This window comes from Scyliorhinus canicula, chromosome 19, assembly GCF_902713615.1.
Source record: "Scyliorhinus canicula chromosome 19, sScyCan1.1, whole genome shotgun sequence".
In the NCBI taxonomy this organism is placed as follows: domain Eukaryota; kingdom Metazoa; phylum Chordata; class Chondrichthyes; order Carcharhiniformes; family Scyliorhinidae; genus Scyliorhinus; species Scyliorhinus canicula.
In genome coordinates, this window is record NC_052164.1 from 19,230,019 (window position 1) to 19,355,683 (window position 125,665).

Sequence of the window (125,665 nt, forward strand, 5' to 3'; positions counted from 1 at the left end):
ATCACCGCAGCTGGTCCATTGGGTTGAGTTAGGTTGTGTAGCACAAACACAGGTCAGTGTTGAAATGTTCTCTTGGCAGCATCAATCCAAGCACAGATTTGTTTACTTGAATATTTGCTTCTACCGTGTATTTTTTCCGCAATTATTCCTATAGATATTATGTGTTCTGATTTGTAACAGCATACCTATATCGTCACCCACATAAAAAAAAGTAATCCAAAACAGAAGGACACTGACATCTACTGATTGTTGGTGGTATTACTACTGTAGGTAAATTAATGTCACATGATTAGTTTTAGTTTAGTATAATACTCAATCAACATACAATTATATGATTCTGATTAAGCTTGTTGTGAATTTTCATTTTAGCACCATGTGACTATTCTTTGCTTCACTTGGCAGGACGGTGCAACTTGGGATTTTAGACAGAATAAAGGATGAGCTAAGCAGATATCTCCTTCAAGGTTGAATGGGCAGCTACATTTGTTATCAGTAATAAGGGAGGTTAGCAGGAATTTATGGGTACAAGAGAGGGAAGTATAACAACTGATGTTCTTTTCATGAGTTTAACTCAAGTTGTTAAAAAGAAGCAATTACCATTAACTTTGATTAGAGTTAAACTTTGTGACAGTATATGATTACTTGTAATAGTACAATTCTTTAGATCATTATTATTCAATAATATGTATTAAGTAAATGTACAAGGGGACTGGTTTAGAATGTCACATTTTAAACAGTGACTATTGCATACTCAACTTGTATTGTAACTTTCTGTGTTAGTACCTTTTTGTATTCTGTATTAGAAATACATAGTTTTGAGTTGTAACCATCTTTACCATTTTATTCTTCGTTCTCACATTGAAGTGACTCAGTTCAAGCCCCGACACCTACAAATACAGGGCCTCCTAAGCAGTCATAATAAACACCTGATTTAATGAGGAACCTGCACCAATTAAGCAAGTCCCAAGATAATGCGTTCAAGGCACTATTCAAAAGGATAAGGTGACATTCTTCCTCTATCCTAAGAATGGGCAAGGAAGATACCATAAAACATAATTTTATCTTAGTAGGTGACAGAAACAAACTTTAATCCTTATTACATTAACATGCAATGAAGTTACTGTGAAAATCCTCTAGTCGCTGAGGGAGAATTCAGAATGTCTAATTCACCTAACAAGCACGTCTTTCGGGACTTGTGGGCAGAAACCGGAACACCCGGAGGAAACCCATGCAGACTCGGCACAGACAGTGACCCAAGCTGGGAATCAAACCCGGTCCCTGATACTGTGAAGCAACAGTGCTGACCACTGTGTTACCCGTGCTGCCCATAGAAACAAACTTTAATGAGAGGGATGGTCCCACAAGTAACTGACACCTTAAAGGGCCAGTCAGAGGACTATGGGAAACGATATCAATAGATGACCATCATCCTCGGGAAACCAATTTAAACTGACCATGCCCACCTAGACCGATCACAGGTTAATCATGCACCTCTTAAGCCAATTAATAATTTGCCTCACCTCATTCAGGCCAATCAGGAAACAATAACATCATTGATCATGCTGTGGGTTATGGCTTGGTAAACAGCAGCTTTCTGTGAGCAAGGGGCGCACCAAGTCAGAAAGTGAAGTTTGCAGAGCCTGCTGTCCAGAGGGAAGGAAAAGATCCACAGAGGTTACGGGGAGAGAACTGAAGCCAAGAGTGGTCCTGCGTCCGGAACCAAACCGGAAAGTAAGAGTCATACTACGCCCTTCAATTCGCTGTACTGCTCTAAGTATTAAGTAAAGTTCCCTGAGTTACTTCACTAGACTGTCTCCTATTGCCATTTTTGGTTAGTCTCAAAGGAATCAAATTGGATTTAAGTTCAAAAACAATATCTAGAACTCACACTAATTTGCAGCTCACATAAAAAAGACAGGAAATCTCTTGTCCCCCACAACAAATGAGTCACTGAAATTAATTTTCTCTCATGGTAGACATCAGACAGGTGGAGCACACACATTACTGACCAGCAAGAGCACTTGATCAATTGCTACATGGGAGTATTGATATCGGAAAATTGCTCTGGAGTGGTGTGGCTAATCAAGTCCCTGCCAGTTTAGATGGATTTTGAGTTGATTATTTCAAAGATCCATCAAAATGACTCAGTCATAATGGGTGCAGTGAATCTTGCAGTGTGATTTTTGCTTTCTGCTCTCTCCAGTCCTGTCTGAAAGCAGGGATGAAATCAGCCTTGATGTTTTTCAAAGAGGGAAAATACATTGAGAAAATTAGGGAAGGAAAACAAGACAAGTGATTTATTTGGATGCAGACAATTCTGTAGAAAGTCACAAAGTGCAGAGCTGCAATGCCTTGTATTTCAGCGCTTCCAGATACTAGCAGTCTGACAGGCACAGAAAATCCAGGTTAAACCTGGATTACTGCTTCACAACAAAGATGACCACTCTAATTTAGAAGCCCAGGAAAGATGTTGATTTTTCAGTAAAAATGAACTGAATAACAGAATCCTTTGAGACGGGCAATATTTTATAAAAACACAAAAGTTGCAATTTTGAATGCAGTTTTTCAGCTTTTCACAAGGCACATGAAGATAAGGAACATTGCGGTAAAAGATTTTTCAAGAGTTGAAAAGGCACTTTTGACCTCTTTCTTTTCAGTACTTTCCCTATATTAGATAGCGCAGAATTTCTATAGGCGTCAATTAGTTGCCTTTGCTGCTTGAAACTGGTCGAATGACATTTGTAGTAAAAGGAATTATTATGTAGGAGTTTGGTTTGAATGTGGCACTTTCACTTCTGGGTCAGTGGTTGTACTTTCAAACCCCATTCCATGAGCTTGGACTCATGGTTTCTGTTAATATTCCAATACAGGGATATCTCCAATTGTCATGACCAACCTTTTTCACTCAACCAATATTGTAATAAACAGATTAACTGTTCATTCATCTAATTGTGGTTTGTGGGCCTTGTTATCTACAGAATAGACATTCCATTTGCTTTCTTCATAAGCATTCAAACTTATATATACACAAACCCTCAGTTCATACAAGGGTGTCCCACAGGAATCACTAGCTCTTAAAATCTTTCTCTGCTTCAGTGTGTTTCTGACTGTGACTGCTTCTTGACTTATGGCACCTTATTTCTGTTGCTCAGTAAAAGTTACTTTTACAATGGAGGAATTGTGTTTGCTTGGCTGTCTGACCATGTCTTTTGGGAATTAGGACACATCATCTCCAGTAATATGATCTCACATCTGATTCATCACCAAAACTTTCTCCTCCAATAGCATATATTCGCAGAGCCCAACATTTGTAAGAATACCAGACAAGAACTACAGACACTTCTTTAATATTAATAAAACTTTGAGGAAAGGATACTTCACCCAAGGAGAGATGACTCTGATCAATTGGTATCTTTAATGTTAAAACAAACTTTAATTTAAACACAGAATTAACCACATCAACATCAGCTTTACAATGATCAGTTAAAGTTTTTAAACACAAGTAAAAACTTAAACTTACACCTTCATTAATTCCAATTAAACAACCCCAATACAGTTCAAATGACAGTTAGAAATAAAGTTAACAGAACATGTTTTCAGAAATAAAGTTAAATGAACATGTTTTCTTGCTTATCTGTGTAGAGACTTTTGGAGAGAGAACCTTTCAAGAACAACCTGAAAATCCTTCTGTCTTGTCAGAAGCTCCTGCTCAACCTGACAGCATTTGGCAAAACCGCTGTTCAAATCAAAACTTCTAGCCGGCTACTAAACTACAGCTCCTCCCATTAATTACATCATCAGCATCCCACTATGTTCCAGGACCTGCTTAGCTAGGACTAAATACAATCCTTCATAAATTATCTACTCTCCAGGGAATCTCCAGCCATCATAACATTGTTGCATTAGGCTCTCTATAGGTAAACAAGTAAATGGTTAGGATCAATCATGACCTCAACTTTTACAACCTTTTAATTAAAGCTGTAACAGACATACAGTCTGGATACCTTAACCTAAATTCTTTAATATTATTGCAGCAAATCCTTAATCTAGGTTTTTAATAGCATTACAGCCACAAATATGAAATACAATATATATACCAATTTCATACATTCATCACATATAACAGACCCCGGGCGAAATTCTCCCAGAGGCCCGATGCCGTTGTGAAACCTGGAGAGGTTCACGACGGCGTCGGAAGCCTCTCCCGGCCCCCTATTCTCCCCTCCCCGGGGGATAGGAGGGCCGTGCCTGTAAACTCGGCCGCAGGGCCTTGACGCTGGCGTCAAGGACCAGTGCGTCGAAAATGACGCGGCTAACGCGCCTAATGACGTCAGCCGCGCACGTGCATGTTGGACGGCTCCAACCCGCGCATGCGCGGTTGCCGTCTTCCCCTCAGCCGCCCCACAAGACGCTTGATCTTGCGGGGCGGTGGAGGGGAAATAGTGCGTCCCGTTGAGACGCTGGCTCGACGATCGGTGGGCACCGATCGCGGGCCTGTCCCCTCCCGAGCACAGTCGTGGTGCTCAGTCCCCACCAGGCCCCCTGCAAGCCCCAAATGGGCATCTCACGGTGTTTTCACAACGGCAGCGACCAGGTGTGGTTGCCGCCGTCGTGAAACGGTCACGAACAGCAGGCCGCTCGGCCCATCGGGGTCGGAGAAGCGCGGGCCGCCATGAAACATTTTGGGGGGGGGGGAGAATTGCGGGAGGTGCCAGAGCGGACCTCCCGCGATTCTCCCACCCAGCGTGGGAGTGGAGAATCACGCCCCCCCATCTCTGTCCCTGCCTCAGCTCACCTGCTGATTACCTCCTACGTGCTTTTTTTTAACCTCTGGACTTAAATATTTCTATTCTCTCATGCCCAGCCTCCCACCTTCGACCCTATTTAAACCTGGTCACCCAAAACCTCTGGTGCCCATATCAAGCTCTGTTCACCCATCAACCCTTTGCTTGATGGATATACACTGGATTTCGCTCCAGTAATACCTCAATTTTGAAATTCTATTCAGTCTTTAAGTTCCTCCACGGCATTACCCCTCTAGTAACATCCTACAACCCTCCAAGATCTCTGCACTCCAGTTACAGCTTCTTGCGCAGCCCAGATTTGAACAGCTGCAGCATTGGCGATGGTGTCTTCAGCAGCCTAGACTAGCTCTAAAGACGGGAATGTCCTATAATCTCCACCTCCCTAACTCTCTCTCAGCCTTTTAAAATAATCCCTAAAACCTGCCTCTTTGCTGAAACCGTTGATTTATCTCCTTCTATGGTTTAAATTTTGATTAAACCTCTTTGGATTTTTTTCTACGTTCAAGGTGCTGTTTAAAAATGTGTTGTCATATCTCCTTTTGACGCTTGGTACTAAATATTATTTGATAATGCTCTATGACATGCCATTGTACATTTTACATTAAAGGCACTGTGTAAATGAAGGTTTCTCTTGTTGTTTGCAGTAGGTTCCCGATGCAGAAAAGTACGAAAATCACTGGCTTGCATATTCATTTAAAAAAAAAAAAATTTAGAGTACCCAATTAATTTTTTCCAATTAAGGGGCAATTTAGCGTATTCAATCCACCTACCTTGCACATCTTTGGGTTGTGGGGGTGAAACCCACCCAAACACGGGGAGAATGTGCAAACTCCACACGGACAGTGACCCAGAGCCAGGATCGAACCTGGGACCTCAGCGCCGTGAGACTGCAGTGCTAACCCACTGAGCCACCGTGCTGCCCCGCATATCCATTTCTAAGTAATTAAATGTGCACATTGTCCATACTTTAGCAAGGCATCCCCAAACATTCAATGTTTCAGCTTGTGTTGCAATGACAACATGTCTAAATATCATTAAACATTTAATCGCTGGTTCCACCAATCACGAGCACGCTTGGAAAATTACAGGCTCACCATTTCCCAAGATAAGCTTCTTGTAAAAGACCAACTGGCATACTCACTGGATCTCTGCCAAACACCCCAAATAATGAACACAGTCGTCATCACCTTGAAGGACAAAGGACCTAAAACTGCTGCCTCACGGCGCCGAGGACCAAGGTTCGATCCCGGCCCCGGGTCACAATCCGTGTGGAGTTTGCATATTCTCCCCGTGTCTGCGTGTGTCTCACTCCCACAACCCAAAGGTGTGCAGTGTAGGTCGATTGGCCATTCTAAATTGCCCCTTAATTGGAAAAAAAAATTTTTAATGAATAAAGTGCCAAATGGGAAATCACAAAATAGAGGATAAGACCACCAGGGCCCATCTTACCTATCCTCATTCAGAAGAAACTAATGGCTCCAAAGATGTGCAGGTTAGGTGGATTGGTCATGCTAAATTGCCCCTTACTGTCCAAAAGGTTAGGTGGGGTTATGGGGATAGGGTAGATATGTGGGCCTTGGTAGGGTGCTCTTTCAGAGGGTTGGTGCAGACTCAATGGGCCGAATGCCCTCCTTCTGCTCTGTAGGGATTCTATGATTCCATGATAATACCAGAAAAACAATTTTTTTTGAATATTTTGCAGAAATATATTTATTTATTTATATTTATTTCCGTATCCCTAGTATTGTGCTTTTCTATTAGTGTTTAATGCGCAGTGGTTTGTTTTGCACCGATTTCCAAGTGTTTTACTAGTTGTTTTGGGTCGCTGCACTGCTTTGCCTTTAACCCGTCTCACTTCCTCCAAACCAAATTTTTAGCTATGGGTATCCACATGGGTCTCAGTTTTGCCTATCTCTTTATGGGGTATGTAGAACATTCTTTCTTCCAGTTCTACTCCGACCCCATCCCACAACTCTTTTATCAACACATCGATGACTGTTTCGGTGCCACTTCATGTTGCCGCCTAGACCTGGAAAAATGTATTAATTTTGCTTCCAATTTTCATCCCTCTATCACCTTCATGTGATCCATCTCTGACATTGCCCTTCCCTTCCTTGGCCTCTCTACCTCCATTTATGGGGATAGACTGTCTACTAGTATCCATTACAAGCCCACCAACTCCCACAGATACCTCGACTACAGCTCCTCACACCCCACATCCTGTGAGGACTCCATCCAATTCTCCCTCTATTCCGGTGATGCCACTTTTCAAAATGGTACTGCTGACATGTCTTCATTCTTCCTTTTTTTTTAATAAACAATTTTATTGAGGTAGTTTTTGGCTTTATAAACTGTTACAGACATCATCAGAAAGGAAGCAAAAAAGGCAAAAATGTGCAAACATCCACGTTCTTTCAATACTTCCACCGTAACATATTGCACAAGCCCGCTCCCCTCCCACCGGTACTACCCGCCATATTTTCCCTCCTACTCTACTCTAACCCCCCACCCCCCCCCCCCTGCTGACGCTCACTCTCCCGCAAAGAAGTCAATAAATGGTTGCCACCTCCGGGTGAACCCCTGCACAGAACCCCTCAAGGCGAACTTGATTTTTTCCATCCCCAGGAAACTCGACATGTCCGCAAGCCACCACTCCGTCTTCAGGGGCTTTGAGTCCCTCCACGCCAATAATATTCGTCGCCGGGCTATCAGGGAAGCAAAGGCCAGCACATCGGCCTCTTTCTCCCCCTGGACGCCCGGGTCTTCCGAAACACCAAAAATTGCCACCCCTGGGCTCATCACCACCCTTGTTTTTAGCACCTGGGACATGACCCCCGCAAATCCCTCCCAGTACCCCCTCAGCTCAGGGCATGCCCAAAACATGTGAACATGGTTCGCTGGTCCTCCCGCGCACCTAGCGCATTTGTCCTCTATCCCGAAAAATTTGCTCATCCGAGCCACCGTCATATGGGCCCGGTGAACGACCTTAAATTGGATCAGCCCGAGCCTAGCACATGTCGCGGTCGAGTTTACCCTACTCAGGGCCTCTGCCCACAGCCCATCCTCCATTTCCCCGCCTAGCTCCTCCTCCCATTTAAGTTTCAGTTCCTCTGTCTGGGACCCTTCCTCCCTCATGAGCACCTTATAAATACCCGAGACTCTACCCTCCCCTTCATCCCTCCCAGAGACTATTCTGTCTAGGATCCCCATTGGCGGGAGGCATGGGAAAGATGGGACCTGTCTACGAACAAAGTCCCGCAACTGTAGGTATCTAAAATCATTTCCCCTTACCACCCCAAATTTCTCCTCCAAGCTCCTCAAACTCGCGAAGCTCCCTTCCAGGAACATATCACCCACCCTTCCCGCCCCTGCTCGCCGCCATACTCGGAACCCCCCATCCATACTGCCGGGGGCAAACCGATGGTTGTCGCAGATTGGCGCCCAGACAGACGCCCCCATCTCCCCCACATGCCTCCTCCACTGGCCCCATATCCGCAGGGTCGCCACAACTACCGGGCTGGTGGTGTACTTGGCCGGCGGCAGCGGTAGAGGAGCCGTGACCAGGGCTTCCAAACTGGAGCCCCTGCACGAAGCCGCCTCCACCCGCTCCCAAATAGACCCCGTACCCACCATCCACTTCCTTATCATAGCGATGTTGGCCGCCCAGTAATAATTGACCAGACTCGGCAAAGCCAGCCCTCCCTCGCTGCGGTTCCTCTCCAACATCGCCTTCTTTACCCGCGGAGACTTTCCCGCCCAGACAAAGCTCATGATCAGCCCGTTAACTCTTTTGAAGAAGGACTGTGGGATAAAGATCGGGAGGCACTGAAAAATAAACAAAATCGAGGGAGGATTGTCATCTTTACAGTCTGCACCCTCCCTGCCAGCGACAGCGGGAGTGCATCCCATCTCCGAAACTCTCCCTTCATTTGCTCCACCACCCTGGCCAAATTTAACTTATGCAGCCTGCCCCAGTCTCGTGCCACCTGGATTCCCAAATACCGGAAATTTTCCTCAACCAGCCTAAACGGTAGCCCTCTCAATCTGTTCTCCTGGCCCCTTGCCTGGACCACAAACATTTCACTCTTGACCGTATTTAATTTGTATCCTGAGAACTGGCCGAACTCCCTCAGCATTCCCAGTATAGTTCCCATCCCGGCCACTGGGTCCGACACGTACAGGAGCAGGTCGTCTGCATAAAGAGAAACCCTGTGTTCAACCCCGCCCCTCACCATCCCCTTCCAACCCTCTGCGGCTCTCAGCGCCATCGCCAGCGGCTCTATGGCCAGCGCAAACAGCAGCGGGGAGAGCGGGCAGCCCTGCCTAGTCCCTCGGTACAACCTAAAGTACTCCGACACTTCTCTGTTAGTCCTGACGCTGGCCCTCGGGGCCTGATATAATAATTTGATCCAATCCACCAATCCCTCCCCGAACCCAAACCGTCCGAGCACCTCCCATAGATAGTCCCACTCTACCCGGTCAAAGGCCTTCTCGGCGTCCATTGCCACCACTACCTCCACCTCTCTACCCGCCGGGGGCATCATTATCACGTTGAGCAATCTCCTCAGATTGGCCGCCAGCTGCCGACCTTTAACGAACCCAGTTTGATCCTCCCCAATCACCTCCGGTACACAGTCCTCCATTCTCCCCGCCAGTACCTTTGCCAGGAGCTTGGCGTCTACATTAATCAGGGAGATTGGCCTGTAGGACCCGCACACCTCCGGGTCTTTACCCCGCTTCAATATCAGAGATATGGTGGCTTGTGACATTGTCGGCGGCAGGGTCCCTCTGTCCCTTGCCTCATTGAAAACCCTCGCCAAGACCGGGCCCACCAGCTCAGAGAACTTCCTATAAAACTCTACTGGGTATCCATCCGGCCCCGGGGACTTCCCCGACTGCATGGCCTTTAGGCCCCCCAATACCTCCTCTACTCTAATCGGGGCGCCCAGCTCTTCCACTTGCCCCCCCCCAACTGTTGGGAATGTTAACCCGTCCAGAAACCTTTTCATCCCCTCCGGTTCTTCCGGCGGCTCCGAAGTATACAGCTTACGATAGAAGTCCCGGAATACCCTATTCAATTCTGCCGGATCCTCCACTTTGCGCCCCCCCTCGTCCCTCACTCTACCTATTTCCCTGGCCGCCTCCCTCCTCCTGAGTTGCTGCGCTAACAGTCTGCTAGCCTTTTCCCCATACTCGTACACCACTCCCCTCGCCTTCCTAAGCTGTTCCACAGCCCTGCTCGTGGATAGTGCCCCCAGTTCCGCCTGTAGCCTCCGCCTTTCCCTGAGTAAAACCTCCCCCGGGGACTCCGCGTGCTCTTCATCTATCCGGCCCATTTCCCTGACCAATCTATCCATCTCTGCCCGGTCTGCCTTGGCTTTGTGGGCCCCAATTGAAATCAGCTCCCCCCGAACTACTGCCTTTAGCGCCTCCCACACGGTCGCCGCTGAGACCTCCCCAGTGTCATTCACCTGCAGGTAATTTTTTATACATTTCCGAAGCCTCTCGCAGATCCCCTCCTCCGACAGCAGTCCCACATCTAGCCTCCATTGCGGGCGTTGATAACTCGCTCGCCCGAACTGCAGGTCCACCCAATGCGGGGCATGGTCTGAAATGGTAATTGCTGAGTATTCCGTGTTCTTTACCTCCCCCATACAGTCCCTGCTTATTACAAAGAAATCTATCCTGGAATATACTTTATGGACGTGCGAGTAAAACGAGTAGCCCCTTCCTGTTGGCTGTCCCTCTCTCCAGGGGTCCACTGCCCCCATTTGCCCCATAAACCCTTTCAGCTCCCTTGCCATTGCTGAGAGTCTACCCGTTCTGGGACCCGACCGATCCAAAGTCGGGTCAAGGACCATGTTAAAGTCCCCTCCCATTATTAGCTTGCGAGAATCCAAGTCCGGGATCTTCCCCAGCACTCTTTTAATAAAGTCCACGTCATCCCAGTTCGGGGCATATATATTCACCAGCACCACCCTTCTCCCCTCCAGTCTGCCCCGTACCATCAGGTATCTGCCCCCCCTGTCTGCAGATATGCCCTCTGCCTCAAATTGCACGCGCTTGTTGATCATGATTGCCACCCCTCTGGACTTCGAGTCCAAGTCCGAGTGGAAGACCTGGCTAATCCAGCCCTTCCTTAGCCTGGTCTGGTCTGACACTTTCAGATGTGTCTCCTGCAACATAATTACGTCCGCCCTCAGGGCCCGCAAGTGCGCGAACACCCGCGCCCTCTTAACCGGCCCATTCAGTCCCTTGACGTTCCAGGTGATCAGCCTGGTCGGGGGGCACATCCCACCCCCCCCACCCCGCCGGTCAGCCATAGCCTTTCTCGGGCCGGCCCCTGACCCGTGCGTCACGCCATTCCTGGCCCGCCCTTTGGCTGCCTCCACCCTCGACCTCCTTTCTAGTGCCTATTTCAAGTCCCTCTCCCGTCAGCAGAACAACCCCCCCCTCCCCTAACCCCATCCCCCGATACCCCCACCCCCGCCATCTACTGGCTGTTACTTCCCCCCCCATCTGACTTCCTTGACTAGCCAATCTGCTAGCCCGGTGACTCAACACTCCGGCGCCTTCCTGTCCCATTCCCCTTGTTCCCCCGTCCTCCTCCCCCCCCCCCACTGGGGCAAGCCGGTTCCAGTGTCTTCCACGAGCTGCACAAAAAGCCCAAACAGGAAAAAAAAAACATAAAAAGGGAAAAAACCACAGAAAAAAAGAGAAAAAGCACATAAATGTCCATGAACAAAGGAAAGAGTCTCAAATGTTCCGCTTGGCCCCTTTGGCCCAGCAAACCGTTGAGCAGCGGTCCAGGCACATTCGGCGTTCCTTCCCACAAAAATCCTCGGGCCCTAACTCGCGTCCTTGGGGCCTCCTTTCGGGACCAGCCCCAGGTCCCTCACAAAATCCATCGCTTCTTCGGGCTCGGAGAAGTAGTGGTGTTGACCCTGGTGCGTGACCCATAGCCGGGCTGGGAACAGCAGACCAAACTTCACGTGCTTCTTGAACAGCACCTCCTTGACATTCTTAAAGGCTGCTCGCCGCCGAGCCACCTCCTGGCTTAGATCCTGATAAATGCGGAGAACACTGTTGTTCCACGTGCTGCTCCTGGCGCTCTTTGCCCACTGCAGCACCCGCTCCTTGTCCACGAACCTGTGGAACCTAATCACCATCGGGCGGGGGGGTCCGCCCGGCCGCCCCTGCCTTGCCTGCACTCTGTGTGCCCCCTCCAGCTCCAACGGTCGTGGAAAGGCTTCGGCTCCCATCAGCTGCTTCAGCAGGTCTGCTACAAACGCTGCAGCATCAGCTCCCTCCGCCCCCTCCGGGAGGCCGACCATCCTCAGATTGTTCCTGCGGATTCTATTCTCCAGCTCCTCCACTCTGTCCAGCAGTCTTCTCTGCCGCTCTTTCAGGCCGTCCACTTCTACCGCTGCAACCGTTTGCGCATCCGCCTGCTCCTCCACCGCCTCTCCCAGCTCCTTAACTTTAACATCCTGGGCGTCCATCCTCTGGTTCAGCTGATCCACCGCTTTCTGGATTGGGTCCAAGCTGTCCCGCTTCAGCGCTTCAAAACTGGACTTCATTACCTGGAGCATGTTATCCAGCGCCAACTGGATTGCTGAGTCCGGGGTCCGCGTGTCCGCCATCTTAGGTCCCAGGTAATTTTCTTCAGGTCCTTGTCTCTGTCCCTTTTTCTCCTTCTTCTTCTGCCTTCTGGAATCCCGCTGTTCCATATGCCGCAGCCCGCTCCTCAGCGCCTTCGCTGCCGCTTTCCTTTGCCCAGCACCTTAAATTTTTACCCCCTCCTGGGCATCTGAAGTGGGTCCAAGCTGTCCCTCCTCAGCAACTCCAAACTTTTTTTTCCCTTTGTCCTGGAGGAAGGAAGGTCCGTGGGTCCGCCATCTTACCCTTCAGGTCAGCTTCCTCCTTGCCTCCGTCTCTCTCTCTTTCTTCCTCACCTGCTGGCCTCCCACACTTTCATTTTCTGCAGCCCGCTCTCCTCTTCTGTTCCCGGCAGCCTTTCTGCCGCCTCCGTGGTCCCGCTATCGCGGGGAAACAGCTGTTCAGTCCCGCCGGAGTGAGAGCCCACCGAATGTGCGGCTCACTCGGACATCGCCGCCACCGGAAGTCGTCTTCATTCTTCCTTAATCATGGTTTCCCACCCACTGTAGTCGACAGGGTTCTCATCCGTGTTCAACCTATCTCTGCACCTCTGTTCTCACCCCTTTCCCTCGCTCCCGGAACCGGGACAAGGGAGATCTTTTCTGTCCTCACTTTTCACCCCACCAGCCTCCGCATTCAAAGAGCCATCCTCCACCAGTTCCACCAAGTCCGGCATAATGCCAATACCAAACACATCTTCCCCTCACTCCCCCGCATTTCGCGGGGACTGTTCCTTCCAGAATACCCTGGTCTACTCCTCCACCAGCCCCAACATCTCACCCTCTTCCCACGGCACGTTCCCATGCAATCGGAGAAGGTGCAACACCTGCCCCTTTAGCATCTCCCTGCTCAGCATCCAAAAGCCTAAACACTTTTCAGGTGGGGCAGCGCTTCACTTGCACCTCCTTCAATCTGGTCTATTGCATTTGCTGCTTCAAATGCGGTCTACTCTACACTGGAGAGATTAAACAGACTGGGTGACGGCTTTGCAGAACACTTTTGGTACGTCTACAAGCAGGACCCAGACCTTCCTGTCGCTTGCCTTTTCCAGTCACCATCCTGCTTTCACGTCCACATGCCCATCCTTGGTCTGCTGCAGTGTTTCAGTGAAACCCAGCGCAAACCGGATGAACATAACAGCACCACATCTTCCGATTAGGCATGTTACAGCTTTCCGGACTTAACATGGAGTTCCACAACTTCCGACTGTGAACTCTCAACTCCACCTTGACCCCATTTTTATTTCTACCAACGTACTTCCATTTCTTCCATTGATCCGATTTTCCCGCACCATTGCCCCACCCCCACCCCATCTGGGCCATCTGTTCCCTATTCCAAGTTGTCCTTTGACACACTGGCCCTTTTCGGCCATGAACATATTGAGTTCTTAACGTGAAATTATCAGCGCCCTTCTTAGCCATTCACGATAGTGACGTTTGAGGGGCCTCTTGAAAAATACATGAATAGGATGGGAATAGAGGACCCTGGAAGTGTAGAAGATTTTAGTTTAGACAGGCAGCTTGATCGGCGCAGGCTTGGAGGGCCGAAGGGCCTGTTTCTGTGCTGTACTTTTCTTTGTTCTTGTTGTTCTATTATCTGCCATTTGCATTGTCTTTCTGTCCGCGACACCTTTGTCAATCTCCACCTATGTCTATCCGGCCCCACCGCTCCACATCCCCCACTACAGTATAAAACTGATCCTATTTCCAATTCTCTCCAGCTTTGACAAAGAGTGATCCAAACATGAGCTGCCTTCCCTCTGTACAGCTGCTGTCAGGGCTCCTGCTCCAGGTTCCAGCAGCAAAGCGGAAGTGGCGTGACGTCAGCGGGGGACGAGTGCAGTCAAAGTTCAGCGCGAGCCGGGCAGCTTCCTTTCGGGCGGGCGGCGGCCATTGAGCAGCAGCAGCGGAGCCGGTGAATTGAGCGAATGTGAATCCGTCTCCATCGGCGGCCGGGGCGCGGCGCACCTCTCCCGCTCCATCCCCGGGTGAAAGCAGCCGCCCTCCTCCCAGAGGCCGGCGCCCCATTTGTGGGCTCGGGGCCCGGCCTGGGCCGCCGATGGGAAGGGTTATTTTGGGTGTGTGGGCTGACTTTCCCGGGGCCTCCTGTGCGGCCTTTCCCCTTCCTACCTCGGCAGCAGGACCTCCGTTTACGCCGCAGGGACGGAGCTCAGCCGCCGGGATGACGGCTTTCCAGTTTTCTGTGTCTCCCATGCGGGGAAACTGGCTGGCGGCCGTGGGTCATACACTGTCAATGCTGAAGGCTTGCCTGACTCTGTGTACACATCACAGAATCCACATTGCTGAATCCAGCATTGCACTCAAATCAGTGGCAGCATGTGTGGAAGGAAATAAATCTAATTTATGTTAACCCCCCCCCCCTGCCCCCAGTCAATTCTCAAAGTACTTCACAGCCAATGAATTACTTTTGAAGTTGTTGGGGGGAAAAAACAAATTAAGAAACCGCAAGGTCCACGCACTCGCACAATTAAATGAATTGCTGGTTAGATCTGTATCCGGTGGTGTTGATTCGAAGGGTGAGCACTGATCACCTCCCTGGGAGATCTCCCACCTCCTGAAGTTTCGATTTCCTATCTTGTTTTTTGGTGACATGTCTGCCTTGCCTTTACAGAAATGGGAAAGTTTATGAAACCTGGGAAGGTGGTTCTGGTGCTGGCCGGACGCTACGCTGGCCGCAAAGGTGTCATCGTGAAGGTACCCTGTCTTTCCAGTTATGATTATAGTTAAGGGATAAACGCACTAGGCCTTATTGGGTTCGTAGATTTAGGCCGGGATTCTCCAATCCCGCGGCCAAGTTCTGATGCTGGTGTCAAAAGCGGCGTGAGCCACTCTGACGTCCACGCGCCTCCAGGCCCAGGTATTCGCCCTTCCTAGGGGGCTAGTACGACGCCGGAGTGGAGTCCGGCGCTTGGAAGCTGACGTGCCGCGGCCGGCACGAGTCCACGTATACGCGTGGGTTCCCGTCTCTGCGCCGCTCCCTCCCCGGGGGCAATATGGCAGGGGCCTGGTGCGGAGGAACATACGCCCCCCACGGAAATAGCCCAGCCGCCAATCGGTGGGCCCCAAATGCGGGCCAGGCCACTGTGGAGCCCCCCCCTCCAGGAGTCGGGGGATCCAGAGTCTGATCCCCCTGTGCATCCATCAGGACGGTTCCCGCAGCCAGAACGTAATCTTCTGGGGGGGGGGGGGGTGCTTTCAACAGCCCCTGACTGGCGCGTTGGCGACGCCGGAGGATCGGAGCAGCATGGCGTGATTCGCGCATTCTCCCCGGCGATTCTCCGACCCAGCGCGGGATCAAAGAATCCCGGCCTTAGACTTTCCCATTGCAATTTGTTAACTCTTGCTGCTTTACCAAGTATTGGGCACTTGATGGGTGTATTTGGTGGGAGGTCAATAAGGCAGCTTTATAGTTGCTGATCAAAGTGGACATCAAGGCAGGCGTTTCCGCAGAGCGCAGCAACATTTGTGGTGTCAGTTGAATCGCTAAAAATGTGTATATCGGCATATCATGCAATTAGGATAGCAAATGGTATATTCGCCTTCTTCACATGGGATTTGAGTATAGAAGTAAAGATGTTTTGCTGTAGATGTAGAGAGGCTTTGTGAGAGCTCACCTGGGGCATTGTGTGCAGTTTGGGTCCCCTTGTCTGAAGAATGTACTTGCCATGATGGGAGTGCAACAGAAATTGGCAGGGGATTACTATAGGAGGAGACTCGGTCTGTATTCCAGGGAGTTTAAAAAAAATAAATTTAGTGTATCCAATTAATTATTTTCCAATTAAGGGGCAATTTAGCATGGCCGCTCCACCTTCCCTGCACATCTTTGGGTTGTGGGGGTGAAACCCACGCAAACACGGGGAGAATGTGCAAACTCCACATGGACAGTGACCCAGAGCTGGGATCGAACCTGGGACCTCGGTGCCGTGAGGCAACAGGGCTAACCCACTGTGCTGCCCCTATTCCAGGGAGTTTTGAAGAATATGGGATGATTGAAACTTTTAAAATTCTTACAGGGCGTGACAGAGTGATTGTAGATATAATGTTTTCCCTGGCTGCTGAGTAAAACCAGAAGACATTTATCTCAGGATAAGGAGTAGACTACTTAAGACTGAGGCGAGGAGGAATTTCTTCAGAGGGTGGCGAGTCTTTGGAATTCTCTACCCCAGAGGGCTGTGGACGTTCAGTCATTGAGCATGTTCAGGACTTAAATTACTAGATTTCTGGCGACTAATGCCATCGAGGGATATGGAGTAGTGTGGGAAAGTTACATTGAGTTGAATGATCATCTATGTGATCTGTTGAATGGTGGAGCAGGCTCGACATGTTGAATGGCCTACTGTTCCTTTGTCAAGGGTCTCCACAGATTAAAGTTGGGTATTTGCTCCAACTTCCCCTTGTCTGCTGTGCCCATGGATAATGTTGCAAGAGATGGCATGAGGTTGGTAAAATGGGATGAGGGTGAGACTTTGGGCACTGAGCATTCACTCCATTGGATGTAGGAGGAGAACAGACTGTAGATGTCTTGGCTTCAATGCTAGCCATGATGTGGAGATGCCGGCGTTGGACTGGGGTGAGCACAGTAAGAAGTCTTACAACACCAGGTTAAAGTCCAACAGGTTTGTTTCAAACACGAGCTTTCGGAGCACGGCTCCATTCACCTGAAGAAGGAGCCGTGCTCCGAAAGCTCGTGTTTGAAACAAACCTGTTGGACTTTAACCTGGTGTTGTAAGACTTCTTACTTGGCTTCAATGGGCAGCAAGGCACTAGCCATGAGCACTCTGGAGGCAGATCACACTCGTAAAGGGTGGCAGTTGATGAACTAATGTGGCTGTGGGAAAGATAGACAAGAAGAGATACTGTGGTGAGGTCATGATTACCAGAATGTATATTTGGTGTTTTACCTGCTATAATTGGAGGCAGTGGCGAAGAAGACTTGACATGCCGTCTCAAGCAGATGAATTATTTTGATATTCAGTGACTGTTCCTGTAAAGATACAGTCAATGATTAGTGTTCGAAGATCCCAGATATGTCAGCGGAATGAATAATCTGCTCTGTATTGTTTTTCTTAGTTAAAGATAAAATATTAGCCACTCTAGTGCTGGAAGTTTCTGTGTCTATATGCGCTAGGGTCTTCAAACTCAAATCAAATTTTGTATGCCTTCATTTCTGTACTGGAGGTCAGCCTGTATTGTGTGCTTGAGCTGTAGAACTCTTTTTTAAAAAAAATAAATTTAGAGTACCCAATTATTTTTTTCCAATTAAGGGGCAATTTAGCGTGGTCAATCCACCTACTCTGCATATTTTTGGGTTGTGGGGGCGAAACCCACGCAGACACGGGGAGAATGTGCAAACTCCACACGGACAGGTGACCCAGAGCCAGGATCGAACCTGGGACCTCAGCGCCGTGAGGCAGCTGTGCTAACCACTAGGCCACCGTGCTGCCCCGAGCTGTAGAACTCTTTTTTAAAATAATTTTTATTCAAGTTTTCTAATAATAACAAATTTTCCCCGCAAATTAAAACATGCATATCGTGCTTCCACACCGAAGCTAGAGCAGAACTCCCCCCCCCCCCCCCCCCCCCCCAAATAAATAGTAAAAAATAGCAAATGGTTATACAAAAAAGAACAGAACGAACCCACCGCTGCAAAATCGAATCTCTCGACCATCCCCAAACCTTCCCCCGCCCCCCCCATCCCCCAGGTTGCTGCAGAGACTGATCTCTCTCTACCCCTTCGCCAGGAAATCGAGAAAGGGCTGCCACCGCCGAAAGAGCGTACCCCCTCAGGGCAAATTTCTTCCTCCGACTTAATGAACCCGGCCATGTCGTTGACCCAGGTCTCCGGACTAGGGGGCCGCGCATCTCTCCACTGCAACAGAATCCTACTCCGGGCTACTAGAGACGCAAAGGCCAGAATGCCGGCCTCTCTCGCCTCCTGCACTCCCGGCTCCGAAGCTACTCCAAAGATCGCGAGCCCCCAGCCCGGCCTGACCCTAGACCCAACCACTTCCGACAAAATCCCCGCCACCCCCTTCCAAAACCCCTCCAGGGCCGGACATGCCCAAAACATATGGGTATGGTTTGCTGGACCGCCCAAGCACCTTCCACACGTGTCCTCCCCTCCGAAAAACCGGCTCATCCTAGCCCCTGTCATATGAGCCCTGTGCAGCACCTTCAGCTGGATTAGGCTGAGCCGCGCGCAAGAGGAGGAAGAATTCACCCTTTCCAAGGCATCGAGCTGTAGAACTCTTGACCATCAAACTCTAGGTGAAAAGTGCCACTTGATTCTATGGTAGGTTTTACACTAATCATTTGGCCTGGCCGCAACTGAGCAGGAAACCAGCACAAGTGCCCAGAGTGTGGTAACTAGACTGTTGGTAACGGCTGTTCCCATATTGTAATACAGTAGTCCCCTGTTATACCGCGCTCCGCAATACCGCGGTTCGTGATATACCGCGGGGGGGCTTATGGACCCCAACTGTCAGTTGTGTCAATTTCAGCGGCCGGCTCACTTTGATCCGGAGAGGGAAGCTGCTCTCTCACTGAAACAATCAGCCGGCCGCTGAAATTGACACTGCCCGCTGCTCTCTCCCTCCAATCAATACCCCAGCAGCCACAGCCTGTACCTCGGCAGCCACAATACCCCAGCAGCCACAGCCTGTACCTCAGCAGCCACGGCCTGTACCCCAGCAGCCACGGCCTGAACCCCAGCTACAGAGGGGGCGATGTGAGACCATGCTGGTCTTGCAGAGGCCCGTATGACCTCCTCCTGTGTTCTCTGCTCTCTCCCTCCAATCAGCCGGCAGTGTCAATTTCAGCGGCCGGCTCACTTTGATCCGGAGAGGGAAGCTGCTCTCTCACTGAAACAATCAGCCGGCCGCTGAAATTGACACTGCCCGCTGCTCTCTCCCTCCAATCAGAAACATTAAAACTTAAAAGTTGGATTGGAGGGAGAGAGCAGCGGGCAGTGTCAATTTCTGCGGCCGGCTGATTGTTTCAGTGAGAGAGCAGCTTCCCTCTCCGGATCAAAGTGAGTCGGCCGCTGAAATTGACATTGTTTTAATTAGATCCACGATGGGGGTTTTAAATTTATTTTAAAATCTATGCTAGCGCTTCCCATTGTGAGTCTACGGGGGTCTGACCTCTCCCCCCGCCCCCCCGTAGACTCTCAATGGGAAGCGCTCGCATAGATTTTTAAATAAATTTAAAACCCCCATCGTGGATATCCGCGGCTCGGTTGCAACGCGGGTGGCTGTCTTGGACCCCAACACCCGCGTTATAAAGGGGGACTACTGTACTATGGACTAAATATTGTGCTTCATCTTGTAGAACATCGATGATGGGACCTCTGATCGACCCTACAGTCACGCTCTGGTTGCTGGTATAGATCGCTACCCTCGCAAAGTGACTGCCAAAATGGGCAAGAAGAAGGTAGCCAAGAGGTCCAAGATCAAATCCTTTGTGAAAGTATACAACTACAACCACCTGATGCCAACCAGGTAAGAGAAGTACATCATTGTGTGCGCAGATCGTATGAGTTTATTTGATGATGCAGTGATATATTCAGAAGGGCTAGACAATCACTCCTATATAGAAAGCCAGATTCACAGGAGCACTTCCATTATAAAATCCCCCGATATGTGCTGTATTACAGAGCTTTCCAGAACTTGATTTGCCTATTTAATTGGTGGTTTTAAACAGGATATCATGAATGTTGAATTGCTGGATAAGAGCCTTTTGGATCCAATACGTGGGTTGTAAAACTTCATGTTCGAGGTCAACTCAAGTGTTTGATTTAACAGGTTATGTGAAATTCTATTGCCATTCCACAGTGTTATCCTGGGAGCTTTGATGCGTATTGTTACTGTATCCTGTGGGGGAAAAATAGCTTGGTACAAGGGGATGTGAGGAGATAATTTATACCCAGTGGATGGTGGTGCTCCATGCCATCCGCTGACTGCGGCAGGTGAAAACGGATGTGATTCAGTTGGTTATCCTCAGTTTCTTTTCATTATCCAAACTGCCCCTTACTCAAAAGCCTGGTACACCTTGTCTGAAATTTGTAGTGTTTTTGATTGTAGAAGTAATTGTACTGGGCATTCTTAAATTTTGTATCTGTCCAGTTGGGACATTTTGGTTAGGAAAAAAGCAGCTCGTCAAAATGTCACATGCATTTAGTTAGAATGAAATGTAGCCATGGGGGCCGAAATGGAAATTCCTCATCTCCCATTTTGCAAAAGTGCAAGGATGAATAAGCTGATTGCTGTTCTACATTAGTTGGAGACTACAGAATTCATGTACAAGTAATCCATCTACTTTAATAGAGAATTAAAATGCCAATTTGAAAGTTGCATCTTAGCTATCCAATTAGTTATGGTGTGGAATATTATGACGGTTGTGCACTGCATGAGTAGGAGCTGGAGTGTGGGTTGATTTAAATATTTGGAGCATTAAATTACGTAAATGTCACTGATCAATTTTACTTGGACTGTTGCAATTGTAAAATGTTTCCCGCTTAACCACTTCTAAATATGCAGTGAAAATAATGAAGATTTGCCTCTATGCAAACCTAATCTTCAAAATGAAAGATGCTCTGGTTAGACCTAACTGCAATTGTCCTATGGACTTTTAGCGGTTGCATATTTTTCTTTGTTGTATGAAGTGTAGCCTTCATTTGAAGGCTGAGACCTAACTTGTGTGTAATAAAGCTGCTTTTTAACTTCCCTCCCTGAATTTGGTGGACAAGATAAGAGATTATTTTTGGGAAAATTAACACTTTCCTCATTTTCCTCAACCAGGGGCTGGTTTAGCTCACAAGGCTAAATCACTGGCTTTTAAAGCAGGCCAGCAGCACGGTTCGATTCCCGTACCAGCCTCCCCGGATAGGCGCCGGAATGTGGCGACTAGGGGCTTTTCACAGTAACTTCATTGAAGCCTACTCGTGACAATAAGCGATTTTCATTTTCATTCATTAATATTTGGGCCATAATGGTACCTAATGACAACCATGAGAGACAAACGACCAACTAAAGGAACATTACATTATATACAGAACAGGATTCTAGGGAGTAAAGGAAAGGGTCTCATGTGAAACATTGAGTCAGCAAAAAGCTTTTTGTTTCAAAGCTAACATTTTCATGCACACAACCAGCATGGATTTCTGATCAGTAACCGGAACAACAGGCTCTTTTTGCTCTTAAGAGGTCTATGTCAGATGTGGTACAGACAGTGTACTGGACCCTTCGGTACCTTCCCAGGATTAAAGCACTGAATACCACAAAGTCCCAATTTCAGCAGTGTTGGGTTTACTTTTGCATAGCTGGGGCAAAATATGTACCTGGCAGCTCCTGGGCTAGAATGTGGAAAACAACTGGTGGTCTTGCACTTGGGACAGAGATATTGGATACGTGTGTAGTGATTGATGTAAGAAATCAGATTTCAGGGGTGGCACAGTGGTTAGCACTGAGACTGCGGCGCTGAGGACCTGGGTTCGAATCCCGGCCCTGGGTCACTGTCCATGTGGACTTTGCACATTCTCCCTGTGTCGGCGTGGGTTTCACCCCCACAACCCAATGATGTGCAGATTAGGTGGATTGGCCACGCTAAATTGCCCCTTAATTAGGAAAAAAAATAACTGGGTACTCAAAATTTATTTACAAAAAGAAATCAGATTTCACATTTAGCCTGTCAACAACCACAAACCATGGGCGAGATTCTCCACAAATGCGGAGAATGGTAAAGGCTGCCATGGGACAGGCCGTGACCCACGGCAGCCTTCACGCCCACTTCCAGGGCCGATTCTCCTATCTCCCCCCCCCCCCCCCCCCCAAAGGCGGGGCTAGGAGCGCGGCCCCGTGCGTCACGGCAGCGTGGCCTTGACTACGGACGTCAAGCGTCACGGCGGCTGATGCGGCCGATGATGTCAGCCGCGCATGCGCAGGTTGGACGGACGCACTCTTTTCCCTCAGCCGCCCCGCAAGACGTGGCGGCTTGATCTTGCCGGGCGGCGGAGGGGAAAGAGTGCGTCCGTTTTGGATGCAGGCATGACGATCGGTTGGCCACAATCACGGGCCTGTCCCCTCCGGAGCACAGTCGCGGTGCTCCCGTCCCAATCGGGCCCCTGGATGTCCCAAACGGGCATCCGCCGACCGTTTCACGAATGCAGCGACCAGGTGTGGTTGCTGCTGTGTTCAAATGGTAAAGGCCCGGCCTGTCGGCCTCTGAGAATCGCCGCTCGTCGTAAAAAACTGCGAGCGGCGATTAGCGGGGGGGGGGAGGGGGGAGAATAGCGGGAGGGCGTGAAAATTGTCGGGAGGCCCTCCCGCTATTCTCCCACCCGGCTTGGAGGGCGGAGAATCGCGCCCCATATGTTTTTCTTATGTACAAATCGTGTATTACGGACAATGCTGGTGAGGTTACGTTTATTATCTAACCCAGTTGACTGAAAAGTACGGTTGACCTGTTGTCATGATGCATGCAAACATGAGATTGGAGCAGAAGTAGGCCATTCGGTTCCTTGCGCCGGCTCCATCATTCGATAAGATTGTGGCTGATATCTTTGTTTCAAATTCCACATTCCCACCTACCCCGGATAACCTCGGATTCTCTTGCCTTACAAGAATGTATCAACTCTCAACTTGAAAATAGAGGCAGAGAGTTCCAAAGTCGCACAACCCTCAAAGAAAAAAATTATCCTAGTCTCTGTCCTAAAAAGGCGACCTCTAATTTTAAAACAGTGCCCCGTAGTTCTGGAGTAACCCACCAGAGGAAACATCCTGTCCACACCCACCTTGTCAGTACTGTTCAGGATCTTATCTACTTAAATCAAGTCACCCCGACTCTTCCAAGTCCAGTGGAAACAAGGCAAGCTTGTCATACATTTCGTCATAAGACACCCCACTCGTTCCCGGTGTTAAAACCGCCTCCCACATTTGCATCCTTTAAATAAGGAGACCAAAACTGCACAGTGTTTGAGGTGCAGTCTCACCAATGCCCTGTATAACTGGTGCATAACATCCTTACATTTGTCATAATCTCGTAATAACATTCCATTAGCTGCCTTAACTATTGACTACTGACGTTATGGAACTGGTTATTCAAAACCAATGGTTTTCCTTTTGAAGCTTTCTCCTCTAGTCATGTTGGCTCCTTTTTTTGAATGTGATTCTCCAGAGGCTAATTCTCTTCCAATTCCTTGTCAAAATGGCTATTTATTCGTAATCCTAGGCAGTGAATGTTGTTGAGCTGTTTGACCTTGTAGGAGGATGGAAAATAAGAGTCCTGTTCATATGTGATGTACTTCCATCTGATGCACTGGGGCCATCTTTACCATTCCTGCCACTGCTCCAGTTTCCTTTTTTTAAAAAATGTTTTTATTGTCACAAGTAGGCTTACATTAACACCGCAATAGAACTCACTACAGTGCAGAACGAGGCCATTCGGCCCATCTAGTCTGCACTGACAACACCCCTGAAAGCGCACCCTACCCAGATCCACTGCCCGCTCACTGAAACTGTGGACTGGTGATACTAAATGCCATTTGTTAATGAGCCATTAGCAACTCTTGGTATTCGTACAGTGTCTTTTTCCTTTTGCTGGATTTTAATTATTTTCTTTATTTCCAGATACTCAGTTGACATTCCCCTGGATAAGACCATTGTGAACAAGGATGTTTTTAGGGATCCTGCTTTGAAACGCAAGGCCAGGCGGGAAGCCAAAGTAAAGTTTGAGGAAAGGTATGAATCAATGTGGATTCAAGACTAAATTTAAGACTTGTCAAATAAGATGGGGGAGCATTTAAAAATATTTTTATCTTTTTAATAAAACAGATAGAGTTTTTTACTTGAGGGCATTTGTCCATTTTACTCGCTCACACTGTAGTTGGAAGGTGGCACCAGATTAACTATCAATACTGCCTTTAAGGCAACTCTGCTATGAAAGTGTCGTACATACTCAGCAAGATGGCTGTGCAGTGAATATATTCGTTCATCTCTCTATAAAGAGAAGGAATAGTCGCTGTTTAAAAGCAAGGTTGGCAACCAACAGACAGGTTAGATTGGATTTGCTTATTGTCACATGTACCGAGGTACAGTGAAAAGTATTGTTCTGGGTACAGTTCAGACAGCTTATTCCATACATGAAAAGAAAGTACATAGGGCAAACATAAAAAACATTAAGAGATTGTTGTATTAAAATATGCAGGTCAAAGAGGCACAGTGGTTAGTATTGCTGCCTACGGCGCTGAGGACCCGGGTTCGAATCCAGGCCCTGGGACACTGTCTGAGGAGTTTGCACATTGTCCCCATGTCTGCGTGGGTTTCACCCCCACAACCCAAAGATGTGCAGGTTAGGTGGATTGGCCGTGTTAAATTGCCCCTTGGAAAAAATGAATTGGATATTCTAAATTTATATTTTTTTTAAATATGCAGGTCAGTATGTAGTGCTCTAACCTTGGAGCTGTGTGAATGACTTTCCCAAAAATACAGGCTGCAATGTTTTATTTGCTGTGCAGGTTCCCTAAGTTTAGATAACCATGCTCCGTAACAATGTGCAATAGAATAATCCTCGTTAAGTGTTGACTGTTGACGTTTTCGTTTTCACCGAGTTTGAGGTGCTCAACTAAATGATTTCCAAAGCAACCTCTTAAATACTACAAACCTAATAGTAGATACTATATTTACCTTTGAATCATAGACTATGAAATGAAATATTTAAACGTAATCTTCCCAGATATCAGTTTGGCCCGACTTGCCATGATATCTTCTCAACAGATGAATGTTAAGAACAAACTTGAAAAGTTTTGTCAAGGTTTCAGACCTAAGCACTGTTGTGGCTTAAGTTGAACATTTAACGTTCGTCTGGATTATCTTGGTGTTATTGTAAAAATAAAATTGATGTTTGAGATGTTAAATAATTTTTTTTTTCTGCAGGTACAAGACGGGAAAGAATAAATGGTTTTTCCAGAAGCTCCGATTCTAATTTTATTTCGGTATAAATAAATATTCAATTTAAATGTTTTGAGTATTGGTGTGGTATGTGAATAAATTTACTTTGTTTGAATAAAGGAATTTTGTTGTTTTGAAGTGTTCGGTATTGCCCTCTAAACCAATGGTGGGCAACCTAGGCCAGTGAATGGGCTGCACGAGTGGCTCTCCTTCATCTGTGGCCCTTTAGATTGAAATTCGGCATGTGCACTAACCATGATCCCATGAATAAGTAATTCATTTTATACCTGCCGAATATTTCATAACCAGTTACAGAAAATGCTTAATCATTCACATAGCGATAGAAGAATACTCTGTGTGACTTGTGGTTGGATCTAACCTCCAGGTTTCCTTAGATTAGGACTCCAGGAATTGCAGATGCTTTGCGATTCAGCACTGAGGTTACAACCTGTTAGCCTGCTGTGTTTCTTGCATTTGATGTGTCCCACAGCAGAAAAGGTCTGCTCGCGTGTGGATGTCGATCCAAAAATTGACATCAGCTTTTCAATGCGATGCCAGGGAACCGGGACGGGGCTATTCAACCAAAGCTCTCGTATACCATTTAGCTGGTATACCATTCCTCTTTAGCTGGTTAATTGCATCTTCATCCAGGGCACAAGCATGAATTCATTAGCCTCTAATGTCCTTTTATCAACCTCAAGCCTTTGACATACTCTGCCATATTTGCTCAGATCAAATTCAAATGGATTTGAGAGGAATGGCTTCAGATCACTCGAGAGGCAAAGTGGTTCTCAAAATGCTTTGCCAGTGTAGACAGCACTTGTATGTGAGCTGATGGATTATATTCATTGCCTTGATCAGTGTTTTTCCAGTAATTGCTTCAAATTTGGGATGAAAGGGTAATTGCACATAAAGGCGATTTGATGCAGGTGCAGGATGTATTTTCTGACACTTGCACCTATAGTGAGCAAGAAGTGATTTTTCCCCAGTGATGACTTGTTTATGTTCAGATGAACAGTGATGTTGGCAAGAAAGGTCACATCCAAAACCCACTTTTCATCTTCCAACTCTGGGTATATTTGAGATTTCCGAGCAAGAAGCTGCTGGATTTCTGGGACAAGTGCCAGGAAGCAGTGAGTATTTTACAAGGCTCAGCCAGCCCACTTCGGTGCGCATGACAAGGCCTCCATGTTCTGTTGCAGTTTGGTCCGCAAGATCCATAAACAGACGGTGTTGCAGGGGGTGAGCATGTGTGAAGTTAACAATCTGCACCTCTTTGTCTATTGCTGCTTTCAGTCTGCCTCACTTGTCAAGTTAGTGCAGAGCCCCTTTTCTGTATTAATGCCATGCACACCAAATATCATGGGTACACTAAAGTTTCAACAAAGCTACAAATCTATATTGTGTCCCTGTCGTGGAGGGGTGTCACCTGTTGTAATTGATACAACTTTTTCCAACAGTAATGCTCTGAAATGTCAGTTTAAAAAAAAATTTATAGGTTTTTTAGGTTACCCAATTATTTTTTCCAATTAAGGGGCAATTTAGTGTGGCCAATCCACATACTCTGCCATACCCGCGTATTCCTCAAGAGATAAAATTTCTGTTACCATCATGAAGTGCAGGAGGAAGCCATTTGTCTCACGAGTGCATCGATACTCAAGATCATTGTCAATGCTGAGCTGAGAAACGTAGTTAATATCTGCACTCACCCAGCACTATACTAATAGCCTCACTTGAAAGTACAGTTCACAAAGCTGCTCTGCCAGATAGGCAGCAATTTCTTGCACTCTGTGCCTACTGCCTTGCAGACATATAACGTGTTTGACAATACCACTGGGCTCTTAAACCCAGCAAGTAAAACATCTGAGGATTTGATGATGCATTGTTTCAGTAATTCGCCATCTGCGTATGGCTCCCATTTTTGTTTTGCTACGAAAGCTAGTCAAACTCCCTGTCGCTCACATTTATTGCTTTTCTAAGTACCCGCTCCTCTGATTCTACAGCTTCCTTCAGATTTGGAGGCTGTTGAGCACGCTGGGTCGAAGCTACCAGAAAGTTTCCACATGAGAAATGGCATGTTTCTTGATGTCTTTTTAAAAATAAATTTAGAGTATCTAATTCTTATTTTCCAATTAAGGGACAATTTAGCGTTGCCAATTCACCTATCCTGCACATTGTTATTTTGGATTGTGGGGTGAGACCCATGCTGAAACGGGGAGAATGTGCAAACCACAGAGTGTGACCTCGGGCTTGAACCAAACCTGGGTCCTTGGTGCTGTGTGGCAGCAATACTAACCACTGTGCCACCTGCGCACTCAACATTGAGGGGTTGCAAGTGGCCCATGGATCACAGGCTGCCCACCACTCTTCTATATGGTATAAGGAAGAGGTTTCTTTTAGAATTAACCACCAGTTTGTAGTTGTGACCTGTTTGGAAAGCAGCATGTGTGATTGTGGTTCCAGTGAACTAAACAATCAATGTTCACACTGGTTGGTGATCAAGCCCGTCTCCTGCAGTTGAATAATCCTAACACAAGGAGAATGACCACTTGGTTGTTCAACAAGGGGGCAGGTGATGCTTGTATCCCGTAAAGGAATCAATACAGTTTGGAAGAAAACATTGCTGAAATGGAGAGTGGATAATAACTTACCAATGATCAATACCTTCAAACATGAACTGGTTGACTCGTTATTTAAAAGAATATTGGGAACGAAGAATTCCATAATTCAACACCCAAGCTGTGCTAGAACATGGCCATGTTTCAACAACAAAACTACCTGTTAAGTGCATCTGAAAAAGTAATTATTCCCATCTGTACACTTATTTTTATAAAAAGGATGAGGCAAGAAGTTGGGTTAGATAAAATGAAAGGTTTGTTTTTATATAGCTCATATGGCAACTTTATAGCATCCATGCGAGTTCCCTAGTGTACAATTAAGTATTTTTGGAAGTATAGTCAAAGTACTGTCAGAAATGCAACAACCAGTTTGCACAGTGAGGTCCCACAAATAGCAATGTAGTAACACAGAAAATCTACGTGGATGATACTGTTTAGAACAAATATTGACCAACGGTACAGGAGGACTTGCCTACTATTTGAGATTGTACTATGGTAGCTGAAGTTTTTCGAGCTCTATTCTGTCCACAAAATGTAGTGAGGCAGTATTTTGGCTGTGACAATGACAAAGTCAAGCATTGAAAGGTTGATCACTTTATTGTTGCTTTCCTTGTACAAGCCAATTAGTCTGCAACCAATTGCTGTGAGGGAAATATTTTGGCCCCCGCATCTTCCTGATTGCTTCATGTATTGCTTCTGGATTCAGGTGTATTTCCTATGGTGGAGCTCAGCAGGAACAATCTCTGCTCTTCTGATATCAGGAAGCAACAAGACGCATCAAGCCCTCTGATGTTTGGAACACGTCAGCTTGCCTCCAATGGGCCAGATGCAATGAAATGCCGAACTGGGTATCATGAATAGGCCTTACATTAAAACAATCCTCAGGATTGTTACTGGGGCACTTGGCCAGAAGGACCACCACACTACATTTTTAGAGCAGAGCACAGCCTGGAGAATTTCAGCAAAAAAACAAGCAGCTGCACTTCAATGGAGCGGGGCAAAATAAATAATACTTTCCTGAAGAATGTGCAGGAATAAAGGACCTCGGGTCTTTTTGCGCATAAATCATTAAAGCTAGTAGGGCGGTTTGAGAGAGTGGTTAATAAAGCCATGTGGGGGGTGGGCAGCACGGTGGCGCAGTGGGTTAGCCCTGTTGCCTCATGGCGCCGAGGTCCCAGGTTTGATTCCGGTTCTGGGTCACTGTGTGGAGTTTGCACATTCTCCCCCATGTTTGCGTGGGTTTCGCCCCACAACCCAAAGATATGCAGTCTAGGTGGATTGGCCACGCTAAATTGCCCCTTAATTGGGAAAAAAATGAATTGGGTACTCTAAATTAAAAAAAAAAAATAAAGCATATGGGACTCTGCGTTTTATAAATAAGGACATAAAGTACAAATAAAGACATTACGATAAACCAGTATAAAATAGTGGTTCAGCTTCAACTGCAATATTGCATCTGTTTTATTTAGTTGCTCCGAGGGTGGCTCTAATGCTTTCACATTGCTAAACTAGAATTTATTACCCTTGGGAATGTAATGGTGAGCTGCCTTCATGAACTGCTGCAGTCCATCTAAAGTAGGTATATCCATAGGGCTGTTAGGAAGGGAGGTCCAGGATTATGACCCAACAACAACCAAGGAACAGTAATATAGTTCCAAGCCCTGATGGTGTGTGACTTGTGTGGGACCTTGCAGCTGGTGGTGGTTCTAGGCGTCTGCTGCCCTTGTCCTTCTCGGTGGGAGACATTGTAGGACGTTTTCAGAGACCATATATTGAGCTGGCTTTTACGTGAGGGATTTTCCTTTTTTTAAAAATAATTTTTATTGAAATGTTTTACAGAAAATATAACAACAAACAATGAAAAGCAACAATAAAACACCATAATAACTAACACCCCCAAGACCGTATCAACGCATGAATCTCACACCCCCACCCCCCCAAACCCAGTAAACAACAAGAGATCTTAAAAATAAATTAAAATTAAATAAGCAAACATAGTCAACGTCCCCCCCCCCCCCCCCCCCCCGGGTTGCTGCTGACCCAGTACCCTATCGCTGAGCCAGAAAGTCGAGGAAAGGTTGCCACCGCCTAAAGAACCCTTGCACCGATCCTCTCAGGGCAAATTTGACCTTCTCCAGCTTAATAAAACCCGCCATGTCATTGATCCAGGTTTCCACCCTTGGGGGTCTCGCATCCTTCCACTGTAGCAAGATCCTCCGCCGTGCTACTAGGGACGCAAAGGCCAGAACACCGGCCTCTATCGCCTCCTGCACTCCCGGCTCCACCCCAACCCCAAAAATCGCGAGTCCCCAGCCTGGCTTGACCCTGGATCCTACCACCCTCGACACCGTCCTCGCCACCCCCTTCCAGAACTCCTCCAGTGCCGGGCATGCCCAGAACATATGGGCATGGTTGGGATTTTCCTTCTTAATTACATTTCAGCTGACACAAAGACTTGCAGAGACAGCAACTCTGGTTAAGACGGCTATACCATCCAAGCTTGCTCAATTTACGAGGGAGAGTGATTTGGGGATCAGTGCCAAAACCACCTCAGCTGGGCTCAGTCCAATCCTTGTAGCTATAGATTATACCATGACAAATTAATTTTACTTTAGGCAGCATGGTAACTGTGATCAGTTTATGAGGTAGTCATGTCCGGCCTCCTGGCCATCTGTTTTTCAAGACCATCTATTTGCTGTCCTTTGCTCTGCACATTTCAAGTTCCCCTTATCATTGTTTGGTTCTCAACTATACCATTGTCTGTCTGTGGACAGGATGTCTGGGATTGCTGATAAGAGCTGCTTCCTCTGGATGTGTTTCCGCTGACCACATTATTTCTGTGTGATTCTGTCTTTCTCAGGAGTGTAGTCAAGTTAGCTACCTTAAATCCCACTAGACATTGTGAGCCACTGTCTGTGGGTTTCTTCCCGGTGCTCCGGTTTCCTCCCACAGGCCAAAGACGTGCAGGTTAGGTGAATTGGCCATGCTAAATTGCCCTTAGTGTCCAAAAAGGGTAGGAGGGGTTATTGGGTTGGGGGGATAGGGTGGAAGTGAGGGCTTAAGTGGGTCAGTGCAGACTTGATGGCCCGAATGGCATCCTTCTGCACTGTATGTTCTGTATTCTATGTTAGCAAGAGTTTAAATACTTGTCACTTATGGTTTAAGAAAATGTGTCTAATGGTCAATAATGATTACTGGATATATTTTCTATGGTTAGTTTCAGTCCTCAATAAACTAACTTATATAGCACACTTCTAAGAGGTGTTATCTCAGGAGCCCCCCACCCTGCTCCTTTCAGGTGTCACGGATTTGGAATGGGTTGTAGAAGGAGCCTTGGAGGGTTGCTGCACTGCATTTTGTAAATTGTACACAATCCGTCCTCCACTGCACTCACCCAAGCAAGTGGCAAGTATTTCATCACATTCTTAACTCCAGCATTGGGTGACTGTGTCGAATTTGCACATTCGCCTTGTGTTTGTGTGGGTTTCCTCTGGGTGCTCCGATTTCCTCCCACAGTCCAAAGATGTACAGGTTAGGTGGATTGGCCATTCTAAATTGTCTCGTTGTGTCCAAAGGTTAGGTGGGGTTACAGTGTTAGGGAGGTACAGTGGGTCTAGGTAGGGTGGAGACTTGATGGGCTGAATGGCCTGCTTCTGCACTGTAGGGATTCTATGACATGCTTTGGGAAGTTAGGAGGTGAGTTACTCACCAAAGCGTTCCCAACCTCTGACCTTTTGTGGTAACCACAGCAAATGGCTGGTCCAGTTCATCTTCTGGTCAATGGTAACCTCCAGGATATTAACAGTATTGTGATACTGGGGAGATGGTGATGTAGTGCTAATGCCACTAGATGGGTAATCCAGAGGCCCAGGCATTAGGAGTAGGCTCTGAGGACACAGTCCAAATCCCACCACAGATGCTGCTGGAATTTAAATTCAATGAATAAAATCTGGAATTGAAAAGCTCATCTCAGTAAGAGTGACCATGAAGATAAAAATTTAGCTGGTTCACTAATGGCCTTTTAGGGATGGGAATCTTCAATCCTTACCTGGTCTGGTCTCTGTGTGACTCCAGAAGAACAACAACGTGGTTGACTCTTAACTGCCCACAGAAATAACCCAGAAAGCCATTCATTTCAAGGGCAATTAGGGGTGGACAACAAATGTTGGCCCTGCCAGCGATGTGATGTCCACATCCCACGAAAAGGCAATTTTAAAAATCAGCCATGACATTGCTATTGAATGTCAAGGGGTTAGTTGGATTCTCTTTTGTTGTGGGATGGTTTTTGCTTGGCACTTGTGTGGCGAGAATTCTACACTGCACACCTTAGGAAGGATGAGAAGGCATTAGAGTGAGTGCCAAAAAGAGTCACATAAATGGATCAAGGGTAGAACATACAGTGCAGAAGAAGCCTATTCAGCCCATCAAGTCTGCACCGACCCCTTTAAGCTGTGACCCAATAACCCCTCCTAACCTTTTTTCGTCACTGCGGGCAATTTATCATGGCCAATCCACCTAACCTGCACGTCTTTGGACTGTGGGAGGAAACCAGAGCACCCAGACAGAACCCACGCAGACACAGGGAGAACATGCAGACTCTGCACAGGCATTGGCCCAGCAGGGAATAGAACCTGGGACCCTGGCGCTGTGAAGCCACAATGCTATCCACTTGTGCTACTGTGCTGCCCTGGGTGAGGAACTTCATTTCTGTAACTAGCTTGGAAAAGCTGAGAGGAGGATTGATAGACGTATTCAAAACGTTAAGATTCGGTGTAGGTAAGAAGGAAATACTCCCATTGGGAACGGTTAGGAATGTGGCAGTATGAGTTGGTTATTACAGAAACATGGCTTAAAGAGGGACAGGAATGGCAGCTTGATACTCCTGGGTTATAGGATTTTCAGGTGAGGTAGAGAGGGGGACAAAAGAGGAGATGTGTTGCAATTTTGGTTAGATAAGCAATTATAACTGCAAGGAGGGATGGTATGTTAGAAGGATAATCAATTGAGGCAATTCAGATTGAGTTCACGAACAAGAAAGGAAAGCCACAGTGCTGGGAGTGTACTATAGACCTCAAAAGAGTCAGAGGTTGATAGAAGAGCAAATATGGAGATAAATCTCTGAAGTGCAAAAACATTGGGCCGTACTAGGAAATTCTAACTACCCAATATGAACTATGATGCTTTAAGTGTGAAACGAATGGAAGGAACAGAATTCTTAATATGCATTGAGGGGAACATTTTTGGCCAGTATGTAACAAATCTAACAAATTTCTGTAATTACTTTAAAGAAATGAAGCAGGGCAGGAGGAGAGGCAGTGGGGTGAACATTTTGGTCGTAGTGATCATAATTCAGTTAGTTTTAGAATAAATATGGAAAAGGATAAAGACAGAACAAGAGTTACAGTTCTAAATTGGGACAAGTTGAGGAGTGATTCAGCGAAAGTGGGAGACAGATACTTGAAGGTAAATCCGTGTCAGAGCAGTTGGGAGGCATTCAGATGGGAAATGCAAGGAATTCAGAGTACAGCTGCTCCCACAAAGAAAAAGGGTGGGATGGCCAAATCTAGAGCCCCCTGGATGATAGGGTAAGATAAGGCAGAACGGGAAAGCTTATGCCAGACACTGAGAACTTAATACTACCAAGTATTAAGCTAAGAGGTGCATAGAAAGCGGAGGAGTGAAAGCAAAAAGGAAGATGGGAAAACGAGGAGAGGGCATGAAAGAATATTGTTCAGAAAAATCAAACAGAATCCAAACATACTTTATCAATATATCACGAGTTAGAGTGAGTCACGGTAGGGTGCTCTTTTGGAGGGCTTGATGGGTCAAATTACCTCCTTCTGCACTGTAGGGATTCTATGGACCCAAGGAAAGACCAAAAAGGTAACCTATATCCTCACAATAGATGGGGATAATGCAGAATTTGTAGGTAAGGAGGAGCGGTGTGAAGTATTGGGCGTGATAAACTCAGGGAGAGAGAAAGTATTAAGCATCCTTGATATTATCAGGGCCGGATGAAATGCACCCCAGCCTGTTAAATAAAGCCAGAGAGGAGACTGCGGAGGGTCTGACCATCACTTTCCAATCCTCACTGCATTCAGGTGTGGTGCTGGAAGTCTGCTAACATTTGTTTAAAAAGGAAGCAAGGGATAGACTGAATTATTTTTTTTAAAATTTAGATTACCCAATTATTTTTTACAATTAAGGGGCAATTTAGCGTGGCCAATCCACCTACTCTGCACATTTTGTTTTGGGTTGTGGGGGCGAAACCCACGCAGACACGGGGAGAATGTGCAAACTCCACACGGACAGTGACCCAGAGCCGGGATCGAACCTGGGACCTCAGCGCCGTGAGGCGGTTGTGCTAACCACTAGGCCACCGTGCTGCCCATAGACTGAATTATTCACATTGAACACATCAGTCAATTCAACCTCAGTAGGTAAATTATTGGTATCAATTCTGAGGGACAGAATAAACTGTCACTTAGAACAGCACAGATGGATTTGTTAAGGGTAGGTCGTGTTTGTGGCTAATAAGGGCAGCACGGTGGCACAGTTGTTAGCACTGCAGTCTCACGGCGCTGAGGTCCCAGGTTTGATCCCCGCTCTGGGTCACTGTCTGTGTGGAGTTTACATATTCTCCCCGTGTTTGCGTGAGTTTGACCCTCACAACCCAAAGATGTGCAGGGTAGGTGAATTGAACATGCTAAATTGCCCCTTAATTGGAAAAAATGAATTGGGTACTCTTAAAAAAAAATTTTTTCTAAATGATTGTTGCTAATCCTCTATCTGAATGCCATTCTCCATCATTCTCCCCTTACCCTGCTCCTGCACTCAAGCCCTCTTGCAATGAAGGCCAACACACCATTTGCCTTCTTAACTGCTTGCAAAGCAAAGGGTAAATGTCGATGGATGTTTTTCTGACCTGGAAGGCTGTTTCCAGTGAAGTTCCTCAGTGCTCAGTTTGTGATTCCCTTTTTCTGTGGTAAATAGAAATTCTAAAAAAAAATGAGTGTATCCAATTCTTTTTCCAATTAAGGGGCAATTTAGCGTAGCCAATCCACCTACCCTGCACATTGTTTTGGGTCCACGGTGCTGTGAGGCAGCAGTGCCAACCATTGTGCCACCATGCCCTGTGGTATATAGTAATGATTTGGACCGAAATGTAGGGGGATTGATCAAGAAATTTTCAGACGACAAAAAAGCTGGGCCTGCGGTCGACAGTGAAGAAAGTTGCTGTAGACTGCAGGAAGATATCAATAAACTGGTCAGGTGGGCAGAAAAGTGGAAAGTAGAATTGAACCCAGAGCAGTGAGGTGATGCCTTTGGGAAGGTCAATCAAGGCAAAGGATTACACAATAAATGGGAGGATACTGAGGAAGTGAGGGGCCTTGGAGTGAATGTTCACAGATCCCTGCAGGTGGCAGGACAGGTCGATGAGGTTGTTAAGAAGGCCTATGGAATCCGTTCATTGATGATGATAATCGCTTATTGTCACAAGTAAGCTTCAGTAAAGTTACTGTGAAAAGCCCCCAGACGCCACATTCCGGCACCAGTTTGGGGATTGAACCCGTGCTGCTTGCCTTGTTCTGCATTACAAGCCAGCTGTTTAGCCCACTGTGCTAAACCAGCCCCTCATTTGGTAAGGCATAGGATATCAGAGGTGGGAGGTTATGCCAGAGGGGGTAAATTTACAAATGCTCTTCAGGAGGGTTTAAGCTAATTCAGCCGGGGGTTGGGAACCTGAATTGTAGCTCCAGTATACAGGAAGTTGAGAGTAGTGAGGTCATGAGTAAGGTTTCAAGGTTGCAGGAGTATACCGGCAGGCAGGAAGGTGGTTTAAAGTGTGTCTACTTCAACGGCAGGAGCATCCGGAATAAGGTGGATGAACTTGCAGCATGGGTTGGTACCCGGGACTTCGATGTTGTGGCCATTTCGAAGACATAGCTAGAGCAGGGACAGGAATGGTTCTTGCAGGTTCCGGGGTTTAGATATTTCAGTAAGCTCAGGGAAGGTGGTAAAAGAGGGGGAGGGGTGGCATTGTTAGTCAAGGACAGTATTATGGTGGCAGAAAGGACGTTTGATGAGTACTCGTCTACTGAGGTAATATGGGCTGAGGTTAGAAACAGGAAAGGAGAGGTCACCCTGTTGGGAGTTTTCTATAGGCCTCCGAAAAGTTCCAGAGATGTAGAGGAAAGGATTGCAAAGATGATTCTGGATAGGAGCGAAAGTAACAGGGTAATTGTTATGGGGGACTTTAACTTTCCAAATATTGACTGGAAACGCTATACTTCGAGTACTTTAGATGGGTCCGTTTTTGTCCAATGTGTGCAGGAGGGTTTCCTGACACAGTATGTAGATAGGCCAACAAGAGTCGAGGCCACATTGGATTTGGTACTGGATAATGAACCAGGATAGGTGTTAGATTTGGAGGTAGGTGAGCACTTTGGTGATAGTGACCACAATTCAGTTATGTTTACTTTAGCGATGGAAAGGGATAGGTATATACCGCAGGGCAAGAGTTATAGCTGGGGGAAAGGCAAATATGATGCGATGAGGCAAGACATAGGATGCATCGGATGGGGAAGGAAACTGCAGGGGATGGGCACAATTGAAATGTGGAGCTTGTTCTTTTTTTTTTTAAATTTAGAGTACCCAATTATTTTTTCCAATTAAGGGGCAATTTAACATGGCCAATCCACCTATCCTGCACATCTTTTGGGTTGTGGGGGTGAAACCCACGCAGACACGGGGAGAATGTGCAAACTCCTCATGGACAGTGACCCAGGGCCGGGATTCGAACCCGGGTCCTCAGCGCCATAGGCAGCAATGCTAACCACTGTGCCACCGTGCTGCCCGTGGAGCTTGTTCAAGGAACAACTACTGCGTGTCCTTGATAATTATGTACCTGTCAGGCAGGGAGGAAGTGGTCGAGCGAGGGAACCGTGGTTTACTAAAGTAGTTGAATCACTTGTCAAGAAGAAGAAGGAGGCTTATGTAAAGATGAGATGTGAAGGTTCAGTTAGGGTGCTCGAGAGTTACAAGTTAGGTAGGAAGGACCTAAAGAGAGAGCTAAGAAGAGCCAGGAGGGGACATGAGAAGTCTTTGGCAGGTAGGATCAAGGATAACCCTAAAGCTTTCTATAGGTATGTCAGGAATAAAAGAATGACTAGAGTAAGAGTAGGGCCAGTCAAGGACAGTAGTGGGAAGTTGTGCGTGGAATCCGAGGCGATAGGAGAGGTGCTAAATGAATATCTTTTGTCAGTATTCACACAGGAAAAAGACAATGTTGTCGAGGAGAATACTGAGATACAGGCTACTAGACTAGAAGGGCTTGAGGTTCATAAGGAGGAGGTGTTAGCAATTCTGGAAAGTGTGAAAATAGATAAGTCCCCTGGGCCGCATGGGATTTATCCTAGAATTCTCTTGGAAGCCAGGGAGGAGATTGCTGAGCCTTTGGCTTTGATCTTTATGTCGTCATTGTCTACAGGAATAGTGCCAGAAGACTGGAGAATAGCAAATGTTGTCCCCTTGTTCAAGAAGGGGAGTAGAGACAACCCCGGTAACTATAGACGAGTGAGCCTTACTTCTGTTGTGGGCAAAGTCGTGGAAAGGTTTATAACAGATAGGATTGATAATCATCTAGAAAGGAATAATTTAATTAGGGATAGTCAACACAGTTTTGTGAAGGGTAGGTCGTGCCTCACAAACCTTATTGAGTTCTTTGAGAAGGTGACTAAACAGGTGGACGACGGTAAAGCAGTTGATGTGGTATATATGGATTTCAGTAAAGCATTTGATAAGGTTCCCCACGGTAGGCTATTGCAGAAAATACGGACGCATGGGATTCAGGGCGATCTACCAGTTTGGATCAGAAATCGGCTAGCTGTAAGAAGACAGAGGGTGATGGTTGATGGGAAATGTTCAGCCTGGAGTTCAGTTACTAGTTGTGTACCACAAGGATCTGTTTTGGGGCCACTGCTGTTTGTCATTTTTATAAATGACCTGGAGAAGGGCGTAGAAGGATGGGTGAGTAAATTTGCAGATTACACTAAAGTCGGTGGAATTGTGGACAGTGTGGAAGGATGTTGCAGATTACAGAGGGACATAGATAAGCTGCAGAGCTGGGCTGAGAGGTGGCAAATGGAGTTTAATGCAGAAAAGTGTGAGGTGATTCATTTTGGAAGGAGTAACAGGAATACAGAGTACTGGGCTAATGGTAAGATTCTTGGTAGTGTGGATGAGCAGAGAGATCTCGGTGTCCATGATCTCGGTAGCACACTGGGCTAAATCGCTGGCTTTGAAAGCAGAACAAGCAGGCCAGCAGTACGGATTGATTCCCGTAACAGCCTCCCTGAACAGGCGCCGGAATGTGGCGACTAGGGGCTTTTCACAGTAACTTCATTGAAGTCTACTTGTGACAATAAGCGATTTTAATTTCATTTCATGTACATAGATCCCTGAAAATTGCCACCCATGTTAATAAGGTTGTTAAGAAGGCGTACGGTGTGTTAGCTTTTATTGGTAGAGGAATTGAGTTTCGGAGCCATGAGGTCATGTTGCAGCTGTACAAAACTCTGAGCGGCTGCATTTGGAGTATTGCATGCAGTTCTGGTCGCCGCATTTTAGGAAGGATGTGGAAGCACTGTAAAGGGTGCAGAGGATATTTACCAGGATGTTACGTGGTATGGAGGGAAGATCTTATGAGGAAAGGTTGAGGGACTTAAGGCTGTTTTCGTTAGAGAGAAGAAGGTTAAGTGGTGACTTAATTGAGGCATACAAGATGATCAGAGGATTAGTTAGGGTGGACAGTGAGAGCCTTTCTCCTTGGATGGTGATGGCTAGCACGAGGGGACAGCTTTAAATTGAGGGGAGATAGATATAGGACAGATGTCAGAGGTAGATTCTTTACTCAGAGAGTAGTAAGGGCATGGAATGCCCTGCCTGCAACAGTAGTGGACTCGCCAACATTAAGGGCATATAAATGGTCATTGGATATACATATGGACGATAAGGGAATACTGTAGATGGGCTTTAGAGTGGTTTCACAGGTCGGCACAACATCGAGGGCCGAAGGGCCTGTACTGCGCTGTAATGTTCTATGTTCTATGCTGGAACCATATTAAACATTAGTTAGTTCACAACTTGAGTACCGTGTGCAGTTCTGGTCACCTCATTACAGAAAGGATGTGATTGCAGTAGAGAGGGTACTGAGGTGATTTATGAGAATGTTACCAGGACTGCAAAATTGCAGACATGAGGAGAGACTGGTCAGGTTGGGTTTATTCTGAATGTGGGGTTCTACTCATAGTTTGGTTGTGCTTCTCCAAGTCAGAGAGTCTTCATTCCTCATGAAAATGAAAATTGGGTGGCCAAGAATCAGGGGAAGGGTGGCCAAGAATCAGGGGAAAATGGACGGGAATCGGGGGAAGGTAGCCGGGGGGGGGCTACGGGTTCGTTATGGGGGTTTGATGGCTAGCTGAGGCCCAAAATCAAACTGTAAATAAATGCCTATAAACATGTGCCTCGGCCATATTGGGGAATGTAAAATATGTATGCCGGCTAAAGGGGGCGGCCACAGTTGCTATTATGAAGATGCTAACCTGTAAATATACATGTTAATTTTTGCGTGTTTTTTTTTTCTCTCTAATAATTTGTAATTTGTTGGATATAAAATATGAAAACTCAATAAAAAACATTTTATAAAAAAATGAAAATGAAAATTGCTTATTGTCACGAGTAGGCTTCAATGAAGTTACTGTGAAAAGCCCCTAGTCGCCACATTCCGGCTCCTGTTCGGGGAGGTTGGTACGGGAATCGAACCATGCTGCTGGCCTGCCTTGGTCTGCTTTAAAAGCCAGCGATTTAGCTGAGTGAGCTAAACCAGCCCCGAGGCAAGGATGCAACATATTCCTGAGAACCCTACTCTGCCCTTGCAGTCTAGCCTCTCATGGGACCCCACCCAGTAACCTCACAGTCAGTCGCACCCAGTGTTGACCCTCAGTATTCACTTCCACGTTCTAGCTCCCATTAAGGATGGGCACTTCCTCAGCGGTAATTTGGGTACAATCCCAGCAAGGATGACAGAGGAAGCAATGCCTGCATACCAGCCTTCAGACCTCCTTAAAGCAATGGTCTACTCAAATTCCTAGCCACTTGTTATATAAAACATTTCTTCTTTGCAGACAGCAATTGATACCAATTTTAATGTTTAATTTTAAATATGAGATTAATTTATGCTAATCAGAGGTATTAATGGGAATGGGGAAGTTAAGACAGAGGTCAGCTGTAATCTTATTGAATGGCGGGACAGAATTAAGGGGCAAAATTATTAAATGGCCTCTCTGTTTCTCATGGTACCTATGGTCCATTTACCAATCACCTTGAATCAAAGTCCCTGGTTCTGACCCTGCATCTTCTTGTTATTGACTCTATCTACACCAGTGGTGGGCAACCTGTGGCCCAGGGCCCTGGGGTTTGAGTGCAGCCCACCAGACATTTTGTTGACAGTCGCCTATGTGCAGGGTCACCACATTCCGCTGATTTCCGTCCGTGTAGTACACTCGCCAGCTGATTCACCAGCACCGTGCTCGCCAGCCCCCCGCTAACAAGGTCGAGCGGCACTTACGCTGCACTTGCTCGGCCAACCCCTAGCCAGCTCGCAACAATGGCGCCGAGGAGACTAACTCCAGATTCAAGGATGCTGACCTGGGGAGGCTCCTGGACGTGGTTTTGTCCTATTTCCCCCGAGGGTCCCGGAGGCTGAGCCACAAGGCAGCCAGTGATGCCTGGGATGAGGTAGGGGCAGCAGTCAGCCTGGGCAGTATGACCAGGAGGAGTGGCCTCCAGTGTCAGAAGAAGATCAATGACCTACACCAGGCAGCACAAGTGAGTAGACACCAACCCCCCCCCCCCCCCCCCCCCCAGCCACCCCCCTCCAGCCAACCCCCCTCCCCCCCAAGGGAGCATCCATCCCTCCAAACTCCCAGGTGACCCTCAACCATCATTCAACACTCCATTCACTCCAACCCTCCCTCCACCCACCCTTTCAACCCCCCCCCCCCCCCCCACTCAATCCCTCCCTTCACACCACCTCCCCCCGCAACTGTGAACCAGGCGTGTGGCTAACGATGCCCTCTCTGTGTCTCCTCAGGAAAAGCTCTCCCATAATCAGGAGAGGGCCCAGACTGACGGTGGGCTGCCAGAGTTTAGAATCCTCACCTACTTTGAGGAGAGGGCCCTGGGGTGGCCAAGGGCGGAGCGGTCACCCACGCAGAGTGTGGCGGACGCGGCAGAGGTGAGGAACCACCGGGCTCCACCTGGAGGTCCTGTCAAACATGAGTAGTGATTACCTTATGGACTGACCCATCCCTCCCACTGACCACATGTCCATTCTCCCGCAGGTCTTCCAGCTGGAGGCGCGGCCCATCGTGGGCGGCACCCTCTCCTGCCTCCCAGGAGAACATCTCGGAGGAGAGCTCCGAGGAAGCAACCTTTATAGTCGCGGCACAGCTGTCATCCCCACCCTCCACCAGAGCAGATACACACACCTTGGTGGACATGTTAGTGTTCGGGCTTTGGGAGAACAATCTGGTGAGCACCACACCGCTGATGATGCACATCTGGTGGAGGCAGGAACCCTCCTCAGGTGAGGCAGCAATGGGTGGGCTGCTGTATATCTGGACCCAGCTGGGTCCCAATTGATGCTGAGCCAATGGAACAAGGTTACCCAGAACTGTTGGAGATGTTAGGGAGCGGCCGGGACATTCAGAGGGAGATGTCAGTGTCACTCCAGCAGGTCCACAGCCAATTGGAGGAGTCCCAGAGGCTACGAGCACAGGAGATGGCGCCGGCAATGAGTGGCACCGAGTAAACACTGCTAGGATGGCACGTGCAGTGGAGAGCCTGGTGCACAGTGTTGGCACCATGAGTGAAGGTGGCCAAGGAGTCACTCAGTCGGTGACGGCCATGGCCGAGGGTCTCAACAGAATGCATGCCTCGTTGGGGGATGTGACCCAGTACCAGGCCGACCTTGATGAGATTCTGCAGGACATGTCCCGCTCTCAGGTGGGGATGGCCGAGGCACTGCGGAGCTTCTCCCAGTCGCAGGTGGGCATTGAGGGTATTGACACAATGGTGCAGACATTGGAAACCACCAGGGCTGGAAGAGATAGATGGTGCAGGGGCAGCCAGGGCTCAAACCACCTGCCTCTCCATCCCAAGGTGGACCCCAGGGCCCTATGGGCATCGGCCGGGAGGAGGGGGCGCTGAGTGCCAACCCGGGCCTGTCCCATGGGGCAGTGATGGTGGCCACCAGCTCCCCTGAGTTCCACCCTTCTGATGAGGCCGTATCACGGGGTCAGCACATGGGACAGGGCTGTGCATGTGCTACCGACAGGTGAGCCGGTGCTCTCCTACCCCAGAGCCTCCAGAGAACGCTCGCCAGGGGCATCGAAAGTCACAGGACCAGGTCAGCAGCTGCTTGCCTCCACCTCAGACATACATCCTGGGGAGACACCTAGATATAGTGCCCTGGTCCCTGGCCCTCCGGGCTTCTCAGACCCTTAACGCGGCTGCCTGTCCTGTAGACTCAGGCTTGTCTTCGGGTTCCTCCCCGGCCTCGTCCTCCAACCTCTGCTGCTCTGGCGCCTCCTCATCATCCTCCTCCTCGGAGGCGGCCACATGTTCCTCGTTACCATCTCCAGTTCGTCGCTCCGCTGCTGTATGAGGTTGTTGAGGCCGCAGCAGACCACAATAAAGTGTGCAACCCTCTGGGCGGTGTAGCTAGAGTGTACCTCCAGAGCGGTCGAGGCATCGAATCTGCATCTTGAGGAGTCCGATGTACCGCTCAATGACAACCTGCGTGGCCACATGGGCCTCGTTATACCGGGTCTCTGCTTCAGTCTCCGGCCTCCGTACCTGCATCATTAGCCAGGTCCTCAGTGGGTATCCCTTATCTCCCAAGAGCTAGCTGCCCATCCTGGGGTGCTCCTCGAAGAGGCCGGAGATGACCGACTGACCAGGATGTAGCTGCCGTGCACACTCTCCGGGAAGCGAGCACATGCATGCATTATCTTCATCTGGTGGTTGCACATGAGCTGTTGAGGGAATGGAACCCCTTTTTGTTATCATAGGGCACCCCCCAGATGGCCCGGTGAGTGCAAAGCCACATGCATGGCATCTATGACCCCCTAGACCTGGGGCATCCCGGCAATGGCGGATAAACCTGCTGCCCAAGCATCCTGTTGGGCCTGGTCCATGTCATAGACAATGTAGTCTTCCGCCCGGGCATGTAGGGCATCCGTTGCCGGATGTGGCCTGTGAGATGTCGCACAGGTCCCCGCTTGAGCCCTCGAATGATCCCGTGGCATAAAAGTTCAGAGCTGCAGTGACCCTGACGGCCATAGGGAGTGGGTGTCCTTCTCTCCACATGGTGCCAAGTCCTTGAGGACATGGCACAGGTGTCGCACCATCCCCTTGTTGAGACGGAGCCTCCTGTGGCATGCGCAGTCAGTCATTTATTCAAAGGATGAGCGATGCCTGTACACACTGGGTCGCGGGACTCCCCCTCTGGGTCCCTCCCAGGCCTGATGGGCATCCGGGTCCTCAGAATGTGGGGGGCAGGGGGCACCTGGTACATGAGCTGCTGCCACCTTCTCCGACATCTGGCCACATCGCGTAGCACCAGCACTACTAGGGCAAGTTCTGCATTCAACATCCCTGCCATAGCATTCAATATGTGTAAGGCATTGGTAGGGGGTGTCAGACTGACAAACAACGTTGGCTTCCACCCCGGGACCCTCAATTCCCTCACTGATTCCCCCCCTACCCGGAATGCCCTGCCCAGGTACTCCCTGCCGCAGCGGGCCTCCCTCACCAGGCCCCAGACCCTGTACCCCGGACACCTGCTCACATCATCAACTGGACCGGGCGCTGGCCCTATCTCTGCGGCACTCCCCCACCCTCCAGCCGTGGACTTGTCCTCTGGAGCTGTGCCCCTTCCCAGGGTGTTGGGATGTTGGCTGCTGCATTTGTGGTGTGTGGCCGAACGGGCACCGAAGATGGCTTCCTGCATAGGATGCTGGGAGAATTGGACAAGCAGGCTGCAGCTCAAATAAACATTGATGAGCAAGCTGCAGCCTAGACTCTAGAATACACAGGAAAAAGGCCATCACCAGGCCATCCTAAGGACAATAGAACTATTCTGTCAATCACACTTATTTACCAGGCACAACGACCCGACACCTAAACTCCTTGGGCGAGGTTCTCTGTTTCCCAACGCCGATTTCGTAATCGGCGATTGGGTGGAGAATGCATTTTTACAACGGAAATTGGGGCGGCGCCTGTTTTTCGCAGGTGTTGCGTGCTCAGCCCCCTCAAAAGCGCGTCATCGCTGAGTACGCCGCACGCCGCTTTGACGGCCTCAGGACATCATCTGAAGGCCTTTCCCCAAAGCTCCTCCTCCGATAGGCTGAGTTCATGACCACACGGTTGATGTGTCGTCCCAGCCATGCGGGAACCTGGCATGGCGGCTGCGGACTGTGTCCAGCGCCACCACAGTCAGGCGGGAGGCATGTTGCTGGCCAGGGTGTTTTGACGAGGCCTGGGGGGACTGGTGGGGGTTGGCCAAGGGAAGGCAAGGGGTTGTCCAGGGGGGAACTATCTGGTAGGTCAGGTCTGCTTGCGGCCAGAGCCATGTTGTATGGCACGACTGCTGGAGGTCGCCGCCGTGCTCATGTGCGGCCACGGACCCAGCAATTTTCCAGCCGGTTATTTTGTGGAGCCCAGGCATTTTATGTGGCACGGCTGCTAGACCCTCACTGGTTGCATCATTAGTGAGAGGGCGCCGCCGATCTTTTTCCAGGTAAAATGCCACGGCTCCTCCACACCTAGCCTCAGAATCGGAGAATCTGGCCCTGATCAATTGATTGGCAATGACCCAGAGTCCGCCCAAAAGGGCACAAAATCCAAGCAGGTTAAAAGGTGCTGCACCACCTTAGAATCTCTCTCTGCAGCAGCAACGGAAAAATGGTGACTTTCACCTGCTACCACGAGGAGGACCATCATGCTACCAACAGAATGAATACCAGAGCCAGAATATCAAACCAGACCAAGGACCGGACACCAGGACTACAGGAGTCAGCACACAGATAAAGGCCAATATCTGGCTAGTACTTGCTAGTCACTCTTAAGTTAAGTCAAGGTATAGTATGAACTTTTAGTACTCTGTAGAAAAACCTGAGTTTCATTGTGATTGTTTAACTATAACATTGTGTGAGTGTGAATAAATACTATTTGATTGAAACAAAGTTGGCTCGCAGTCATTTGTCCACCGCACACAGGTTAAAGACAGTGTGGTACCAACAACCTCCCACAGTGTTCAGGTACACTGTCCAGGATGCTAGGCACATTGGGATGCTAGGCAATGACTCCCAAATGCGACATGGACTGCCCACATATAGGAATCCACTTGGATTGTGTGAAGTGCTCACTTAACCACGATTGCCAATTCCCTATGAGCAATGTACTTCAGCCGCACATCCAGAGGCCTCGACAGTCAGTGGGGTTATGAGTGGTCGTTGGGGCAGATGGGCAGGGACAAGGATTTCCCCCGGAACGGGTACACATGATCCAGGCGTTGGCATGGTAGTGCCGTGAACAGTTGCCCCCTCGATTGCCCCCCCCCCCAGTGCCCACCCCTCCCATGGTGGCCCATCCCTGGTGGCCCATTCCTGTGGAGGTGCCCCATCCTCAGCTGAGGGTCCCCCTCCTCCCGCCGAGCAGAGGGTCAGAGAGCCCGACGCTCCTGGGACCTTTGCCTGTGAGCAAAGATGGCTACTCATCCCCTCAGCTCCCACAGAAGTCCTTCCGCCAGGTCAACGTTTTTAAAAAGGAGTATTAATTGGCGCCAGCTGAGGGAGGCCATTGCATGGTGAGAGGCCGGTGGATTTGGGGTGGCTCTCATTAATTGTATGGGAAGAGGGCTTAAGTGGTGATAATTGGTTTCTCACCACGCTACGGTGAGATCCCGATTTCGCCTATGGGAGCGGGCCAATGTCATTGCAAACTATTTGGCGCCTGGGGCGGTTCTTGTTTTTAGCCTCTCCCGCTACTCACCGGCCTCGTTTCGCTTGACCGAGAGTGTAAGGAGGCCGGAAGATCGCGCTCATTGACCATGAGAGCTGTGCACTCCCTCTGCGTCCAAAGCATAAATATTTCTTTTGTTTTTACCATTTGAAGTTGACAGTTCTATCGATATATAAATGATTGAGTATGTTCTTTAACTTGTTGCAAAATATTGGGCGTGTCTTAAATGTATTTAACCTTATTCACTTGGGGCCCCCTGAGATGAAGTGGGGGGGGGGGGGGGTCACTCATGCTGCCCACCCACCCAGGGTTGCCCATCACTGATTTACACCCCTCGTAATTTTAAGCACAAGAGGTGACATTGAAGGGGGTTTGAGAAATGATGTGTTAGTGAGTACAGAGGTAGTGTAACCCCAACAACACATTGGGAGGGAGGGGAACACAATCAACACAGAGGAACACAGGGAGGAACACAATCAACACAGAGGAACACAGGGGGGAACACAATCAACATAGAGGAACACAGGGGGGAACACAATCAACACAGAGGAACACAGGGGGGAACACAATCAACACTGAGGAACACAGGGGGGAACACAATCAACACAGAGGAACACAGGGGGGAACACAATCAACACAGAGGAACACAGGGGGGAACACAATCAACACAGAGGAACACAGGGGGGAACACAATCAACACAGAGGAACACAGGGGGGAACACAATCAACACAGAGGAACACAGGGGGGAACACAATCAACACAGAGGAACACAGGGGGGAACACAATCAACATAGAGGAACACAGGGGGGAACACAATCAACACAGAGGGGAACAGAATCAACACAGAGGAACACAGGGGGGAACACAATCAACACAGAGGAACACAGGGGGGAACAGAATCAACACAGAGGGGAACAGAATCAACACAGAGGAACACAGGGGGGAACACAATCAACACAGAGGAACACCAGAACTGAAATCTTCAGCCAGGGTTTGCCCTATTGCAGCCCAATGAGTTTCAGTTTCCCGGAAGGCAGTTGATTCTGTGAAGAGCTGGAGGGTGCGAGGTTGGAGGGGGACCGGCATTGACAGAGTTGCTGCTCCTTCTGGCGCCCTGGACTGCTTCTATGGTAAGATCTGGGGGGGGGGGGGGAGGATCTCCTTCTCCCTCCGCTCACTGATAGTGACCCAAGGTGGCTGAAATGCGGCGTGTTTAGCAGATTTTATTTGGTAAAGACGCAATGCACACGCGATAAAAAAACACGGAAGCTTAACAGCTTTCCACTCTTGGAAAATACAGTGAAATGTTGGCTTGATATTGGGTGGGGGTCGGGGGGGGGGGGGGGGGGGGGCGAGGGGTCATCAGTAAACTGGAGAATTTTGGTTTGGGGGAAATAACAATAGAACCGATGATAATTTCGATGTTGTTTCCAAAGAAACGAAAGTGAAAGTGGGGATGATCGTTACTTTAATATATCCCATAACCTGCCTGCAAAATACTTCCAAGCAAACTTGTTTTGGGCTTCTTTATCTTGCAGGCAACCTTTAACCGTTTCGTTGTTAAAATGATGAATTGTCTTCAAAGTGTATTTTTTTATATGTGCAAAGGCGGTGGAGTTGATTTTACCTTGGCATCAATCCCTGGGGTTGACCTCTTTCACCCCCTCTTCCATATCATCCCCCTCCTTTAGTCCCTCCTATATCTCACAACTCGCTCCTTAATTATTCCCCCTTTATTTCCCCCCTCTACCCTCCCTATTATTCCCCCTTTATTTCTCCGTCCCTCTATTCTCCCTTCCTCTATTCTACATTCCTCTATTTCCCCCCACTCAGGACAAACACAGCCATCCCCTCGTTGTCCTGAGGTTAGGAGCTGGTTTAGCACAGTGGGCTAAACAGCTGGCCTGTAAAGTAGAACAAGGCCAGCAGCGCGGGTTCAATTCCCGTACCACCTCCCCGAACATGCGCCGGAATGTGGCGACTAGGAGCTTTTCACAGTAACTTCATTTGAAGCCTACTTGTGACAATAAGCGATTTTCATTTCGTTATGTTTCCATGAGCAATTGCCATTCGAGTTGCTCTCAAAATGCCTCAGAGGCTATCACATCTGAGCTCACGTTTCAATATCTCCATGATATTTCTGGACCATGTTACAATTCTCGAGAGCTTAGAATCATAGAATCCCTACAGAGCAGAAGGAGGCCATTCAGCCCATCAAGTCTGCACCCTGCACCTCTGAAAGAACACCCTAACCAGGCTCCCACCTGCTCCCTGCAGCACGGTAGCATTGTGGATAGCAGAATCGCTTCACAGCTCCAGGGTCCCAGGTTCGATTCCAGCTTGGGTCACTGTCTGTGCGGAGTCTGCACATCCTCCTTGTGTATGCGTGGGTTTCCTCCGGGTGCTCGGTTTCCTCCCACAGTCCAAAGATGTGCAGGTTAGGTGGATTGGCTATGATAAATTGCCCTTAGTGTCCAAAATTGCCCTTAGTGTTGGGTGGGGTTACTGGGTTATGGGATAGGGTGGAGGTGTTAACCTTGGGTAGGGTGCTCTTTCCAGGAGCCGGTGCAGACTTGATGGGCCGAATGGCCTCCTTCTGCACTGTAAATTCTATGATTAACCCGCACATCCCTGTGCATTACAGGGCAATTCAGCATGGTCAATCCAGCACCTGCACATCATTGGGCTGTGGGAGGAAACCGGAGCACCCGGAGGAAACCTACACAGACACGGGGATAATGTGCAGACTCCACACAGACAAGGCCTGAATTGAACCCGGGTCCCTGGTGCTGTGAGGCAGCAGTGCTAAGTACTGTGCTACCGTGGCGCCCCAGCTTGTAAAAATAAATTCAAACTTCTACTTAGTAGCTGAAAGAATGACACAAGATGTTAAATTTTAAGATATTTACTGTAACAGACTGAAGGTACTCGCGTCTAATCACAATTTTTATAGGTAACATACTTTAAACTATAGAACAGATCTTTACTGAGATGCAACTTGAGGCAGTAACTCAGCAGGAATAAGGATCACCTGGATGTGATTTGTATCACTTTGTTTGACATGAGAACATTGAGGCAGCATTTTCTCGCATATTTGTAGAGTGTGGGAGCCGGTCAGAAAAACAGTACGGAGGCTGTTGGTAACAATGGCAGCTTCCTCTGTCATAATGTGAGAAACAAAAGCCCCAGAGCCCATCCTGCTCTGCCAGAAACTTTGGTTAAATCAGGGCGCCGTTTTTAAAGCCCCCTTGATAAGAAAATCAAACATAGGAACCCCACTCCTGAACCCCTCATTGAGTATCAACCCCTCCGAGCACCTCCACACCCGAAGCCCTTGTTGAACACCATGCCCTGAATACCCCCACTCCAGACCCCCCCCCCCCCCCCCCCCCGACCCCCCCCTCCCTCCCCGGACTGCACCTCCTGAACACCCCCACTCCCAAACCTGGCCTTGAACACTTCCCTAAACACCCCACCACTCCTGAAACCCCCACAAACACCATTCCCACTCCCAAACCGTCCCAAACATCAACTCCACAAATACCCCCACTCCTGAACCCCCCTCAAACATCACCCCGAGCACCCCCACTCGTGAACCCCCCCTCGAACACCATCCTCCTGAATGTCGCCACTCCCAAACCCCCCTGAACACCACCCCCCTGCACCCCCCCACTCCCTAACCCCCCTCAAACATCACCCCCCCAAACACCCCCCTTCGAACACCATCCCCCTGAACACCCCAGTCCCGAACAACAACCCCCTTGAACACCACCACCGCTCCCAAATGAACATCACCCCGAACACCCCCACACCCGAAACCCCCCCCCCCCCCCTCCCTGGACAGCACCCCCTGAATACCCCCACTCCCGAACTTCCTTGAACATCACCTCCCTGAACACCCCCACTCCCAAATCTGGCCTTGAACACTTTCCTGAACACCCCACCACTCCAGAAACCCCCATGAACACCACTACCACTCCCAAACCCCCCCCAAACACCAACTCCACCAATACCCCCACTCCTGAACCCCCCTCAAACATCAGCCCCCGAGCACTCCCCCTCGTGAACCACCTCGCGAACACCATCCACCTGAATGATCCCCACTCCCAAACACCAACCCCCATGAACACCATCCACCTGAACGATCCCCACTCCCAAACACCAACCCCCATGAACACCACCGCCTGAAAACCCCCACTCCTGAACCCTCGTTCCCCTTCAAACACCACTCCCCTGAACACCCCCACCCCAAACCGCCCCCTACAGAACAACCCTACAACCCTCTTCAGACAATACTAACTCCCCTCCCCCACCATAGATGGATCACCCTATCCCCCATGCAACTCCCCTCCCTACGGAACACCACCCCATGTAACACACACCACCCCCACCCCCGCAGTGCCCAGGGAAAGAGCTCTTGCAATGCCTGGACAATGCCAGGTTGTGCCAAGGGGTAATGCCAGGGCACAGTGCCAAGGGGCAGTGCCCAGGCATCGACTTCCCCTCTCTGAGCCAAGTACGTACCTGAATCTGCCTGGCTCACCAGGTGCACGTCGTGGGAGACCTGCTTAAATCTTGGAATTCTTACAGTGCAGAAGGAGGCCATTCAGTCCATTGAGTCTGCACGATCCTCTGAAAGAGCTCCCTACCATGGCTAACTCCCTCTCCTATTCCCGTGTCCCCACCTAACCTACACATCCTTCTACACTCTGGGGCATTTAGCATGGCCAATCCACCTAACCTGCACAACTTTGTGACTGTGGGAGGAAACTGGAGCACCCAGAGGAAACCCACGCAGACAGGGGAGAACATGCAAATTGCACAGGCAGTCACCCAAGGCCAAATTTAAAACCGGGTCCCTGGCGCTATGAAGCAACAGTGCTAACCACAGTGCCACTGTGCTGCCCTGTGATTGGTCAGTCTAATGAAGAGGGATTATCAGGCATAGAGACATGGTAATTACATTTAAATGTGTTCTAATAAGGATTCAGACATTCAACATCGGGATTCCAACTATGTCAGGGACAATCACTACGTGGAATCCCGTTGGCGTAAGTCGCTTTTGGGAGTCCTGTGGGATTTTCCTATCCCGCCTCCCCCCCACAAAAACGGGAGCAGAAAATCCCCAAATATTCCCCACATCATTCTAACTTGCAGGATATGTCTATTGTTGGTCTTGACCTTATAAACCTCCGAAGCAGAGATGGGGACTCCATTACCTCGGCCAAAGTGGCAGCTTTGTAAGGGCGTGTATTTGTTTTCTTTTGAAGGACTTCTTCTGTAAAGACGTGAACATGGATGATGCCTCAAAGCTGAAAGCGTGCCAACAGGAAATTTTGCATCGCAAGGTCAGATTAAAGTGAAAATTTAAAGAATAAGTTAACATTTTCTCTGAGTTGGAATTTCACCGAGTCTTGTATGTTGCAACATCGGGAATGGTTTTGAAGTGGCAAAACCCGAGGACCCGGGTTCGATCCCGGCCCCGGGTCACTGTCCATGTGGAGTTTGCACATTCTTCCCGTGACTACATGGATCTCACCCCATAGGTGGATTGCCCGTGCTAAATTGCCCTTAATTGGAAAATATTTTTAAAAATATATTAAAAATGAATGGCTTTGAGAAGATCCCTTTCGGTCTTTCCAGTAAAACAATAAATGCACTTTTATGAATGCATTTATTAAAATGTTGTTACTGTTCTCTGGAATTTAACATGCAGATAGAGGAGGCAATTAGGAAGGCAAATGGTGTGTCAGCTTTTATTGTATAGGGGTTTGAATATAAGAGTAAGGAAGTCTTGCTGCAATTATCAAAGGCTTTGGCGAGACCACAGTTGGAATACTGTGTGCAGTTTTGTTTTGTTTACCTAAGGAAGGATATACTTGCTCTAGAGGTGGTGCAAGGAAGGTTCACTAGATTTATTCCTAGGATGAGAGGGATCTCCTATCAGGAGTGAGTGAAAAGAATGACTTTATCATAGAATCATAGAGTTTACAGTGCAGAAGGAGGCCATTCGGCCATCGAGTCTGCACTGGCTCTTGGAAAGAGCACCCTACTTAAGCGCACACCTCCACCCTATCCCCGTAAGCCCATCTAACCTAAGGGCAATTTAGCATGGCCAATCTTTGGGCTGTGGGAGGAAACCGGAGCACCCGGAGGAAACCCACGCAGACACGGGGAGAACGTGCAGACTCCGCACAGACAGTGATCCAAGCAGGAATCGAACCTGGGACCCTGGGGCTGTGAAGCCACAGTGCTGACCACTATGCTACCGTGGAGTTGAAGAGAATGATCTTATTGAACCCACAGCCACTACCATCTCGAAGAACGAGGTGAGCTGATGCATGGGAACACAACCCCTGTTGGAGGTTCTCCTCCAAGCCCCACACAACCCTGACTTGAAAATAAATCGCTGTTCCTTCACTGTGTCTGGGGCAAAGTCCTGGAACTCCCTCCCTAACAGCACTGTGGGTGTACATACACCACATGGACTGCAGCGATTCAAGAAGGCAGCTCACCATGGGCAATTAGGGATGGGAAGTGAATACCCGCCGAGACAGCAACGCCCACATCCCATTAATTGATTTTTAAAAATCTTACTGAAATGAAAAAAAATATTCAAAGGTTGATAGGTTAGATAGTGAGAGTCCGTCTCGCCTGGCTGGAAAATCTAGAACTCGGGCTCATGGTATCAGGATAAGGGGTTGGCCATTTAGGACTGAGATGAGGAGAAATTTCCTCAGAGGATTATGAATCTTTGGAATTGTCTGTGCCAGAGGATTACCCATGCTTATTCATTGAGCATAAATGAATAAATCTTTGGACACTAAATGAATCAAGGGATCTGGAATACGGTGAGAAACTGGAATTGAGATGAAAGACCAACCATCATCTCATTGAATTAATTGTGGTCCGTATGGTGTACTCTTGCTCCTATCTCTAATGTTGTGTCCGTATCTTAATAAAGGAATCTACAAACTCTTATTCCACATGGGTTCTGACAGGATTTGTGAGAGGGTGAAATTAAGAGGATGGAGCTTGAAAATCTACTTCTTAATAGTTTTCACATGGTGAATTAACAACTTAGATTCTGAAACTCAATGGAAATTAGGTTGTGACAAAATCAGGAAGGACATTTAATCGGAAACGCAAGTCAGGCACAACAATATGTGTAAGACTGCGGTCTAATGACAGATGAAAAGATTGAGTGAGATAGTTCCCCATTATCATAGAATTTACAGTGCAGAAGGAGGCCATTCGGCCCACCGAGTCTGCACTGGCCCTCGGAAAGACCACCCTACCTAAGCCCACGCCTCCACCCTATCCCCCTAATCCCACCCAACCTTTTTGGACACAAAGGGAAATTTAGCATGGCCAATCCACCTAATCTGCTCAATCTTTGGATTGTGGGAGGAAACCGGAGCACCCGGAGGAAACCCACACAGACATGGGGAGAACGTGCAGACTCTGCACAGACAGTGACCCAAGCCGGGAATCGAACCTGGGACCCTGGAGCTGTGAAACAACTGTGAAGCACCTGATTCCCCCCAATTTTTCTATCCAATTGTTGGGACAAGTTGATAGTGGAATTCGTTAATAATGGATCTGTTTTTGTCTTACCAGGCCCAACATACAGCTGTGCAAAAAGACATAGCGGATTTGGAAAAAACTAAACATGACCTGCAACATACGGCAATGGAATTAAGTATCCGGACCGAAAGACTCCAAGAAAGTATTGAGAGTGACAAATTAGGAAAACAGAAGCAGGACTTAATCCTACAGGTTGGCAAATTTCTGGTTTATTTACTTTTAGTCATGACTGCTCACATATTCTGCACTAGAAAACAATGTCAATTTAATTTTTAAACTACTGAAACAATATTCTAGAGTCCATTTAAAAAGATTTAATAGCAGGCCACTTTGAAACAATGGCATGATCGGACAGAGTCAGCATGGAAATTACGAAAGGGAAACCATGCTCGGCAAATCTACTCGAATTTTTCGAGGATGTAACTAGTCGAGTTGATGAGGGGAGCCAGTGGATGTGATTTATTTGGACTTAATAATAATAATAATAATAATCTTTATTAGTGTCACACGTAGGTTTACATTAACACTGCCATGAAGCAGCACAGTGGCGCAGTGGTTAGCACTTCTGTCTCACGGCTCTGCGGACCCAGGTTCGATCCCGGCTCTGGGTCACTGTCCGTGTGGAGTTTGCACATTCTCCCCGTGTCTGTGTGGGTTTCACCCACACAACCCAATGATGTGCAGGGTAGGTGGATTGGCCACGCTAATTTGCCCCTTAATTGGAAAAAATGAATTGGGTACTCTAAATTTAGAAAACAAAAAGAAGAAAAAAACACTGCAATGAAGTTACAGTGAAAATCCCCTCGTCGTTACACTCCGGCGCTTGTTCGGGTACACAGAGGCAGAATTTTGAATGTCCAATTCGCCTAACAAGCACGTCTTTCGGGACTTGTGGGAGGAAACCAGAGCATCCGGAAACCAGAATCCCACGCAGACATAGGGAGAACATGCAAACTTCGCAGACAGTGACCCAAGCTGAGAATTGAACCCGAGTCCGTGGTGCTGTGAAGCAACAGTGTGAACCGCTGCGCTACCATACCACCCTCCTGAAGGCTTTCGCCAAAGCCCCACATAAGAAGTTAGCATAAAATGAAAGTACATGGGATTGGGGCTAGTGCATGGAGATGGATAGAAAACTGGTTGGTTGGGGCGGCATGTGGCGCAGTGGTTAGCACTGGGACTGCGGCGCTGAGGACCTAGGTTCAAATCCCAGCCCTCAGTCAATCCGTGTGGAGTTTGTCTGCGTGAGTTTCACCCCCACAACCCAAAGATGTGCAGGTCGATGGTCACCAATGCCTTCTTTGGGCACAGCAACTGGAGAGAGTGAGCAATAGAGAGAGTGAGAGCGAGAGAGAGAGCGAGAGAGAGAGAAGTAGATAGCTGGAGAGAGAGGGTGAGAAAGAAATAGAGGAGAGAGAGAGAGGCAGAGAGAGATAGAGAGAGAGGAGAAAGGAGATAGTAAGAGAGACAGGGACATGGAGCGACATAGTGAGATAGAGAGAAGTAGATAGTGTAAGAAAGAGGGAGGTGGAGAGAGGGGCAAGGAAAGAGAGAGGGGGAGGGAGATGGAGAGAGATAGTGTGTGTGTGTGTGTGTGAGAGAGAAAGAGAAGGCAGAGACAAAAGAGAGAGATAATCTTGACTTGGCCTACACGGATTAAAAGAGATTACCCAAATCGGGGTTGTATTCTCTGGAATTTGCAAGTTTAGCGTTGAAGTTTCCAAGATATTAAGGGGAACAGATCAGAAAGTTTGGGAGAAATTACTTACATTAATTTGGGATATAATCAAAAAAATAATTCCAGATCTTTCAGGAGTAAAGTTAGGAAACATTTCTTTAAACAAACAATGGTAAAGTTTGAAACTCTGCTGACAATGGCAATTTATGTTAGATCAACTCTTCATTTAAAAATTGAGATTAGTAGATTTGGTTAGCCACAGGGGTCAGGTTGCAGATAAGCTTTATGGAATGGCAGAACCAGCTCAAGGGGCTGAATGGCCTCTTCCTGTTCCTAGATCCCCATGTTTCTGCTCTGTGCTGCGAACAATCTCAATGATTACAGTATTTTTGATCAATTGTGTGTATTTTTCCTCAGAAACAAATGGATGACACAATGGTTGAAATTGACTCTCTATTGAAGGAACAAAGTAATGTTCGTGAGGAGTTAACAAGGATTGAAGAAGAAAGATCAGAGCTGGAGAAACAGCTCAAGGTAAGAGAGCAGGACTGTTCTGTTCGGTGTTTAAAGATATGCGAGAAAAGAAAAAAGACAGAAGTGATTGTAAGCTAGGATCACAAACGTTTGATGTTCAGAATCAGTTATACTGCGTGGTCCAGCCCTAAGTGTGAACATCCTACACGCCCCAAACTACTGGTAATATATGTTTACACAAATGCTATTTATTTGTTTCCCATGTCACTCACATTAATTTTACGGCTTTCTTGAAATTCCGTCAGGTTTCTTACTCTATGCCTCAGAAGCGATGGATTTTTACTGGCAGTACAAATGAAGATGGCCAACGAGGAGTAGCATTTGACATAAAGCCACACATTCGGTATCCAATCGAAGGGGGCTCTGCGGTGATCACATTAGAGGACGAAGCAGGTAGAATGTAATCCAGTAAGAAAAGTGAGAAGGGCCTTTTCTGTGCTGTCGACCTCTACGATTCTGTGACTCTTAAGTTGTTGGTATTCTAACCGTTACAGTGTAAGGACTGATAGGTACAATGCTCAGTCATCATTCGTTCTTGGTTTCAGTTATGTTTTGTGTTCCAATAGAAACATCCATAGAATCGCTACAGTGCAGAATGAGGCTATTTGGCCCATTGAGTCTGCAGCGACCCTCTGAAAGAGGACCCTACCGAGGCCCAATCCCCCACTCTATCTCCATAACCCCACCTAACCTGCATATCTCTGGACTGTGGGAGGAAACCGGAGCACCGGGAGGAAATCCACGCAGACACGGGGAGAATGTGCAAACTCCGCACAGTCACCCAAGGTCGGAATCGAACCAGGGTCCCTGGTGTGTGAGGCAGTAGTGCTAACCACTGTGCCACCGAGTCGCCAGTTTTAAAATGAGAGCCGCCCAACCAATATCCACTTTTTAAAAACCCGAATTACAGTGCATAATGCTCAACTTTTTTTTCAAGGCGACTTCTGGTGACGGCGGGCGGGAGGTAGCCGCACAATGGAGGGCTCCCGTTCGGGAACATCATTTTCGGGGCTTTAAGCCCGGTCCCAGGGTCCACGGAGGCGGCAAAAGCAGGGAGAAGGCACAGAGGAGGCACAGTGAAGGAAAATGTCGAAGGTGTGCAAAAAAACAGCTTTACAAAAACAGCTGAAGGTCCGTCGGCGAGTGGAAAGGTCACCGCAGGGTCACCAAGGAAAATGGAGGCTGGAGCACCAGGGGAGGCCGCATTGCTTACGGCTGAAGAAATAACTAAGGTGATGGCTGCGGAATTCGAAAGGCAGTTTACAAAACACATGGAGGCAATGAGGAAGGAGATAAGGGAGGTTTTGAGTATGCTGGTGGAGGAGGCGATTACCCTGGTGAGGACGGCGGTGGCGAGCGCAGTGGCGGAGGTGCGGGAGCAAGGTGAGGCGCTGAAGGAAGTGGAGGAGACATTATTGCAGCACGGTGATCAACTTACCTCGATGGGGAAGGAGATGCGGAAGGTGATGGAGATTAACAAGGATCTGCAAGGAAAGATGGAAGACCTGGAAAACAGATCCAGGCGACAGAATTTGAGGATTGTGGGGCTGCCCGAAGGAGTTGAAGGCCCGAGGCCGACTGAGTATTTTGCCGCGATGCTGGCGAAACTGTTGGGGGAGGGGGAGGATCCTCCCGATATGAACTGGATCGGGCTCATTGGTCGTGGAGGCCTGTACCAAAGGCCAGTGAACCGCCAAGGGTAGTGACTCTGTGCTTCCGTAGGTACAGTGTGAAGGAGAAGGTCCTGTGCTGGGCCAAGTAGAAGCGGGTGGTGCAGTGGGCTGGAGCTGGTATACATGTATATCAGGACTTTACGGTGGAGCTGGCGAGGAGGCGGGCGGCCTTCAACCGGGTGAAGAGGGCACTGTACATTAGCAAGGTGCAGTGCGGCATTGTTTATCCAGCGAAGCTCAGGGTGACTTACAAGCTCAAGGACTTTTATTTTGGAACGACGGAAGCAGCGGAGGAGTTTGCGAAGGCAGAAGGACTGTGGCAGATCTGAGAAATTGAGAAATGGTATTGTGCCGATGTAACCTCATGACTGTATTTTCTTCTTTTTTGTTTCACTGCGTGTGGGTGTATGGGCTAAAGGAGCCAATGTTGTATATATTGGGACAAGGGAAGTGATGGGACTTTCACTTGAAATGAGGGTTCTTTGGGGTGTAGGTGGATATGCGGGGTGTGTGTGCTAAAAGGGGATTTCTGGGCTTTCCTAAGGCCGGGCAAGGGGGAAAGGGATCCGGGGGGGGGCCTCCACGCTGGCCAGTTTAAGCCGGCCAGTGAATGGGAGTGAGGTAGGGGGAAGGGCTGAGGCCATTGGAGCCTGGCAGAACAGGGTCCGACGGGTCTAGCCGGGGTGGAAAGTTGGGGGGAAGGAACCGAGGTTGGGGGCAGGAGTTTTACAAGAGGCAGTGGAGGGGAGGAGTTGGAGAGGGGGGGTGTTTACAACTCTTGGGTATCACGTACTTTCTTTCAGAGGTTGGATGGCATTGAGTGTAAGGGGGGGGGGGGTTGGCTCTATAGGGTAATGGTGACCATGGACGGTCCCGGACTCCTTTTTCTTTTTCTCCTTTGTTTTTTGTTTCCACCGTGGGAGGGTTTGTTTTATTGGATGCATATATTGACAGGTGGGCTGTTGTTTGGGGTGGGGGGAGGATGGGATCGTTGTTATTGTTAAGGGGATTGATTTTGTATTTGTTACCATTTACTGTTTGTGGGTGGGGAGTAAATTTGAAGGAAAATGTGAAAGTGGAGAATAAAAATATTTTTAAAAAAAACTTTTTTCAAGACTGCATTTCAGGGTTTTTCAAAGTCATGGCAAAAGTTGCTTTTGACTCATTTTCAGGCTCATAGCCAATGATGTGCAGGCAGAGGATGTCCCAAGTTGCACAGCTGAGAGTAAGCAGAAATTGGGCCTCTGGCTTCATTGTAATAATTTGGGTGAGCTGCTGGCATGGCCATCCGCCAGCGCCAACTCTCTCCTGTTCAGAGTTTCAGTTTGAGGCTGACTGCCTTTAGCCCCACATTAACATCCTGGGATGAGAGTGAATGGGCAATGGGAGAGGATCCATCATTGGCTAATAATGGTTCTTGGGTGTGCTGTGGAGAGAGGAGGAGGACCGAAGTGTCTCTGGTTGCAACTACTGCTTAGGGCACAGTGATGGATCCTGAACAGAGGGTCCTGCGAGTCTGTTGTGCCCATCACCAACCAATTTGGTTTTAGGCTCCCCCATCCCATTTGCTTCCACAGGAGACCTGTTACTCACTCCAGGCTGGTGCCATGGGTACATGAACAGATATCTATGAAAATGCACCCAGATCCCTTACTGCACTGATCAAGTGCAAGGCGGTCTCCCCAACATTGGTCCATATTTTACTCTACAAAAGTTGGTCCAATTTCTACACTTAAAAATCTCCAAACTCAGTAGCCCAGCAGTGCAGTGAATCAGCATTACCCCTTGATTTTACATTCCATGAGTAGGTGCCACTAAAAAGCAGAATCGGTATTGTCATATCCTGTCTTCATCGATCATATGCAAAATATCTGGAAGATGTGCCTAAGAACAATGGCTGTGGTGTGAATCCATCCAAAGTTAACACAATTTGTACAAACCAGTAAGGGGGTTGAAGTTCGGATAGCACACATTGAGGAGTTAACGAGCATGGCAGGTTAGATAATGTTGTTCGTGCCAAGTCAGTAACTTGGAGTGTTGTTCTTTCAATTTTTTACGGCTGGTTTAGCACAATGGGCTAAATAGCTGGCTTATAAAGCAGACCAAGGCCAGCAGCGCGGGTTCAATTCCCGTACCAGCCTCCCCGAACAGGCGCCGGAATGTGGCGACTAGGGGCTTTTCACAGTAACTTCATTTGAAGCCTACTTGTGACAATAGGCGATTTTTATTTTTTTCATTTTTCAGTCCAAGATGTGACAAAATATCAGTATTTTTCATTGTGGAATGTGGATGTGGAATGACCTGTAAGGATTATTGGAAACGTAAAACTGGTTAACATTTATTCCTTAAGAACTTTTTCATCTTTTCTTTTTCTTTTTTGCAGTTGCTGATAAGATACTGGAAATGGAAGAGCATGTGATTCCCTTAGCAGACTGCCGACTTAAGATAAAGTCTCATCCCTTGAAGCTGCAGATGTTAGAAGATATTGAAGTAAGTCTCAGTCTTGACTAGGATTGTCATGATGGTGGCAGATTGTGTGTGTGTGGACTTGAGTATTGAATACAATAATGCATTTGGACAAGATACTGTAAAATACACTCTGTGCTGCTTATGGGGGTCACCTGACCCGGCAAGGGATGAAAGTCAGATGGCACACAATAAGGAGTTAGCCAACATGGAAAGTTAGATAATGTTGCTCTTGCAAAGTCTGTAACTTTGAGTGTTGTTTTTTTCAGGCTGAGATGTGACATTGGTGATGAGGATACAGAGATATTTAGGATTGTGTCATGGCATTTTCAAAAAAATCATTTATGGGATGTGGGCGTCACGGGCTAGGCCAGCATTTATTTCCCAAATCCTAGTTGCCCTTGAGAAGGTGGCGGTGAGTTGCCTTTGTGAACCGCTGCAGTCCCTGAGGTGTAGGTACACCCACAGTGCTGTTAGGGAGGGAGTTCCAGGATTTTGACCTAGTGACAGTGAAGAAACGGCAATATATTTCCAAGTCAGGATGGTGAGTGACTTAATAATCTTCATTAGTGTCACAAGTAGGCTTACATTAACACTGCAATGAAGTTACTATGAAAAGTCTCTAGTCGCCACACTCTGGCGCCTGCTCGAGTACACTGAGCGAGAATTCCGAATGTCCAATTCACCTAACAAGCACTTCTTTCGGGACTTGTGGGAGGAAACCGGAGCACCGGGAGGAAACCCACGCAGGCACGGGGAGAACGTGCAGACTCCGCACAGACAGTGACCCAAGCTGGGAATCAAATCGTCAACTTCACTTTCCCTCCACCTTATCCCTAGAACCCTTGATTCCTTTACTGATTCTAGGATGTCTGCAGTCCAGGGAATAGAGCCATTTGATTGACAGTTGACATCAGTACCGTCAACATGAAATGGAGAGTGTGGCTGGGTGAGTTTGAAGCGTATGCTGATAGTCAGAGTCCACTTTCGGATGAGGCAATGGTGGCGCAGAAAGCACAATTTGGGACCTTTTTGTTTAGTCGCGGTGCTTTGGTGAGGGAGACTTTCAGGACTGAAATAAAAGTTAAATAATGGGAAAGCTGGAGATTGAAAACAAAAGAGAAAGTGCTGGAAAAACCTGGCAGGTGGAGAGAGAAAAAGAGTTAACATTTGAGTCCAAAGTAACTTTTCTTTAGAAGACCTTCCAGACATTGCCTGACACAATAGGAAATGTGGATAATGAACATGCGGTGAAAGCTTTGAAGGACCATTATGCGGTGACGCCAAATGCCACATTGCAAAGGCATGTTTGCGATCAGGTGAGATGGAAAGAGGGGGAACCAGCAATCCAATTTGTGACCTGTTTGAGGTTGATGTCAGCAGGATGCAATTATATAATATTGCTGATCACCTGGATCAGGTGGCCAAGCATTGCAAGGTGGATAAGTTGAGTCATAAATTGGTGGAATGAGGAGGTGATTTGACGTTGGATCTCACTTTGAAAATCATTATTAGAAGCCGTGGATAGATGATATCACAGCATGAGGTCCCACCTTTGTCATTGGCACAACTAAAGTTGAGGTTAACCGAGTGGCACAGCGGAATCCAGGTATGCGTAAGTATAAACAGCAAATGTCTGAAAGAGAATGTTTTCAATGTGGCAACTTGGGGCACTATGGAAAAGATGCCTGCTGCCCTGCCAATGAAAGATATGCAGAAAAGGTGGGGGTCGAGAAGTGCAGAAGGAAGCTGAACAGAAGGGAAAGCCTATTTAACCATATAAAGGTGAAAGTAGAACAGTAGAATAGCTGTGAGACAAGTTGAAGAAGATGCAGAGAGTGAGGCCACAAATGGCAATCGTGGATACATGTTTTATGTCAACGGGAGAAAACATGAGAAAGAAGCATTATTGTAGACTTTGGCAGTGACAGTAATACCATCGACAGAGCACTGCAGGAAGAACTGAAGACAAAGGAAAGTGCACATCTGGAAAATGTGTCAAAAAGCTCCCTCCTTACACATCTAAAACCCCACTCCAAACTGGTGGATTGTGGGTGTGAGAGCTGGGGATTAGAAGGTAAAGGAGAGTTTGTCATGATTGAGGAGCATGGTGAGACTCTTCTGAACAGAAACATCACTCAGGCCTCAGCTTGCTACACTTTGGATTGAAAGTGAATTCTGTGAAATCCTGGATGAAGCTCAGGGAGGGGTTTGGACGAGAGCTTCAAGGGATTGGAAAGTTACACAGCCGCCAAGTGAGATTAACCAGTAACTTAGCCTGTACTCAGACCATCTTTTGCTCTGAGACAGAAAGCCGAGGCAAAGATGAAGGAAGTGATTGACCATGTAATACATCATAGAACCAGTTGAAGGCCCAACGCAATGGGTAAGCCTTCTTGTGATCGTGGCTAAATCAAACGGTCACATCAGCCTCTGTGTTGATATGCAACTGGTGAATGAAGGAGTAATTCTCACTGTGGATAAAGTCTTTCAAGGGTTGTTAACAAGCAAGGTATTTTCCAAATTAGGTTTAAAGTGAGCATACCCCCAGCTAGAGCTTCATCCCAATTCAAGGAAGGTGACAATTTTCATCACTTATTGTGAATTTTACCAATGCAAGAGAATCCTGTTTGGCATCAAAGTAGCACCAGAGAGTTATCAACACAAAACCACGAGGCGATACAAGGGATCCTAGAACAGCCAATAGCACTGCTGCCTCACAGCGCCAGGGACCCTGGTTCAATTCCGACCTCAGGTGACTGTATGTAGTTTGCACCTTCTACCCGTGTTTGTATGGGTTTCCTCCGGGTGCTCCGGTTTATTCCCACAGTCCAAAGATGTGTCGGTTAGGTGGATTGGCCATGCTAAATTGCCCTTAAGTGGGGTTACAGGGATAGGATGGGGGATTGGACCTAGGTAGGGTCGGTGCAGACTCGATGGCCTCCTTCTGCACTGTAGGAATTCTATTCAATGAATATCTCAGATGATGTAATTATTAATGGAAATAATAGAGAGAAACAAAGCGAGGAGTTGAGATTAATCTTGATTGATTGCAGTCAGGAGGAATTGCGGTAAATGTAGACAAGTGCTTGCTGGGTGTGACAGAGCCAACGATCAGTAAGCATAGACTCACGAGCGGAGGAGGAATCAATCCTGCGAATGACAGGATGGAACCAATTACAGAGGCACATGAACGACAAAATGAGAAGTTTTCTGGGACTTGCCAACTATGCGTGAGGTAAATCCCAGACGTCGCTACCTTGACTGACCAGAAGAAATAAACAGTTCCGATTTGATGATGGACAGAAAGCTACCTTCAGAGCTTTGAAAGAGATGTGCTGGGATCCCAGGATATTATGATCCAAATGCACCAATGAAAGGCATAGCAGTTCTAGTCCAAAGGATTAGGTGCAGTTCTGCTGCAAGTGCATGCTGAAGGCTTTAGAACCCTGGCCTATGTGAGCAGATCTCTGACATGTGTGGAGAGGAGATATTCTTAGATGGGTGCAGAGGGTCTAGGATTAGCGTAGGCATTTGAACGATTCCATGCATTCTTGATCGGCATTGAGTTTCAATTAATGACGGATCACAAACCATTTTTTTCTCCCAAATCTAAACCATGTTCCAGAAACAAAAGGTGGGTTTTGAGACTCCAGCAGCACAAGTTGGTTCACATTGCAGGAAAGATGAACATCGCTGACTCGCTGTCACAACTACTGAGGGATGATCAAACAGACAAATCCCTACCAGAGAAGGAAGTGGCAGTTCATGCTACACCCAGAGCAATGATGACGTTGGAGATTGAAAGAGAGTCAGGCAAAGATCTAGACGGAGAATCCAAGCTGGAAACAGGGAGAATTGCACATTCGAGGCCTACATCATGATGCATGATGAAGTGTACGCAATGGGCAAGTATGTTCTCAGAGGCAGCAGACATGCACTGCCACAAAAGCTTAGGCCTTGACTGGTGACTCTAGTCCATGAAGGTCACTCGGGAGTGGTTGGTACGAAGCAATGCTTACAAACCAAACTACGGTGACCCCGGCTTGGAGAAAGATATGGAGCAGTTTGTCAAAACATGTCATGGATATTGACATTTCAGCAGACCCAATCCACCAGCACCGGTCGAGACCAACACTGCTGATGGTAGGCAGAGAGCTTGCCCCCCAGAAGAAGGAACATTGGTACGAGAGGGAACAGTGCCACTTCCTAACCCTGACACAATGACCAAATTTCCTGAGACAATAGGCAGACCACGATATGTGAGAGGGCACCAACAAATGCAATATGAACATTTTGTGTGATTCAGTGGCAGGCCATGAAATTAGAAATCAGTTTGGAGCACTGATTTGTGATTTGAAAACTGTGATTTTAAGTTTTTTTTAAAAATTGCAAATCTTTACACAAAGCATGTGACTCAATATGAAGTTTTATGAGTTGTGATCATGTTCAAGGAGGGTGTGGTGAACACCGCTCTTCCGCTCTTGTGATTTTGAACTTCCTGCTTGTGATGTCTGTAAATACACAAGAAAGCAATTGGAGCTGATCATTGAGGAGCATTGAATTACATACTGATGATTATCACAGGGGTTGCCATGGTTAAATAGTAAAAGAGAATTAACAATTCCAGAAAGTGAAATACTGGACAATAGACTGAATTTATATTGGATTGTGATGTACTGAACTTAACTGACATTTGTAATTGAATAAATTAATTTGCTCATTAAGTTAGGGAAATAATGATTTATTAATTTTGCAAAATTCATCACAGGATGTTTATAGTAAGGTATGAAGTCCAAGCTCTATACACCAAGAGGAAAAATTATGGACATGATTTGTGCCCAATGAGACAGGGATATCATGATTGTCGTTTGTGTGGACTTGAGTAGGAGATGTTATACAGTATTCAGATAAGATACTGTAATGTACACTCTGTGTTACAAAAGGAGTCATCTGACATGGAGGGTGTAGTGGGGGGTGGAAGGTCACATAGCACATGTTCAAGATGTGTAACACAGCAGATTAAATTATGTTTTTCTTGTCGTTAAATCTGTGGCATTAAGTTTGTTCTTGCAGCTTGTGATGTGACAGGGATCTGTACAGTTTTCATTAAATGGTCACTAGGTGGCACAGTGATAGACTCACTGCAATGGAGCCTTTTACTTCAGAAAACCAGATGCAGAATAATCTCAGTTCCTGTAAATGTGCCTTCTGCTTTCTGGTTCAAAAATCGGTGTCAGTGTCCCATGACTTGTCACTGCATGTGTACCATAGCCGTAAACAAAGCCACAAAGGTCTGCGACTGTCACCATGATGCATTATTGCACTTCAACCTTTGACACAAACAAGCCGAGAACCCTCATCCAATGCCTGCGTCCTGTTCAGATTGATGGGACCGCCCTCACTAAGATCCCCGTGTGGCTTACCCTACTGTAGCCAGGGCACTTTCAGCTATGGTTACTTTTCCCAATCCCCATCCTGTCCCTTTCAGTGTCCTTTCTAAGGCCTGTCCTTGTTCAGCCTTCTCTTCCACTCAAAATGTTACTTCTTGGTGACATCAACCACAGATAAGAGGACAGCTTTCACAAGTTGAGGTATTCAAAATCATGAGGTGTCTGGACAGAGTGGAGAGGGAAAACTGCTCCCAGTAGTGCAAGGTTCGAAAACGGGAGAGCACAAATTTAAAGTAATTGGCAAAAGAAGCAAATAAAACTTCTTAAAAAATAAATTTAGAGTATCCAATTCCCCCCCCCCCCCCCCCCCCCCACAAGGGGCAACTTAGTGTGGCCAATCCACCTACCCTGCACATCTTTTGTGTTGTTGGGGTGAGACCCACGTTAACACTGGGAGAATATGCAAACTCCACACGGACAGTGACCCGGGGCCGGGATCGAACCCGGGTCCTCAGCGCCATGAGGCATCAGTGCTAACCACTGCGCCACCGTGCCGCCCCACTAGCAATTAAGACATGAGAATAAATCTTTTCAAGCAACGAGTGACAATAGAATTTGGAATGTGTTGCCTGAGAGTGTAGGAGAGGCAGGTTCAATTGAGGCATCCAAGAGGGAATTGGAGAGAATATCTGAAAAGGCAGAGTATGCAGGTTCATGGGGAGAGGGCGGGAGATGCATGAGATGGATTGCTCATTTAGAGAGCTGGCACGGGTTTCACGGGCCGAATGGCCTCCTTCTGTACTGTAATTTGGTGAAGTATGGTGTTAGCCATCAGCTGTCATCACTTAGTCATCATTTCCTATTCCCATCCCGATGCCCTTGTCTGACTGCTTGCCCAACCATGTTACTTTTTGCTGCCAGCAATTAGGGTGACATTGCTATCGTATCGCATAGTGTAGTGGTTTCACAATGTAGCTCAGCCAGAAGCGGTACTGCTGGTTTTGCCACGTATGTTTTACATGGTCAGTTATGTATTTTGACCAGTATTAAACCCCACGGTCAATCTCAGTGAAATCAGAGAACTGACTCATACAAATGTCCTTTCCCTGCAGATTAAGACACGAGTGTGCAAAAAACGAATCCTGATTTCGGAAATCCCAAAGGGTATCACTTCCGACCAGCTGCTTGACAAGTTGGAACTGCACTTCAGCAAACAAAAGAATTTTGGAGGAGAAGTCGATCATATTGAGCTGCTGGAAGATTCTGGCAATGTTGTAATTACATTTGCTGCTGAAGGAAGTAAGATAGCAATTGAAAGAAACCTCTGAAAGTGTGTGAATTGTACCCCTCCAATAGCCTCTACTTTGATGCATATCCACATAGAGGTTACAGCATAGAAATAGACCCATTGGCCTAACTCGTCTGTGTCGGTATTTACCCTCCAGAGCAAAAATCACATTTTTTAAAAAAGAAAATATTTTATTGAAGCATTTGTAATTTTCACAATTTAACATGTTGACATTTCTAAAACAACCGCATGGGTCGAAGAACAACAAACATTAAACCACGTACCCCACTTCTCCCGCCCTGTCCCCAATTACCCGTATACTAAGTTCCCTGTCCTTATTTAACATTACCATGCCTCCTGTTTTCCTCCCCACCCCACCCTCTCCCCCCCGCCCCCTCACCTTTCCCTTTCCCCCCTTACTGCTGACATTCAATTTTTGTTAAAGAAACCGATGAACGGCTGCCAACTCCCTGTATCGATCCTCTCAGAGCGAACTTGATTTTCTCCAGACTGAGAAACCCGACCATATCGCTGACCCACACTCCTAACTTTGGGGGCTCCGAGTCCCTCCATCTTAGCAAGATCCGTCTCCAGGTCACCAGGGAGGAGATGGCCAGGATGTCGGCCTCCCTCTCCCCCTTTGCCCCGGAATCCTCCGAAACCCCAAATATTGCCAATTCTTGACCCGGAGTTACCCTACCTCCCAGGACTTCTGACATAACATCCGCAAATCTATGCCAGAATTCCCTCAGTTTCGGACATGCTCAAAACATATGAACATGGTTGACCGGGCTACCCCCTCACTGTTCACATCTGTCCTCCACCTCCTCGAAGAACCTACTCATCCGGGCTACCATTATGTGGGCCCTGTGGACTACCTTGAACTGAATCAAGCTGAGTCAAGCACAGGACGAGGATGCATTTACGCTTTTCAAGGCTTTTTCCCACAGTTCAGTTTCCAGCTCCCCTCCCAGCTCCTCTTCTCACTTCCTCTTCACCTCTCTGATATGGGCCCTTCACACTCTCTGTAGCCCTTCCCTGCAGCAAAAATCACATTTATCCACCCTATTCCCATATACCTTTATTCCTTTTCTCCTTCATCCACTTTACCAATCTATTCTTCAATGTCAATTTCATCTGGGCCCCAGCAACTAACCTCAGTCTCAGTCCTCTCTTGCATTTAATCTTGCCCCTGTGGCCACTTGTTCGAGAACTGCTTCAGCTATAATTACAGTCTGCCCCTTTGTATCCTGGTCCCACCCTTTCATTAATGTAATCTATGCAACTAAACTGCAGAAAAGCCCCAGTTTAGTTTAAGCTAGCAAACAGCATCCTAATGAATCTCTTGCACTCACTCTAAAGCCTCAAATTCTTATTATAGTTTAGAGCCAGTATTGCACACAATAATCTAACTGAGGCATTATTATGGTTTTATATAGGCTCAGCTTATATATTATAGTTCTCTGCAATCATTTATTTGATTATGTCGATGTACAACCTTATGTTGTTCATGCTAAGGTCTACATACCAGCTCTGTGTACCATCAAAGACACACTGCAGGAACTCACCCAAACTCCTTGGACAGCACCTTCCAAACCCACAACCACTGCCATCTAGAAGGTCAAGGACAGCAGATACATGGGAACCCCTCCAAGGAACTATATTGCCATTCCTTCACTGTCACTAGGTCAAAATCTTGGAACTCCCTCCCTAACAGCACTGTAGGTGTACCCAACCATAGATTGTAGTCGTTTAAGAAGGCAGCTCACCACCAGCTTCTCAAAAGTTATTTAGCAAGAGCAATAAATGCTAGTCTAGCCAGCTACGCCCACATCGCATAAATGAAAAAAAATACTACTTGTTGCTGGAGTATCTGGAGCTTTCCCAATGGCTTATTTGGTTAAAATATGGAATATGGAATGTGTGTGGACCAGAAAGACCTCAGATTTGATCTTGGGTCTGAGCTCAAGTTCCTTGATCTCAGCTCGAAGTGGTGGCCTACAATCGGCCTCAGCACTAGGTAGCAGAAAGTCAACAAGGGTTCCCACCGCTAAGTACTACCTGATTCTTGTGCATGGAGAGCAGGGACGCCAAAACACTTCACATTCACTGACGGCTAATATCTTCAAAATGTCAGGGCGGCATGGTGGCGCAGTGGTTAGCACTGCTGCATCACGGCACCGAGGACTCGGGTTCGATCCCGTATCCGGGTGTCCATGTGGAGTTTGCACATTCTCCCCGTGTCTGCGTGGGTCTCACCCCCCACAACCCAAAGACGTGCAGGGTAGGTGATTTCATCTCGCTAAATTGGCCACGCTAAATTTCTCTTTAATTGGAGAATTTTTTAATAAAATGTTAACTTCATTGGAGTGTCAAATGGGATGGGATTTCAAACAGGCTCTCCACCCATACCCCTCACATTCTCACTGATCATCACCAGTTTAAAGTACGCCCCTCCACCCCTAAAGAATAGAGTTGCTTTAACGTTGTGGGATATATGACTGCGAGTTTCAGCTCACCCTCGGTATAAATTGGTTTGAGGAGAGCATTGATTTTCACTTTAATGACCTTGTTATTGAATGTCAGGCAGTGAGCTGGGTTGTGGAGTGGTGTAAATCATGGTCAGGACTCACACTTGAAGAAGACTCCCTTGCGTGTGAATGTTTCACAGTATTTTAACAGCATGCAGCGTACACAATTATAAAAAGTGAAAGTTTAAGTAACAAAAGATCAACCATCTGAAGGGTGGGGCTTAATATGGCCCCAGCCTTGCCACCGACGTGCCCCCCCCCCTCTCCCCAAACCAAAGGCCTAGAACTCAAACAGAACAAACCAGCGACAAGTAAAAAAAGGAACATACTTACGCTTCTTGTCTGAAAATGGTGAGTCTTTGATCTCGGTCTAACCCAATGTTGTAACTGAAGGGTGGCACAGTTTGGAGGGCTGAATGGTCTACACTTGTTCCTTTGTCCCACTGGGAAATCAATCAGCAGATATCCTGGAGGAAGAGAGCGTTATGCAATTGAGATTGACGCAAACTCCCCCATCCCCAAACCTCTATTTAATAGTCACAAAGCTTGTAGTGCCTGAGCAATGTGTCCAAACCCAAGGACAAGTCACCTTCTCCTGCTCTGCTGCTGAATGCTGAGTGTTGCAGGTTAGGGCCAAAGGTAGAAGGGAGCATGCAAAGGATTTCAGGATCTTCCACAAAGTGATCGCAACAATAGTGAACGGGAATGTTCGGGACAAGAACACTTGCGAGACATCATATGGATACAAAACTAAGTTTCACTTATTTTCAATTTCTTTCAGTTGCTGAGAATTTGACAAAGAGAGAATTTCAGCATATGGAGTTTCGCGGAATTGACAAAAGGATCTCCCTGAGGGTTTCACCTTTTATTAAGGGTGAAATTGTCAATCTTACGGTATGGATATAATTGCGAGCTGTCACTTATATTTTCCATATTTTGTAGGGAACATTTGTTTTATTAAGTGAAATACAATATGTACAGACACAAATCAGAATATGTTTACGTTACAACTTGGTGGTTGAACTGAATGATGTGGCAGCCACTTCCTGCTTTTAGAATTGACTGTGACACTGCAAGAGGTTCAGCGTGACACTATTCTAAGAACAAAGAAACGTACATGATGCACTATCAATTACGACGAGACGAGAGTAGAATGTGATCGAGGCTTTATTACACTGAGATGTGTGGCCTCCTACAGCAGCTGGCGAAATGGCTGCTGTACGGGGAGCACACATATTTATACTCCACCTACTGGGCGGAGCCAGCAGGCAGGGATCTACCCCCGTACCTGTAGTACAGGGGCCTTACCGTAAAACACATATATATATACAGTATATACATCAGTGGTGACTACCACATTCACCGCCTGTTAAAAATGAGTCCAGCGGGGGTGGTGGAGAACTATATACAGACAAGTTGTGTTTAAAATCACAGAGAATATTACAGATTCAGGCGGTCCGGTGCCTTGATCTGCTGTCGAGAGCGCCGCAGTGCTGGTGGCGACTCAGGCGGCGACTTGGTCTTCGGTGACTCCAGGACCGTGTCGAAACCCTCTTCATCCCCGGGTGGAAGCAAGTGGAGGACTGATTGTCCTGGAGCGGGGGCTGCGGTGGGGTGCGCCGGGGGAAGGGAGGGTGGTGCCGGGGCAGAGGGGGGGGGGGGGGGGGGTGTGGAACCAGCTGGCGCCAGGTCCCTGAGGGAGACTGTGTCTTGGCGGCCGTCGGGGTACGCTACGTAAGCGTACTGCGGGTTGGCGTGGAGTAGCTGTAACCTCTCAACCAACGAGTCCGCCTTGTGTCTACGGAGGAGAACTGATCCTGGAGCTGCCTGCCACGTTGGGAGCGAAACCTCGGAGGTGGACTTCCTGGGGAAGGCAAGGAGACATTCATGGGGGGTTTCGTTAGTCGCGGTGCACAGGAGTGACCGAATGGAGTGGAGGGCGTCGGGGAGGACCTCCTGCCAGCGGGAGGCCGGGAGATTTCTGGACCATAGGGCCACCAGGACGGCGTTCCAGACTGTCCCATTCTCCCGCTCCACCTGCCCGTTTCCCCTGCGGTTGTAGCTGGTCGTCCTGTTCGAAGCAATGCCCCTGGTGAGCAGGTACTGACGCAGCTCATCGCTCATGAATGAGGATCCCCAGTCGCTGTGGACGTAGGCGGGGAAACAGAACAGAGCGAAGATGGTGTTGTGGGCTTTGATGACGGTGGCAGACGACATGTCGGGGCATGGGACGGCAAAGGGGAATCGGGAATATTCATCGACCACACTGAGGAAGTACGTGTTTCGGTCGGTGGAGGGGAGAGGCCCTTTGAATCCCACGCTGAGGCGTTCAAAGGGGCGGGAGGCCTTCACCAGGCACACACAGTCTGGCTGGTAGAAGTGCGGTTTACACTCCGCGCAGACCTGGCAGTCTCTGGTGATCAGCCTGACTTCCTTAATGGAGTAGGGCAGGTTGCGGGCCTTGATGAAGCGGTAAAAACGGGTGATCCCTGGGTGACAGAGATTGTCGTGCAGGGTCTGGAGTCGATCCACTTGTGCGCTGGCACAAGCACCTCGGGATAGGGCATCAGGGGGCTTGAGAGCTTACCGGGGCAATACAAAATCTTGTAGTTGTAGGCGGAGAGCTTGATCCTCCCCCTCAAGATTTTATCGTTTTTGATCTTGCCCCGCTGTGTGTTATTAAACATGAAGGCAACCGATCTTTGGTCAGTGAGGAGAGTGAATCTCCTGCCGGCCAGGTAATGCCTCCAATGCCGCACAGCTTCAACGATGGCTTGGGCCTCCTTTTCTTTTTTTTTAAATAATTTTAATTCAAATTTTCACATTTTCACAAAAAAGAAAACAATAACAGAAAATTCTAAGAACAAAAAGAACAGAACCCCCCCCGGGTTGCTGCTGGTGCTGACCTTTTATTTTAACCGTTCTGCCAGGAGATCTAGGAATGGTTGCCATCTCCTGAAAAAACCCTGCACTGACCCCCTTAGGGCAAATTTCACCCTCTCCAATTTAATAAACCCCGCCATATCGTTGACCCAGGCCTCCACGCTTGGGGGCCTCGCATCCTTCCACTGAAGAAGAATCCTCCGCTGGGCTACTAGGGATGCAAAGGCCAGAACACCGGCCTCTATCGCCTCCTGCACTCCCGGCTCCACTGCAACCCCAAATATTGCGAGTCCCCAGCCTGGATTGACCCTGGATCCTACCACCCTCGATACCGTCCTTGCTACACCCTTCCAAAATTCCCCCAGCGCTGGTCATGCCCAGAACATATGGACATGGTTTGCTGGGCTCCCTGAACACCTAATACACCTGTCCTCGGTCCCTAAAAAATGGCTCATCCTTGTCCCGGTCATATGAGCCCTATGCAGTACCTTAAACTGTATGAGGCTAAGCCTCGCACATGAAGCGGAGGGGTTCACCCTTTCTAGGGCATCCGCCCACGTCCCCTCCTCAATCTCCTCACCCAGCTCCTCCTTTCGGCTTCCTTTTCGATGGAGGAATGCCGAATCTCGGAGGCATGGAGGGTGCAGGAAAAGAATGCCCCGGGCCTGCCTACCTGGTTGAGGGTGGCGGCCAGAGCGACGTCTGATGCATCGCTCTCGACCTGGAAGGGGAGCTTCTCGTCGACCGCGTGCATCGCGGCCTTGGTAATGTCGGCCTTGATACGGTTGAAGGCCTGGTGAGCCTCGGCAGTCAGGGGAAAAACGGTGGATTGAATGAGTGGGCGGGCCTTGTCCGCATAGTTTGGGACCCACTGAGCGTAAAACGAAAAGAGCCCCAGGCATCGTTTGAGGGCCTTGGGGCAGTGGAGGAGGGGGAGTTCCATGAGGGGGCGCATGCGATTGGGGTCGGGCCCCAGAACTCCGTTCTGGACCACATAGCCAAGGATGGCTAATCGGTTCGTGCTGAACACGCACTTCTCCTTGTTAAATGTGAGGTTGAGGAAAGTGGCGATGTGGAGAAATTTGGAAAGGTTGGTGTCATGGCCCTGCTGATCATGACCGCAGATGGTGACATTGTCCAGGTACGGGAAAGTGCCTCGCAGTCTGTACCGGTCAACCATTCGGTCCATCTCCCGTTGGAAGACCGAGACCCCGTTAGTGACGCCGAAGGGAATCCTAAGAAAGTGGTAAAGGCGGCCATCTGCTTCGAACACCATGTATGGGCTGTCCGCCTTACGGATGGGGGACTGGTGGTAGGCAGATTTCAGGTCCACTGTCGAGAAGACCCGGTACTGCGCAATCCGATTGACCATCTCAGTTATGTGTGGGAGGAGGTACGCGTCGAGCTGCGTGTACTGATTGATGGTCTGACTGTAGTCAACGACCATCCTGTTTTTCTCCCCAGTTTTCACCACTACCACTTCGGCTCTCCATGGGCTGTTGCTGGCCTTGATGATGTCTTCCCGAAGCAGCCACTGGACTTCAGACCTGATGAAGGTCCTGTCCTGCACGCTGTACCGTCTGCTCCTGGTGGTGACGGGTTTGCAATCCGGGGTTAGGTTTGCAAAAAGGGAAAGCGGGTCGAACTTAAGGGTCGCGAGACCGCAAATGGTAAGGGGTAGTAGGGGCCCGCTAAATTTCAGGGTTAGGCTCTGGAGGTTGCACTGGAAGTCCAGGCCGAGTAGCAAAGCAGCGCAGAGGTTGGGGAGGACGGTGAGGCAGAAACTGCTGAACTCCACGCCCTGGATGGTGAGGGTGGCGGTGCAGTACCCCCGGATCGCCACGGAGTGGGATCCGGAGGCCAGGTTAGTGGGGTGTACCGCGAGGGAGCAGCGCCTTGCCGTATCAGGGTGAATGAAGATCTCAGTGCTCCCAGAGTCCAGCAGGCAGGAGATCTCGTACCCGTCGACCTTCACCTTTGTTAAAATGGCCGCGTGGTTGTGTGGTCGAGACTGGACATTCGTGACCGAGGCGAGACGCGGCTGGCTGTTGGCGGTTGCAGGTGATGAGCGGCCTGATGAGGTGCCTGACGGGCAGGGGTCCTGAGGCGGGTAAGATGGCGGCACCCATGGGCCGCACGTGTCCTGGGTCAGGCAAGGTGGCGGCGCCCATTGGTTCTGAGGAAGGCAAGATGGCGGCGCCCATGGGCCGCCCATGTTATTGTGAGCAGAGCTAGATGGCGGCGCCCACTGGCCACGCCCGGGGGGGGGGGGGGGGTGCCGGGACAATAGCGGCGATTGAGCGGGCCTGGCACACTGCAGCGAAATGTCCCTTCTTGCCACAGGCCTTGCAGAGGGCGCTCCACGCCGGGCTGCACAGTCGGGGGTGTTTTGACTGTCCACAGAAGTAGCATTTGGGTCCCCCGGGGTTGGTTGGTTGCCACGCGGCACAGATGTGGGGTTGGCTGGGGGCGGTCGCTGATGGGGTCAATGTTGGGGTGGCCGTTGGCGGGGTCCACGATGCACGGGGGGGGGGGGGGGGTGGTGGGCCGCATGGTCGGGGGCATAGGCCTGAATGTTGCGTGAGGCGACCGTAAGAAAGAGTGCTAATTTTCTGGTGCCGCGAGGTCGAGCGTGGTCCCTTCTAAGAGGCGCTGGTGAATGTAGTCAGACCCTCATGCGTCTCTCATCAGGAGGTTCGAGTGTTCAGTTGCTGAAATGGCCTGGCAGTTACAGTCTCTAACTAGGGCGAGCAGGGCACACCAGAAATCTTCCACAGACTCACCGGGAAGTTGGCGCCGCGTGGAGAGGAGATGCCTGGCGTACATTTTGTTAGTCCGCTGAGTGTAATTGTCCTTCAGTAGCGCCATGGCCTCTTCGTAGGTCGGCGCGTCCTGGACAAGTGGAAAAACTTTGGAACTCAGCCACATGTACAGAACCTGGAGCTCCTGTGCTTCTGGGATTGGGTCTGGCGCAGACCCAATTTACGCTTCAAAACAGGCTTGCCAACGTTTGAAGTCCTTTTTGGCATTGTCTGCTTGAGGATGCAGCTGCAGGCGATCTGGCTTGATGCGGAGGTCCATCCCTGAAAATCTCTGTGTAATAAATTGATGCACTATCAATTACGACGAGACGAGAGTAGAATGTAATCGAGGCTTTATTACACAGAGATGTGTGGCCTCCTACAGCAGCTGGCGAAATGGCTGCTGTATGGGGAGCACATATTTATACTCCGCCTACTGGGCGGAGTCAACAGGCAGGGATCTACCCCCGTACCTGTAAGGGGCCTTACCATAAAACACATATATATATGGTATGTACATCAGTGGTGACTACCACAGTACAGCACAGGATGAGGCCCTTCGGCCCTCCAAGCCTGCGCCATCCATGCTGCTCGTCCGTATCCCTCTATTCCCATCCTATTCATGTATTTGCCAAGACGTCCCTTAAATGTCACTATCGTACTTGCTTCCATCACCTCCTCCAGGATCGAGCTCCACTCACCCACGACACATTGTGTTAAAAAACTTCCTGCGCTAAACTTTACCCCTCGCACCTTAAACTTATGTCTCCTGTTATTGACTCTTCCACCCTGGGAAAAAGCTTTGGATAGCCACTCTGTCCATGCCCGTCATAATTTTGTAGATTTTTATCAGGTCGGCCCTCCGCTGTTCCAGTGAGAACAAACTGGGGAGAAATTAAGCAAAATTTTATACATTTAACAAACAGGGATCAGAGGATAATGGAATAACAGTTCCAGCACTCTGATCCAGGAATAGGGGGAATAACAGTTCCAACACTCTGAATCAGGAATAGGGGATAAAAGTTCCAGCCGACTGATTCAGGAATAGGGGAGTAACAGTTCCATCACACAGAGTCAGGGATGTGGGAATAACAGACCCAGCACTCTGATCCAGGGATAGGGGGAGTAACAGTTCCAGCACACTGATCCAGGAATAGGGAGTAACTGTCCCAGCGCACTGATCCAGGAATAGGGGAGTAACAGTTCCAACATACTGATCCAAATAGCGGAGTAACAGTTCCAGCATTCTGATCCAGGAATAGGGGAGTAACAGTTCCAGCACACTAAGTCAGGAATAGTGGAGTAACAGTTCAAGCACACTGATCCAGGAATAGGGAGTAACTGTTCCAGCACTGATCCAGGAATAGGGGAGTAACAGTTCCAGCACTGATCCAGGAATAGGGGAGTAACAGTTCCAACATACTGATCCAGGAATAGGAGAGTAACAGTTCCAGCATTCTGATCCAGGAATAGGGGAGTAACAGTTTCAGCACACTGATCCAGGAATAGGGGAGTAACAGTTCCAACATACTGATCCAGGAATAGGGGGAGTAACAGTTCCAGCACACTGATCCAGGAATAGGGGAGTAACAGTTCCAGCATTCTGATCCAGGAATAGGGGAGTAACAGTTTCAGCACACTGATCCAGGAATAGGGGGAGTAACAGTTCCAACATACTGATCCAGGAATAGGGGGAGTAACAGTTCCAGCACACTGATCCAGGAATAGGGGAGTAACAGTTCCAGCATTCTGATCCAGGAATAGGGGAGTAACAGTTTCAGCACAGAGATCCAGGAATAGGGGAGTAACAGTTCCAACATACTGATCCAGGAATAGGGGAGTAACAGTTCCAGCACACTGATCCAGGAATAGGGGAGTAACAGTTCCAACATACTGATCCAGGAATAGGGGAGTAACAGTTCCAACATACTGATCCAGGAATAGGGGGAGTAACAGTTCCAGCACACTGATCCAGGAATAGGGGAGTAACAGTTCCAGCATACTGATCCAGGAATAGGGGAGTAACAGTTCCAGCATTCTGATCCAGGAATAGGGGAGTAACAGTTCCAGCACACTGATCCAGGAATAGGGGAGTAACAGTTTCAGCACAGAGATCCAGGAATAGTGGAGTAACAGTTTCAGAACACTGATTCAGGAATAGGGGGAGTAACGGTTTCAGCACAGAGATCCAGGAATAGGGGAGTAACAGTTTCAGCACAGAGATCCAGGAATAGGGGGAGTAACAGTTTCAGCACAGAGATCCAGGAATAGGGGGAGTAACAGTTTCAGCACAGAGATCCAGGAATAGGGGAGTAACAGTTTCAGCACACTGATCCAGGAATAGGGGAGTAACAGTTTCAGCACAGAGATCCAGGAATAGGGGAGTAACAGTTTCAGCATTCTGATCCAGGAATAGGGGGAGTAACAGTTTCAGTACACTGATCCAGGAATAGGGGAGTAACAGTTTCAGCACAGAGATCCAGGAATAGGGGAGTAACAGTTTCAGCACACTGATCCAGGAATAGGGGGAGTAACAGTTTCAGTACAGTGGCCCAGTAATAGGGGAGTAACAGTTCCAGCATACTGATCCAGGAATAGGGGAATAACAGTTCCAGAACACTGATCCAGGAATAGGGGAGTAACAATTCCAGCACACTGATCCAGGAATAGAGGAGTAACAGTTCCAGAACACTGATCCAGAAATGGGAGACTAACATGTACAACACTTTATTGAGGTACCGGGTGAGTAATATTTGTAACACATTGTTTGGGTGCATGTTATTGTATTTGCCTCACTTTCTATCTCCGGCGTCCTGCGCTACTGGAACGTCCTCCCCATTGCCGCTTTTTCATACATTCCTGACCAATTTTCACCTTCAGTTAAGGAATCTTAACGCGGTGTGCTGTATATGTTTCTATCTCAGCTATTTCTGTCATGGTGTCCCTTGTCTCCTACCATTTGTCTCCTATTGCCCACCCAAGTGTTGGACAAGTCATCCTCCTTTTATTCCTGTACCTGTTTTTCTTCCCTAACCGACCGCTCTCTCCATTCATTTGTAAAGAGTATCTGTGATATTGTTTTCTCCCAGCTGCTTGGTGAATATTTCTGGCCTTCTCCCATTTGACTTTCAGCATTTCAGTCTAACAATACTTTATTTGGATTGAAACATTCTGTTCTTTTCTGCTTTATCCTCAGGTCGGAGAGGTTGTTTCCAGAAAGAGTGTCCTGTTTACTGGAATTCCAGATATAATGGATGAAGAACTTTTACAGGACAGTTTGGAAATACACTTCCAGAAAGAAAGTAATGGAGGTGGTGAGGTGGATCAATTTGCCTACATTCCTGAGGGGAAAAGTGGAATTGTGTGTTTTGAGGCGGATAATGAGACTGCAGAGTGAAATGTGAAGATTCAAGACATGACTAACTGCTCTTCCGATTTGATGTTAATTTGTACCCACCTTCTATATATTTTCCAATTAGCTAGAAGTGAAATATTGTTGGTTGTGGATGATTTAAATTAAAGACACTTCTTTAATGACTTCCCTTCTGAATCGTAGAATCCCTACACTGCAAAAAGAGGCCATTCGGCCCATCAAGTCTGCACCAACACCTCGAAAGACCTCCCCCACCTAGGCCCAACCCCCCACGCCGTAACCCCATCCTAAGGGGCAATTTGTCATGGCCAATCCACCTAACCTGCACATCTTTGGACTGTGGGAGGAAACCGGAGCACCCGGAGGAAACCCACACAGACACGGGGAGAACGGGCAACCTTCACTCAGGCAGTTACCCGGGTCGGAATCGAACCTGAGTCCCTGACGCTGTGAGGCAGCTGTGCCACCGTGCCACCCCCGTCCCCCACCCTTTAAGGTCTGTTGGCCTCCTGTGATGATCGGAATACCTTGCCCCTTTAAGAGGCTTGTGATGATCGGAATACATTGCCCCTTTAAGAGGCTTGGAACCCTGGGGGACTCCGCCTCTGGCTACGCCCCCTGGGAAACAGTACTTAAGATGAGACTCCATTTTGCGAGCACACTTCTCATGGAGGCTGCCATTGTTCACTGCTTATTAAAGCCTTTGATTACTGACCTAACTTTCGTGTCGTAATTGAGTGCCTCACCTCCGCACCTCCCTCCCACACCGGCCTCTCCCCCAAGACCCCGATCGCTCCCCTCACTCCACTTCCCCAGGCCTTCCCTACCCTTCCCGCCATGGGACCGCTTGAACTCACCTGGGCCTGCAGTTACCGGACTTACAACGTCTTCTTGAACTTCCTCTTCTATCCACTACAGCGCTGTTGCTGGAGAGACTGGAGAGCTGCCAATCAATCAACTTGACCTGCAACTCTCTAAGGTGGGATTTCCTCCTGAGTGAGTGGCGTAAGTCCCGACTGCAGCCAATCAATGTTGATTGGGGGGTAAATTCGCTGTGGGGTAGGGAGAGTCAGCGGCGATGTGTTTGCTGCCAACTCTTCAGATGGCGGGAATTAAAACCCCCACCTTCTGAAAAATTCAGGCCAATGTTCTGTCTGACAGTTCTATCTTCTGGTGCAACAGGAACTATGTGGAATGTGAATCAGGGCTGCCAACTCTTGCCCCACCATTTTGTGGCACTGTGTACCTCCTGCTCTCAAACAATTGAGAGGGCTGATGCAGGCTCGATGGGACAAATGGCCTCCTTCTGCACTGTAAATTCTATGTTCTATGAATAGTAAAGCAGAGATTGAAAATTGGAATACACTGCACCATTGCGAATGTCAAAACATAACCCTCCCATTGATACCCCTTAAGTTAGCTTGATTTATACATGTAGAATATATTCAAATAATAGTTAAGAGCCATGGTCATGGTTTAACTAAACAATCATATTTTGGCTACACTTAATTCTGGTGAAGACAGGCTAACTTTGATAGATTAAGTGACTATTACAAATCTTGTATGAGCCTCGGCTTGAGGCCTGTGTTTTATTTGATATCCACTCTGTGTTTTGTCTTAATCTCTTCAGCCATATCAGATCCAATGATGGAAGGTCATAGACCTGAAAAGTTAACTCTGCTTCTCTCTCCACGGATGCTCTCTTACCTGCTGACTAATTCTAGAATGTTCTGTTGTTATTTAAATGATGTCAGAGGTGTAGCTTTCAGAATGTATCTTTTTTCTGTGGATGTCTCCTTTGCAGACCCTCAAAGACGCCCAGATTTTGGAAAGGGGAGGGAGCCCTAACTCCACGTGATGAAGTGTTACAGTTGTGCGTCTAGGCTTCTCTCGGTATGTGCTGGAGGTTTGGACTAGAATCTGTCACTTCAGCATTGCATCTGATATAGCTGAAGAGATGATTAATAAAACGCTGAAGCTGATATGTTGTGTTTGTGTAAAGGATAATAGTAAAAAAAAAATGCTATGCGACTTTGATCATTCTTCTTGTAAGCAATTAGCCAACATGTTTATTAAAATATATCCTATTTGCCTTCCCATGACTTATTTAAAATATGATGCCAGTGCAGATTGTTTTCATTTTTATCAATTTTATCATCTTTTTGGTTGTCAGGGCAGCACGGTGGCCTAGTGGTTAGCACAGCTGCCTCATGGCGCTGAGATCCCAGGTTCGATCCCGGCTCTGGGTCACTGTCCGTGTGGAGTTTGCACATTCTCCCCATGTCTGCGTGGGTTTCGCCCCCACAACCCAAAAATGTGCAGAGTAGGTGGATTGGCCACACTAAATTGCCCCTTAATTGGAAAAAATAATTGGTTAATCTAAAATTTCTATGAATGAGATAATATGTTACATATTTAATAAGTGGGCAGACCAGCAGCACGGTTCAATTCCCGTACCAGCCTTCCCGAACAGACGCCGGAATGTGGCGACTAGGGGCTTTTCACAGTAACTTCATTTGAAGCCTACTTGTGACAATAAGCGATTTTCATTTCATTTCAAGTATCTTGTTTATATCCAGCAGACTTACACCAAAACAGATATGAATAGGACACTGGACTTGTGTCTTTATTCTGGATCCTGAGGGGACTTGCAATTAAAACCCTTCCAGGATTTAAGGCTACCATTTGTTAAATAATCTAGGCCCTTAATTGGCTCAATTTGCTCAGTCCAACTGCTACATTATCCAGAGCACAACTGGAAAAACTCACAGTGTGACTCATTTTTTTGCTCCTTTGTACAAAAGAAACATGTTTCAGTCATGTCGTCACTGGACCATTATACCAGCGTTTGACTGAGCTGCAAGTGCCAGTCAGAATAATTTGCATTTCAGTAAGACTTTGATCAATGGTTCCACTCATGAAGTGCACTGAAAAGGGCAGCATGGTGGCTCAGTGGTTAGCACTGCAGTCTCACGGCGCCGAGGTCCCAGGTTCAATCCTGGCTCTGTCCGTGTGGAGTTTGCACATTCTCCCCGTGTTTGGGTGGGTTTCGCCCCCACAACCCAAAGATGTGCAAGATAGGTGGATTGAACACGCTAAATTGCCCCTTAATTGGTACTCTAAATTTATTTTTAAAAATGAAGTGCAGTGAAATTCATTATCAGCCACAGGTTTCACAGTCAGCCTCACTTGTCGAGATTTTGCAGACCTCACTTGAGGGCTACCTTGTCCACAATGGGAAGAAAATCTCTTGACTGCATGGATGGCATATTCAATCACGGGTTAAACTATCTATAAATGGCATTGTTGTCTCTTAGATTGTTGTAATTATTATTCTGCGATCTATCTGTGTTAAATTTAAATTTCGGCAACTGTTTGCAATTTCATTGGAAATATTGTGCCACACCATAATCCTGCGATGCAAACTCGTTCATATAATAATAATAACCTTTTATTGTCACAAGTATGAAGTTTCTGTGAAAAACCCCGAGTCGCCACATTCCGGCACTTGTTCTGGTTAAAAAATTGGAACTTATTCTTTAATTTTCTTCCATTGTCAATGAAGGAAAGAAAAATAAAAACCCAATTCTATTTTTTAAAAACACAGGGGAAAAGATAGAAGTTGCAGTTGATTTAATGTCGGGACTTCATTTTCGGAGGTGACACTGAATTAATAGTTACAATGCATGGTTTCAGTCACACATTCTTCAATCAACATGACCTTTGTGTAGCTGCAAAGGCTTGACAGCTTCAAAGTTTGGTCTTTGGGTTTCAATCTGTTATTTCTCTTGCACCCAGAGCAAAATGCCACTCCTGTCAGCAAGGCCTCGTTCCCTTTGAATTACAGTATGGTTTGAAGTGCACAATATCTAGTAACGTGGCAAGCACATGGAACAGAAATCTTTCTTACTGTAATTAGCTGACTGCATGAGTCACAAGCCTCCTGGCGATCTCCAGATTTTCAGAAAGTGATTGAATGAGTGTTATATCGAATTATGGCTTAGGCTGTAAATAATGACACAGGTTTGTTTTTAAAAATAGATGAGCAGCAACAAGACAATTGCTGTAGTTTAAATTGACACGAGACATGATCCTTCATTAATTCACAAATACTGTTCCTGGATCAGCATTCATTTAGTAATTATAGGGTGGGGTTTCCCTGGACTGATGGAGTCTCCAGGCCCAATTACAATGATCTCCAAAGAATGAGGAACATGACACAGGTATCTCCGTCATGTTCTCTTCATCACCTTTGAAGTTCAAGCAGGAACAAAGGGAATCGAACATGTAACCTTGAAAAATGAAAACTTTTTTCATTCATCCGAGGGACATATGCATTGCTGGCTAGACGAACATTTTTTTGCCCATTCCTAATTGCCCTTGAGAAGGTGGTAGTGAGCTGCCTTCTTGTACCGCTGTTGACCATGTGGTGTAGGTATACCCTCAATGCTGTTAGGGAGGGAGTTCCAGGATCCTGACCCAGGAACAGTGATACATTTCCAGGTCAGGCTGGTGAGTGGCTTGGGTGGTAGAGGGAAGGGGGGGGGGGGGGGGGGGGGAGTGTTCCAAGTGGTGATGCTCCCATGTAATTACTACTAATCACACAACATTTTGAATATGCATCCCTACAGGTATGGTGTAGGAGGGAGGGTTTCAGTTACTTGGATAATTGGAGCACATTTTGGGGAAGGTGGGACCTGTACAAACAGGACAGGTTACACCTGAACCAGAGGGGCACCAATATCCTGGGAGGGAAATTTGCTACAGCTCTTCGGGGGGGGGGGGGGGGGGGGTTTAAACTAATTTGGCGGGGGGGGGGGGGGGGGGGTGAACTGATTTGTAGTCCAGGCAATAGCGTTGGTGGAGTTCAGGAAGTTGAGGGTAGTGCAGTACTGAGGAAGGTACCAAGGTCACAAGAATGGACCTGCACGCTTGAAGGTGGTTTGAAGTGTGTCTACTTCAATGCGAGGAGCATCAGGAATAAGTTTGGTGAGCTTGAAGCATGGATTGGTACCTGGGACTACGATGTTGTGGCCATTACGGAGACGTGGATAGAACAGGGGCAGGAATGGTTGTTGGAGGTTCTGGGGTTTGGATGTTTCAATAAGATTAGGGAAGAGAGGTGGAGGAGTAGCATTGTTAATCAAGGACTTTAACTTTCCAAATATTGATTGGAACCACTATAATTCGAATAGTTTGGATGGGGCTGTTTTTATCCAGTGTGTGCAGGAGGGTTTCCTCACACAATATGTGGATCGACCAACAAGAGGCGGGGCCACATTGGATTTGGTACTGGGTAATGAACTGGGGCAACTGTTAATTTGGTTGTGGGAGAGCACTTTGGAGATAGTGACCACAATTCGGTGACTTTCACTATAGCAATGGAGAGGGATAGGAACATATGGCAGGGCAAGGTTTATGACTTGGGGAAGAGTAATTATGATGCGATTAGGCAAGAATTGGGGAGCATAAGATGGAAACAGGAACTGTCAGGGATAGGCACAATTGAGATTGGGGAGCTTTTTCAAGGAGCAAATACTGCGTGTCCTTGATATGTATGTCCCTGTCAGGCAGGGAGGAAATGGTTGAGTGATGGAACCATGGTTTACAAAAGAGGTTAAATGTCTTGTCAAGAGGAAGAAGGGGGCTTATGTAAGGATGAAAAAACAAGGTTCAGTTAGGGCACTTGAGGGATACAAGATAGCTAGGAAGGAGCTCAAGAAAGGGCTGAGGAGAGCTAGGAGGGGGCATGAGAAGCCATTGGCGGGTAGGATCAAGGAAAACCCCAAGGCTTTTTACACTTATGTGAGGAGTAAAAGAATGACCAAGGTGAAGTTAGGGCCGGTCATGGATAGTAGTGGGAACGTGTGCATGGAGTCTGAAGATATAGGAGAGGCCCTAAATGAATACTTTTCTTCATTGTTCACAAAGGAGAAGGGCCATGTTATTGAGGAGGATAGTGCGAAACAGGCTGGCAGGCTGGAGGAGGTAGACATTCGGAAGGAAGATGTGTTAGAAATTTTGAGAAGCCTGAGGATAGATAAGTCCCCTGGGCCTGATGGGATATATCTTAGTATTCTTTGGGAGGCGAGGGATGAGACTTAAGAGCCGTTGGCTTTGATCTTTATGTCCTCACTGTCCACAGGAATAGTGCCAGAAGACTGGAGAGAGGTGAATGTTGTCCCCTTGTTCAAGAAAGGGAATAGGGATAACCCTGAAAATTATAGGCCGGTTAGTCTCACTTCGGTCATAGGTAAATTATTGGAAAGGGTCCTGAGGGATAGGATTTATGATCATTTGGAAAGATACAGCTTAATCCAGGATAGTCAGCACAGATTTGTGAGGGGTAATTCTTGCCTCACGAGTTTGGTTGTGTTCTTTGAGGAGGTAACTGATGTTGTATACATGGATTTTAGTAAGGCGTTTGATAAGGTGCCCCATGGTCGGCTCATGCAGAAAGTAAGGAGGCGTGGCATAGAGGGAAATTTGGCCGATTGGATCAGTAACTGGCTATCACATAGAAGACAGAGGGTGGTGGTAGATGGTAAATTTTCAACCTGGAGCCCAGTCACCAGCGGTGTACCACAGGGATCAGTGCTGGGTCCTCTGCTATTTGTGATGTTTATCAATGACTTGGATGATGGAGTTGAAGGTTGGGTTAGTAAATTTCCTGATGACACCAAGATTGGTGGAGTAGTGGATAATGTGGAGGACTGTTGTAGGCTGCAAATAGACATTGATAGGATGCAGAGCTGGGCTAAAAAGTGGCAGATGGAGTTTAACCCTGGTAAGTGTGAGGTGATTAATTTTGGGAGGACAAATTTGAATGCTGATTACAGGGTTAACGGCAGGGTTCTGAAGAATGTGGAGGAGCAGAGAGATCTTGGAGTTCATATCCATAGATCTCTGAACGTTGCCACTCAAGTGGATAGAGCCATGAAGAAAACCTATTGTGTGTTCACATTTATTAACAGGGGGATTGAGTTTAAGAGCCATGAGGTTATGCTGCAAATGTACAAGACCTTGGTTAGGCCACAATAGGAGTATTGTGTGCAGTTCCGGTCACCTCATTATAGGAAGGATGTGGAAGCATTGGAAAGGGTGCAAAGGAGATTGACCAGGATGCTGCCTGGATTGGAGAGTAGGTCTTATGAGGAAAGGTTGAGGGAGCTGGGGCTTTTCTCATTGGAGCGAAGGCAGATGAGAGGTGACTTAATTGAGGTGTATAAGATGATGAGAGGGATAGATAGAGTGGACGTTCAGTGACTTTTTTTCCTTCGGTGGATGTAGCTGTTACAAGGGGGCATAACTATAAGGTTCATGGTGGAAGATATAGGAGGGATGTCAGAGGTAGGTTCTTTACTCAGAGAGTGGTTAGGGCGTTGAACACACTCCCAGCTATGGTAGTGGAGTCGGACACTTTAGGAACTTTCAAGCGGTTATTGGATAGGCATATGGAGTGCACTAGAATGATTGGGAGTAGGTTGATTTGATCTTAGTGTCAGACTAGTTCGGCACAACATCGTGGGCCGAAGGGCCTGTACTGTGCTGTACAGTTCTATGTTCTATAAGGACAGCATTCCGGAAATCAGTGAGGTCCTTCTATAACTGGATTATAAATTCATAAGATATAGGAGCAGAATTAAGACATTTGGCCCATTGAATTTGTTCTGCTATTCGATCATGGCTGATCTCACCCTGGCCCTAACTCCACCCTCCTGCCCGTTCTTCATAACCCTTCAACCCATTAGCAATGAAAAATCAGTCTAACCCCTCCTTAAATTTACTCACTGTCCCAGCAAACTAAGTTTTAGAATTAAGAGGCACTCAATAGTAATTTAAGAAGGAACCTCCTCCACAAAAGGGTGATTGGCAAACCATTTTATTGTTGGTGTCTGACTATGCAATGCAATGACAATTTCATGGAGATACATTAGTGTCACTGATATGTTTTACAACACCAGGTTAAAGTCCAACAGGTTTCTTTCAAACAATAGCTTTCGGAGCACTGCTCCTTCCTCAGGTGAATTCAGGTGCTCCGAAAGCTAGTGTTTGAAACAAACCTGTTGGACTTTAACCTGGTGTTGTAAGACTTCTTACTGTGCTCACACCAGTCCAACGCCGGCATCTCCACATCATGACTGATATGTTTGGCATTGTGACAGAAAGACACAAGGAGCTCACTCAATAGAAAAGGGTACTTCAGGTGTCTTTGTGAATTTAGATTGAACTCCAAAGATGCCATTTGGACAGCTGTACTGGCAAGCAAGTGTCTCCCGAACAGGTCAACGTGCCGCAGAGTAGAGCCTGCACATACCCAAAAATTAAGTTTGACCTTTTTTAAGCTTTCTGTGCAGGGCCAAGAAGGAGGAAAAGTACCTCTGGGCCAAATAAAACTGGTTTAAACCTTTTTACCTCTAGGTACCACATTGCTCCCATTTACAGCAAGCTCCTTTTGAACCCCCTCACAAGCCCTTGGCTGACTGCCAGGGTTCCTTCAGCACCCAGTGATGACTTCCTGTCACTTGACATTTTACCCGCACCCTCTGGTTAGCTGCTGCTTCCAGCCGGATCAGAGTCTGAGTCTTGAGGGAGGCTCATGGAGATGAGACATGAGACTTAAAATCTCCCTGTCTTCACCTTGCCAAGGACGGGTAGTTTGCGGGCTGCCTCAATCTGTGTCTACCTGATTCCTGGCCCTGAGTTAAAATCAGGACTTTAACGGCTGCCGTCACAATGCCTGTTCCCTGCCATGTCAGTGCTCAACACAAATCCATTTATCGTCCCATTGGTAATAGTATTTGACATGGTTAGACTGGGACATTTACTAATTGGTGGGGGGCCATAGTATTAACATGGCCCTTCATTTGTCCAGTGGGAACATAGGAAATAGGAGCAGGAGTAGGCCATTGAGCTCATCAAGCCTACTCTGTCATTCAAACAGATCATGGCTGATTATCTACCACTACGCCATTTCTCCCCACTATCTCCATATCCCTTCCAGAACCTGAAATTCTACCAGATTGGCTTCATCAAAGCCCCAGATGCTGCGAACGGTCACTGTGAATGGAAAAGGCGACACAATTGTCAGGTGTTGTAATAGGTCTCATAGAAACAAACAATAAACATTAAATCGTTCTGGTGGGATCATTGCCATACCTTGGAATGGGCACGTTTCACATTGCTTTCTCACAGTGTCCATTTTCGATTACCCGGAGCATGCGCTGAATGGAAGGCCAGGCTTTCCATTCTCTACACAAACCTCAGAAGAACAATGGCAGGCAGAAAATCTAAAGACCAGAAAGCAAATAAAACTCTTGACCTTGGCAGGGAAACTTGTTTACTAAGGGCCCTTCTATGGTGGTGTGACCTTCAATGAGTTCTAAAATATTATGCAGAATATTATGCAGGGTACTTTTTACATGCCAAACGAGTGTCACAAGGTTGGTGTTCTTTCCCACTGGGTGGTGTTGGGTTTCTTGAGTGTTGATGAAGCTGCAGTCATCCCAAGCAACAGGGGTGTATTACATCACCCTCCCGACTTGTGCCCTGTAATATAATGGACAGGTTTTGAGGATTCAGGTGATGAATTACTGGCCACAGAATTCCCGGCCTCTGGCCTGCTCGGTATTTATATTGCTCGTTCAGTTCCATTTCTGATCAATTTAACTAGAGAGGAGCTGGAGCAGAAAGATTATGGTGAGAGTCTCCTGGAACAGGTGGATGGATAGGAAGATAAGCACGCCAGAATAAAGTAATGTAGTTGGCATGGATGGACCTATCCTAATAGACTAGAATATGTCAAGTGTCTTCCCTAACTGGGTGTCACATTGAGTTCCTCCTGTTCTTTACTGCACCCTGGTGGACAGCTGGGTTCTTAGCCCTGACCCACACATGCTGCCAGGTTGTATACATCTGGGTGTTATGCCGTCTGCCCTCAAGCTGATTATCCTGGTCCTCATTCCTCTCTCCCTTACCTGTCTGTGTTCCTCTCACTTCTCAGATTCCTTTCCGCAGGGTTAAGCCAAGTTACCTTTGTCTGCTACCTCATCTTGGATGAGGTTCTCCCCACCTCCCAATTAGGGGTGCCAAAACTGGTTGGATATGTTCCTGGGAGGGTTCATTCCATGTGGCATCCCACCATCAACCGCCCAACCCCCGCCACTCTGGTGCCAACACAATTATTAACTGATTGTTGACAAAAGTATTCAAAAGAACAACAAAAAAGCACATTTTATACTGCCCCAATGATTTCTCTCCCAGGGGATTAATCTTAACTACCTGGAGGCTTACTGAAGGGTGGGTAGGTAAAATTTACTCACAATACTTGGGAGGGAAGATCACAGGAATGTGATTATTTATGATGCTTTTGTATAGAATCAGAGTTATAAAGTAAAACAAAGTAGGTATTTAACAGAGAATTTAAGTTGATTGTATCTGCCCAGGGGTTGTTGGTGCTGCCCAGGGGGTACCTTTGGCGGCTGGCTGGGGGGCGCTCTGCTGGTTGTTGCCATCGAGATCAGGCAGGGAGCAGGGGGCTGAGTTGGTGGCAGGGAGCTGGGAGCAGGGGGCTGGGGAAGAGAGCAGGGGAATGGGGTAGGGAGCTGGGGGTTGGGAGCAGGGACCAGGGGGCTTGTAGCTGGGGGTTGGGAGCAGGGAGCTGGAGGTTGGGAGCAGGGACCAGGAGGCTGGGAGCAGGGGGTTGGGAGCAGGGAGCTGGGGGTTGGGGACTGGGGGTAGGGAGCAGGGAGCTGTGGGTAGGGAGCAGGGAGCTGGGGGTAGGGAGCTGGGGGTTGGGAGCAGACAGTTGGGGGTTGGGAGCTGGGGGTTGGGAGCAGGGAGCTGTGGGTAGGGAGCTGGGGGTAGGGAGCAGCGAGCAGGGAGCTGGGGAATGGGAGCAGGGAGCTGGGGATTGGGAGCAGGGACCAGGAGGCTGGGAGCTGGGGGTTGGGAACTGGGGGTTGGCAGCAGGGAGCTGGGAGCAGGGGACTGGGGGTAGGGGAGCAGGGAGCTGGGGACCTGGGGTAGGGAGCTGGGAGTTGGGAGCAGGGACCAGGAGGCTGGGAGCAGAGAGCTGGGGGTTGGGGGTAGGGAGCAGGGAGCTGGGGACCGGGAGTTGGGAGCAGGGGGTTGGGAGCTGGGAGCAGGGGACCGGGGGTAGGGAGCTGGGGGTTGGGAGCGGGGAGCAGGGGACCGGGGGCAGGGAGCTGGGGGTTGGGAGGGGGAAGCAGGGGACCAGGGGCAGGGAACCAGGGAGCAGGAGGCTGGGGGGTAGGGAGCTGGGAGCAGGGGACCAGGAGGCTGGGGGTTGGGAGCAGGGAAGCTGGGGACGGGGGGGTGGGGAGCAAGGGGTTGGGTGTAGGGAGCTGGGGGTTGGGAGCAGGGAGCTGGGGGTTGGGAGCAGGGAGTTGGGGGTAGGGAGCTGGGGGTTGGGAGCAGGGAGCTGGGGGTTGGGAGCAGGGAGTTGGGGGTAGGGAGCTGGGGGGATAGGGAGCAGGGGGGATAGGGAGCAGGGGACCGGGGGTAGGGAGCTGGGACCAGGAGGCTGGGAGCAGGGAGCTGGGGGTTGTGGGTAGGGAGCTGGGGGTTGGGGGTAGGGAGCAGGGAGCTGGGGACCGGGAGTTGGGAGCAGGGGGTTGGGAGCTGGGAGCAGGGGACCGGGGGTAGGGAGCTGGGGTAGGGGGTAGGGAGCAGGGAGCGGGGAGCAGGCAACCGGGAGCAGGCAACCGGGGGCAGGAGGCTGGGGGGTAGGGAGCTGGGAGCAGGGGACCAGGAGGCTGGGGGGTAGGGAACTGGGAGCAGGGGACCAGGAGGCTGGGGGTTGAGAGCAGGGAAGCTGGGGACGGGGGGGTTGGGAGCAGGGAGCAGGGAGTAGGGAGCTGGGGGGATAGGGAGCAGGGGACCGGGGGGTAGGTAGCTGGGACCAGGAGGTTGGGAGCTGGGAGCAGGGGACCAGGAGGCTGGGGGTTGGGAGCAGGGAAGCTGGGGGGGGGGGGGGGGGGGGGGTAGGGGGCAAGGGAGCTGGGGGTTGGGAGCATGGTGTAGGGAGCAGGGAGCTGGGGGGAGTTGGGGGTAGGGAGCTGGGTGTAGGGAGCTGGGGGGAGTTGGGGGTAGGGAGCTGGGGGGAGTTGGGGGTAGGGAGCTGGGGGGAGTTGGGGGTAGGGAGCTGGGGGGGGGGGGGATAGGGAGCAGGGGACCGGGGGTAGGGAGCTGGGACCAGGAGGTTGGGAGCTGGGGGTTGGGAGCTGGGGGGAGTTGGGGGTAGGGAGCAGGGGACCGGGGGTAGGGAGCAGGGGACCGGGGGTAGGGAGCTGGGACCAGGAGGTTGGGAGCTGGGGGGAGTTGGGGGTAGGGAGCAGGGGACCGGGGGTAGGGAGCTGGGACCAGGAGGTTGGGAGCTGGGGGTTGGGAGCTGGGGGTAGGCAGTTTCAACCTCGAATCTCAAAACAGTTTCACTTTCGACTCTGACATTCTGGCTGCGTTTACGCTTTTCTCTGCCCCATTGTTTTGGATGCCGATGCGGGGGGGTGGGCAGATGCGCAGCAACCAGAGGTAGGAATCTACATGTCTTCCGTACTTTGGCAGAAGTTTTTGACCAAAAACACCCATTTAAAAAAAATCTTCACTTCGTGAAGTGGGAGGGCGGCGACGGGGTCGGGTGGGGGACAGGGTCTATGATATCTCTGCAAATCAACCCCTCATCAAAGGGGAAGTGAAGAGAGGCAGGGTGCAGGGGACGGACATTACTTTCAGTTTGGCACCCGGGCAATGGCGTGCAGCTCTCTGTCTCCGCGCTCCTGGAGAATGTCACCCTCTCCACCTCTTGTCTGAATCCCGGCTGCTGTGAAGGGCCCAGGCCTCGCCAGCTCTGAGGGGGACAACCTCACAGGCCCAGGGATCCCAAGCCTTGTTCAGCCCAGCAGGTGATTCTGCCCGACAATAGGATTTTTGTCTTGCAGATATTGATGATTTTATTCCAATTGTGTAATCTAATATTGGTAATTAACCTGTAACTTCGGTACTTAACATTGAGCTGCTGGTTTAAGGGTCTTTTTCCTCTACAACTCCGGGGGGAGAAAAGAGTTAAAGTTAAGTATTGAATGGTTTATGTGCACCCTCCCCTCCCCTTCTACTTGTCTGGGTACAGTAGTTTTTCGTTCATGGCATTTATTGCCCATCCACTAATATCCCTGTGAGGGGGGCGGGAGCAGAAGAGTCAACCACATTGGTCTGGAGTCACATGTAGGCCAGACCAGGTAAGGACGAGAGATTTCCTAGATTATCATAGAATTTACAGTGCAGAAGGAGGCCACTCGGCCCATTGAGTCTGCACCGGCTCTTGGAAAGAGCACCCTACCCGAGGTCAACACCTCCACCCTATCCCCATAACCCAGTAACCTCACCCAACACTAAGGGCAACTTTGGACACTAAGGGCAATTTATCATAGCCAATCCACCTAACCTGCACATCTTTGGACTGTGGGAGGAAACCGGAGCACCCGGAGGAAACCCACGCAGACACGGGGAGGATGTGCAGACTCCGCACAGACAGTGACCCAAGCCGGTATCAAACCTGGGACCCTGGAGCTGTGAAGCAATTGTGCTATCCACAATGCTACCTTGCTGCCAGATTTCCTTCCCTAAAGGACATTAGTGGACCAGATGTGTTTTGACGACAATCGACAATAGTTTAATGGTCGTCATTAGACTTTCCATTCCAGATTTTTATTGAATTCAAGTTTCACCATCTGCAGTGGCAGGATTTGAACCTGGGTCCCCAGAACCTTGGTCCCAAGAGCATTACTGGTTTACTAGGCCAGTGACAATGCCACTACGCCACCACCTCCCCAGTTGAGCACACCATGCTGCAATGCCCAATCCAGAACCCTGCATTAATTCAATATTCGGATCCCATCATGGCAATTTGAATTCTTTTTAAAATGTGGGCAGATTAAAAAGTTGGCGTTAGTTTTAAAAAAAACCCCGCCTGGTTCAATCATGTCTTTCAGTCCAGGAAATCTGCCACCCTCATGCTGTCTGGCCTCAGTGTGACTCCAGATTCACACCCATGCCCTCTGAAGGTGAAGCGAGCTCCAACAGGCAGGATAACTAGGGTTTGGCAATAAGTGCCAGCGATGACCACATATGGGGAAAGCAAACTTGGTATAACTGCTACTAGATTTTCATTTGTAGCAGAATTCAGTAAATCCTCATTGCAGAGATTTGCAGTTTTCTAGCTATTTAACTATACACAGTTAATTTGAAGCTAGGAGTAAATTGACAACCACATCAACGGAAAAATGTTAATCTACCAGAAAAAGAACACGTCAAAAAGAGTGTTTACAGTGGAGAGCCTTAGTCAACATCAGCATCTGTTTGTCCCTTGGCAGGCCTGCTATGAATGTCACCATTTTATGTTCTTGTTTTTAATCTACACGCAGGTCCTATTGGAACAAATCCTGCCAAATACAATAGGTTTAACCACATTGCAAAATGCCAATGTAATTTTGGAAGGAGAATCTTTAAAGTTTGGGTCATTGTGGCAACATAGGGGCTGGCTCACTCGGCTAAATCGCTGGCTTTTAAAGCAGACCAAGCAGGCCAGCAGCACAGTTCGATTCCCGTACCAGCCTCCCCGGACAGGCGCCGGAATGTGGCGACTAGGGGCTTTTCACAGTAACTTCATTGAAGCCTACTCGTGACAATAAGCGATTTTCATTTCATTTTTCATTCAACAGGAGACCATTTGACCTGTCATGCCTCTTTGAAAGAGCAGCCGTCGTTATTCTCGCATCACCTATTTTTGTCCCTGTAGCTCAATAAGTCCCTCATCTTCAAGTACCGTCTAACTCTTAAAATTATTTATGGAATCAGCTTCAACCTCCTTTTCAGCCAGAGCATTCCAGATCCTGGCAATTCTTGAATGGAAAGAAAATTCTCCTCATCTCCCCTCTAGATCTTTTTTCCACTGATTTTGAACCTATGACTTTGACCCAGTCACCAGAGGGAATATCTTTGCTCTTTCCTACTCCCACCAAAACCTCTCGCCATCTTGAAAACCACTGTTAGATCACCTCTAACACATCTCTGTTTTGAGGAGAACTCTCCTAACTTTTCCAACCTCTCCTCATAACTGAAGCCCCCTCAACTCTCCTTAACATCCTGTTTAAACTCTTCTGCATCAGAGCTGTCACATCTTTAGGATGCAACTATATGTTGAATGGCCCTATGCTAGAATGAATCACATTCAAAATGAGTCCTCTAATGTTTTATCGTCATCTGATCTACAGAATCATAATGAATGGTCGTGCTTAGCACATTTCTGTGCACTGCACCTAATGTCCTTCACTGTAAATTGACTAATAGTCAGCCTTGAAACCTTACCCTGCAAGAAACACCAACTACAGTTTAATCGTCACTACAGTTGTGTAAATGTCAAGCCCATCTCAAGGACCTGCTTCTGCTTTAAAGCTCATAATCGGTGTTGAATAAAAGACAGGAAGAGAAAAACTTGCATCACTATAGCACAGTCTTTGGGATGACCCAAAGCACTTTAGAGTGAATTAAATACTTGTAAAGCGTAGCCTGGGTTATAATGTAGGAATCACAGCATTGCTTTTAGATTTTGATCAAATGTTTTATTTGCAGTTTAAAATGGATCGAACCGTGCAGGTGTCTCCTCTACCTACAGGCATTTCAAAACAGAGCCTTGAAGACAAACTCATGATTCATTTTTTACGGTCCAAGAACGGAGGAGGCGAGATAATCGATATACTGTTCCCACCTGAATCTCCAACGTCTGCTCTCATTACATTTGAAGAGGCAGAAGGTAAAGCAGGAAATTCTAGAAAAGAGAAATGAGGGAATGCCGGCTAAAACCACGGTGAACTGAACTTGAGCAGATGGTTGGCGTCTGAAAGGAAAAGGTTTTTGGGTGTGTTGTTCATCACGGTCGTACCGCCCGCAGTGGTTCCCTTTCCCTGCGCTCAACCACCTCTCACCTCTCCCTGGTATCCACTCCCAGGATTCCAGCACTCCCACTGCCCCTTTTCTTTCAACTGATCCAGATCGGTTGCTGGGCAACCTATGGCACCGGGGGCCACATCTGGGTTCCAAGTGCAGCCCACCAGACATTTTGCTAATTGTTGCCCACGTGCGGGGCGCCACATTCCGTTGATTTCCGTCCACGTAGATTTTTTCCTACCGGTATGACTGAAGTAATTCACACGTAAAGCAAGGGCAAGTGAAGTGAGGTATGTGCTGATTGCTCACATCATTGACTGTGAGAGCCGTGCACCTTCTTTGCGCCCAAAGTGTAAATCTTTCTTTTGTTTTTACTATTTGAAATTGATGATAGTTCTTTAATATATAAATGAATAGACATTTTCTATAACCCATTTGATGCTCGATCAATGACTCCAGAAGCGAGATTGGACAACAATTGAAGGCTTTATTGGACTAGATGTTTACCCCAGCAGCACGGGTACAGAATGCAGCAGCTGGGGAGACACAGGCTCTCATACTCCGCCTTACTGGGCGGAACCAGCAGGCAGGCTTCACCAATGATCTTGCTGTCTCAGCTACCTCCCACACCAATGGTCTCAGAACATCAACCTGGGTACTGTAATACCCCCAAACACCGACTACCACATTCACCCCCTGTTAAAAAAAAGAGAGTCCGGCGGGGGTGGTGGTCTCGCGTTATACAGTGGTAGATGTTGAGGTTATGGTGGTACCTGGTATGCATTAGTACAGTGTTTTGCCTCGTTACATGTCGCAACTATTTACAGTATTTATTTACATTCATGTGTCAAAATGAAGCAATTAGTCGATCGGGGGCTCTGGTCGTCCTCTGCGATCATCACAGTTTCGGCGGTGATGCAGGTGCCGGCTCGGGCATCCGTGGCTCCGGAAGCATGGCTTCGGCTTCTTCGGTAACTTCATCACCCCTGGATGGGATCGGTGAGAGGACCGATCCACCTGGGAAGAGGGTGGCTGTGGGGTGCGCCGGTGAGAGGGAGGGTGAGGTTGGTGGGGGTTGGGGGGGGGGGGGGGGGTGGAGATCCAGCGGGCGCCAGGTCCCGGAGGGAGACCGTATCCTGTCGGCCGTCGGGGTACGCCATGTAGGCGTATTGAGGGATAGCGTGGAGGAGGTGGACCCTCTCGACCAATGGGTCCGACTTGTGCGCCCGCATGTGTTTGCGGAGCAGGATGGGTCCAGGAGCTGCCAGCCAGGTTGGGACCGAGGTCCCAGAGGAGGACTTCCTAGGGAAGAATAGGGGACGTTCATGAGGTGTTTCGTTTGCCGTGGTACACAGCAGTGATCGGATGGAGTGGAGAGCATCAGGACGGACTTCCTGCCAGCGGGAGACTGGGAGATTCCTGGACCGTAGGGCCAGTAGGACGGTCTTCCAGACCGTTCCGTTCTCCCTATCTACCTGCCCGTTTCCCCGGGGGTTGTAACTGGTCGTCCTGCTCGAGGCAATGCCCTTGCTGAGCAGGAATTGATGCAGTTCGACGCTCATAAAGGAGGACCCCCAATCGCTGTGTATGTAGGCGGGGAAACCGAACAGTGTAAAGATACTGTGGAGGGCTTTTATGACGGTGGGTGCAGTCATGTCGGGGCAGGATATGGCGAATGGGAACCGGGAGTACTCATCAATCATGTTCAGGAAATACGTGTTGCGGTGCGGAGTCGGTCCACTTGTGGGTTGGCACATGTGCCGCGGGATAGGGCATCAGGGGGCTCGTTAAGCTTCCCGGGACGATACAAGATCTCATAGTTGTAGGTGGGGAGCTCAATCCTCCACTGTAAGATCTTATTGTTCTTTATCTTGCCCCGCTGTGCATTATCGAACATGAAAGCAACCGACCGTTGGTCAGTGAGGAGAGCGAATCTCCTGCCGGCCAGGTAATGCCTCCAGTGCCGCACAGCTTCTACTATGGCCTGGGCCTCCTTTTCAACGGAGGAATGGCGGATTTCTGAACCGTGGAGGGTGCGTGAGAAGAAGGCCACGGGCCTGCCCGCTTGGTTGAGGGTAGCCGCCAGAGCTACGTCAGACACGTCGCTCTCGACTTGGAAGGGAAGGGATTCATCGATTGCGTGCATCGTGGCCTTTGCGATGTCCGCTTTGAGACGACTGAAGGCCTGGCGGGCCTCTGCCAACAGGGGAAAAACCGTGGATTGAATTAGTGGGCGGGCCTTGTTCGCATAGTTGGGGACCCACTGGGCATAATATGAAAAAAATCCCAGGCAGCGTTTCAGGGCCTTGGAGCAGTGGGGGAGGGGAAACTCCATGAGGGGGCGCATGCGTTCGGGATCTGGGCCTATAACACCATCATGCACTACGTAGCCGAGGATGGCTAGACGGTCGGTGCTGAACATGCATTTGTCCTTGTAGATTAGATTAAGGATTTTTGCGGTATGGAGGAATTTTTGAAGGTTGGTGTTGTGGTCCTGCTGGTCGTGGCCGCAGATGTGACGTTATCAAGGTATGGAAACGTGGCCCGCAAACCGTACCGGTCAACCAGTCGGTCCATCTGCCGTTGGAAGACCGAGATTCCATTTGTGACACCGAAGGCAAACCTTAGGAAGTGGTAGAGCCGCCCATCTGCTTCGAATGCAGTGTATTTGCAGTCGCTAGGGCGGATGGGGAGCTGATGGCAGGCGGACTTGAGATCCACCGTGGAAAAGACCTTGTATTGTGCAATCTGATTGACCAAATCAGATATGTGGGGGAGAGTGTACAGCGCGAGCTGCGTACACCTGTTGATGGACTGACTATAATCGATGACCATCCTATGCTTCTCCCCGATCTTTACAACCACTACGTGAGCTCTCCAGGGGCTGTTGCTAGCCTCAATAATACCTTCCTTCAGTAATTGCTGGACTTCTGACCTAATGAAGGTCCGGTCCTGGGCACTGTACCGTCTGCTCCTGGTGGCGACGGGTTTGCAATCCGGGGTGAGGTTTGCAAAAAGGGAAGGCGGATCGACCTTGAGGATCGCGAGGCTGCAGACAGTGAAGTGGGGGGGGGGGGGTATACGGCCGCCGAATTTAAAAGTTAAGCTTTGGAGGTTACATTGGAAGTCTAACCCTAGGAGCGTGGCAACACAGAGGTGAGCAAGGATGTAGAGCCGGAAATTTTTTAATTCCCTTCCCTGGACCGTGAGTTTCGCTACTAGAACCCTTTGATCTTTACAGAGTGAGACCCGGAGGCAGGGAGATTCTTTGGTTAACTGGGTGGATGGTAAGAGAACAGCGCCTTACTGTGTTGGGGTGTATGAAGCTCTCTGTGCTCCCGGAGTCGATCAGGCAGGATGTTTCGCACCCGTTGATGAGCACGGTTGTCGTCGCGGCCGTGAGCGTTCGGGGCCGAGACTGGTTCAGTGTCACCGAGGCGAGTCGTGGTAAAAGTTGGAGATTTTCCTCGGGCGGCGTGTGGTCATCTGAATCGGGGTCCTGAGACTCCAGCCAAGATGGCGGCGCCCACTGGTAGCACATGGCTGGGGATGTGCCAGATGGCGACGCCCATCCGTCGCACGTGGTCCCTGGGGAACAAGATGGCGGCACCCGGGGCCCGCACGTGGGTCGGGAAAAGGAAGATGGTGGCGCCCGCTGGCCGCACGTGGCTCGTGGAGGGAGTTGTGATGGCGGTCCAGGTTCGCTCCTGGAGACCGCGGCGATCGCCCAGGCCTGGCATACCGCCACAAAGTGGCTCTTTCTGCCGCACCGTTTGCAGGTGGAGGAGCGAGCCGGGCAGCGCTGCTGGGGGTGCTTGACTTGCCCGCAAAAATAACAGCAAGGTCCCCCGGGGTTGCCTGGTAGATGCGCGGCACAAGCTTGTGGGGGAATGGGGGATGCATCGGGGTCGGCCGCAGGGGGGGTTCCACACTGCCCAAGGGGCTGCCGCCCGGTCGGGGACGTACGCGCGGGCGTTTCGGGAGGCCACATCCGGGGAGCTTGCAAGGGCCCGTGCCTCCTTGAGGCCTAGTGTCTCTTTCTCTAGCAACCGCTGGCGGATTTGGGAGAACAGCATACCTGCAATGAATGCATCCCGGATTAAAAGTTCTGTGTGGTCGCTGGCTAAAACTTGTGGGCAGTCACAGTTCCTACCTAATACCAGGAGCGCATGGTAGAATTCATCCAGCAATTCCCCGGGGATTTTTCGCCTCGTTGCTAGCAGATGTCGGGCGTAGACCTGGTTTACTGGGCGAATATAGTGTCCTTTCAACAGGGTCATCGCAGCCTCAAAATCGTCCGCATCCTCGATGAGGGTGTAGATCTCTGGGCTCACCCTCGAGTGGAGAACTTGCATCTTCTGGTCCTCCATGGGTGTCGTTGTGGCTGTCCTGAGGTACCCGTTGAAGCACGCCAGCCAGTGTTTGAAGGTTGCCGCTGAGTTTGCCGCGTGGGGGCTGAGTTGCAGACACTCCGGTTTGATTCGGAGCTCCATTCTTTAAAATCTAGTCCAATAAATTGATGCTCGATCAATGACTCCAGAAGCGGGATTGGATGACAATTGAAGGCTTTATTGGACTAGATGTTTCCCCCAGCAGCGTGGGTACAGAATGCAGCAGCTGGGGAGACACAGGCTCTCATACTCCGCCTTACTGGGCGGAACCAGCAGGCAGGCTTCACCAATGATCTTGCTGTCTCAGCTACCTCCCACACCAATGATCTTACAGCATCAATCTGGGTACCGTAATACCCCTAATACCGACTACCACACCATTATTAAATATTCACTGTGTATTAAATGCATTTAAACTTATTCATGGGGTCATGGTTAGCGAGCAAGCCCAGTTTCAATCTTGCGGCCCACTGAGATGTTGAGAACCACTCATGCAACCCTCTCACTAGCTGAGGTTGCCCACCACTGATCTACACCCAAGACCGTTACAAAGGCTATCAGCCAGCGAGGCCTTTGATGCATTGGAATTGTGATTATGAATTGGGAGGACAGATCAGTGCTTTTAATTACTACGCCCTTTAATTTGGTCACTTTTTACATGGATAAAATTTGAATGATCGAGTAGTGTAAATTAAGCAGTTTTAATGAAAGAGTGGAGGGTTTTTTAATATACTGTACAGGTTCAGTTTGAATGATCAGCTACTTTCAATTAAGCAACTTCAGGGTGTAAGGTGTATTTTTTAAACATATGTTGATTCTGAGTAATGGGGTCAGTGTTGTCTTAGAAGACAGTCCAGGCGTTTGTCGACCTGGGTGGGAAGGTCCAAGAGATGAGGGAGTTGGCCCAGAACAGGATGCAGACAGTCCTCAGACTTGCAAAACAACTGCAGCTGGATTTTCCGCCAGTGGGACCCTCCGTTTCGCCGGCATCACATGCAAGCCCGCCGGATGTCCCGACGTGGGAATGTCCACAATGGGAAACCCCATTGACCAGCTGCCGAGATGGAGAATCCCGCTGTGGTGAGGGGGGGGTCAGCTGGTGACGCTCTGCGCAACCACGGGCCACGAGTTGGATGCATAACCAGGTGGCTGCCTTGCAGGCAGCGGCAATGGCGGTCCGTGCCTGCTGCATTTTGTACCCACGCTGTGTGGGGGAATGGAGAATCCCATCCCCGGTTTCTGATAATTCATTAACAGGCGCGACCTGGCATTATCCGGGCTTCCCCTGGTTTTCCGTCTCCATCAGGCGGATGTTCCGACGGCATGGTTCACTTGTGGTATTTAAAATCAGGAAACAGGCGCCGTGGCTGATGAGGGTGAGAGAGGAGGTAAGACATGGTCCCAAAGGTGCAGCCGTGTGCTGCCAGTCCTGCCGCTGGTTGGATGGGTGTCTGCCAGAGCCGGGGTGAATAATGGGGTACTGCCAGGGGATGGGCCATGGGACCGGGATACCCAGGCACGGGCCACCATTGCCACGGCCTGCAAGGCAGCCACCTGGTTATGCATCCAACTAGTGGCCAGTGGTTGCGCAGAACGTCACCAGCTGACCCCCTCCTCCCTCCTCACCACAGCCGAGCACTGCCCTCCTGACAGGGCATCATGTGGCCCACCCAAGGTGGGCACCTACACAGTAGACCCCATAGGTGGGCGCAGGATGGGGGCCACAGAACGTACCGCTGGCATGGTTTGTGCCAGCCACCTGTCAGGAACCTTTAATGAAATTTTTTTTTTTTCAAGAATTAATCCTTTCCGCTGGGCAGCGTGGGGAATTTTCCACCATTACCACATTTCTGATTGTGTAATCAATATGCCTGCTGTCAGTTTGTACATGTTCGTGTAGAGAGAGAGAGACATCCACTATCCGAGACTTGATTTTGAAAGTGCCACCATTTTGGACTCTTCCTGTGCACAAGCTGCCAGCAGAATTCCCCAAATTAAAAACAGGGAGAGAGAGGAGAAGAGTGAGGGCGCTGGGGAGGTGTGGGGGTGGGGGGAGTGACATAAAACTGTTGGGGTTATCATACTGGCCATTTTAATTTAATCAGAATTGTTTCATTATAAATTCTAATCTCAGGAATTGACATCAGAGGAATCCAGTGAAAAATCCCATTGAAGCTCCCCGTCTAATAAAATTATGTTGCCAATGAACCCTGCATTTATTCAGTCATAAACTTTCTTCTCACAGTGAGAAAAATCAAATTGAATCCAAATTTATAGAGCCTGCGAACAACATATAAAATCTGAAGTGAAACATTGTAATGGGCTTAGTGGCCAGGAATCTTCTCTTAAAATGGAGGCAGAAATGAAGTTGTGTTTAACTCACATTCTGTGATTTCCTGCTTGTGTTCCCCCCTGCCAGGAACCAACAGTCCCAGGGGTGCGGAGCGGTGGGCAAAGCTTCAGGGGGAACGGGTGAGGTGCAAATGGGGTGGGGGGAGGGGAGACATGCGGGGGAAGGGGCTGCAGTGCGGGTGGGGCCACCGTGTAGCCCACTGGGCCTGGTTGGGCACGGGGGTAACCACCATGCTAACATGTCTGCCCTTTACTCCCTGGAGAGAATGGATTTTGGTATCCAACTAGGAGTGGTTGGTATCTGCCTTCCTGCAGTAGCCGCAGCCCTGGCAGATGCCATGCGGCTGTAAGAGCTGGAGCTGTTCGAGAAGGGCCTGCAGCAAAGGACCCTGCCCCAGAGGAACAGGAGCCAGCCATTGAGGAGAGACAGCCGGCCGTTCAACAGCCTTAGGAGGAGGTGGGAAGGCGGCACCGCATCAGGCCTCATGTGTACCGGCAGCGCCTGTCATTCGAGAACCTGCCGGACTGGGCATGTTGTCAAAGTCTCCTGCTGGCCAGGGAGACCGTGCAACATATCTGCCACATCTTTGTGGAACCTGGAATCACAGGGGTATAGAGGGCTCCTTCTCCCGGTGGCTGTCAAGGTGACGGTCACCCTGAACTTTTATGCCAAGGGGTCCTTCCAGGCGCGGAGTGAGGACCTGTCGGGGATCTCACAGACCTCGGGGCACAGGAGCATCCATGCCGTCAGGGAGGCGCTCAATACCTGGTCAGCGGAATACATTAGCCTGAATATGGACCAAGCCCAAAAGGTTGTCCATGCAGCGGGATTCATCGCCATCGCCGGGATGCCCCAGGTCCAGAGGATGATCGATGGGACGCTTGCCCCCTTATGAGCACCGCCGCATGAGGGGGTGCACTTCATAAACCACATCGGGTTCCACTCCATGAACATGCAGTTGGTGTGTGACCACGGATTGCACATCATGCACGGCTGTGCCTGATGCCTGGGCGTCAGGCACAATGCATTCATCCTGGTGCACTCGACGGTGCGCGGCACTTTCGAGGTACCCACCGGGTGAGGGGTTAGCTCTAGGGTGACAGGGGTTATCCATTGCGGTCGTTGCTGATGATGCCTATCCCGGAGGCTGTAGACCAACGCAGAAACCCATTATAATGATGCGCATGCTGCGAGCAGGAGAGTGATTGAGCGGTGCATCGGTGTGCTCAAGACACGGTTCAAGTGCTTGGACTACTCTGGAGGAGCCTCCCAGTTTAGCCCCAGGAGGATCTCACACATTGCGGTGGCCTGATGCTTCCTGCACAACATTGCACAGCAGAGGAGCGACATGCTGGAGTGGTCAGAAGAATGCCAGGCTTCGTCCAACGAGGAGGATGCAGAGGAGGGCCTGGATGGGCAGAACATGGGGCTCGGGCAGCCACAGGAGGCTACACAACAGGTTTGTCAACTAGGGGGCCTGGATGGGGGCTGCTTAAACAGCACCCCACCCCAGCCCGGGTTGGACTCTTCCAAATGCACGTACAGGCACTGAATAATTGCTGACACCCACTCACGTGGTCCCCGGCTCTGTGCCTGCATCTCTAATATTGATGGGACAGCCCTTTCCAGAAATCCAAGATAGTCTGGACGGCAGCTGATCCCTGCGGTCAAGCGCCGTCTGACCGTCAACCCCCTTGTTGGGATCGCCAGGGTCCCAGGTTCGATTCCCCGCTGGTTCACTGTCTGTGCGGAGTCTGCACGTTCTCCCCGTGTGTGCGTGGGTTTCCTCCGGGTGCTCCGGTTTCCTCCCACAGTCCAAAGACGTGCAGGTTAGGTGGATTGGCCGTGCTAAATTGCCCTTAGTGCCCAAAAAGGTTAGGAGGGGTTAGAATTAGAATTAGAACAGTACAGCACAGAATAGGCCCTTCGGCCCTCGATGTTGTGCCGAGCAATGATCACCCTACTCAAGCCCACGTATCCACCCTATACCAGTAACCCAACAACCCCCATTAACCTTATTTTTTAGGACACTAAGGGCAATTTAGCCTGGCCAATCCACCTAACCCGCACATCTTTGGACTGTGGGAGGAAACCAGAGCACCCGGAGAAAACCCACGCACACACGGGGAGGACGTGCAGACTCCGCACAGACAGTGTCCCAGCCGGGAATTGAACCTGGGACCCTGGAGCTGTGAAGCATTGATGCTAACCACCATGCTACCCTGCTGCTGTTGGGTTGCGGGGATGGGGTGGAAGTGAGGGCTTAGGTGGGTCGGTGGGCCGAAGGCCTCCTTCTGCATTGTATGTTCTATATTCTTGGGGGTTCCTACATCCACCTGTTGTACTGCTGCACGTGTGTGGTGCGCTGCAGATAGTGCGCCCGGAGCCCTTTCACTAACATGCCTAACCGAGGTGAGAGTCTCTGGGATGGTGGAGGGTGTCGTTGCCAGCAATTCCGAGAAGTCGGTGTCGTCCTCGGATGTGTGCTCCGGGGTGTCGCGGGGTTACAGCTCGGGGCAGGGGACCGCAGATGGACACGCCTCATCTCCAGGTGACCCTGCAAGACATCTGACAAGACACATGGTTAGGCCACTGGTGGGGGGTGCCACACGTACCATAGGGACATTGCTATTCACTGTGGGCTCACTTGGTTCTCCAATGCCGACCTCCACCTGATGACTGCCCGCTCTCCGTCCCCACCGACAAGGTCCAATGCCCCCTGCTCTGCGACAGTGAAGGGCCGTAGGTCATGCGGACCATCTCCGGCCTTTTCTGTCTCCTACGGTTCTGGGCCCCCTACTCCGGGGACGGGGTGAGGGGTGGGGGGGGGGGGGGACAGATAGTGTACAGTGTCCAGGCTGACCCCCCGAGGTGCCGTAATGCCGGGTCCACGTTAGGTGGCGTCTCGCAGGCACGGCCGTTGAGACCCAGGCGCCGGGTGAATCTGGCGTCCGGTTATTTCGGCTCCGCCATTCTTTGAGATCATGCCTGATCTGATGTAATCTTCAACTCCACTTTCCTGCCTTATCCCCATAACCTTTGATTCATTAAAAATCTGTCTATCTCAACCTTGAACATACTTAACGCTCCAGCCTCTACAGCTCTCTGCGGTAAAGAATTCCACAGATTCACTACCCTCTGAGAGAAGAAATCCCTCCTCGTCGCAGTCTTAAGTGGGCGACCTCTTACTCTAAGATTATGCCCTCTGGTCCTGGACTCTCCCACAAGAGGAGATATACTCTCAGCATCTACCCTGTCAAACCCACTGAGAATCCTACATCTCAATAAGGTCGCCTCTCGGGCAGCACGGTGACGCAGTGGGTTAGCCCTGCTGCCTCATGGCGCCGAGGTCCCATGTTCGATCCCAGCTCTGGGTCACGCTCTGTGTGGAGTTTGCACATTCTCCCCGTGTTTGCGTGGGTTTCGTCCCCACAACCCAAAGATGTGCAGGCTAGGTGGATCGGTCACGCTAAATTGCCCCTTAATTGGAAAAAATGAATTGGGTATTCTAAATTTTAAAAATATACGGTCGCCTCTCATTCTTCGAAACTCCAATGAGTACAAACCCAACCTACTCAACCGCTCCTCATAAGAAAATCCCTCCATACCTGGGATCAACCTAATGAACCGACCCTGGGCTGCCTCCAATGCCAGTCTATCTTTCTTTAGATAAGGGGACGAAAATTGTTCACAGTATATTTGATGTTTGAATACAGTGGTTACCAGTGCTGTCTCACAGCACCCAAGCACCTGGGTTCGATTCCAATCTCGGGTGACTGTGTGGAGTTTGTCCGTTCTCCCCGTGTCTGTGTGGGTTTCCTCACACAGTCCAAAGATGCGCAGGTTAGGTGGTTTGGCTATGCTAAATTGCCCCTTCGTGTCCAAAGGTTGTGTGATGTGACAGGAATAGGCTGAGAGACTGGGCCTAAGTAAGGTGGTCTTTCGATGGGTCTGTGTAGACTCGATGGGCTGAATGGCCTCCTTCTGCACTGGAGGGTGTCTACAATTCATTTCTATGAAGTCAATGCTGTCACACTGTGTGGTATGCAATGTGGCACTTTAGACTGAATTAATTCCTGCGTTTGTTACGATAAGCACTGTATTCTCATGGCATACAGCTGCAGTAAAATGTGAATGAAAATCGCTTATTGTCACAAGTAGGCTTCAAATGAAGTTATTGTGAAAAGCCCCAAGTCGCCACATTCCGGCGCCTGTTCGGGGAGGCTGGTACGGGAATTGAACCGTGCTGCTGGCCTGCCTTGGTCTGCTTTAAATGCCAGCTCTTTAGCCCTGTGCTAAACCAGCCCCTTTGTTTTATTATTTCAAAGTGGAAAAGACCTTCATCCTTTCAGCACAACGGCTCCTCAGATTCAGCAATGCGCAACATTTTCTTTGTCCTTTATTGCATTGACTTGGAGTTGGCCAGGGGAGCATAGAGCGTGAGACGACAAAAGGCCTGATTAGGATTTCAGCAGCAACTGGATTGATGTAGGGGCTGGAGTAAGGGATGGAATTGATGGCAAGAGAGGCGGTGGAATGGTGGAGCTGGGTGTGGAAGCTGCTGCCCCCCCCCATGTCTGCATGTGATGTAACCAAGCAGTAGCATAGAGTTGAGGAAGAGGTAAGAGGCCACGGTAGAGTTCACAGGACAGCCCTGAGACAATAGCATGGGGGTGAGGAGCCAAGCCATTGGTGGGAATCGTCTAACTATGATCGAACAGGTAAGAATGGGACCAGGCGAATGTAACGTCACAAAACTGGACAAGATTTTGGAAGACAGAGATGTCGATTAGGTCAAAGGGTGCAGAAAGGTCTAGGAGGGAAAATGTTGCAGAGGATGCTATTTGTGATTTGGTTAGGGCCGTTTTGTATATTGAGGTAGCTGGTGAGAAAGCTGATTGGAGAAGTTCAAAGATGGAGTTGCGGGACACTGACCCAAATTAGGAGTGGAATTAGAAACTGATGATGGGGCCAGAGATGCCTAGGAAATCGAGAAGAGCCAAAGGTTGCATGGACAGAGGTGGCGAGTGTTCCATTTAGCAAGAGGGTGATGACGCTGATTTTTAAAGGGAGATGTGGGATGAAGACTGGTTAAGGTGGCAACCAGCAGGTAGTTGGGTGGTCAGGGGTTGAATTGGGAATTGTTTCGAGGGAGGAAGAGGTGGATGTTGTGGACAAGATGAGCTTGGAGAGGGCCGGGAGAGAAACTAGAAAGAGGAATGGTATGAGGACAAAGTTTGAGAAGAGTTATGATGTAGCAGGAAAAAGAGGAAGCAACAGCAGCATCTGAACGGATGGCAAGGAAAAAGATTAGCTTTGCATACTGTTGGATGTGAGTGTAGACGGAACAGGAGAGGATGGTTTAAGGAGGTGGATGGTGATGGGGAAAATAAATCATCTTTACTCTTCAAGGTGCTTCTAAATTATTGGTGTTTCTTTTTGGAAGTGAGATATTGCTATCGCGTGGAATAATGGGCCCGCGAATCAGACCAAATGTTCACTCGAGACACCCTATTTAGCAGGCCTGTTAACAGCTGATAATTTCAGTATATGTATAAAAATTTGTAATATTAACTGCAATAAATCTTTTCTATTCCTTACCCAGTGGCTCAGCGGGTTCTCGGAGTTGAAAATCACGTTCTTGAAATTAATGGGGAACATCATAAATTAAAAGTGGAATCAGCTTGTACTGAGATCAAAGTTGATCAGGTAACCAATGAATTATTTGAATATTCTCAAAATCTAGTGTATTCTTTACATATTTTATGATCATATGTGACCTTATGATGGTGCTCACCTGTGATGTGCAAACTGAAGGTTTAGATTTTGCACCTCTGGTGAAAGGCAATTCTCTGAAACATATTTTACTCTGAATGAGTGCAACACTTTCAGCAGAAATCTCATATGTGTTTTCAGTAAACGTGACCTTTGTTACAACAATTAGATGATGAATAGCAAATATACTTGAAAATACTTGCGAGAAGCAAGATACCTTCTGATGTAATATTTTCTGATTACTGTTGCACAGTGGCTTATGAAATACAACTGAGACCATCTTTACAAGCTACTACAAAATAGTTTTGAATGGTGACATTAGTTGTGTGTAGGGTGACATTAGTTATGAGTAGGGGTGGCACAGTGGTTAGCACTGTTGCCTCTCAGCACCAGGGACCTGGGTTCAATTACGGCCTTGGGTGATTGTGTGGATTGTGTACATTCTTGCCGTGTCTGCGTGGGTTTCCTCTGGGTGCTCCGGCTTTCTCCCACAGTCCAAAGACATGCACAGTCCAAAGATATGCAGGTTAGGTGGATTGGCGATGCTAAATTGCCCCTTAGTTGGTGTGGATAGGGAGAGGGGAGTGAGTACAATAGGGTGTTCATTTTAAAGTTCAGTGCAGACTCAATGAGCTGATTGGCCTTTTACTGCACTGTAGGGACTCTGTGGACTCATCAATTACCATGGGCGCGATCTTCCCAAAAGGGAACAAAGTTCCAGAGCGAGCAAGTTTAGCCGCGAAACATATGGCTATTCAATGCGACTCGTTTTGAACAAAGGGCCGAAACGGGGAACGCGCGGCCATGGTCGCACATAGTTTCATTTTTTACAATGGGGAGCTCAGCTCGCCGCAAATCCCCGTTGAAGTGCACAAAAAATAAATCCCAGCCCGAACGCAACATGGGAGCCCCCAACACCCACAGCAAGTACCCTGGCCCAATTGCGCACGCACACAAAATATGCCAGCTTGGCACCCTGGCAGTGCCACCTGGGCAGGTTGAATCTCACAAAGTGTTGCGAACTGGGTAGATCCCAGGAGCGGGGTCTCCCGTTTTTCACCAGCCATGCTGTGCCATGGCAGGCTGCTTTTCTATTGCAGATTGGCCGGAGGATCGCGCCCCATATCTGCTGCTAAATTTGTCATACTATTTCTTTTTGTTGTTGAATTAAATGAAATGAAATCACACACGATGCCATTTTATATCTATCAATAATCACTCCAAAAGAAATCTGTGCAGTTTCTACAAGTTTTTAAAAATGATATACCTGTGTTCACCTTCATAATGCAAATTGGATATTTGTGATTCTGTAATTACATCCTCTCCCCAGCATAGACGTGTCATAGAAATTTTGCATTCTAAATGTGGCGATAGGAGTGGGTTAGCTCAGTTGGCTCGCGTGTGTTGCAGCATGCAGCTTAACACAAACAGCGCAGGTGCAAGTTCTATCTTGGCTGAGATAGTTCTTGTGACCTGCCTCCTTGCCTTGTCCCGTTGTGATAGTATGGCTCGAGTCATACTAAGCAACCCTCGGACAATGAGGATACTAGATAGAGAGAGAAATTTGGATACAGCAATTTATATTTCAATTAGCACATTGGGCATAGAGTGAGACATTAAAATGGGGACTGAATGTCAGCACACCTTGACCTCTAACCTCTAACTGCACCAGAAGGCTACATGTGATTTTGACCATCTGCCACAGGAGGTTGATTAATACACAATCATTGAATTTTATTACCACAATTCACAATTATACATCACACTTCACATATTTGCTAAGGTTTCGATATATACCGTAGATCAGAGTAAAGGTTGACGTGACATGTAAGGTGACCCTCTTTTTTCAGCCTCAAAAGTCATGTATTGTGTATACTTAGTATACAGGTCGAGTGGCAAGGTGGCGCACTGGTTAGCACTACTGCCTCACAACGCCCAGGGCCAAGGTTCGATCTCGGCCCTGGGTCACTGTCCGTGTGGAGATTGAAAATTCTGCGTGGGTCTCACCCCCACACCCCAAAGATGTGCAGGGTAGGTGGATTGGCCACGCTAAAGTGGCCCTTAATTGAATTTTTAAAAAAAGCTATAGTCAGCCTCAATTTTCCACTCCACATATGGATGTTTGACTTAACAGTACTTTATAACTGGGCTCAAGGGATCAAGCAGGTGATACGGGCTGTGTTGCGAATACGCACAGGTGTTTAATACATATCCATTTAAAACAGATCATGTGGTGTGGGCATCGCTGGCTGTGCCAGCATTTATTGCCCATCCCCAAGGACATTTAAGAGTCAATCACATTGCTGTGGATCTGGAGTCACATGTAGGTAGACCAGGTAAGGACGACAGATTTCCTTCCCTACTATTAAACCAGATGGGATTTAGGACAATCGACAATAGTTTCATGATCCCCTTTGGACTTTTATTTCCAGATTTTTGTTGAATTCAAACTTCACTATCTACCATAACGGTATTCGAAACTGGGTCCCCGAGCATGATTCTGGGTTACTAGTCCAGCGATAATAGCACTACGCCACTGCCTCCTATCAGTGGTATCTATCGGTATTTAATATTGCATAGCGTTACCTCCTTTACTATGCTACTGCACCCCTTTCCAAACATCTATGGATTCTCTATGACTCTGCAGAAATATCAATTTTGTTTAAGATGGGGGTCAGCAGAATGTACTCGATTATTTAAATGGATGCAATTTTGTGAAGTAAGAGGCACAATTACCGTTGGGATTTATTTTGCATGTACAGATGAATCTTTTAAGGCCCTAGTTTTTAAAAATATATTTAGAGTATCCAATTACTTTTTTTTTCCAATTAAGGGGCAATTTAGCATGGTCAATTCACCTACCCTGTACATCTTTGGGTTGTGGGGGTGAGACCCACGCAGGCAACGTGGAAACGCCACACACAGTTACCTGGGGCCAGGATCGAACCCGGGTCCTCAGCACCTTGAAGCAGCAGTGCTAACCACTGCGCCACCTAAGCCCAATTACCTGTTGCAGAATGTAACCCATATTTATTTTTAAAATTTTCTTGCAGGTCATCCTCCACGTTTCCATGACAATAAATTATGGAAAACTTTTGGGTGGAAAAAAATTGATGAGACATTTTCAGAAGATGGACAGAGATATCCAGTTTAGATTTGATCAGAAAGCAGAACAGTGCAATGTTGCTGGAACATTTGCAGCCATACAGAAACTAAGTGGGGCAATTCATCAGTTGCTCAATTTAAACCCCAGCCAAACCAACAGCGACTCCAATGAAGCTGAGCAACACCATCGCGAGGGCTTGCAAAACAGCGTCCCAGGTAGATCAAGCAGCTTTAGAAAGGTTGAGCAGAAATCAATTGCAGATTCCAGCTCCAAGGGGGAGCATTTGGAATTGCAAACTAAAACCAGAGTGCAAAGCTTTGCACAAAGTGGTGTTGGAAGAGACACTGATTTGCAACAAGGCAGTGAGAGACAGACTAGGAATTTTGAAGATTACACTTTATTGATGGATTCTGACATTTATGGATATATTCAGAAATTTTACAAAGACGGGTATCAAGATATTCTGCGTCAGTACCTTGTGAAGGTGGTGGATTTTACCAGTGAAGACGTCACCACCTTAATTTTACAAGAGGCTTCTGATTGTCCGGACAGCAAAGTATCTCTGCCTCAAGCACATCAGGAACTTTCTAAACTCTACCAGAACTTTGAGTTCAGGCTCCGCAAGGAACAGATTAGCAAGAAAGATATAACTTCCGACATAAGTGTCCTACAGAACATCTATGCAAGCCTTCAGATTCAGTTCGCTAAAATAAATTTCAGTGAAAACGAAAACTATTTTTACCTAATAGGCACTTCAGACGATTGCTCTCTGGCTAAGAAATGTCTAGAGGATTTGAAGAAAGAAGTGGCAGGAAGATCGCCAAAAGGAAAGCATCCAGCTTCAAGCCGAGACTCTGAAAGTCGTCGAGCTAGAGACAGCCATATACCTCAGCCTTTGCGGGATGGCAATGAGCATTCTGAGCAAGTAGGAGTCTCAAAAGCAGACTCCAAGAAAGATCACAAATTGGCCCCAACCTTCAGTGGTCTGGGGGAAAAAGTCAGTCCTTTGAAGGCAGGGAGCAGACTAGCTGAAGGCAATTTGCTTCTGAAACCTGAGCAAGCACATACAGCCAGTAGCTTTTTTACAGGCTATCGTATGGAGACTAATCCACAGGATGTCAAGTATCTGTTGTATTCAGAGATGCAGCAAAAACCCAGGCATTGTACGACTGACAGCGAAATGTTTACTTCTGCTGGCGAAGCATTGACCAGTGGAACGGGAGAGTCCGTTGTACCTAGAAAAACTGAGGAAGACTCTTTTCTTAAGACGTACAAAGACTTTTCTGTCTTTAGTGGTCAGTCCAAGGATCTCAAGAGTCCTGGCCAAACGGATGATAACATTCTGTTCAAGTCACATGAAGGCTCTTCAATTGTTGGCACAAATAAAGTAGACAAACTTTTCCAATCCGCCAAAGGTAACAAAACACACGGTCCTATCAAGCCATATCACTTTGAAACATCAGCTGGTACCCTCTTTCACCAGGGAGATCTGCTGAGTGACACGCACACACTCCAGTCTCTGACTACCACCACAGGTTCAGAAGGCCATACATTCAAACCCTCACTGAGAAGAACCAACAGCTTTTCTGAATACTCAAAATCAAAGTATTCCAGAGATTTTAGCGACAGTTTCCAGGGAATACCCAAAGTCAATCCAGTTGAACAAGTGCACATCACTGAAGAGATTCCAATGGAGTCAGTTGTATGGTCCTACCTGAAGGACATCTATGATTCTTCCATTAGAAACATTGGTGCCGAAACAGATGTGATGATGAATGAACAGATCCAGGGGGATATAACGATCATAAAATTAACAGCATTGAATAAAGCCAATATCACAGCTGCCAAGCAGGCCATTTTGTCACTTTACACAATGGTAATGAAGCATTTGGTTCAACAGTTTATTTCTTTCACAGATCTTGGCATCGAGGACCACAAAGCAGTGGAGAGGTGGTACATGGGTCTGAAAAAAAAGTTTCCAGAAGTAAAATTCATTATTGAGCAGACAGGTTTCAAAATTGTTGCCACGTATGAACATTGCATGAAAGTAGTAGAAACCTTTAAGTCCAAGTTGAAAGATCCAGTTTCCTCCACAGACCTAGGGTCCATCTCAGCTTCTGATCCATGCTCATTTACTGGCACAGATACATTCACAGGTACCGAGGGAAAGGACCTCAGGAGATTTATAGAACGTTCTTCATTTTTGGATCAGAGTCCTCATAGTGGGAAGAAGCCGAACAGCTTCCACACTCCAGCCCACCACGTGGATGAGACCAGTCCGAGAGAAAGTGCAAAAACAAGAGAAGAGCATCCTTTATTTCAGACAGATCAGGAACTCATTGAAGCCAGAGGTCACCAGAAAATTGCAGGAAGTCCCAAAAAGAATTGGCATTCTCAGCCAGATGTGGAAGAGGAGGAGAGTCAAAAGAATAAGAAAACCTATTCAAATGAGAACAGTGGCCCTGCTTCAAATTCAAGGCAGGAACACAGTCCACTTACGGATCAGAAGAAATCACCAAAACCTTTTGACGAATACAGTCAGTTCGGGTTTCTTCATGATCAAGCTGATTATAAAAGTCAGAAGATGAGCAAGCAGATTGGGGATGGAGAGGGAGTCAAGGCAAAGAAGGCATTGCCTGATAAATTCAATTTTAATGCCAACAGGGTGGGGAAAGAGAGTCATTGGTGCAATAGAGAAGACAGTTTGCATTGCAATAAACTGGACAGCGGCACACAGTCATTGCCACTATTTTCTTACATTGGCACATTAGTGCCGCAACAAAGTAGAGATGGCCCACATGCCTCGGAGTCAGCTACAAATTCAGGAGACCACACGCAAGAACAATATATGCAGCAGCAAGAGGAAGGCAGTTTGACAACCTCACAAGAAAAGAAAACGATGAGAAATTCTCAGCAAAATCAACCCAGAAGTCCAGCCATTGGATTGGATGCTGAAGAACTAAACAGATCAGCCAGCTCTTGCGCTAGCTGTAAGAAAAATGGCCGGTTATTAAAGTTGGACTGCGGTCACAGTTTGTGCAAGGAATGCCGCACACATTCACAACCACTTTGTCCAGCATGCGACCAAACTGTTCCATCAATTAGAAATGAAAACCAGCCCATGGGTACCATGGTCTGGACATCTGTGAACAACTTAGTTGGAGGTAAAGAGATGATGTTGAAAATAACCTACAAAATCCTTGATGGTATCCAACGGGTAAGTAGCCTGGCTCAGTTAAGAACTAAGTCATAGTAATGGGTGATCAGTGGGTCTTCTATAGTTTTGGTCAAATTTTGCTTCTAGTTTGTCTGATGCTGTTGAGCTGACTTTTGCAGGAGTGCCTAGTAATAAAAGGCCTTTGTTGATAAGCCATGATGTGGAGATGCCGGCGTTGGACTGGGGTGAGCACAGTAAGAAGTCTTACAGCACCAGGTAAAAGTCCAACAGGTTTGTTTCAAACCACTAGCTTTCGAAGCACTGCTCCTTCCTCAGGTGAATCAGCTGAGGAAAGAGTAGAGCTCCGAAAGCTAATGATTCAAAACAAACCTGTTGGACTTAACCTGGTGTGGTAAGACTTCTTATTGTTGATAAGATTCAAGAGATTTAGAACATTAAATCATTAATTGGACATGTGCTGTGGAAAGTGTTAATTCTTTGTTAAACCTTAACATTTAGTCACACCTTATTTCCAATATTCATAACGCACAGTTGAGGCAATTTTGCCAGCGTGTAAAAGAACGACAGTGAATCTGAGGTCCACATTACGTTTCTCAGTTCTTTTTTTGACTTCTGTTGGCTTCAACCCCAGCCTCCAAGATTTAACAATGATTGTACTCACTTCCTGTACATTTACAAGGCACATTCTAGCGGTAGCTACTCCTGTACGTCACAGAGCTGAGTTTATGGTTGTGTTACGACTAGTGCGCAGTCAATTCCAGCCCCACTTGACCCGGAATTGCAACACATGTGAAATTAGATTTTATATCAATAACCATGGCTTTGGCCGAGTTAAATTGACCACAGTCAACAGGTTTGTAAAATTTAAACACAAGTAACCTTTTATTATTAACAGTAATTGTAATTAAATAGGCAAAAAATAAAACTGGTTATCTACTGTCTGACTCCCAACCCCCACCCCGCCTTAAAACTCCCACACCCTCTACACACAAACACATGACACAGAGGGAAAAGGGTGGCTGAGAGGTAAAGAAAATATCAAATCTTTTTTTTTCTTTTTTTAAAATAAATTGAGTACCCAATTAATTTTTTCCAATTAAGGGCAATTTAGCATGGCCAATCCACCTACCCTGCACATCTTTGGGTTGTGGAGGCGAAACCCATGCAAACACGGGGAGAATGTGCAAACTCCATACGGACAGTCACCCAGAGCTGGGATTGAACCTGCTGTTTAGGTGCTGGTTTTGCACACTGGGCTAAATCGCTGGCTTTTAAAGCAGACCAAGGCAGGCCAGCAGCACGGTTCAATTCCCGTACCAGCCTCCCCGAACAGGCGCCGGAATGTGGCGACTAGGGGCCTTTCACAGTAACTTTTCACAATAAATTCATTGAAGCCGACTCGTGACAATAAGCAATTTTCATTTTTTTCATTTAATTTTAAAAGGCATATTATGATTATGGGTCCACAAACCAAAAATAATACAATAAAATAAATGGGAGCAAAGGAAACAAACAGGAAGGAGGATTCTTAGTTGTTACACATTTTCCTTGTTACAAAGAGAACACCATCTCTTTCAAGGAAGCAATGTAAAAGATATGTTTTCTTAGTTTTTTTAAAAGAATACCTTTTCCATCTGGATGGAATTCTAGTTTGGTAGCAATGCAGTTCAAAAGTGGTTGTGGGTCCTAATAAGACAGGGCATATCTTCCAAAACTCCCTGGAATCATTGGATGAAAATGCTGCTAACGACGACACATTTCATGTGATGCGAGCATTGCTGGCAACGCCAGTATTTATTATGCATCTCTAATTGCCCTTTAGGTGGTGATGGTAAGTTGCTTTCTTGAACTGCTGCAGTTCATCTGAAGTAGGTAAATTCACTGTTTGGAAGGGAGTTACAGGTTTTTGACACATCAGCTGAGGTACAGCAATAAAGTTCCAAATCAGGGTGGTGTGTGGCTTGGAGGCAGACTTGCCCATGGGGGGGCTGGAAAGAATCTGCTGCTTTTAATTCTTCTTTTCTCTTTTTTAAGGAATGCGATCCAAACCCAGGACAGCCATTTACAGGAGGTTTGTTTACAGCCTACTTGCCTGACAATCGTTCAGGAAATAAGATCTTAAAATTGTTAGTAGACGCCTTTAACAGAGGCCTGACCTTCAAAATAGTACCATTTCCCTCAGGATCAGCCCACGTGACATGGAATGACATTCCTCATAAGACAAAGATAACTGGAGGAAGATATCAGTAAGTCTTTTCCTCTTTTAAACTGATGGTTATTCCCTTATTCTACTTTGAGACTAATTCAGTGCAACAATATTGATCAATGCGCCAGCAACTTCAACAACAGTAAACCTGTATGTCAGTTACTAATACAATTACTTAAAAAAAATTTAGAATACCCAATTATTTCTTTCCAATTAAGTTTAGAGTAGCCAATCCACCTAACCTGCACATTTTGGGTTGTGGGGGTGAAACCCACACAGACACAGGGAGAATGTGCAAACTTCACATACACAGTGACCCGGAGCCGGGATCGAATCCGGGTCCTCAGCGCCATTGGCAGCAATGCTAACCACTGCGCCACCGTGACGCCCGGCTAATACAGTTGCATTTGATTTTGTCTATAAGCTGTTGGATCAGGCCTCCCAGTGCATTTTCATTTAAAATCCTATCTTAAACAAGACACACACACAGTTGAGTTTGATACAGGAGTTATTTTGGATGAGGCCTTAGCCCGTGAAAGAGTTATAACACAACGAACATTCCTTCCTCAACCAATCCTTTGGAAAGTTAAGGATGTTACACAAATGCAAACAAATTCCACAGTAGTCCATGAATTTTAAAAAGTATAAACAGAAAATTCTGGAAATACAGAGGTCAGATGTCATGTTTGAAGATCAAAGTATTAACAACAAGCATCAGCAGCTCAAGTGAACAAGCCTCAGAATGGAAAAATCAGCAATGTAACAGGCTTCAAGCAGATATGTGGGGTAGAAGAGAGAAACAACAAAAAAAAGGTAAAAGAGATGGGCAGTTTGGATTGTGAAAATGGAGGCACAAGTAGGTAGTGTGAGGTTGGATTGAGAGAGTAATAAAACAAATCTCCATAGAGGAGGTCAACTGATGGTCTGAGAAATGATGGCTTGATATTCAACCAGAATGGCCTGATTCAGGGGGAGTCAGATGCTCTTGGGAGTTGACATTGAGCCTGCACATGGTCTGTTGGGCAAACAATTGCACCAGCCCTCACAATGGGTTTGATATGAATGTCAGGTTTGAACTTATGGGGACATCTGGTGGCGGTGATGTGGTGAGTAATTGCACACGTGGTTGCTTCCGCCAGGGCACTTGGTTTTTGGTCCTTTCTGTTCAGTTTTCAGGAGAAAATGGGCATAATTTGATGTAATACGGTCCTGTTGTTCAAATAATGTCCGGCAGAAGTAGTTCTAAGCAGAAGTCATGCGAGGGAACGTTGATGGAATCAGTAGCCCCTAGATCCTCAGCAGTGGAGGGAACGTGGCGGTGGTTTCTGTGGAAGTTGTAAGCCCTCAGTGGACAAATGAGAAGTTGCTTAGCTTCCTGACCGGCGAGTCTAGGAATCAGCTACAGGCGGTTGCTGAGGATCTGGAGAAGGTAATGGAGGGGGGTTTTGGCCCCAGTTCGGGTGACCATGGAGAAGTTGGACTGGTGAATGGAGGTACATGGAGCAATGATACAGAAGGTTGAGGCGGTGCTATCTGACCACAGTCATCATATTTCCTCATTGGAGGTAGAGATGATGGAGGAGCAGAGGGTGCTAAAGGCCAAGATGGACAATCTGGAGAACCACTCCAGATGGCAAAATGTAAGGCTCATCAGGCATCCAGCTCCGTGGACCACATATTCAAGATGTTCGGAAAGTTGGTGGGAGTAGGGAACCTTCTCCACCTCTCCAGTGTTGGACCATGACGCAGAAATCCCAAAGAGCAGAATTTTAAAGGTGAAAAATACATTGTTATGGTGTAACCACTAAAATCCCATTGGTCAGCTAAACTATTGGAGTCACCCATGTGCAATAAATTTCTTACAAAAATCACAATGACCTAAAGAGGGATAAAACATTGAGCTATCAATTTAATTGAATTGCAGCACTGTACTACACTACCATGTTAATGATGGTCAATAATATATGGTACTCAGGGCAGCACGGCGGTGCAAGTGGTTAGCACGGTTGCCTCACGGCACTGAGGTCCCAGGTTCAATCCCGGCTCTGGGTCACTATCTGTGTAGAGTTTGCACACTCTCCCCGTGTTTGCGTGGGTTTTGCCCCCACAACCCAAAAGATGTGCAGGATGGGTGAATTGGCCACGCTAAATTGCCCCCGAATTGGAAACAAATAATTGGATACTCTTAACTTATTTTGAAAACAAATAATAATTTATGGTATTCTTTCAAAAAGAAAAATCATTACCCAACTAATACTTTGCTCAGCAAGACTGATTTTGAACAAAATTCCTTTCTAACAAAACATTTGTTGCTTTACAGGCATGGTAATCCTGACGCAAGTTATTGTAAGAATGTTTTGGCAGCTTTGGAGAAACATGGCCTTCAGTGAAGTCAAAAGTATAATAGCAAAATCTGTGGAAGTAGCATTTTAGTGTACATTTTTTTTTTCATGCTTATTGTATTTTTTTTAAAAATCTGTTATTTCAGGATAAAGAGAAAATTGTATAAAACAAATGGCGTCAAGTTTTGCTTAAATTTTAAGTATTCACAAATGCTGGATTCAAAATCAGTATCCCACAGTGCTGAAGGAGGCCACTCTGTCCATCAAGTCTGCCAACCCCTGGAAATGCACATCTTTGGACTGAGGGGAGACCAGAGCACCCGGAGGAAATCCACACAGAGAAAGTGCAAACTCCACAGACAGTTACAAGAGGCTGGAATTGAACCCGGGTCCCTGGTGCTGTGAGGCAGCAATGCCACTGCCACCCATCATTCCCAGTATATAAACAAGTGTCCGGGAACAAATTTGTAATATGATTATTCCCAAAAATTCCTTATGCACACCAATTATGTAGAAAGGTACAAATTAGTACAAAACATGTTAATATTACATAGAGGAAAATAAAATATTTGCCTTCAATAAGTAATCAAATAGGTTGCAAAAGTGAGCAACATTGGAGTTTGCAATCAGCAATAAAGCAGTGCTTGCCCCTGACCTTGCCCGGAAAGATTAGCAAGCCCGGCAATGTGGCATGGATCTCCTTTAACTTTGAATTGACGCCAGATTCAAATGGAAGAGGATCTGCAGCATTGAGGGCATCAAGCAGACTAAGCAGCCAGTCATTATTAAAACCAGGCAGTGGATTATTTAAATTGAGACTGCAGAATGCTCTTGGGATCCTTGTTCATGAAACCCAGAAAGCTGGCATACAGGTGCAGCCAACCCAAAGATGTGCAGGCGAGGTGGATTGGTCACACTAAATTGCCCCTTAATTGAAAAATATGAATTGGGTACTATACAACTTATGTTGAAAGAAACAGGGCAGGCAAATGGAATGCTGGCTTTTATTTCAAGGGGGCTGGAATACAAAGTTAAGAGGTGTTGCTGGAACTGTAACTAGTAAGGTCACATTTGGATACGGTGTACAGATATTACTGTAGGCAGTACAAAGGAGGTTTACCAGGGTTATCCCAGATATGAAGGAACTGCCACGAGGAAAGATGATACAGGTATGATTGAAACAATTCTTGGGGGTGGGCAGTTAGCACTGCTGCCTCCAGTGCCGAGGACCCGGGTTAGATCCCAGCCCTGGGTTACTGCTTGTGAGGAGTTTGCACATTCTTCCCATGTCTGTGGGTTTTACCCCACAACCCAAAGATGTGGTCAGATGGATTGGCCACATTAAATTGCCCCTTGGGTACTCGAAATTAAAAAAAATATTTTAAAAAATAGATTGGCAGAAACAGTGGCAAACTGTAAATTTAGAAAAAAGTGATTGCAAAAGTACAAAATTAGTTTCAGGGCCAGATAGTTCTCAGCAGTAATTCTGAAGTTTCTGTTCAGTGATTTCTATTTGCAAAGTGGAGTGACTAATGGAGAAATGTAGCTCACTGACAATTTCTGGATGTGTTTGATTGTACTTAGATTGACTCCAGATGTTGTCAGTTTGAGGTGCAACAACTGTCAGTTTGAGGTGCAACAACTGTAAAGAGAGTTTTGGTCATTGCTACCGCAAATCCAGGGCACTGTAAATGTCAGAATGTCCCTTGATCAATTAGACAGAGTCATCAGGACTGGTGAAGTCAAGAGTTGCCTCGGGTGGTAACATTAGCATTCCTCAGATTTAAACTCAGCCTAGAGGCTTGACCGAAAAAAAAAAATCTCGGTTCATCTGCAGTGCCCAAGTGCTGCATTGTCAAGAGGCACCACCTTTCAGAAATCAATATATTTGTTTCAGAGAGATCTCAGCACTATTTGAAGAGCAGGAAATAGTTACTCAAGGTTCGGCAACACTTGAAGTAAAAAAGATGACAGTCAATGTGGGCAGCACAGCATTGTGGATAGCACAATCACTTCACAGCTCCAGGGTCCCAGGTTCGATTCCGGCTTGGGTCACTGTCTGTGCGGAGTCTGCAAATCCTCCCTGTGTGTGCGTGGGTTTCCTCCGGGTGCTCCGGTTTCCTCCCACAGTCCAAAGATGTGCAGGTTAGTAGATTGGCCAGGATAAATTGCCCTTAGTGTCCAAAATTGCCCTTAGTGTTGGGTGGGGTTACTGGGTTATGGGGATAGGGTGGAGGTGTTGACCTTGGGTAGGGTGCTCTTTCCAAGAGCCGGTGCAGACTCGATGGGCTGAATGGCCTCCTTCTGCACTGTAAATTCTATGTATATGTAAGAGCTCACAATACAAGTGCTCTGAAACATGCAGTGGGATTCTCCAATAATGGGGCTATGTCCCCACGCCGTCGTCAATGGTTCTCACTAATGGAATCCTCCCCTTCCTAGGGGGCTAGGTTGGCACCGGGGTGGCCCCCGCAGCTCCAGCCGGCACAGAACAGCCCCCGCGAGTTTGCGCATGTGTAGAACGGCTGCCGTGATTCTGCACATGCGCAGGGTTCCTTTCTCCAAACCAGCCCCAGGTAATATGGCAGAGCCCTACAGGGGCCCGACACGGGGTAAAATAGGCCCCCACAGGGCCAGCCCAACCACCGATTGGTAGACCCCGATCGCAGGTCAGGCCACCGTGGGCGTCCCCCCCAGGATGGCCCCCCGCAGACTCACCTTCCAGGCCCCACTGTGTGGGACCAGAGTAACCCATGCTGGCACAACAGCCATCGGGACCTGGAGAAGTTGCCGGGGGGGGGATGGGGAAGAGGTCAACGGCCTCCGAGAATCAGCGCCAGAGAATGGGGAAGCCGGTATCGGGGTGAGATTCCCAACCATGAAGTCCAGAAGACATTTATCAGTCTGGGGTTGAACTTGCAATGAACAAGCAGTTTTTGCTCAAAATGACAAGATAGTGGAAAATATTTCATATTTAAAACTTTAGATACCGAGACCAAGATCTAATTTGGAATTCCAGAAAGTGCAGTATTTTGTCCACACATCACACCCTTTGAGATAATACACCATCAAGTTGGTTGGGTTTTATGTATGCATTTTATTAAACATTTAAGGCATATGGTAACACCTGGCATAAACAGCATTACATTTCATAGTATCCATCAAAACAGCAACTGCACATTTTTCACTGTTTCACACATTAAAAAAAAGCAGCTTTTAGTACGAGATTAAAACACTGAATAAACCAAGCGCAGTTAATGTTTGACCTGTTTTTTAAAAAGACAGTTTGTGCCTTCAGTGACTTTCCAGTTGCAAGACCCTCGATATGGCCAGATAAAGCCACCGACCTAATGCAAGATCCCCAATTTGAACCTGTTCAAAGCAATAATGTTTAACATTTGGCATAAACCCCCAAGTGACAGGGTCAACCCTGATCATTTAAGAATTTAATATTTTTCCATTCTTGCGTTGCATTGCTAACATAGTACACTGTATGGTAATTATCCTGGATAGGAACTCCCTCTAACAGGATTTGAGTTTTGATGGAAGTATGTTACCCCATGCAAGCTCAGTGTAGAGCAAAACAGATGCCCACCAGATCATCAACACACCATAAGGCAAGGAGACTTACAGCCAGCAGTTAAAGCTGCAACTACTTGAACAGGTGAAGAAATGGGCAAAACGCCAATGTTTCTCCAATTCAAAAACCAAACCCAGACATTGGAATTCTTAGCCTTGTGATCCACAGACACTTGCACAATTGGCCATCTATGACAACCACTTGGGAGCCAAACAAAACAGCTTCCTTCCTCCTCCCACACTTCCCCACCCATATATCCTGCCAGCCACAGCTGCTCGAGTGAATGCTTCTCACAGCACCAGCCGAACAGCTGTGCATTGCCACAGATTAAGGAGAATTGACCAAAGCTCTTCAAACCACTGTGCACACTCAGAAAAGGCCAGTTTGTGAATGATGCACGAGCAGTGAGCTGCAGGGCAAGGTTTTCACTCGGTAGCTCAAGACTTCAGGGGCCTGGGGGAGGGAGGGTGGAAATTAATTGCACACTCTGCCTTCCACTAGCAAATTGCACAGCAGTTTTGTAGTGTTAGGATGCACACTCATTTGCAACAATTTCGGTGAACAGAGGGCTCTGGGGAAAATAGTGGAATAACAAAATTGTGCTGTTGAAATCCACATTTTCAACCGCATCCTGGGCATTCGGGCACTCAGCAACAAGATGAACGCGATTTACCGGAGCCAGCAAGACAAATTTGGACCTACAGGATTGATGGTCATAAAATGATATTGTATTCCTCAATTTGCATTTGATCAGACGAGTGAGAATTGACTCTTTCAAAAATGGCATTATGCTTTACGGCACTTTCAGACCAACTTGTTCCAAGTGGTTGCCATACAGGTCTTTGGGAAAGTCTGCCATGTTGCAACACAAATAGCTGGATCGTTAACAGATGCATTGGTATCAAATCCAAGCCTGACAACATCCTAATCATGTCACCAGCCATGACCAAATGCACATTGTATGCCGGAATTAGCCCACCGTTCCCTTCGAAAATAGGAAGGTTTATTTGAACAGGGAGTTGAAGATCTTTGCAATTTAGATATTATTGGAATTTGAACACGCTCAGAATGTACATTTGGCCCCTAATCAAAAAAGGGATTTGCAACTGTAAATCAAAGATAACAGGTTTACATAATAAGCCACATGAAGGCCGATTTGGCCCTTTTAAATCCTGACAATGGACAAAGTTCCCTTCCTTTGACGTTAAGCTCAACCACAGAAATGGTTCGAATCACATTTGGAATCAACTGGTCCCCTGGTTTCTCATCACGTTGGCACATTTGAAGTTAAGACATTTGAGCTGTTGCTCAGGCTCAGCTTTTTGAATAAGGCATGTGAAGTTTCAAAGCTCAGTGGACGGATGAGTGTAAAACATTTCTTGCTTTTCCTCTGCCCATAATTCATGTTTTTTTCAGGGGGTGGGGGAAAAAAAAAGAGACAGACAACTACTTGACTGCAGTAGGTCTCATGGTCCAATGCTTTTCTAACAGGGGTTGCCACATTGCAACAGCAGCATGGGTGGATTAAGCCCCCTATAACCTATGGATACAGAATCGCCTGCCGAGGCAAGCTAGCCCATGCTTCAGTTCCAGGTCTGTACGGAGATACTTGGGACCTGTTTAGCTGAATGGATCAGCTACTCACTTGAGCCGAGGGAAGCTACAGGGACACAAATGGGTTGCCATGTCAGCTATTATCACTCCCTCACCTGACTCACTCAGTTTTGGTGAGCACAGTAAGAAGTCTTACAACACCAGGTTAAAGTCCAACAGGTTTGTTTCAAACACGAGCTTTCGGAGCGCAGCTCCTTCCTGGAAGGAGCTGTGCTCCGAAAGCTCGTGTTTGAAACAAACCTGTTGGACTTTAACCTGGTGTTGTAAGACTTCTTACTGTGCTCACACCAGTCCAATGCCGGCATCTCCACGTCAGTTTTGGTGCACAGAGATCCAATGGGGCAGTCTGCACCAGGCATTCCCATTGCAGTAAATGGGAGGGCGATGGGGACTTTGGGAAAGTTATTAAACAAAACAGCGAGTGAAATAAAAGATCACTCACCGGTCTGCGAGATTTTGCTACAGAATAACTTAGTTAATTCCTGAATTGTTCCAAGTAGTTCACATGCCAGCACAAATAAAAGATGTACCCTCTCTCGCTAAACACGTGGGCCAACTTGCTCCTATACAATAAGCTCATCTGTCCACTTGGGCAATATGTCATGATTCAATACTCGAATACTCTTTGGTCCCCAGTTATTTCTATAATGTTGTAGATTTTATTTGGTAAACAAGACATATCCCCTTTCACATCACATTTTATTAAAAAACTTAAATCTATGTGTCCAAACTAATTTTTCCACTATTTCAAGAAACATACTACTGCCTCTCCATTAATTTGGCACATGAAAGGGACTAGGATAATAAGGCCACTTGATAAAGAACACAGGATTTAAAAAGATCAATTACTGAAGCTTTTGTAGCCAAATCAGCAGTTGGGGATTTTTGAGACAGAGAAAGCTACCTCTCTGGGCAAAAAGCTTGCTCTCTGCTTTGCTGAAGAACATTCTAATATAGAGGATGGGCTAATCCAGACTGACCAATCAAGAATCCATCAAACATTTCCATGTAGAAAGAGGCTTCTCCGCTTTCAGTAAATAACATTCATCTAATTGCAAACAATGTACAAGGCTGTAATGAATTCAAAAACTCTCAAACCATGACTTGTTTACAGGTAACCACTGCAACGTATCCTAGGAGATCTCATATGCTAATTTGCTCAAAAATATTAAGAGCACAGGTTGACTTTTGCTCTCTGCAGAGTGGTGTCTAGGTAGAAAGCATACAAGGACAGACACATTACCATTTTTAAAAAAAAGTTAAAATACCGAGGACAGATTTCATTGCCCAACTGAGTCTCAAAAGTGGAGCGATTGGGTAGAACTACAATCAAGAGTTGAGAGAGATTGAACAAGACATTAGAGGGCAGGGTTTCAATACTGACAAAATAAATATGTCATCAACTGTTGGAATGATGAACATTTTCTTATCTTGGAATCCATGCACAATTCACTGTAGATTTAGTGCACAAATGGAATAAATCTAGTTGAGTCTTCACAAGGCACTGGATTTGTACTCCTGGGGAGGCAGAGGTTACCATTAGCTATATTGTTACTTCCAGCACTAAAGACACTACAGTATTATAAACTAATAATTTGAGAAAATTTGGTGCTTTTAGGCAAGCTAAAATGCCAAATTTCAGACCAGGTTGTTAAATAAGCAGTGCTCTCTGCAGAATGCGAATAAACCTTAATAATTTGGAGAAAGATTTAGCCTGGAGCCGCAATACAGAGATGTGTAGAAATGCTTAAAGAATTTAGCTCTGTGCAAGATGGAGTCCTCAAGTCAGAATGATTAAGTACAGGAGGCAATTGTGTTGGTATCACTGCTAGATCCACATTTCAGCTATTACTATTACTCCTAAACCTATACAGCTGATGCAAAAATACTTCATCAAGGTCCAGCATCAAACCCCATAAAATTACACTTCAAGCTCTTCTGTAATGTAAACAGAGCAAAAATTTAATGGAGGAACTCACATTGGTCTTAGTGACTCAGAGATCACAATTACCTGTTGTCACATTTAAAATGTTGATCCGACAAGGTTGATTTAAGTTTCCTGGGTGAGATCATTCCAAGAGACAATGGCCCAAGATGTGGTCAGGAGAGTTTTCATTCTAATTATGGATCCAGTTTAAGTACGTGATATACCTACTGCCTGGAACACCCCCCCCCCCCCCAAAACCTCCGCAATTTACCCGCACCTTCAGCCCTCACTAAAATTCAGAGGTGTCTATCGATTGTGACAGCCAGGGGAGAACAGGTGATCCTGCTGTAAACAGAAAAATACATGTTTAAACAATAGCAAAGCATGGTTAGTGCAATTAGATCTGCATGTGTTTGAAGTATCCCTTCGAACACATCAGTTCTAAGCAGCACAACCCACTTGAAAAGAGCTGAAGTGCATGGGACAAAAAACCCTAAAAACAAAAGTGACATTACCTTTGACTAGATCATAGCTGGGAATGTGCAACTTCAGGATTTGTTCAGTCCAGGCAGAACATCCTGAGTTGGTGACTTACTCAGTTCAGACTGGATTTCAGCTAATTAAAACTGGAACCCAATTAGCTGTTAGACCAATGCGAGCGTGTAGTTATTCATTACTGTTTCTATCATTTTTTAATTAAAACTATATGACACTAATGTCAGTGTTTAGTGATGGTTACTAGTCATTGGTTTTAGACACTTGCTGAGCCAAATCAGCTGGATATACACAGCCCCAGTTACAATCCTCGAAAACAGTTTCACAAGATCAATTGGCATAAGTAAATGGGACTTCTTTAAACCCCAATATATGATTAGCATCTCCACGGGTT

The 125,665-nt window shown here is 47.8% G+C and overlaps 3 protein-coding genes across 4 annotated transcripts; all 3 read left to right on the top strand.

Annotated features, from left to right (window-relative positions):
- The first annotated feature begins 14,255 nt into the window (after positions 1-14,255).
- Positions 14,256-25,547, top strand: rpl27 (ribosomal protein L27). The gene is made up of 5 exons (XM_038779330.1): positions 14,256-14,378; positions 15,096-15,178; positions 19,814-19,983; positions 24,109-24,219; positions 25,414-25,547. Exons 2-5 carry the CDS (start codon positions 15,098-15,100, stop codon positions 25,460-25,462), a joined length of 411 nt encoding a protein of 136 aa, XP_038635258.1. The 5' UTR covers positions 14,256-14,378; positions 15,096-15,097; the 3' UTR covers positions 25,463-25,547.
- Positions 25,548-47,096: 21,549 nt separating this feature from the next.
- Positions 47,097-78,507, top strand: ifi35 (interferon-induced protein 35). Its single transcript, XM_038779515.1, has 9 exons — positions 47,097-47,264; positions 51,405-51,482; positions 53,755-53,913; positions 55,817-55,933; positions 56,179-56,326; positions 59,990-60,096; positions 66,578-66,764; positions 70,066-70,178; positions 78,165-78,507. Exons 1-9 carry the CDS (start codon positions 47,262-47,264, stop codon positions 78,363-78,365), a joined length of 1,113 nt encoding a protein of 370 aa, XP_038635443.1. The 5' UTR covers positions 47,097-47,261; the 3' UTR covers positions 78,366-78,507.
- A 12,257-nt stretch (positions 78,508-90,764) lies between these two features.
- On the top strand, positions 90,765-117,828 carry LOC119954235. 2 transcript variants are annotated; one of them, XM_038779307.1, is made up of 6 exons: positions 90,765-90,893; positions 93,990-94,170; positions 106,654-106,757; positions 109,877-113,146; positions 115,142-115,353; positions 117,634-117,828. In XM_038779307.1, exons 2-6 carry the CDS (start codon positions 93,996-93,998, stop codon positions 117,701-117,703), a joined length of 3,831 nt encoding a protein of 1,276 aa, XP_038635235.1. In that variant the 5' UTR covers positions 90,765-90,893; positions 93,990-93,995; the 3' UTR covers positions 117,704-117,828. The 2 variants fall into 2 exon arrangements, with proteins under 2 accessions (XP_038635235.1, XP_038635236.1); XM_038779308.1 differs by lacking the exon at positions 90,765-90,893 and adding an exon at positions 91,071-91,264.
- Positions 117,829-125,665: the final 7,837 nt, after the last annotated feature.

Bases quoted from the DNA above. Each gene is read 5' to 3' on its own strand.
- LOC119954235 (XM_038779307.1), top strand. From the start codon at position 93,996: ATGGATCGAACCGTGCAGGTGTCTCCTCTACCTACAGGCATTTCAAAA. The intron at 94,171-106,653 runs GTAAAGCAGGAA...TTCCTTACCCAG, and splicing joins TACATTTGAAGAGGCAGAAG to TGGCTCAGCGGGTTCTCGGA. The intron at 115,354-117,633 runs GTAAGTCTTTTC...GTTGCTTTACAG, and splicing joins ATAACTGGAGGAAGATATCA to GCATGGTAATCCTGACGCAA.
- rpl27 (XM_038779330.1), top strand. From the start codon at position 15,098: ATGGGAAAGTTTATGAAACCTGGGAAGGTGGTTCTGGTGCTGGCCGGA. The intron at 15,179-19,813 runs GTACCCTGTCTT...TTCATCTTGTAG, and splicing joins GCAAAGGTGTCATCGTGAAG to AACATCGATGATGGGACCTC. The intron at 19,984-24,108 runs GTAAGAGAAGTA...CTTTATTTCCAG, and splicing joins AACCACCTGATGCCAACCAG to ATACTCAGTTGACATTCCCC.
- ifi35 (XM_038779515.1), top strand. The intron at 51,483-53,754 runs GTCAGATTAAAG...TTGTCTTACCAG, and splicing joins AGGAAATTTTGCATCGCAAG to GCCCAACATACAGCTGTGCA. The intron at 55,934-56,178 runs GTAAGAGAGCAG...AAATTCCGTCAG, and splicing joins AGCTGGAGAAACAGCTCAAG to GTTTCTTACTCTATGCCTCA.